General features: G+C 38.6%; 1 protein-coding gene and 3 long non-coding RNA genes across 14 annotated transcripts; 1 reads left to right on the plus strand and 3 right to left on the minus strand.

Annotated features, from left to right (window-relative positions):
• Positions 1–9,837: 9,837 nt before the first annotated feature.
• Positions 9,838–103,711, plus strand: LOC134211790 (neuronal acetylcholine receptor subunit alpha-7). Of its 11 annotated transcripts, XM_062689023.1 has the most exons (14): positions 9,840–10,248; positions 10,816–11,044; positions 22,224–22,363; positions 25,765–25,809; positions 29,482–29,591; positions 40,587–40,767; positions 40,822–40,897; positions 40,967–41,161; positions 49,048–49,134; positions 65,272–65,358; positions 77,122–77,231; positions 77,287–77,510; positions 98,924–99,094; positions 100,461–103,711. In XM_062689023.1, the coding sequence occupies exons 2-14, from the start codon at positions 10,984–10,986 to the stop codon at positions 100,543–100,545; spliced, it is 1,572 nt and encodes a 523-aa protein (XP_062545007.1). In that variant the 5' UTR covers positions 9,840–10,248; positions 10,816–10,983; the 3' UTR covers positions 100,546–103,711. The 11 variants fall into 11 exon arrangements, with proteins under 11 accessions (XP_062545001.1, XP_062545007.1, XP_062544997.1 ...); XM_062689017.1 differs by lacking the exon at positions 65,272–65,358 and having other exon boundaries at positions 9,838–9,900; XM_062689013.1 differs by lacking the exon at positions 65,272–65,358.
• LOC134215964 (uncharacterized) lies at positions 14,713–15,882 on the minus strand. The gene is made up of 3 exons (XR_009980397.1): positions 15,630–15,882; positions 15,399–15,544; positions 14,713–15,345 (listed from the first exon to the last, which is right to left on the minus strand). It is a non-coding gene; the product is annotated as an uncharacterized LOC134215964 (long non-coding RNA).
• On the minus strand, positions 81,675–82,256 carry LOC134211793 (uncharacterized). The gene is made up of 3 exons (XR_009979099.1): positions 82,121–82,256; positions 81,994–82,065; positions 81,675–81,899 (listed from the first exon to the last, which is right to left on the minus strand). It is a non-coding gene; the product is annotated as an uncharacterized LOC134211793 (long non-coding RNA).
• Positions 89,061–89,506, minus strand: LOC134211794 (uncharacterized). Its single transcript, XR_009979100.1, has 3 exons — positions 89,371–89,506; positions 89,244–89,315; positions 89,061–89,149 (listed from the first exon to the last, which is right to left on the minus strand). It is a non-coding gene; the product is annotated as an uncharacterized LOC134211794 (long non-coding RNA).
• Positions 103,712–120,406: the final 16,695 nt, after the last annotated feature.

Below are 120,406 nucleotides of genomic sequence, written 5' to 3' on the forward strand. Positions count from 1 at the left end.
TTGTAGAAAAACTTTCCCACTGGATGTCCACCATACAACACATTTTGAAATTCAGCTTCTGGAATAAGTTGTTGATAAACTACTAAATGATCGGACGCGAATTACTAAATGATCGATAACATCCTTGCCTGCCTGACCTTTCCGTAGCCGAACGGCTGCGGTGGTCCTCTTCACTTCACACTGTCGCCGTAGTGCCGTGACGAGCTCTTCGACTTCGGTGATTTCGTCCAGGTCCTTAACCCTTAGATTCACCTCCGTCGTGAGAGACCTCACATTGACCGTCTCGCATAGGACTTCCTCCGCCAACTTCTTGTAGGCAACACCCTTTTGTGAGACGCCCCGCTTCAACTCGAGGATCATCTCGCCCGTTCGGGTGCGTCTTACTCGACGTACTTCGGCGCCGAGTTCACGGAGCTTGACGTCACTCCTCATCGCCTTCAAGACGGCCGAGTACTTAGTCTCGTCCGTCTTGATGACTAGGGCATCGCCCCTGGAGCGATTGGCGCCTACCCTAGACTTCTTGCTACCCTCATTCGCCTGGGAATTCTTTTCGGCCCTTGACGTCTTCGGTTTCCTCTTGTTCTTGACCAAGGTCCAGGAGGCGTCATCCCCCTCTATTTCCCTGGTCTGGTGCGGCTATTACTACCGTCTTTCTTGGGTGGACGGACCTTTTCAGGTCCTTCCTCCCCCGGTTTTGGAGGTACCTGGCCGGGGTTCAGCTTCCCAGCCCTACTGTCTGGGGTAGTAACCCTCCGCGTTTTGGAGCGGTCCCCAGGAAGCTTATCCCCTGGAGACTGTCTCCCCCGTTTTTGTGTCTGCTCCGCTGGAGCAGTCACCCCCGACGTGCCCGCGAATACTTGAGCCTCTGCCTGGGTAGACTTTGGCACCACCGTCTTCGCTGGCACGCCCTCGGTCGACTCGACCTTGCCCGAGTCCGCGAATCCTTGGGCCTCAGTCTGGGTAGACCTCAACTCCACGGAATTCACGGGTTTGCACTTGGCCGTCCCGACCGCCCTCTCCAGCTTGGCGTCCAACATCGACTTTCTAAGTTTCATCAAGCTCCCCCCCTTGTGGTCCTTACTGATATTAAGTTTCAAAGACGCAAAGTCGATGATGGCCTCCAGCTGTTCCGTCGCCACCTCGAAGGCCGAAAGCCCATCGCGTTTGCGGTTCATCGCCCTCACAAGTCATGCGCCGTTCATAACCACTACTGGCGTAGCCGGAGAGAAGGTTAAGTGACCCACGCTGGCGCTGCGCACCGAGCTGCCGACTATTGCCTCTGACCTCCTAGGCGGAGACCTGAGCAACCCACCTCTGGCGAAGGGGTTGTCGCCTACACTACTACCACTAATTGAAGAATTGACTTGGTTTTCCGAGTTGCTTGGGAAAAAAAGGTTCACCACGCCAGAGCCCAGCATGACGCTGTAAGGGACAATTACTGTGGGAGTGCCCAGGTTCCCCACAGGCTAAAGGCCTAGCTCATTATTTCACCCCCTGGCCATGCATCCCCTCGGTACGGGTCGCTTGAAGCCTTGGGATTAGGGGTTAGGGACGATGGTCCCCTTGGTCGCACCCCCTCACTCTAGCTGATGTCAGAAGGACAACAGTGCCCAGCGTGAGATTGGAACTTGTGAGGACCAGAGCTGTGTAGGTCACTCCTTCCCAGACGTCAACTTACCATTTCGCAGCCTCACTAGATAGAAGCAATGCACTCTCCAATAGTCGAGATTGAATTCACGACCTCCTGCTTATAATGCAGAAGTGGTAGCCACTAAACCACCAAGCTCGTTGTGATTGTGCTTTGTGCGGTCACTGAACAATTTATTTGGTGGTAGATCGGATGTGTTTCAAGTAGGACGCAGAAAATTCGTGAAAGCCAAGTTTGTGGTTGCGCTTTGTGCGGCCAGTGATTTAGGGTACGTTATTAAACGCGTTTTATATAGGACACTGAACATTTGCATGATCGAGGTTAATTTGTTCTGCTTTAGACGGTTCATAAGTAAATTTATGAACATATTTAATAACTTTCCACTATATATTTTTATTCACAAACGCTCTATATTGTCGTATATCCCTTATTATTTGCCCAACCCACTAAACCCCTTCCAGGGTTCCCTGCACAAGTGGATGTTGAACTAACATTCCTTTCCTTCCTTCCGTGATTGTAAAGACGTGGCTAGATATACAACTGCTTCCGTATAGGAATAGGTACTAATCCCAAGTATCAATTTGCGACAATATATGGTAGTTTGCTCAGTTAAGCATCGTACAGCCACCCACGATGTTTACAATTATCTATGCTAAAAAGTTTAGTCACGAGGAGTTGATAAATAAATGCAGCAAGCATCTCCATTAGAATGGGGCGCAGATGTGTGGGGAAATTCATCCAATCATGCGAAACCATGGTTGTTCTGAATTATTTTGGGGCCCTTATCAATGGTCTCAATTGGTTAGGTCCCCGCTTTCCGCATCGCGCTCAAGATTTATATGGAAATTCGTATAGGAAAATTATTGCTCAAACCATATGCAAGAAAGTATTTTTTCTGTCAGTAATACCGGGTCACCTCCTTAGCCGTGCGGTAAGACGCGCGGCTACAAAGCAAGACCATACTGAGGGTGGCTGAGTTCGATTCCCGGTGCCGGTTTAGGTAATTTTCTGATTGGAAATTGTCTCGACTTCCCTGGGCATACAAGTATCATCGTGCTAGCCTCATGATAATACGAATGCAAAAATGGTAACCTGGCTTAGAAACCTCGCAGTTAATAACTGTGGAAGTGCTTAATGATCACTAAGCTGCGAGGTGGCTCTGTCCCAGTGTGGGGATGTAATGCCAATAAGAAGAAGAATACCAGGTCACCTATCGTTGTTAGAGGGCAAATCCTTTTTGCTTCTTGCTCAGGTTTTTACTTTGAGAAACTATTCCGAGTAACTCCGTAGAGTTTCTTAGCTCTATGAGATGAATGGTTTTTAAATAACAAGTGCTATTTGGTTTACCGTGAACTGAAAAAGATAAAAATGTACGTTTTCCTGTACTAATTTCTATACAAACTTCAAACGTGGTTTGGAAAGCGAGGAAGCAGTCAATCGGGTCTAGATTCTACACAATTTGGTCCTAAAGCCCTACCTCGTTTATGGTTGCCAACGATAGTGCATCGGTCAAGAATACTTGAACCGATGTTATTAAAATTGTGGTAAAAATCTAAATCAGTATGAATAATATTTTTGTGTTTAATACATTTTGAGGCAAATTTTAGACTGTGCAACATTTCAGAACGAATCAACGATCATCCCAAAACGTAAGGCCCATATATTAACTGTCAAAGGTTGAGTCAAGTGCCCTGCGGTGTTTTGCTAGTGCGATTGAATCATATTATTCCGTACGTCAAACAAGACTGAAAACGACGAAGAAGCATCTATTTTTAAATTTCAAAGTAAACAATGTGCCTTTCGATTTTTGAGTCAAAAGAAAAACTGACGCTTTCAGGATGATTAACATCGTCGTTGATGATGATGATGATGATGATGATGGTCCCGCCACATACGGGACAAAGGTTTGAGCTGGACGAGTTATCTTTAAGATAATTAAATAAGATCAATGTAATCGGTTTTGCAAACAAACGATCCGATTGTATATACAGATATAAAATCCAAAATAAAATTCCATACTGTACAGCAAAAATAAATTGGTAAAATGAACTGAAGAACTACACCTAGAATTTTTGTAATCAACAGTAGTGATACATGGAGCTCATCAAAAGCTAAACTTGTGAAACCTCTCGCACAGATTTCAAAAGCTCCGCCAAACATCGCGTTCTTTTCACAAACCAATATCGCAATCTAAAACTCACATGTATCTGAACATGGATCATTAGGTTCGACAACCAAACATCAAAACTTGTGTAACTGCTCCGTCGATAACAAAAGTTTCGGAACAACCGCGAGTACAAAATAATCTACCAGAATGCTTACTACTCATTCATGAGCATGATTCAACAGTTCCAAATATGCAAGTTTTAAATAAATTCAAAATCATTCATATCTGTAATCCGCGCGCGATGCTCAAACTTTTGTAGACTACACAAAGAAAGGTTCAAACTAAACTACGTCAATAAATTAAAATTCATCATCATCATCGAGGCGAACGTTATAGCTTTTAATGCCTCAATAAATAATAAAAATAAAAATGGTGCATACAAATCATCCGTTGTCAAAAACTTCGTCAAGATACAAGTGTTATCGGGTAAAAAATGCCGGGTAGCTGTTCAAAAGGCAGCTTTGACGTGTGAAATACATTGTCTCTTAAACTGTGTTAGCGTGACTGCACGTTTGATGTGTGAAGGCATCGAATTGAAAACATTTATACCTTTAAAAAACAAAGAGTTTTGTGAAGCGCCATACAGAAAATAGGGTGTTCTCACATTATCCGCGTGTCTAGTATTATAACTATGAATATCACTTCCTCTTTCAATTCGATCACACAAATATCGAGGCAATAAACCGTTTATTACTTTAAAATGAACACCATAGTCAAGTACACTATTCTTTGCTTCACTGACAGCCATTGTAAGGCGTCCAACAGGAAAGTTGAGGAAGTGAATCTATCACATTTAAAATCAAACGCATTATTTTATTTTGTAAGCGCTGCAATCTCGATATTTGTGTTTCGTTAGCCAAGAAAAGGATGGAAGGGCAAAAATCCAGATGAGGAGAGATGATTGATTTATACAAGAGTATTTTGCTACCAATAGTCAAATCGTGTTTTAATCGACAGAGCATTCCATACTTCTTGGCTATTTTCGTTCCCTGAAAGAAAATCGAATATCGATTCTTCATTTTAGGACCTAATTGTTTGGGACCCCCAATGCAATATGTCAGACCAGGACTGGCAAACTTTACGTAAATACACGTCTCGACCCCATTCCTATGGAAAGTGTCAGTGGAATCAGCATTGACTAGCATCGCGTAGAGCTGCGCTAGCGCCTTTAGTAACGCTAGACCCCTGGGATTGGGCGGCTGGTCGGACGATAGTGCTTCGCTGGCCTGCAACGCGAAATCTTGGCTTCGCCAAGGAAGGAGAAGACCTCGGTCTACACACCTTTGTCAGCCTTCTCGCTTCCAGCCACCCGCCTGATGGCTCTCAGGTTCTTGCTGATATTAATCCGCGCGCTCATAAACAAGATCATGTCATCGGGTTGCTGGTGGCTGGGTTTAATTCTCCGTGCAGTCTACCAAATTTTTAGGTTGGAAACATTCTCAGCTTTCCTGGGCATAAAAGTATCATCTTGTTTGCCCCATGATATACAAATGCAAAAATGGTAACTTGACTAAGAAACCTCACAGTAGCTACTATGCGGCAATGTCTCAGTGAGGGATATATTGCCTGATTTTCTCAAAATTGCACGCGGCGTACCCTTCGGGAAAGGTACCGCCGCGCTTTCCGCACCCCGTTTACTTGATTCTTATGGGTGAATAGCATTGCGGTGTATCGTTTGGCGCGGCCGTACCTTTCGACAGTCATTCGCCGCGTGAAGTTTTGTGCAAGTACCCATTTGGGAACATTACAAACGCCGCGCAGTGTATCATATCCAGAAAATCTGACAATATTTGCCCATAAGTCCATAACAGTCTCATGTAGATAGGAAGTTAAGCAAACATGGGACTGTAGGTTTTTCCTAGTCAGCTCCCTGTACACACTTAAAAGACTATTTTTTTGTCGGTAAAATAAATTGACGAACATGACCGTAAAAGTATTTTTTAACTGATATCTCGTCAATAAATATGACGTTTACACAAGTTACTGAAGCTCGGCAGTCAAGTTTGCCTAGTAACCGGTAGTTCGGAACTTGACTGAGTTTCGGTAAACCCATCTGTCAAATGTAAAACCTGTAGCGTGTTCTGCTAAAAACATGCAAAGTAAAAGCAAGAGAAAAAATAAATTTTCATCTTTAAATTTGTTGGTAAGTATTCAATATTCATATTCAATATTCATACAACATTTCACGTTGACTTTAACGAAAGCAACAGGGACGACACAAGGTATTGAACCCGATAAAATCCAAAAAAAAACCAGCATATTCTGCTAAAAAGACGGCATACGGGTTTTATCATCTTTCTTGAAAAAATGTGCCATATTTTTCGGGATTTTCAGTTTGGAAAAACTTGTATCGTTCCCCGTTTTAATTCCATTCCAGATCTACCTACTTCAATCAATGGATGGAATCGATGGAAAATGCTTCACCCGTACGAAGAAGCTAAAATAAACATGGAAACATTTGTGAAGTTTTATTTAGCATGTTCACATTGTTTTTTTATTTTTACAAAATGTGACCTAAAATATAATCTATTTTATATTGATTAAAGCTTTTCATTGTTGTTTTGATTTGATTTATATGAAAATAAATAATAAAAAAAAATTCACTGAATCTCAGCAAAGTCCTTTACCGAATTGATCGGCAACGTACTACCGAACGGCACGGTAAAATTTGACAGCTGGGTTGTGTCGAACATTTTACGACCAATCAGTAATTTGAACTTTCACCGAAATTTTTACCGAGATCTCAGCTGTTGGATTCTCGGCAATTTATTTTGCCGGCCTCGTCGAAAAAAAATAATGTGTAGTATGGCTATTTCTTAATCTGAGCTCTACCACCACCCTACGCAGCCAACCACCCACTGAAATACAGTGTCCCACCACCAGAGGACCAAGGAAAAGCCCTTTGGACGGCCATGAAGTGGTGGCGTAATGTGGCCATTGGGTTCGAGAGGTCACTGACCGAGGGACGAGGTCATAGTCTAATGTCTACCATATTGGCAGGTCGAGAGTGCGCGGTTTCGACTCGGAAGCTACGAACGATACCCAAGCCACCCCGGAAGATAGTGAGACGCCATCGTTAATTGCTGGCGTTCTGGGACAAGCCGCCAGTGAAGGAGAGGAAGCAGAAAAGAAAGGGAAGGTGTGGTGGTGCTGTGGAAGAAAGAAGGGGCCCCGAAGTAAAGGTTAGAGTAGCGAATAAAGAAGTGGGAAGAAAAAGGGTTAGGAAGTGTTACGAAGGGAGGAAGGAAGAGAAGCCGAATAACGTATTCTGTTGTCGAAATATTGTGGTTTTCCTACTGTTTGAGTGCGAGAAGTACCTGTCCGCGAGTTTCTCGAGGTGAGCGTGCCGACCCTGAGGCCGTTTGATTCAGGGAGTCTCTGTATTGCTCAAGGGATACTTACCCATTAATTACAAATGTATGCAATTTATATTGCATTATGTCACTTTTGATATGATTAATGCTATAGAAATTGGCATAATGCTATAGACATTGCATACACAGTTAAAAATTGAACGTGAACGTGAACGTTCGCTAATTGGGTTTTTTCTAGTTGGGGCGTTTTTTCGTTGGGGGTTCGCTAATTGGGGCGAAACCCAATTAAAAAGCAGCTAAACGTCAGAATCTGATGTCAAAAACGCGTTGACGTTTTGTTTCCGTGTTTGGCGGGATCGATTTTTTCTGGCGCGTAAAATTTTCCTTTGTTCAACGCAAAAAGTAAACAACATTGACGCTTGTCAAAACGCCCCAATTAGCGAACGGCATTCGCTAGTTGGGGTGAGGTCGTGCCCCAATTAGCGAACGATCACTGTACATATAGACATTGCATACATTTAGAGCAAACTTGTTGAAATAGATCCGTGTACGCCCAGAATAGTGTAATTTTCCATGTCTTTATTTTTCACGCGCTTATTAGTTTTAATTATTTTTTTTTCTGTGAGAAAAAAGAAAAAGAAAAGAAAAAAAAATATGAACATTTTCTTGATAAGAAAATTATTTTGAGCTTTTTTGAGCATATTCTTATTGAACTCGTTCGGGAGACTTTACTCACGTTGCAATGATGAAATTATAAGCATTTGAAAATACCAAGGAATGTAAAAAATGCTAATTATTAACAATTTTGTTGATAATAAATGCGAAAGTGTCCACTATAGGATTATTTCGGAAGGTCTATAATAGAGAAAGAGAACCCCTTGAAACGGAACATAAAAATTAAATGGTGTTGACTATAGGAGCGCAATTTTTTATTAAGGAGCTCCCCACCTCAGGGGCCTTCCTTATCCGTGCGGTAAGATGCGCGGCTATAAAGCAAGACCATGCTGAAGGTGGCTGGATTCGATTCCCAGGTCGGAGTAGAACATTTTCGGGTTGGAAATTTCCTCGGCTTTCCTGGGCATGAAAGTATCATCGTCTTAGCCTCATGATATACAAATGCAAAAATTGCTTAGAAATCTCGTAGTTCATTACTGTGAAAGTGCTTAGAGAACACTATGCTGCGAGGCAACAATGTCCCAGTGGGGGATATAACGTTGATAAGAAGAAGAAGAAGAAGAAGAAGAAGAAGAAGAAGAAAAATAATAAAAATAATAAGAAGATTACCTTAACTGTTGAATAAATTCAGTCAGACTATTGATTCCAACGAGAAACATGGACTAAACCACGATGACGTCACGCGTCGATTTTCAGTTAGAAGAAAACCTCATCTGATGGCAAAGCTTACAAAAAATGAACATCAACGTGAACATCCAGTGAACTAAAAGCTCCGAATTCACTCAAATGTTCATTGGCCCGCAGCGGATGTCATTTTTTCGAGCGAAAAGAAGAAGAATCGTGAAAAAAACGCTCGTGGTTAAGTCCATTGTGTACTAAGGTTCTTCCTCATGTATCAGGGCCTGATTTATGGGGGGGCCGGGGGGCCGTGGCCCCGGGCCCCCACAAATCTTAAGTACCAAAACCAACCTTTTTTGTATATTTTTGGGCCCCCACATACCGTCGGCCCCGGGGCCCCTTCCGGCTAAATCCGGCCCTGTGTATTTGTATATCGTGTAGAACTCTTGTTAGATACTATGGTCCACTAGTTGTGAAATTTGTCTGGCACAATGAAATAATTTGTATGCATTAAATAATATTATGTTTTCAAAAATCACATTTTATATAAAGCGGTACATTTTTTATTTCAACATCCAGTTGTAGGCCTATGACTTATCCTTGACCTGATACAAAGTGTCACACTAACAGGTTTTCGTGTCCAATAAAATAAACAAATTACAAAAATTATGAATGAATGGAACGATTTATTTTTTTTAGTTTACATATAAATATATATGTAATAAACGAACAAAGTGGAAATGAAGATCATAATAAACCATCAGTTCTTGCTTGGGATAGTCTCTGCATTAGCATCATTGCAAATGAGAAGTATAATTGTATCGCTCAAAATTTACGTAGGGTGGAGCATTATTTATGTCATCCTATTGGATTAACAGAGTTCGATAGTATTGTTTTCGGCGCTAGTACTTCACCGACGACGAATACATAAAGAAAATTTCTTTTTGTTGTTTTAATGTTTTTTTTTAATTTTAATTTAATGTTTTAACAACTTTCTCTATTGGATGACACATGTCAGTCTAATCTCAGCCAACCTCATTGTTACGTACAATACGTACTATTTGCAACTCGTTGCATTGCAATGACAAAAATGGGTTTCAATCGGGCCAAACTATTATGGAAATATGGCATTGTAAAAATATTTTATTGGCATGCATGTTATAAAAGATGTATGCGGAAACGTTCAATAAAATTAATGTAGAAACACATTGCTTTACTAAATAAAAAGTGGTACACAAGCAGTTTTGAATGGAGATGTTGTGCAGAACCCTATATGTTTCAAGTTTGGTTCTGCTCACAGCATATTTCTCTATCTACTAAGGTGTGGGTGAATGCTTACTAAAGGTACTATTGCTAAATCCTATCACGTTTCTAAAAGAAACACGATTGATGGAAAAGGATGTGTGGATGCTGTGCACATGCGCTCTGAGAAATTGGCGATGCTCATGGAGGCTGTGTAACAAGAAAACTGTCATAGGGTCAGAGCAGTGAAATTATAGTTCTATTTTATTTTCTTGTAATTTTTCGAATCAAGTCCTTTCAAGAACAATACATTTTTATTGAAGTAGTAATGTGCGCTAGTTAGTGAGAGCAAGTAAAGAGTGGTTCAAGCTTGAACTCGTATCATTGTAAAATGAAAATTATTTGGATCCCTGACCCTACATCATAGATGAAAAAATGAAGAAGCTCTTGGAAAACAGTGACTGTTTGAACAAACCCAAGTATTGCTCAATTGAAAAGAAAGTATCAGTCGTGCATCGTATTAATTGTGGACAGTTTCCTTTTCTCTTTTTAAAATAATTTTTTAAAACGAAGAATCAAAACGTGTAGTGATTTAATGTTAAATAAAGCAACAGTAGAAGTTTATCGATTTTCATGGAAATGCTGAGCAAAGTATCATGCTTGTGTATTCTGCCATATATTTGCTAAAATCGATTTTCATCATTCTATATTGCAGACATGGTAAAACCATGAATGAAATCGTAATCCCACATTTCTCATGTTAAAAGTGTTTCCATTATTTTGAGTTAAAGATTTTTGAATAGAAAACATAGGATTTTTTGAAATGATGTTCAAATGCTTGGGATGAACATGAGATTTTTCTGATGTTGTCTTTTGTCCTTGCATTCTCTTTATGACATTGTACAAGAGCGAATGCTTAATGTTTTTACTCCAGATAAGTTATCTTATTTTTTTAAATTTCATCTATTAAATCAATCAATTAATCAATTTAATAAATTAGAATAGTTCAAAAATGGACATAAAAGGCTTCATAGAATACAATTTTTTGCATTTCATGCCAAAATCGATAAGTTCAAGGTAATGCTAATGTGACAGCAAAAAGTTTGTGAAGAAGCAAGGACGATCGATTGATTTGTGATATTTAATTGTAGTCAAGCGTGTTAATACAAAATATGTTGTTGACCTCTCATGATAACTATGAGAAACATGGCGCCATAATTTCATGAAACGTTGGATAAAAGTTGTATATAACATTCGTTCATATCTGAATGAGTTGATAAGTGTTTAATGTGGCCGCTAGCGCGCCTTCAACCTGAAACATGTATTTTGTTATGGATTTATATTTGATCGTACTATGTCTACTCGTGATATGCATTAGAGGTAAGTAAGCAAATAGTTGATGTATTTGAATTAATGAATTGTAATTAAATTATTGTCATTGCTCTTTAGATAGTTATTTTCTTATTTACATTTTTTTTGCATTTTCTGCCTTCGTTGGATTTTTTGGTCAGAAGTGTTAATTTGAGCGAGAAATTACTAAAAACAACTATGAATTTCATAATTACGTGTAAACAAATATGATTGTGTTGTTTTATTAATTTGTTTTTTTTTTTTTGTATTTCACCGTTTGATCACTCGAAGAGCACTAGGATATCATTTTTATTGCATACTTCTACCGGCCCTTTTTCATATGGGCATTTTATAGTCTTTTGTAAAAAAACTATCTCGATAAGTATCATAGGAGCGTAACTTCATTGCTCGATTTCTGTTCATTAATCCAATTTTTTGTTGATGTTTCTAATGGATTAATGGCTACAATTATGATTGTTATTTCTGGTGAAAGAAATCATCCTTTATCGCACCAAACCATAATATATTTGGCAATATAAAACAACCTCGACGAAAAGAAATTGATCTTGTAGTAACTATGATGAGTTTCAACTGAAGGCAAACTGAATTAAAAAGCCTAGATTAATACACCTGGCGTGGCGTGGCGCCTTTCTCGCGCATTATAAAACATGTCAAAATAGCACTTTAGGGGGATAGATTTTACTATTTCCATTAACTCATTCATTTGCGGTCATCTGAAAACATTGTAGCAGTTTCTGTAAAAACATTTTTTTTGCCGATTTTGAAAAATCTAATCCTTGGCAGAAAACAATGGCATTTCAATAACTCCGGAATGCAATGGTTTTTCAATAGGAAACCACTAGACCCGCATTCCGTGTCGATTGCAACATGTTGTGAGCAAATCGTATAATGCGAAGTACAAAAAAGTGTGCCTCACATTTTGTAAACAAACACACACATACATACTAGAGTGGGGCGTTATGGTATTTTTTTAAATCAATGGTTTTTCGAAGCCATTCTGGGTCCTAAACAACTGTGCAGAATTTGGGGCAGATTGAATGCTTTCTCGCTTTCCACGTCGCGTTTGAAGTTTGTATAAAAATTAGTATGGGAAAACGTATATTTTTTGCATTTTTACTTGTAGATATTTCAGTTCAACGTAAACCAAGTACATAGCCCAATGCGTTAAAGTATAACCCAAAGGATGCAGAAAAACACTCACAAAACGCGACGCGAGACTGGACACAACACTTATGGTTCTTACAAACGAAAAAGGATTTTAAAATTTACCTTTTTGCCGACCGGTTTCGGGCTCGATGTTGCCCATCTGCAGGACGTGGTCCAACTGGTTCCAAATGGGGACGATTACACTTTTGTACTTGGCACAGTACACGTCAAAAAGAGATGGCATTCACATTATTTTTTGTTTCGTCAAGTTGAAAAGGGATAATGATATTGGCGCTTCATCTTCGTTCATTAGCGGCTGTTCAGCGGTGGCAATGTACAAGGACTCCCAGGCGTTAAGTTGAGAATACTTTTGAACGCATTTTATTAGCTTGGCTTGCTTCCAATCTATAGTGTGGTTCTGGTCACTAGTGTGTGCTGCCACGCTCGAGTCATGAAACCTGTCGTGTTCAACTGCGTTCTTATGTTCTTTTAAACGAACCTTCAGTTTTCGGCGTGTTTGACCAATATACACTGCAGGGCAGTCTTGGCATGGAATTTCGTATATGCTAGATATTTCTTCCCTCGGAATCGTATCTTTTAAAGCACATAAACGATCCTTCAAAGTGTCCCCACTTTTATAGACTGCCCGGAAACCATGCTGCTTTAGGGTAGCCTGAACAGCATTTGTCACCTTCGGGTAGAAGGGTAAGCTAATTCTTCTAACCTCTTCCTTCTAACCCTTCCTTCCAGTCTCGCGTCGCGTTTTGTGTGTGTGATACAGTTCTTACGTTAAAAAATGAGTGATGCAGAAAAACTTTGCCGAAGAAGGTACGTTGCTGGAACGTACCTAATGTATATTATGCCTAACGTTCGTTATGTCTAGTGTCCATTATGCCTAACGTACCTATGCCTAGCGTCTTTATGCCTAACGTCTTTATGCCTAACGTACTTCTGCCTAACGGGGTATACCCGGTAGCGCTAGCAGAAACATTTATTTCTTGCATATGGTTTGAACAATCAATTTTCGAAGCGTAATAACATTTTTTGTAGACTTTCCAGCTACGTATCTTATTCGCCCTTCGGCATCGTTCAGACTATATGCTAACGTATTGAGTCATGAATTTAAGCCGCTAAAAGCAACAATGTAAAAAAGACGTTTTCCCATACTGAATAGGAATAAATAGAAATATATACCAATCGACTCAGCTCGACGAGCTGAGCACATGTCTGTCCATTTGTGTGTACACACGAGACATGCCCAAACATTAACCAATTTTTCTTATAGTTATAGAAGACTTCACAGATTTACGTGCAACAATTTTTTTCCGGCTATCATTTGATTACAGTTCTTTCGTTAACACGAAAAAAAATCGCCTACAGATGACGCCAGGAAGCTTTTCGCCGAATATATTGTCTATCCGGAACAAAGTTATACCGCCATTTATTCCGAAGTTGGATTTTTCTCCAGATACAGGCAACTTTCCCAACTTCGGAAGTAGTGCGCTGGATTCGCCTAAAGATGCGCTAAACAACGCATCAATTAGTTTGACAGATGAAACTTCGAAAGAAAGTTCGGTTCGGAAGTCTCGACTTCCGCATTCTAAGTTGGTGCTACACCGACAATACCACAAAAAGCACGCCGCCAATAGATTGCTGTGACGTCTACTTATTGCAAACGGATGAGTGATGTGCTGTGCTGTAGCTTATATGACATAACGCTTCAAAAGCTTAATCGTTCAATGAAAATGCACAAATAAAACGCGAACACTAAGATTTTCTCATAGCATGCGTGAAGACACACCCGCATATTTTTTCATTTATTTATTTTTCGATGATTCGAATATTTAATTGGATTGTTTAATACTGCACGAGAAAGGCGCAATCACTGCTAGGTTAATCAGGGTTTTATTCTACTAACCATTGTGTTTGGTGTAATACTATTACTATGTTCATTAGACCTCTCCACACGTAAGCAAAAAAGCCCCTTCAATTCATGTGCCAACCCACATGGATTTTTGCAATGGGGTTATACAGAGTCTATTATATAGAGTTGCGCAAAGAGGATCTTATTACTCTTATTCTGAATGATGTTCTTGTTATTATGTTGAAAACTTTCATTTTTGTTCAACCCTTCAAGTGACTTCACGGGAGTGATCACTTCTAAAGCTTTTTATTCGATAACCAAAGTCACCTACAGAGTGCAAACACATGAGTTTCTTGTTGCAACTTTATTGGGGGTGTATTGAAGTTTTTGAAGCTGTTTCTAGAAAAATCTAATACATTTCAATTCATGAATTTTAATTCGCCATAATAATCATCAGGCGATAACAATACTTCCGCCTTACCAACAAGCATTTGTTTACTTTGCTCGATAGGTAGACGGTTTGACAGTTCAATAGGTATATTTGGCTTCACTCTTTGCGTAACTCTATATATAATAGACTCTGGGGTTATACTCATGAAAGGTGTGTGTGAAATCTATGAATTATTACCAATATGCATTTCTATTAAATTTATAAAGTTGGCACATACTTTTTAAAAGCATTGTTCATAGGATATATTTGAAAAGCAAATTATTCTTATCGTTGGATTTTCGTGTTCATTCGAGCTGAATTTTTCATTTTTGTTTCTTTAATAAACAACCATAATCTAGTGAAACAGTTTTTATTTTGAAAAATCACTCCAATTAACTATTTCAATACATCGTATGCGAAACAGGAAAACATATTTTAGTTACTAGATAAAGATTGTCGCTTCGGTTCCCTTTGTTCTGCTGTCCGGAACATGTTGGGTACCAAGCTGTCAAATCGTATGGATTTTCCTTCTTTGACATTTAGCTCCCCTATCCTCGCCAGCAAAAGATGTTCCTGACAGCGACGACAGCGACAATCTTTATCTAGTAACTAAAATATCTTTTGAAACAGGCCATATGCCGGCTGAGATATCTACCCAACCGGTCATGACTTCAACTTGACATGACAAGACATGAAACCACGTGGAAAAATTTTATTGGCTTTTCGGATTCGAGACATGAATTAAATACCACTCAAAGGCCAGTGGAGAATTTTATCATCGGGTACTTCAAACTGTTGGTACACTTAAGCCGCTACTGCTTCGCTGGTCAATTCGCTGCATCCGCCGGGGCTCAATGTTTTATATACGATCTGGAAAAATAGATGCTCCAGAATTCGCTCCCATTGAAACAAATCAAACTCACCTTAGATTTGAGTACAAAATGTTGTCATATGACTGCTACGAAACAGGAACATCGCAACATCGATCCGCTTCTATTGATCCATGTTATTCCAGGGAAACTACCGCTACCAAACAACATTTGAAGTGACCCTTTTCCCAAAGTGATATCTGCAACAAGATAATGGTAATGGTTTGCAGGATTCATCTACATTAGTGTTATCCAAAACTGTTTTCGAAAAATAAGCAAACTCACCTTAGAATCCAAAAAAACACGCTCACGTATTCAAACTCTGGATCATCGACCACCATGTTGTTTTGCTGCCAGCAATTTCAAGTATAAATGCGAGATTTGCTTCTAATGAACAGCGCAAATATGAAGTATATGCGAGACTTATACAAGGTATGAGTGTAAATATCACATGCATGAGGTACAAATGAAATTAATGAATCTCATTTTTTGAGTAATGTATGTGTAGATACGCATACATTTAATGGGGCCATTTTCTTGAGTGGCATGTTTTCAAAAAGTATCAAAAATTCAACCGGTTAGACCACAAACACAATTCTTATGCTAAAATAAGCTTTAGAAGTCGTTTGTTGTAAGCATCAAATATCATACGATTTGATTTATGTTTTGTTCGAATAACATGTTTGAAGAAATCCTAGCGTGCAAATTTATGACAAAGGTTCAGCTTCTGATTTTTAAGAATTTAACGGTAAGTCGCATATTGCCAATTATATTACAAAAATTACCCGGAAAAACGTGATTCATTCATTGGTCATAACTTTCCATCCCATTGTCCGATCTGGCCAATTTACAATAGGAAACAATGGGATAGGATTCTGCGTCGAATGCAATTTGTTGCGAGCAAATCAGATCGAGATAAGTGCCTAAAAGATAAGTGAGTTTTATTTTGCGCACATACATACACACACATACACACAGACAGACATCGTCTATGGAACCTATAGGATCTGTCTCAATTGGATAATTAAACTGAAATTAAGCTTGAAAATGGCATTTCGAATAATTATCGAAAAACCCTGCTCGCAGAGCAAGATTACTTTTGGCAGATACCGAATCATTTTCCATCGATGTTCTATTGGAATTGTTGGGTAGCACCAGCCATTCTTATAACGGGGTATTTTCAAGGGCCTCATACGCCTGTCACTGGCGAACAAAGCTCGTGTACTCTGCATCGAAGCTTAGAACCGGTGTTAGGGCGCAATCGTTAATGTGAACATTTTTATATTCGGTTAGTTACTGCAAATAAATTCTTTTTCGAGTCCCTATAATCAAGCAGGTATCTCAAGCCTATCACATCGTTATATTGCTGCATGATTGAGTGTTTAATTTTGATAAAATATCGAAAACAAAAGTGTGCATAAAAATTGCCTCGCCATAACAAAAAGGTGGTAGAGAATTAACACTGTTGTTTACAGTTTAGAACCAAATCCAGATGTCGCACATGTTGGGGTAGGGATTCAGTGCTCCGCCTTCTCCCCCTGGGTATTTTTTTGATTTTCGAACTGTCACTTTTAAGTTTAATTCTCCAAATGAGACAGACCCACAGTGTCTATAGTCAAAACGTGAACGGAATGAATCGCAATGGTTACAAGACTCGTAGAGTCTTCCGATCAGGGATTGAATCCTAAAGAGAAAGAACAAGTCTCTCATTTACCATCTCTGTATACATATAGGGCCCTCCTTAGCCGTGCGGTAAGACGCGCGGCTACAAAGCAAGACCATGCTGAGGGTGACTGGGTTCGATTCCCGGTGCCGGTATAGGCAATTTTCGGACTGGAAATTGTCTCGACTTCCCTGGGCATAAAAGTATCATCGTGCTAGCCTCATGATATACGAAATCGTCGAGCTGCGTCGATTGATTAAAAGCTCGGTTTGGAGTGATCCTATAGACTTTACGTATACTTTGTATACGTATATTAGGTGAAATGGAGGCTTTAAATTTTTTTTAGCCCTCTCCAAGGTTTTTGAGGCTTAATTTGCTAAAGACACTTCACGTTAAAATTGGTATTGATAATAGTTCTTAACTTATAAGATATTATAAGGTTTGCAGCAAGAAATACCTGCCATATTCATTCTATTATAACGGAAACAAATGAGTTTGTTTCTCATTTCTGAGATCTTTTTGAACTTTAAGCATAAAATGACAAAGTATTGCATTATTTTTTTCATTGAATGGAATACAGATGAAATAGATTTTAGTTATCAACAGGTAGCGGAAACATTATTTTTTTATTTATTACTCCATTAACTTAAGACATTGTCTTTTCTGTTACAGCATATACTGGTAATTTGAAGCGACAAGTGATAGATTCAGTCTTCTTAAAACATTAAAAAAACTATACCTAACTATAAATACCATTCACCTACATATTGTTGGTGTTGGTTTGCGTGGGAGAGCTATCAGATTCGTCAAATCATCGTTTGAATCTTTGTTTACAAAAGCAGATAAGTCGTTTTGAAAATTTTGTCTTGGTTTGATAATTATTATTAGTGGACTAAGAAAAGTAGTAACCGTGGTGGCTCGAATCCGGAATTGTTATATGAGGGCAAAGAAGGAACTTTTTCTTTTGAGTAGTATTTTATGCTCATGATTATAAGTGAAATATATTCTAGTTTAAGTACGCCGCAAAGCTACTATAAAAATCTAGTGAGTAAGTAATCCGACCTTAGCGTTAGCGTCTCCGATAACAATTTTCACGTCATGCTTTGGGCACTCTCCATAGGGTTTATCGAGACATTCATAAAACGTGTCCTTCACGTCGTCGGATTTATTGTTTGTCGGTGCGTAAACGTTGATTAAGCTGTAATTGAAGAATTTTCCCCGTACCCTCAACACACAGATTCGTTCACTAACGGGTTTCCACCGCATCACTTCGCCTCATCAGCTTGCCCATCACTTCTTTCTTCTTCTTATTGGCATTACATCCCCACACTGGGACAGAGCCGCCTCGCAGCTTAGTGTTCATTAAGCACTTCCACAGTTATTAACTGCTAGGTTTCTAAGCCAGGTTACCATTTTTGCATTCGTATATCATGAGGCTAACACGATGATACTTTTATGCCCAGAGAAGTCGAGACAATTTCCAATCCGAAAATTGCCTAGACCGGCACCGGGAACCCAACCCAGCCACCCTCAGCATGGTCTTGTTTTGTAGCCGCGCGTCTTACCACACGGCTAAGGAGGGCCCCATCACTACGAAACCAAATCCATGCTCTGCTTTTCCGCCGCCGCTGTGTTGGCCATGGAGTCCACGGTTCGTAATTCACGTTCTCCGGATCTAGGCCATCGGACTTCTTGAATAGCGTTCACTCTAACCTTCTGCATTTCACGAGCCAGAAGGCTCACTCGTCCAAGTTCATTTAGTGTCCTGACATTCCAGGTACCGAGTTTCCAATCTTCTTCTTCTTCTTATTGGCATTACATCCCCACACTGGGACAGAGCCGCCTCGCAGCTTAGTGTTCATTAAGCACTTCCACAGTTATTAACTGCGAGGTTTCTAAGCCAAGTTACCATTTCTGCATTCGTATATCATGAGGCTAACACGATGATACTTTTATGCCCAGGGAAGTCGAGGCAATTTCCAATCCGAAAATTGTCTAGACCGGCACCGGAAATCGAACCCAGCCACCCTCAGCATGGTCTTGCTTTGTGGCCGCGCGTCTTACCGCACGGCTAAGGAGGGCCCCCGAGTTTCCAATCATAGTCCTTATTTAAAGACCCGGCAATCTTTTGCCAAAAATAACGTTCTCTTTTTCTTCTATCTCCATTTTTTGAGGTATTTGAGAGGCTTCAGTAAGCTACCTTACCGGGGTCGCGTTACCTACATCGCGCTTTTGGGGCTGCCACCTTAGGTATAGCTGACGCGATACAACATTTCGTTAATCAGCCGCTGGGTACCAGGCAGGCGCTGTTTGAGCCGTTCCTCCTGGTGAACATACGCTCGAGGCGTACCTTCTCACTCTAGCTGATGTCAGAAAAACAATAGTGCCCAGGCTGCACCAGGTACACAACCCTTAGCTGGTGGTGGTCATCGGACGACCCGTGGAAGCGCGAGATAGGATCTTGTGGGGACCAAAGATCTGTTGGGCGCTCCATCCTTGATGTCAACCCACCATTTTGCGGCCCTTTATCCATCGAAAATATGTTAACCAGGTTTCTTTTATCCATCGAAAATAAGTTATCCACATTATTTTTTTTTCGAAAAAAAAATGGATGAATTTCATTAAAAATTGGCTAGCAATATATGTTTGTTTTGTTTGTTTAGTTTTATGAAAAAAATATTATCTATATACATAAAAATGAATTTCTGTCTGTCTGATCCTTATAGACTCGGAAACTACTGAACCGATCGGCGTGAAAATTTGTATGCAGGGGTTTTTGGGGAAGGTTTTTAAAATGCTTTGAGACCCCTCCCCGCTCTAGAAGCTCCCATACAAGTGAAACCCAAATTTATTGTAGAATCAATAATCAATCTTTGGCGAGACGAAGTTCAACGGGACAGCTAGTACTGAATAAATTGTGCACTATTCCAACATTAATCCAAGCCTTTTTCTTCAAGTCACAAAGCAGCATAAAATTGCTTCGTTTTATAAGATTGATTAATTTCAGGTATGAATTCCGGTCACTTGATTTTGATTTTCTTCCTTTTTCCGACAGGTTAGCGATCGTGTAGTATTTCCGAAGCTCGTTGGCCATGAATTTTTACCTTTGCGGGATGGATAGTGAAACTCTTGGTCAAATTATTCATCTCGATGCCCTTCTTATGTGTCCAAAACACGATTTTCAATATCACTTTTAATTTACGATACATCGGTACATACAGTTAATGTTAAGTGAATACATCGAATGTAGGATAAAACAATTCAATACCTTCATGAGCTTTTGAGTAATAACACTTGGGTAACTTATTTTCGATACAGTCCTTACTCAGCGTATAATCAACAAATTCCAGAATATGAACCCGTGTTACGCGTCTGTAATTCGTTTTTTTTTTACTTTTTTGAACAATTTTTCGTTTACTATGGCCTCAAAAAGTTTTGGAATGCAAGAGATAATGACTATTTCACGTTAATCACGTATTTCTGATTTTTTGCCAGATTTAAAATGGGTATAAAAATGAGTTTTCCATATATTTGGGAATTTTTCTGATTCTATAGACATATAAAATAGCCAAAATAATGGAGTGGTTAGTTTCATTGCTTAGGTTTAATTTATGGGTTTCTAATATATATTATATATATATATATATGGTCATTTTTTCAAATCAATGGTTTTTCGAAGCTATTCTGGGTCCTGAACAACTGTGCAGAATTTGGGACCGATTTGCCGAAAAAGGCACGTTGCTGGAACGTCCACGAAAAAAGTTATAATGCTTTGAAGATTGAGTGTTCAAACCATATTCAAAAAATCGTTTATTCTGCCAGCACTGCCGAACTACGTAGACCAATAATTTAACTGAATGTTATTTCAAAATTATTGATCTTATAGGGCTTTAGAGCTAATGGGAGCTATCCGGAATCATTTCACAAAGAAAAACCCAGATTAATCCACCTAGCAGCGATGATGCCTTTCTCGTGCATCGTAAAATGTACTGAAAAAATCACATAAGCAAGGTCAAAAAAGCACTTTGAGGGAAAAGACCGCATTTTTTCTATAATTCTGCATGTTTTGCATTAATTACTATGCATTCCCACCATTCTTGAAAAAAAAAATGTTTTTTCCAAGGGAAAAAATAATGATTTTTCAATAATTCCGAAATGGAATGTTCGATCAGGCCAATTTTCAATAGCAAACAATGGGACCGCATTCCCCGTGGAATGCAACTTAATGCGAGTAAATTGGGTAATCGGCTAAGTTCCAAATAGTGTGTCTACAAAATTTGTACACATACACACACATACATACATACACACAAACAGACATCACCTCAATTTGTCGAGCTGAGTCGATTGGTATATAACACTATGGGTCTTCGAGCCTTCTATCAAAAGTTTGGTTTTTGGAGTGATCATATAGCCTTTACGTATACTTAGTATACGAGAAAGGCAAAAATCCGACAAGAAGGAAGATGGGTTTTGCCCTTCGATAACCATAGGTCATCCGGTAGTGCTGGCAGAAACATTGATTTCTTGCATATGGTTTGAACAATCAATTTTCGAAACGTAATAAAATTTATGTAGACCTTCCAGATACGTACCTTCTTCGGCAAAGTCTTTCGGCATTTTCCAGACTATATGCTAACGTATTGAGTCACGTGATTGATGATAAATTGAAGCCGCTAGGAGCGAAAATGTTAAAAAGTACGTTTTTCCATACTAATCTCCATGTAAATTTAAAACGCGATGAGGCATGCGTGGTTGCAACCAATCGAGCCCATATTTTGCACAGTTGATTGGGGTCCCAAAACGATTAAGAAAAACCTTGATCTCATTTAATCGGACGAAATATGCGTTTTTCCATACAGCTGTCCGCACTCTAATATATTCGAAAAAGCAAGGACCGCAAATTATTGGAAGTGAAATTCATATTGGATATTTTATCATAGTTGGTGGGGGGGGGGGGGGGGGGGGGAAGGGGGGCGAATATTTTTAGAGGAATTAATTCATGTAATACGAACATACAAATTCAAATAGAAATTGAATAATACCAATAGTACTTAAATTAAAAGTATTGACAGGTTACGTTTTAGAATCTGCCTATTTTTGTTTGTTTAAGCAATGGAGAACTTATCATTGTTGATAAGTTTTAATAACCAAAAGATCCAATAAATTTTCTCAACCAAAGCATTCATACATATTTTCACTTTTCCTTTTTACAGATAGCTTGCAAGGCCCCCACGAAAAAAATTTATTAAACAAGTTGTTAAATACGTACAACACGCTCGAGCGTCCTGTAGCAAATGAATCTGAATCATTGGAGGTGAAGTTCGGATTAACTTTACAGCAAATCATAGACGTGGTAAGTTGTCATGCTTCCGGTGCTAAAAATGTTTATGAGAATTGTAATCTGATGTACAATGGCGAAACTGAGACGCATATATTGTGGGAATAATTCTGGTAATGTTTAAGTGGTATAACAATTAAAAAAACAATAGAAAAAAGTTGTCTCGTTCTTTGTGCGAACTGATATATTCAATTAAATGCGATTTAAATGTACTTTTAGGATGAGAAGAATCAGATACTTACTACTAATGCGTGGTTAAATTTGGTAAGTGGCATGTACCCGGCGTCAGCAGCGACTTAATAGCATACTTTGATTTTACCATTTGTTGTTGCAATACTTTAAATATGATGGCATTAATAATAATATATCTGTTTAAAATAATACAGACATACTTGCAAATCATGCAGTTTCAACCAATCTAAAAATGTTCAAAATATAAAAATGCTCATGCTACGCGCTCGCAATGGCAGAATATGTTGACTTGTTGTATTGTATTGTCCAAATTTTAGAGAATGCTCCAAAAGTAAGAGCAGGAGTATTTTTTTAGAGGGATGAAGGCAAATCTGCATACAGACACCTGAAATTATCACTCAGGGAGCGGGGTTGGCGCGGAAGGCAGAAGGCCAGCCCGCCGGACCCACTAAACCCACCCAAGCAACAGAAGGTTACTTGAGTTACCCTCTCTTCTAATACCCTGGTTCCCCCAGGAACTGCCTCCCAGCATTACTTCTTGGGGATAGGCAGTACTTAATGTACTCGCTCATTCACGCTCACACAGTTACTCATCCCGTATGAGTCTTACTTGGGTGCTCTCTCTAACACACTCTCTGACACATCCTGACACTCTTTCTGACGCACCATGAGCCTTACTTGGATGCTCACCACTGAAATAAACAAAATAAACAAAATAAACATACCATGTGAGTCTAAATTGAGTGCTCACCCTTTACGCACCATGTGATCACGCACCATGCAATCACGCAAGCTGCATCGTGTGACATCGTGCGGTAGGCAGATATCACTCTGAGACACATTAAGCGGTACGTGCTCTCCAGCTTCCGCAGGTAACTGGTTACCCTCAGAGCTCTCGCCCAGGACGAGCCGCCGTACCTAAGAATAAATACGGCAACGCTTGCCAGTAGCCAACGTCTACTGGCACACACCTTGGAACTGTTGGACATCATCCTCGATAATGCCGCAACAGCAGTCGAAGCCCTCTTGCACGCGTAGTCGACATGGCTGGCGAAGGTCAGCTTGTCGTCTATTACGACCCCGAGGAGCTTCAAACTCCGCTTTGATGCGATCGCGACTTCACCCACGTGAATCACAGCATGTTGAATCGACTTGCGGTTGTTGACGATAACCACCTCCGTCTTATGTTAAGCGAGCTGCAGGCCTCTAGCGCTCATCCAATCCTCCACCGTGCTGATCGCGTGTGCTGCGGTCAGTTCTACCTCGGGAATTGACTCCCCATAGATCTCCAAGGTTACGTCATCTGCGAAGCCGACGATCTTAACACCAGGAGGAACTTTTAGCTTTAGAACCCCGTCATACATAAGGTTCCATAGTACCGAGCCCAGTATTGAACCTTGCGGAACTCCTGCGGTAATAGGTACGCTTCTCTGACCGGCATCGGTCTCGTATAATAGTACACGGTTCTGGAAATAGCTTTCCAAAATCCGGTACAGGTCCACCGGCAGGCTAAGCCGGTGTAACGAGAGGGCGATGACATCCCAGCTTGCGCTGTTGAATGCGTTCTTCAAGCTACCATGTTTGAATTCGTATATTATGAGGCTAAACGATGATACTTTTTATACCCAGGGAAGTCGAGACAATTTCCAAACCAAAAAATGCCTAGACCGGTTCCGGGAATCGGATTCATCCACCCTCAGCATGGTCTTGCTTTATAGCCGCGCATCTTACCGTAAGGCTAAAGGTAGCCTCACACCTCGGGAATTTGGTCCGCGGAATTTATCCCCATGTGTTTTTGCATATGCGATGTTTTCGGGATTTGAGCTGGAAAATCAAAATCCCGGCCCCATTTAAAATGCACGGGGACCAAAATCCGGCGGAATTTTTTTCAAATCCGCGTAAAAAGCGTTCAGTGTGTCTAGTGTCACAAAAAGTGAAGAAATGTAAAATATCATGAGAAAACACAAATATGTTGCTAAAATCGAATGGGGTCTGTTAATCCAATTTATTAATAAATAGTCGGGAATGTTCTCCTTTTCAAGTTGTCACCTTCAGATTGGCAGTTCTATGCTATTGCTCCTAAACTAACTGGAGATATAAAAATCCGTAAAAAACAAATCCTCAAAATTTGTCGAAGTTTTTTTTTGTTGCCCCTTCAAAATTTTATTTATGGGCAAAAAAAATCGAGGGGGGAGGGCATAATTATTTTTAAATATTTCTATCGCCCTTATAAACTGAGGAAATGGTGATAGAATACTAAGTAGAAAAGCAGGCAAGTTCGAGTTGGAATACAGAGCCGTAGAAGACGAAGAAGAATAACTCTTTCCCAGGTTTTCGAGGCTACGATGGAAACGTGACCGGAACCGTGAACATTTCGGCACCAACATTTCAAAACGGTGAAACTGCTTTTGTAAACATGAGCTTCTTTCGTCGTTGGTGGGCTAATTTGTCCCCATCAATGCATGTAATTCAGCACCATTTAATGTGAGGAGAGAATTCCTGCTTCCATCAGTCGTATTGGATTGCGTGGGTGGGTTCTAATAAGCCCACACGCACCGGGAATGGCTTGTGTTTTTAAAAGCATTTCGCCATTTTGAAATGTTGATAAAATGATTTATCTTCACACATTCATTTATTTTTCAGTACGTGTTTGAGTAACAAAATGTGATATTTTCATAAAAATAGATATAATATTTTTCACAATATTCTAATTAAATATTTAATGTTCCTTAGAATATTTCACAACTTTTTGATTAATAATATTAAAACAAACTATTGGTAACATATTGTACTTACAAGCATTATATACACAAGCCAAACATATTCTGCTTTATCTTATTCTATTTAGCAAACCGCACGAAATGTTTGACAGAGTGCAAGTTGGTTAGTTTTCGATATCACAATAGTAAAGTGCTTAACATCAATAAAATAGAAACATAATCAACCAGTATTAATAAAAAACATAAAACAAAGAGCATTCTTGTTGTGAAGTGCATCGATGTCGCTTTTCAGTGGGTACATGTCATAACAGTACGTGCATGTTGTGTTACTTCAAATGTCCCCAAATGACTCATAATCAATTCGTCCTAGGTTTACCGTTCGTCTTAACCCTCGAAGGCAGTTTTGAACACAAAAACAATTTAACTTGTTTTCATCTTACTTTTACGCACAACAACATGTTTTTTTGATTTTAATTTTCATTTTTAACTGTATGTTGATTATAGGACGAGAAGAATCAACTACTTATTACGAATATTTGGCTTTCTTTGGTAAGTTATGTAAACTAATAATCCCATAAACTGAAGTGCACATACGGGACAATTTAAAAACTCATAAATTATTTTGTTTTTGAAGCTTGACAATAAGTTTTTGATTTGAAAGCCGCATATTTTTAAATTGGTGTTATTGAGTGTTTCATTTGCTAGTTACTTCATACTATTGTAATTTATATTTTTCAAAAATGATAAGTTCAAACAAATACATTCACCATAGGACTTTCGAATAAATGCAAAGTATAAATAAATTTTAATAATTGCTGAATTCGTTTATCTCAAATAAATTAGAAGCTATCGTAATAAAAAACATTATTAATTAGAAGGTTTCAGTGCTATTCATTGAACACATCATTATTGAATCCAATTCAAAATATGATTTATTTCTTATGAATTTTTGTTTCTATTTTAGAAAAGTTTATATGAATTCCGTATGTGCATTTCTAACTAAATGATTACATTCAATCAATTTTAAATCCAACTTCAACTTCACCCCACATGGTTCTATCTGCAACTTATATGATTTATTATGCTTAGAATTCATGTGTTTGCCACATTTTTTTCTGACATACGCTCTGAATAATTTTATTTTCAACCGTTCATTAAAAAATATTGTATCCCTAATGATAACATGTTTGTTTGTAATATCCCAACATGTTTCAAAAATCAATCCATATGTTTCTTAATTATCATGAGCTCAATAAAAAACAGCATACAAGTTTTTTAGGATAAGTTGAAGTAATTTGGTGTTAGAAAGGACTTAGCGAACCAAGCACTGAAGCGAAATAATGAAATTATATTAGGACTTGTTTGTACACCTAAGCATAGTACGAAAACACAATTTCATCTAAATGATAATTTCATTTAATCAAAATAAACATTCATAAATTACGCAACGTTTATCTGGGAGGGGTTGCGAGATGTATGACGATCCATATCGTCAGGTCGAACGTTGGTGTTAGTTTGGAGTGGTCACGGGCTAGTTACCTCTTTCGGTGGTTGTCTACATCTGCTTGTGGTGAAAGTGGACCAAATTCCCATCTTGGAATGGTATTGCGGTGAACTTGGCGGAGCTCTTTCCTAAAAAGCCATCAACAAGCTTCGCACTGTCAAAAAAAGCAATAAAAACAAATATAATGACAAAAAATCGTATCTATAATTGTTTGATAAGTAATCTCATGTTCTTGGCTGATCCATAGCTTTTTATGGTTGAAAACCCAGATAATGATGCCTTTCTAGATACAATCGATGCACTTCGCCTTAGTTTAAGGCATTTCAACTGTAATTATAAAAGACAGGAACACCGTCTTCGACCAGAGGTGAACACTTAGCACCTAGCATTTGTTAGGACACATTGGTTAGGACACAGACACAGGACACAGGACACAGGACACATTTTTCGATCACGAAAAGTTTCCTCCTTACCGGGGCGGAATCGAACCCGCGCTCCCTAACACATGCGTCTAGACGATTGACGTCGCTAACCGCACGGCCACGAAGCCCAATTGCCTACAATAAGGCGTTTCCAAACGCTTGCTTTATAGACGTAACAAAGTAAAAATTGAACCATTTTCGTCATAACTTTTGAAATAAATGGCCGGTAGTTTTATATAATTCAATGCAACTTGTTACGAGAATATTGGGAGAGCATTATTACACACATACACATTCGCACACAAACATACACACATGGAAAGACATACATTTGCTCAGTTCATCGAGCTGAGTCGATTGGTATATAACACTATGGGTCTTCTAGCCTTCTATAAAAAGTTCTATATTATTGTAATTTAGTTTAGTTGGTTCTTCTTTTGTTTCATTCATATCAACTCGCTTTGAGAGACGTTATTCTTTTTTTTTTCAATATAATTTTTAATAGATAAGGGTCGAAACGAATAATGCTTGGAATAATGATTAAAGTTACTCCAAGTTGATAAATAAAAAAAGTTCGTCAAAAAAGACAAGTTTTATATTATCAAATAATCAAGCGTTACACGTTCTACATGTAGCAATATTTGCTTTAAAAATATGAAAAAAAGCAATGACTTCACATATTTACAAAATAATTAAACCATATGACCTATGTTTCCCCCGGTTTACGGTACTTCATATTGGGTACTTCACTATGTTGATGCATTGTATGAACGCTTTTCATATGCCTTTCATCTTCGCCATGTGTACCAAGTATTGGCGATGTTATTATAAAAGTGTGTGCTTTTATTTTTAAAATTCTGAAAATTACAGGCCATGGAAATATTTAAACGCATATTTTTGTGTTCAATAGCCTCTAATTTTACATTCAACTTTTGCTTGAATGCAATATTGCATATAAGCTCCATAGTAATGACGACTTGTAATTTTAAAATGTGATGGAAAAATGAGTCGAATCGAATGGAGCCTTTTTGTTACATCATATATGCTGTAACAGTTTTATACTGTGCATGTCTGGTAAAGTGGGATTTAATCAAATTTGGCTTATAGGACCGATCTACCGCGATGAGTGGAAACAGCCCAATTTTTGAGTGATAATGAACTCTCGTTTAACCTTTCAAAGCAACATTTAATTTGAGTACTGCAATCAAAAGTTTCATATTGGTCTGTTGATTGCTGCAACTAATTCATGAAAAAGTCTTTTGGAAAGTTAAGCGAGAACTGACAAAAGTACAAGGACCCATGGACCCATGGTCTGATATACAGGGGTTGGACAAAAAAATTGATATAGGCAAAATATTGTCGAATCTCATATTAGCATAATTTTGCATAGAAAAACCGTCGGATGCAGAAACTCATCTGTTTTCTGTCCTCATTCTAAGCCAGAGTGACAGTGCAATTTGACAGTTTATTGATAATAATTGTTATTCTTTTGCGTGAGTCGCGTCGCATCACACGTCACGTTTACTCTGGCGGGCACACAGATCGGTCTAAGAGCACCGGAGATCTCTAACCCCTGTAGGTACCCATCAATTCGGCATCACGAATTGAGTTGATGTCTGTGTCACCACATGAATACGCAGCAATGATCAATTAGAATCAATATCTGCAAAGTAACTTTGCCTAAAAGATTTGAATAACCAGATTATTATATCTATCTATAATTGATTTTCTAATCAAAAGTATTAGAAGTGTATCCATTGAACTAAGTCACACATTATTGTTAACACGAGCTCGCTTTTTTATTGGAATAATTAGCCTTAATTTTTATAATACTTTGCTGCATATTAAGTTACTTTTATTGTATCATTTCGTTCACCAGATACAACTAATGATGGGCTAATAAAAATCACCTTAACTTTCATATAAACCCTCTAACATAAATTGAATTATTATCCCCTTTTATGTTCTCACTACTACTGGTGCTTTTAGAATACCCTATTCAATTTCATTTGACTAAAGAATAAACACACGATTGTTTAATCACGAATAGGTTATTCATGACGACAACGCATATAACTTCAATGGAATAGCTTATGCTAAATTGTTTCTAATAGATGATATGCAATATGTTTATGAAATTACTTAATGTCTTCACTGCATGTTCTCTGTAAATGATAGCTTAATCCTTTAACCTTTACTATTCTGAGTGTGCTCTATTCCATTCCAATAATTTAATTGAAAGTTATTACCATCTTTTAATATTGTATACTAACAAATATTCAAAATATCCAATAGGAATGGAATGATTATAGCTTAAGGTGGAACGAGTCCGAATACGGTGGCGTGAAAGATCTACGGATAACTCCTAATAAGCTATGGAAGCCCGACGTGTTGATGTACAACAGGTATGTTTGATTATATTTCATTCATGTATTTAGCTTATATCTAAACAGATAACACTGAATCAACGATTTGACGCCACAATAAACGGTTTGCTGCCAAATCTCTCAGTTGTCCCCACGCTCACCCAATCGATTTGTACCGCCCACTTAGCTCGTTGCGTTCGCCGCCTTCTTTTATCTGTCGAGTCGGAAGCGAACAACATCTTTGCAGGTGTTGCTGTCCGGAATTCTTGCAACATGCCCTGCTCTTCCCCCTTAATCTACCTTCTGAATACTTGCTACGCCGCCGCACACCGCTTCTTTGCACACTGCCAAAGATGGACCTAAGCACGCGTCTCTCGAATATCCGAATACAGTAATATCCCGATTTTATCACTCCCCTGGTGAATTTTGGGGTGATAAAATAGGGTATGTGACAAAATTGGAAAAAAAATTCCAAATTTTTAATTCATTCCACAAATATGAATCCTTTTATGTCATGGAAAGGCCAAATGCGTGAACGGTACTCGTTATTTCTTGTCGAAATTGCTTACAGAATATTTCCCAGGTACTCAGAAGTCGTTCGTAATAAACTACAGGCGGTGAAAGTTATTTCATTAAAATCAATGTAGTAAATAAAGAAAATAAAAAGAATGACAATTTTTTTTGGGGTGACAAAATCGGGTCGAAAACGTGATAAAATCGGGACGTGATAAAATCGGGGGTAGACAAAATCGGGTCAACACTGTATCTAATAAAGGTAAAGGTCCACCGGTCTTATATGAGGGTTTTGTACATAATACATTTGGTGCGGGTCTGAAGCTCTACGCGGTCTATACTATCGTTTGCCGCTTTGTAATCCATGAAGCCGGCTTGATAGCTTCTCACGGATTCACTAATATTGGAGACAGACGGCGGAAGATGATCTGGGACATCACTTTGTACACTCTGAAATTTTTTAAAACTAAATAGATTAAAAGTCATTCTAATGGACTATTCGCCTGGTTGACCCCGGCTTCGTTTAAGTGCAGGCTATTCTTGGTTAGTATAACTTTCATATATACACGAATAGTATAGTGCGACGCTATCGAAAATAGTATACTAAGTAGGCTTTTGTTTTGGTTTGAAAACATCATTAAAAAAAATAAACAAAAACATCTCAGGGAAACAAATCTCGCAAAAAAATCTTTATTCTCTTTGAATATCAAATTACACGCCAATGTTTTTACGATTTTGCTGTTCCAAAAATAATAATAATTAGATTATAATCTAACCAAAGTGATGTGGTGCTTTGCAGGACTTCAAAAGACACATCTCACATTTTCTGACACAAAAAAATCCAATTATTTTCTAAATATGTACCCATCGGAACCGGCAATCTATGCTTCAGCAATCTTCCCGTATTCGAGATAAAGAATCACTTGCTCTTCACGTCCGGCCAGATCAGCGTTATTGGATTAGCATTAATACTCAAAACCGTGTTCCTGTTCAGTAAAAAGTGTGTCCGTCTAACGCAAATACCACTCGTCCATGTCCTGGAACTTCGGATGCGTTTGTCATGCTAAATAGTCAAAAAATATCGTTTTTCCAAGGTGCAATTTTTGAGCGTCGGAGTATCCAGCAAACCTGTTAAGAATTCCATATTGTTTGTCATGTCCGGAAGCTTATGTTATTTGAAACGAAACCCCCACTGCCGATGGTTAATATCCTTTGTCCTCGTGTAGAACCTCCGCTCAAGAAGTAACAGGATAATCGCTTCGCTTGGCTTCTTCCTTTATGCCATCATCCAGGTCTAGGTCTGGTCCGGAACGCTGCATTTTAAAACTGAACTAGCAGTTGACTCGTCTCAGGAAATCTTATTTTGAGTAGAATAGGAAAATCCGCGGCATTACGACAGTGAATGTCAGCGAGATCGTTCTACCAGGAACTAATAACCTGATCCCTGGTTCTACGCCAAGCTCTTACAGATCTTTGAAAGGGTGTGGGAACGAGATAGTCATATTCTGAAATCGATAAGCGATTACATCGGCAAATTAATCCGATAACTTACCTTCAATGTACGTCATAAACAACACCGTAAATCGACATCCTTTCTTTTTATATTCTAACATTTGCGAACGTGGATTTGCAATTTCCAAAAATCAAACTGTTTTGATCAGATAGGAAAAAATGTGTTCACAGCAAATTACAGAAAAACTTATGCATCAGTGGAATAGGTTTGCAGAATTCGTCGAAAGATTAAAAGGTAAATTTGAATAGTATACTATTTAAACTAAGCTTAGTATAAACTTCAAAAATATAAGAACAGATTTGTTCTTATACTATTTAAGGATTGTTCTATTTCTGAGTGTAGGTGGAATTTAGGATGGTGGTCGCTCGAAAGTTTTCACACTCCAGTTGCTCTGTTGCCTCGACCTTTACTGCCTGAACCCTCAGCGCCATTAAAGTATTTTTCAAATTTCTGGTGCCACCATTCGTCCACCACACTTGAGTCGGTTCCATCCTTATCCCGACTACATCTCGACTCACGGTATGAAGCTTTTGCGGGATGCGTTGAGCTTCTGATAGCACCTGCGTTTTTCTTGATAACGGCACATTTGTTCCATCTCTTCGCACTTCGCTTCTTCCATGCGGCGCTTCTTCTCCTGAAAGAGGCAGGTTTGCTTTTTTCGTTTCCGTCTACACTGGGGTCGCTTTTTACGCGAATGGATTTTATCATTTACTCGGTCTACCTTAATGAATCGCCTGCTTTGAGCGTGCTTACAGCGGCTCACTAAGAGTTAACATTCTGAAATCAATATGGCGAAAGGCATCTAAGGCACGATTTCTCAAAATTAAGCACCTTAATCGAAAAAATATTTGGTAGGCGTAGTAGCAAACACCATCCCTCATAACCGGTACCAAATAGTTTTTCATGAAAAGTTCCTTATTTTGAGAAAACAAGCGTTAGATGTCTTTCACCATACAAATTTCTGGCGGTTAACTCATGCTGGCTATTTTGTGCATATACTATAGCGCCTGGATGTGGCTGCGGCGTGTAGAAAATCAGCCACTGCCAATAATTCATTCCAATAACTTTTTATATACCACCTAATTATTCTTCGATTTTAGTGGTTTTATACTATTTTGCCAAAAACCGTTTCGCCGAATTATTTTCCGCGGTACGACATCCCAAGGAATGTACCAAAAGACATTTTGCGAAATGCATCTTAGCTTTCTTAGCATGCATCACGGCTTTCCTTAGCCGTGCAATAAGATGTGTGGCTGCAAAGCAATTCTATGGTAAAAACTTCCCGTTCGGTCTTGCAAAAAATTTCTGATTGGAAATTTTCTTGACTTCCCTGGACATGAATGTTTTATCGTACTATCCTTCTTCTTCTTCTTCTTCTTTGATGGCTCTACATTCCAACTGGAACTGGGCCTGCTTTTCAACCTAGTATTTTATTAGCATTTCCTCAGTTATTAATTGAAAACTTTTCTATGCCTGCCATTGCATGAGTATGTATCTTGTGTGGCAAGTACAATGGATACACTATGCCCCGGGTGTCGATAATGTTTCCAACCCGAAAACCCCATATCGTGCTAGCCTTATGATATACGAATGCAAAAAAATGGTAAGTTGGCTTAGAAAACCTCGCAGTGAACAAATTGTGTAAGCGCTTAATGAACACTAAGCTACGAGTTGGCATTGTTCCAGTGGGGAGTTTAATGGCAATAAGAAGAAAAGGATGAAGAAGAACCTGATATTCTATACCAGCGGTTCTCAACCTTCGATGGTCCTAGGGGGTACCTCGAATGAAAATGCATAATGGCGCACGTATTACAATTCCAATCGGATCTTATTGATAAAGTTTTGATTATAGTGATTATTTTATTTGAAAACTTTGTCTTGTACATGCATGGCGATCGGTAAATCGAAGGTAACGAATTGTTGGCAGTGGCTAATTTTCTAACCGCCGCTTCCACATCCAGGCGCTACCGTATATGCGTAAATAGCCAGCATGAGTTAAGCGCCAAAAAATTGTATGGCGAAGGACATCTAACGCGGGTTTTCTCAAAATTAGGAACTTTTTATAAAAAACTATTTGATACCGGTTATGAAGGATGGTGTTCGCTACTACGCCTACCAAATATTTTTTCGATTAAGGTACTTAATTTTGAGAAATCGAACTATAGATGCCTTTCGCCATACTGATTTCAGAAAGTTAACTCCTAGTGTGCCGCTGTAAGCATGCTCAAAGCAGGCAATTCATTGAACCCTGCTTTCCTCAACTAGAACAGCAATGAAATCTACCTGATCTAAACAAAATGTTGAATAATATGTTAGAAACATGCTTTTGAACTAAAATCCAGAATCTAAAGGTTTGGAAACCTTCGTTTGAGAGGCATGGCCTTTTTTTAGAATGAGAGGCCTTTTTTTAGAAAAGCTCTATTGCTTCGTTGCAAGAGATTTAGAAGCAACTTTCTACGCTTCTCGGAAGTCTTCTTCAGAACAGCACGAATGCCTCCTTTCAAGATGTTCAGAAGTCTTCTTTCGAAAGGCCTGTGCTGTGTCTGTGTCTACCTTGTTTCAAAAAGCTCGGAAGGATCCTTTCAAGAGGTTCGGAAGCCTTTTTTTTAAAAAAGCTCGGAAGCTCCCTTTCAAGAGGCTCGGAAGCCTCCTTTCAAGATGCAACGGAAGCCTTCTTTTAAGTGGCTCAAAAGTCGCCATTCAAGAGGCTAAGAAGCCTTTCATCAAGAGCTGCGGAAGCCTACTTTCGAGAGATTCAGAAGCTCCCTTCAAGAGGTTCGGAAGCCTCGCTTCAAAGGGCTCGAAATTATTCTTACAAAAGGCTTGGAAGCCTACTTCAAGAGGGGGTACCTCAATAAATGTAAAAGTTTGAAGGGGTACCTCTCAAGAAAAAGGTTGAGAACCGCTGTTCTATACTATGCTAAGATGAGAAAATGACATTTTCACCATTCTTTTCTGAAAAAAGTCAATCTTACAAATGCGATATTCCAAAAAACGGCATTCCGTGAAATAGTACATTTCGTCAAATGTTGTACCGCGAAAAGATACGTACCACCGAATACTATTCTGCGAATGATTACCGCGAAATGATTTTCGGCGGAATGTTGTACAATTGATTTCTGTGCGTCGTCAATGGTTGCTATATCTGTACCCCAGTCTCCAGTAGCCTTGCGAGCAAGGGCGTAGGATTGCCAATTCGGAGATGGCGAGTTCGATTCTCAGTCCCGGTCTAGAATGTTTTCGGGTGGGAAACATGCTCGACTCCCAGGGTATAGTGTATCCATTATACTTGCCACACAAGATACATACTTCTCAGCTGCCCCAGACCAGGAAAATAGAGGGGGATGACGTCTCCTGGACCCTGGTCAAGAACAAGAGGAAATCGAAGACGTCAAGGGCCGAAAAGAAGGCCCAGGCGAATGAGGGTAACAAGAAGTCTAGGGTAGGCACCAATCGCTCCAGGGCGATGCCCTAGTCATCAAGACGGACGAGGCTAAGTACTCGGACGTCTTGAAGGCGATGAGGAGTGACGTCAAGCTCGGTGAACTCGGCGCCGACGTACGTCGAATAAGACGTACCCGGATGGGCGAGATGATCCTCGAGCTAAAGCGGGGCGTCTCGCAAAAGGGCGCCGCCTACAAGAAGTTGGCGGAGGAAGTCCTAGGCGAGACGGTCAAGGTAAGGGCACTCACGACGGAGGTGAATCTAAGGGTTAAAGACCTGGACGATATCACCGAAGTCGAAGAGCTCGTCACGGCACTGCGGCGACAGTGTGAAGTGGAGGCGTCCACCGCAGCCGTTCGGCTACGGAAAGGTCCGGCAGGGACACAGGTAGCATTGGTTCGGCTACCTGCAGCGGACGCCTCCAAGGTAGTCAAGTTAAGGAGCGTCAAGGTGGGGTGGTCGGTATGCCCTGTCGGCATATATGAGTATCCCGAAGTTTGCTTCAAGTGCCTGGAACCGGGGCACAAGCAATGAGACTGCAAAGGCCCTGACAGAAGCAAGCTCTGTCGACGCTGTGGATTGGAGGGACATAAGGCGCAATGCTGCACGAATCCTCCCAATTGTTTGATTTGTTCCAGCAAAGCTGTGAACAGCAAGCACCCATGGGGGTTCGAAGTGCCCGGCGTTTAAGCGTGTTGCGAAATCACAGTGTAGGTAACGCAGCTAAACATGAACCACTGTGGTGCCGCCGCGCGGCTGCTGTGTCGGACAGTTGCTGAATGGGGGACGGATATCGCCATCATAGCAGATCCTTACCGGGTACCCGCCAGGAACGGTAATTGGGTCACCGATGGGTCTAAAATGGCGACGATATGGACAACGGGGAAATACCCAGTCCAAGAGTTGGTGTCTTCGACACACGAGGGCTTCGTCATTGCCAAAATCAACGGGGTCTTCTTCTGCAGCTGCTATGCGCCTCCTCGATGGTCGATCGAGCAGTTCGGTCGAATGCTAGATTGTTTGACGGCTGATGGGGCGTAGCCCGGTGGTGATAGCGGGGGACTTCAACGCTTGGGCCGTGGAATGGGGAAGCCGATCCACGAATCAACGTGGGCAGATCCTGCTGGAATCACTGGCCATGTTGGATGTGGACTTGGCTAATGTCGGTACCAAAAGTACCTACAGCTGGAACGGTGCCGAGTCGATTATCGACGTTACGTTCTGGAGCCCTGGCCAAACGAGTAGTTCGAACTGGAGGGTAGATACACTCACAGCGACCACCTGGCGGTTCGCTACAGTATCGACTATACGACCAGCATTCAGCGGACGGAAGAAGGGGCGAGGCCTAGTCCTCGTATGTGGAAGACATCATATTTCGACGACGAGGTGTTTAAGGAAGCGCTCCACCGCGAGCACAATACTCTCGGTCTGAGCGGCGAGCAGCTGGTAACAGTACTCTCGCGTGCATGCGATGCCACCATGCCTAGGAAAGTCCACTCTAGGAATGGGAGACCACCGACTTACTGGTGGACTCAAGCAATTGGGAACCTGCGCCGCGCCTGCCTACGGGCAAGGAGGTGGATGCAGCGAGCACGCACAGAAGAGGAGCGTGTTGAACGACGGGTGGCGTTCGTGGCTGCTAGAGCCGCTCTGAAGACTGAGATTAGATCAAGCAAAAAAGCCTGCTTCGAGGTCCTGTGTCAAAGTGCCAACGCGAATCCATGGGGTGACGCCTATAGGGTCGTAATGGCCAAGACACGTGGGGCGATGGCCCCTACAGAGCGGTCTCCAGAGATGCTGGAGAGGATCATCGCGGGGCTCTTCCCACGTCACGACCCAAGTCCCTGGCCTCCCTTTGTGGAGCTGCCACGGGCCAGGGTGGCCGACGAGGGAAGAGTAACGGTGGCGGAACTTGCGGGGGTTGCACAGTCCCTTAGTGTAGGTAAGGCGCCAGGACCGGATGGTATTCCGAACCTGGCCATCAAAGCGGCCATTGCCGAGGCTCCCGAGATGTTCAGATCTGTCATGCAGAGATGCCTGGACGAGGGAGTCTTCCCTGAAGCATGGAAAAGGCAGAGCTTGGTCCTATTGCCAAAAGCGGGAAAACCACCGGGGGATCCGTCGGCATATAGACCAATATGCCTGCTTGATACAGCGGGAAGGTGCTCGAGAAGCTCATCCTCAACAGGTTGTTGATACGCACGGAGGGTGCGGATGGTCTATCGAGTAACCATTTTGGCTTCCAAAAGGGTAAGTCGACCGTAGACGCTATCTTGTCGGTTACCAAATCCGCGGAGATAGCTATCCAGCGTAAGAGGAGGGGAGCTATTGTGCAGTAGTGACTCTCGACGTGAGGAATGCATTCAATAGTGCCAGTTGGGCAGCTATTGCAGATGCGCTCCTGCGTCTTGGAATTCCCGAGAACCTGTACAAGATTCTCGGAAGCTACTTCCAGAATCATGTACTGGTATACGACACGGAGGCGGGTCGGAAGTGCGTTGACATAACCTCATGGGTTCCGCAAGGTTCCATACTGGGTCCGGTGTTATGGAACGTCATGTACGACGGTGTCTTGAGGTTGAAGTTCCCGGTGGGCGTGGCAATCGTCGGTTTCGCTGACGATATTACGCTGGAGGTCTACGGCGAATCGATCGAAGAGGTGGAGTTGACTGCAGCCCACTCGATCGCAATTGTGGAGGAGTGGATGAGTTCCAGGAAGTTAGAACTGGGTCACCACAAGACTGAGGTGGTTGTTGTTAACAACCGAAAGTCGGAGCAACAAGCAGTGATAAGGGCAGGCAACTGCACGGTCACCTCTGAACGCTCCATCAAACTCTTGGGGGTAATGGTCGACGATAAGCTCACTTTTGGTAGCCACGTCAATTACGCCTGCGAGCGTGCTTCCACAGCTATAGCGGCATTGTCCCAAATAATGTCCAATAGCTCTGCGGTTTATGCCAGCAAGCGCAAGCTTCTGGCTAGCGTTGCTCTGTCCATACTGAGGTATGGGGGGCCAGCTTGGGGCACGGCCCTGCGTATTAACTGCTACAGAACGAAGTTAGAAAGTACGTATAGGCTCATGTGCCTAAGAGTTGCGAGCGCGTACCGTACCGTGTCGCACGATGCACTTTGCGTCATCACCGGTATGATGCCTATCGACATAGTTATCGGTGAAGACATAGAGTGCTTCGAAATGCGCGGCACGAGAGGCATCCGTAGGACTGTCAGGTTGGCCTCAATGGTCAAATGGCAGCGTGCGTGGGACAGTTCCACTAAGGATAGATGGACACATAGGTTGATACCGGAGATAGGTACGTCGGTCAAGAGGCGCCATGGGGAAATCACTTCCCACCTGACCCAGGTCCAGGCCATGGTTGCTTCAGACAGTATCTACACCGGTTCGGACACTCGGCCTCGCCCGAGTGTCCGGTGTGCGTAGGTTTAGAGGAAATGGCGGAACACGTGTTGTTCGTGTGCCCGCGTTTTCGCACAATGCGTGACCACATGCTTGCCACATGTGGTCTGGACACTACCCCGGACAACCTAGTCCGGAGGATGTGTAAAGATGAAGTTGGCTGGAACGCCGTTTTATCGGCTATCGTCCAAATCGTCTCGGAGCTACACAGAAGGTGGCGCGTGGACTCGAGGAATAGCTAGTTCAGGCGCAAATAAGAGGTGGTCCAAGGGGTCGGAGTCGGCTTCTTGGGTCATACCGGTGCCCTGTGGTCGAACTCGATCCTGTTATCGAACAAGTGGCCGCGTGAAGAACAACATGGTATCGTCGCTTTCGCGGCGTCGGTCAACCGGGCGGGTTCCGAGCCCGAGGACGGAAAGGGGTCCTCGTCAAGGCTGGGGCAGGCATGGGCACCGCGTCGGCAAGTCTCTCTGTGTGCTGGCGAATAGGCCCTATCGCAGAGAGGTCAATTTGGGGTGCACGCGGCATCATCATTCTTGATACCAGTTGTGCAGAGGGAAGAAGGCGCGAAGTCGACCCTGCCCACCTTCCGAGGACATAGGGCGTGGTAAGGCCACCTGGAAAGCCGGCAATGCGCTGGCACGATACCATGGTGTTCTTCTAAAAAGCGAGTCACGATGTTCGATGCTGCAAGGACACGCAGCTAACCTCGAGGGTGCGTTATGCACTGGCCCCCCTTTGAAGCATTACTTTCTGGTTGTACCGAAGGGACGATGGGCTTGGCGGCAATGGAAACGGTTTAGCGGGTCGGGGATGCAGTCCTGCCTCGTTGGAGGTGGCCCCTAACCCCGCACTTCCTGGTCAACCCAGGATGTCTGTTGAGCAGATTCCCCCTCCATTGCTTAGGAAGAAAAAAAATCACAAGATACATACTCAAACTCATGCAATGGCGGGCATAGAAAGCACGTTCAACTATTAAGTAGCTAGATCGTCCTTAAGACATCTGAGTTTTGGAACTTTGCTACCCGTAGCCGTATCGTGCTAGCCAAATTATTTCTGAATTCGGAAATTTTTCATTACTTTTCCAAATTCTTTTGATTCTCTAAATTTCCAAATGACATGATATTGGTATTCTCAAAGTACATAGGGGAAAAGACGGCTTTGGCAGGTTTTGTTCTATTATTGTCAGGGGGGTTTTTGTTGACCAAATTTTATTAAATTTGGCCACAATTTTCTTTGATATGCAAAGAATTTTTAGTCCAAATTTCATAATAATCAGTCATAAAAAACCCCCCTGACAAAAATAGAACAAAACTTGCCAAAGCCGTCATTCCTCCTATCACAACCCGTGCAACCTACCTTTTGGTATCTTCTCTACACTTTCAATATATTTTAGTGTTTAGAGCTGTTTCACGAACCAAGTTGGTCAATCGGTTTGTCAAACGGCGTAAACTTCTCTTTATTCCTGTGGGCGTATTCAATGTTTGTTAAACATGCTTGACCGTGTGTATGGTTACCTTTTTAAAATTATCATTATCTGAAATTTTACCACCGGCGAATCGATGTGTCACTGAAGCCCTAATACTGCCCATCACTCTTTAACGGTCATCCACCGGGCTCCTGTCAAACTAGCTCCATTGCAATGTGAATATACGCAGGTTGAGTTACGAAAACTTCGTGATCCATTTTAGAAGGTGGCGGTAGAGTTCGATGATTTTTCATCATGGCATCGTAGGCAACAAATATGAATTATTTTCTTTGGGGTGACACATCGGTTCGTTGGTAATGAAAACTCGTTTGAGAAACTATATATGTGGGAACTCACCACTACTTACTGATTTAAATCGAAGAAATTAGAACAGACGATGCTATCTAGTTTTAAAACAGGTTTTTGTTATTTTTTCGTAATTGTAAGAAATGTACTTATGTATAAGAACGATTTGTACATAGGAACCAAAGCGAATTTTGAACAGTTATGCGTATAAAAGCAGTATGTATAAACTATCATTGTAAACTACTATGTAAACTATCAGTGTTCGAAATCGGTTAGATTACCTGTTGGATATGGTGTTCCCTAAAGCAGCACTTGCTGCAAACAAAACGGTCAATGTAATGTTCAAGGAAGTAACTCGGAACTCTTTTATTTCAGTGCTGATGAAGGGTTCGATGGCACGTACCATACGAACGTTGTGGTAAAAAATAACGGCAGCTGTTTATATGTACCTCCTGGTATCTTCAAAAGCACCTGTAAAATAGATATCACGTGGTTCCCTTTTGATGATCAACATTGTGAAATGAAGTTTGGTAGTTGGACATATGACGGAAACCAGGTAACATAGAATTATTTTTGCTTGGATGCATTTGCTCTAAATTTTTAATTTCAGCTCGATTTAGTGCTGAATTCTGATGAAGGAGGTGATCTGTCTGATTTTATAACTAATGGCGAGTGGTATTTAATAGGTAGGTATTCAAATTATTTATTGAGTAGTCTATAGATTGAGTTTATTCATATTTGGTTTATGTCCTTAGGAATGCCGGGAAAGAAGAACACAATAACATATCAATGCTGCCCCGAACCTTATGTTGATATAACGTTCACCATACAAATTCGCAGACGAACCCTTTACTATTTTTTCAACCTCATTGTTCCGTGCGTTTTGATATCTTCAATGGCTCTATTAGGTTTCACGCTGCCGCCGGACTCTGGTGAAAAATTGACTTTAGGTAAATATCATCCTTGATACTAAATGAATCTATAATTCCTAGAATTCAATTGGAAATTTTGTGTGGACCCGAATTAGAGCTCCCAAAACCAGAAATAAGAAAAAGAGTTTTCCTTATGTGGTTCAAATACCCTATATAGAGGCGACTCTCATGTATCGTGAATCTGTTTGTGAACCATCAAATCGACATATGTTTGCAGAATATTTGGAGTGTATATTTTTTCCTCTGTTTTTACAAAGCGGAGCAAAGTAGGGGTAATGACGGCTTTGGCAGGTTTTGTTCTATTATTATCAGGGGTTTTTTTTATGACTGATTATGCTCAAATATATGTGGCCAAATTTCATAAATTTCGGTCGAAAAAAAAACCCCTGCCAATAATAGAACAAAACCTGTCAAAGCCGTCTGTTCCCCTATATGAATTCATAGCAAATGAATAGTAAATCAGGTCGAGCTTGAAAAAAACATATTGAATTTCATGTGCATTTTGATCTTTGATAATTTATTTGACATCTGATGCATGATTTACCCATAGTTGATTCCATTTGGTATTGTTCAGCTAGGTTATCGTATAACCAATCGACGTCACTTTTGATGTATTAAAAAGTGAAACAAAACATTTCAAAGAATATTCATACCATTTGAATGTCTTGCCAAACGTATGACTTCTGTGTGAGCTTTTCATTATTTTACTGATGGGCAATGAAATCAGTCTGAATTTTTAGTAGGAAAGAAAGTTATTATTTTCATGTTATCAATATAGGTAAATTTCAATGGAACGTTTTGAAGAAATATTAATGAAGTTCAAGCATATTGTAACGAATGTGTTGAAGGTTTTTTTTACCTAAAAATGATATCTACTTGCCTGAAACAGTAAAACATATAAAATACTAATACGTAGTTCACATCATGGTATCTACTGGATCTCGGAACGATACATTTATTTCTATTTCATTTGTTTCTATACTGCAAAATGTGTTTTCAAGTCCGGTAGATTCAGTTTCATTTCAGACTCAAAGACGTTCCACATTATAATTCAAATCACCTTGTATATCTGTCAGGATGGATAGCAAATAGTCCCCGTATTAGATATATTCTCCTGAACTCGAGAATTGGTTTACAGAAAAAAAAAAACAATGTTTGTTACATAATATATTGATGTTTAGTTTAGGAACTAATGTCTCAAAATGCATAAATGGGCGTATGCTCAATTTGGTTCTGAATCATGTTTTAGAGGGCACCACACTCAAATAACCAATCTTTTAGGCAACGAAGCTCATATTTTATTGCACATTATGATGATTATACATTTATACCATTTATATGGTTATCCCAGACTGCGACCAATACCATGACCATTATCATATCACGCAGGCGACTCACACATTAGTGGCAGGATGGGCTTTTTATTGACAGTTCTTCAAGAATACAGGACAGGAATGGAAAACAATAAAAATGATTTCACCTCTAAACATGCTTTTGTTGGAAGGAAAAGTAAAATTGAATTCAAGATCAAACAGTATAGATTTTATTTCTTGAATATTTTTGAAGCTTCATTTATTGCTTTTCGGATGAAAAAATAATTTGAAAGTCATTTTTCCGTATTTAACAAAACTAATATCTTGATTAACAGGTTTACGTTAAAGATAAATTAACAAAGTACAAATCATTATTGAGTATGTTCAACTAAACTTGGTACTGCCTGATTTAATAAATCATTTGGCTATTGGCAAATTCAAATCAAACATGTGTTCTATGATAAAATTTAAGAGCAAGCAATCAAATTCATTTAAAAGTTTTAAACTAGAAAAGTTATACCGGATTGATTAGTTATATGCAATATAATACAACAAACGCCTTTATATATGCAATATCGGGCTCCAGGGTGTCCAAACTCTAAGGTATTAAGTGTGCCCATGTTAAGTTTTTATCTTGGTTTATTTTTGTCATGCAAAGTGAAATGAGAAATGATCAATTGAATCAGTTCATTCAGTTCTATAAAGTAAAGCACGAAATGGTTGGAAATATGAAGCAAGTCCGTCGCATTACCAAATATATCGTCAACCTGCTTATTTTCCTAATTTGAAAACCATCTGAATTTAGTAGATGAAATCATAAATGAAGATAATAAATATTGAATAATGAATTTCCTTCAACACATCATTCTTTGTCTACATTTTGTGCGGTATATAATTTAATTTGCCATTTGTGAACCACGAAGATACATTTTTCTTGATTTGTAGACCTTCTTCGTGTTAATGCAGAATATTCAACATTTGTGTGGAAAGTGAACATTGATTACTGTTCCGTTAACTCCAACAGCAAATGATACCATGCGGCTAATGGGTGAACTTTATGTAAATTGTATAATATTCAGCATTTTAGCGTTAATGTAGGAAACATTTCTTAAGGAACGTTTTCTGATTGCTTTACCGGGCATTGTATGGTTTTACTTGGATAAGTGCTTGTATAAAACGTCAAATTAATGATTCAAACATGGTGTTTTCCATTTTAAAGAGATACTCACTGCTAGCATAACTAAGAATATCGAATAAATAGAGTGCCAAAAGTAAAAACATTTTACTCTAACTATTGATTGAATAATTGAAGTATAAGGTGCATGTTGTAAACAGTAAACTAATCAAATTATTCTAATTTCACTTGTCATAAGACGAGTTTGTACAATCCCATTTAATTCCACCACTTAATTGTACCTTGACAGATACGTATTCCGACCTCAACAGTAAGGTCGTCTTCAGTGTCTCGTACTTGACTCGACTACGAGACACTGAAGACGACCTTACTGTTGAGGTCGAAATACGTATCTGTCAAGGTACAATTAAATGGTGGAATTAAATAAGATTGTACAAACTCGTCTTATGACAAGTGAAGACATTCCACTAAAAAGCTCAAAATAATTTTCTTAACAATATTCTAATTTGTTATGAATATCTGTTTTTGAAATTGATTTTCAATTTAAATTTTGTTACAATGTGCGGAAATCTTCACTTTTCATTAGTTTTGTTTAGTAACCTTATTTTCAGACAGAACACGAAAAATATAATGTAAGAATTTGATATTGTTGAGATTATTTTTTTTGATCAAATTTATTTGCAACCAACTTAGGGTGATTTGCCACATTTAAAAAAAATAGATATGGAAACGGGTATAAAGTTCAAAAGTTTATTTCCAGTTCTAGCGATTGCTAGAACATGACAACAATAGATACAAAGTAGGAAGGTTGAACGGGCCTAGGATTGAACCTACGACCTCCTGCGCATGAAGCAGAAGTGGTAGCCATATGACCACAAAGTTCGATGTTGTTTGTTGGGAGGCTAGTGCACATTATGGTTATCTAATTTTTCCATACAATATTTATTTTTAATTACCTAATTTTGATTGGGCTTGTATCTGACAGTCAGCAAATTTGATAGTTAACAATAAAAATAGTTGGTTTTCGTCATAGTCTCAATGCGTTTGACAGTGCTTAGTTCGAAAACGACGTGAGTAGGATTTCCACATAAACCTAAACAATTGTTAAAAGGGCAATATGTATTTCGTTCGCAGTATAAGATTTCGAATGGTTCCGTAGGTCATCGTGTTTGTTCTGTCAAACGGAATATAAACAGAGAATAAGAGATAGCTTTCTCCATGTTTAGTATGCTGACCGCTCGAGAGCGAGAGATAACCTTCAGCGCATACCGGAGGTAAGCAAGCTGAAGCATCAGACCGCATTGTGCTTGTGTACTGTGTGGTTGTCTTTTCTCTTTGCTGAAGTAAGTTTTTATTACTACCTGAAGCTATTTGAATTTCCACAGTTGGACCCGTTTGCGGAAGTAAAATTTCGACAAGCGGTGGTAATCCTGCAGGGCACCGTTGTCTGAGAAAAAAACCTCTTAGAAGGTCACGTCTCAGCGCTAAGCAAAAAGCATTAACAAAACAAGAGGAAAGGGGAGTCTCTGAATTCTGCACTTCCTTCTAAGAAACAAGGTTTTAAGACCGTCCTGCCAAAGCGCAGAAAAAATAGAAGGAAGTTGTAGACTTCAGATATTCCTTTTAACTCTAACATCTATATATGTATATATATAAATGAATTTCTGTCTGTCTGAACCTTATAGACTCCGAAACTACTGAACCGATCGGCGTGAAAATTTGTATGCAGAGGTTTTTGGGGTCGGGGAAGGTTCCTAAGATGGTTCGAGACCCATCCCTTCTTTGAAAAGGGGGCTCCCATACAAAGGAAACAGAAATTTGGGCTCGAGAACTAAGCAGAGAATAAATGAATTCAAGGCGAAACGAAGTTCGTCGGGCCTGCTAGTTGTAAATAATTCTTCTCCTATCGAACTGAGCAATCAGTTCGATTGGATTCATGATGAAATTCAGCAAATTGAATCTATCTCTAGCCCATGTGAGTCGATTCATGCGAAAAAGCAAAGCATTCAGCCAATTGTGGTATCTGTTGCCGAGTTTTCTGGTTTTCGGAATGAGATTTAAAGTAACCTTCAGGGGATAAAGGTTTCATTTCAGATTGCTAGGAAGGGTGTCTGCCGTGTTTCGCCGGGATCCTTTGAAGATCGCAATCGTCTTCTTCAGTACTTGACTACGAAGAAGCAACATAAGTTTTTCACATACGACGACAAGACTGAACGATTTTCAAAATCGTCCTAAAAGGTCTCCCCAGCAATAATAAATCACTGGATGAGATCAAAATGGAAATTTCACAATTGCTTGGATTTGCACCAGTCCAAGTAATTAAAATGAATAAGAAATTCCACTCTAATTCTTTTCAGAGAGGGATTTCCCAAGAATTTTATTTAGTTCACTTCAACAAAAGTGCAAGAGGCTCAATATCGTTTCTGAAAATTCACCGACGAATGAATGATTTTTATACCCATTCGTTAACGCAAAATAACGGTAGTGCTAGGGCCTATAACATTGTTATTTCTGACTGTTTTATCACCAGGGTGTCAAAAATCTTGGTTTGCAGATGATACGGGCCTTGCAGCCAAAGGGCAAAGCCTTCGTGTCGTTTGTAGTAGATTGAAAAAAGTTTGGATATTTTTTCCACTTACTTGAAAAATGGAAAATACTTCCAAAAATCAGCTTAAAATTTTTCCACATTAAGCCGAAAGCTTCTTATTTAAAACTTTCTAGCAGACATATTATCACTATGAATGGGGTTCCAAATAATTGGTCTAGCGAAGCTAAATATTTAGGACTTCTGCTAGATGAAAAATAACTTTTAAAAATCACATTGAATGTTGATTCTATTGCAACGATTAGCTCCTTGTACTCTTAGTATAAATTAGGTTAAATTTAGTTCAAGTTTAAAACATTGTTATTCCTACATGGTTCATCTCAACCAGAGAAAAATCCCAGCTGCCAGAGGCAATTGAAATGTATTAATAATAACTCAAAATGTATCAGCAAATAAGCAAATAAGGATGATAGTGTTAAGAATACACGGAGTACCTATTCTAAAAGATGAATGCGAGTATTAGATAATTAGTAAATAAAATTAGTTTAAAAAAACTTCCTGGGTCAAACGAAGTATCCGGGCCTGGACGCGAGTGCAACAGAGTAGTTTGTGTATTGTTTGAATATATTAAGTGTAACGGTATCTTGTTTTGTACCGATGTTGTTATACTATAAATTAATAGGTGTGAAATAAAAAAAGCAGAAGCATCCTTCAGCGCATGGATTGGCAGTTTATTTATATAAAACCAAATTATAAAACTATATTCAAGCAAAGCTATAAATAGGAATATTTTTATTGAGCAGATGCAACCAATTTAAACAATATGCCGATATGTTTTGTCAATTGAGATACGACAAATAATCAAAATTCAATGTGTTTCGAGTTTATGCCACAGATCAACGTTCAATTTTGAACTAAATAATTTAAAACCAAAAAAAGTGTCGATAATAAATTACCTTGATGTTTCTTTGTATTTTACTTAAGGTGAATCGCGTTGGAATCCAATTTTAAAACTACATCGCGCTTTTTGGGGTATATAACTCCAGGAACAAACGACAGGCAAAAGCGAAAAGTAGTTTTTCTCCTTTGCTCACTTGCAGCATACACGAAAAAATAGATTTCAGATGTGCTAGCACGGCCATTGAGGTAGCCATTTTTGGATGTTGACACTTTGATTTGGACACTTGGATCGCCTTTTGCTCGTTATTTTATTTTATACGATCAATTTTATGTGGATTTTGGGATACACACTTTTCGAACCGACATGCGTAATATCATCCCTGTTTTGACGTAGGACTAACTTTTTGTCTTCACTTTACTGGGTGTTATTTTTTTTTTGGAAATCGAGAGCGTTACGCTGAAAGGGAAGATTTCGAGCGTTACTCATATTTCGATAGATTTTGAAAATTTATATATCAATCGACTCGGACACTCTCCATCAATTTGGGAATTTCATTGAAACTTAATATTATTAACGATAAGCTATTGAAAATTTCTATTCTTGTCAAAGCCAGTAAAACTTTCAGATGTAACCAATCCCGGTCAAGTCACAAAGTATCAAGCAATGTTTTTCTACATATTTTTTTTTTATCAATGACAAAAAATCCAACATTTGATGGAAAATCGATTGATAGCTTTTTTTGAGATATTTATTTCTAAATTGTTCCCCAAAATTGTTATATTAATGCTTGGGCTTTTATAGTTATCGTCGATTTTTTATATCTACAGTCCTACGTCCACTTCGCGGTTATGTCAGACACTACCCACTGTTTGTTTTTGTCCTACATGCTGGGTTCGATTCCCGGTCCGTCCTAGCAAAATGTTTGTGTTGGAAATTTTCTCGACTTCCCTGGGCATAAAGGTATTATCGTGTTAGACTCATGAAATACGAATGCAAAAATGGTACATTAAACCACGCAGTTGTTGTGTTTCAATCGTTGGTTAACAAACTACGAGTGGATATTTGTTATATTTGCTTTTTCTGAGTTTTGATTGAAATTTGTTAATCCCCAAACATCATCCCAGATTGAAAACGGTTTTGTTTCTTTTACTGGTACTATACTTCAGTATTTAAGGTACTTTTTGTTATAAAGTTAAAGATAGAAGAAGAAAATGCTATCGTGCAGTATATAATCTAAATTTGAATCATTTGTTTGAGAAACTGCATAAATCCATTTTACACTATTTCAAGAAAACAACAAAAAACTGTTTTTGAACAAATTGGCACCGAATCTTTCGATTTTTTCGATGCAGATCAATAGTTTTTGGCAAAACTCAACACCCTGGAGCACTTCCAGTGCAAAAACTATAAACAGTACTCCACAATTGCTTTTCAAAGTGCGTGGACTTATGTAGTTTCTCAAACAAACGAAAAAAATGTCATACATTCCTGAACAAAATTTTTTTTTCGTATTTTTTGCCAGAATACGTATTTTTGGACGAGGATTCAAAATATATAAAAATTTTGGCCAAAGATGTTACATATGCAGTTTCTCAAACAAACGGTTCATTCACTTTCTTAAGTTTTATTTTTATTTTAATGTAACAAATTCATTGATTTGTGAGAACGGATAGGTGGATTTTCTTCATTCATTGAATAGTTTTGTTCGCTATTATTTCCGTTATAATCCGTAAAATTACGATTTGTATGAGCAGTTTACATAACGCACTTTCCTGACACCTAAACAGAAGAAAGTCTGCTGGGTAAACCTGTCAGTAATTGAATAATTACTGCTTAATATTGATGCTTCTATAAGACCAATAATGCAACCCAAATGAATAAAAGAAATGAAAATTGAAAAAAATGTTACATTTTTCGAACGGTTATATATTTCGTGTAAAGTGTTATTTTATTAAATACGATTGCTAAAAAGCTAATTAAATTCATTATAAAATATTTTTGATTTTTCAGGCGTGACCATTCTTCTATCACTAACTGTATTCCTGAACTTAGTGGCGGAAACATTACCTCAAGTATCCGATGCGATTCCTTTGTTAGGTAGAACAATTAATCAGTAATTTTCGTTCTGTGGAATCTGTTGATGCCTTTTGTATGTGTGTGTGTTTATATCACTTACTACGTGTATAGTAAGACTGTTCTATCAATTTATTGATGTTATAAAATCGTACTTTGTTTTGCAAAACTATTTTTTTCAGCTTCAAACAATTACACCAAATAAACATCCCTAAATAAAACAATCTATTCTTGAAAGCCAATGAAATAAATACCCCTTTAACTGGAATCTATACATGTCGATGTATAGCTTTAGCATGGACTAACCTACAGATTATAATTTCACACGTGAACTATTCATTATTAATCAATTCAACATTCCTGGAGCATGGTAAAGATAAAACAAGCTCAAACACGTTTTACATGATGGCATTCAGTATGATCACTGGAAATTCGGTTTCTATAATTTTTCAGCGTAATACAAAACGATCGATTGCTGGTGTGAGGAGAACAAGTTTTATTGAATTTTAACATAGTTGAAGCATCTTAATATATCTAGCCCAACTTTGAAAAGGGCGTAACAGACAAAATTTTAACCTGAATTTTAAAAACGTGGTATGCCCGAAAGAGAGGCTTTCTTAGTGTACTCTCTTTTTTCGCTACACGTTTAAAAAATATAATTTTCTGTATTTTTCACTCCTTAAACATAAACCCTAGAGTTCAGAGTGGGATGCCAAAATTAAGTAAAATTTTCTTGAAGTTAGGTAAAATTTACCCCATAGAAGGCCGTAAAAATACATAATAAAGAGTATGTCCTTTTGGTCTCCAAAAGGTCAAGCGGTGGAGGGGGGATAATAAAAAAATATTAAATTGAAAATCTCTCCGGATTTGTAAAAGAATATTTTGAAAATCCTTGAAATTTTTTGGAAATTTATTGTTGCACCCTAGAATTATTATTTTTGGGCAAACAAATCTGAGGGTGGAGAGAAACTTTTTATTTAAAATGTTTGTGTCGGCTTAACTAAATTTAGATTCCGTTTGGTTAAACATCTACCTAAAAATATTAAATCGACTAGACGCATATGCTATGGAGTGTGCATTTTTTTCTAGCTTTGGTAAATATGAGTTTATCTAACGACGAGTTTCCACACTTTATAGTATTTGTTTTGTAGCTTTGCTCATCGTTTTTTTGACAAAATAGGAAAAAAAATCTAACAGTTTGTTATGCATTTTTTGCTTATTATTTTTTTCTCAGCACTGCAGGCAATTGTCCTTAGATCTGTGCCAAGAAATCCGAAGTGCGGTTTTGTAATAAGCGAAAGATGAAGTAAGAAAGACAACCTCTTCCATAGTTATACGACTATGTAGACATCAAAATTGATTATGTGGCTTATATTCAGGGCCGGAGGGGGAGGTTCAGTGGCCCCGGGCCCCCACAAATTTTATGTATCAAAACCAACCTTTTTTGTACATTTTGGGGCTCCCACAAGCTAAATCCGACCCTGCTTATATATATGAATAAAAATAATGAATTGATTTTTTATTAAACTCAGTATCAAATAGTCTGTTCAGTCGATACTGAACACGTAATAATTAAGTTTATTATTAAAATGCATAAAATTCATCTTTCGCTACTAGAGCTACTTCAGAAGTATAACTCAATCTCTGAAATCTACGTTTTTTAAAACTTTCTACTTTTTTGAAACTTCATCCTCGTATTCATTTGAGAATGAACTTTTTACCTCATTACTTTACATTTTTACCCATGAAACTGTTGAGATTCAATTAGAGTAGAGTGGGACAAGAGTACGCACTTAGTTTTCAATCGATCATGTGGCCCTTATGGAGCAAGCTTCTGCATATCAAGTCAGTGTCGATGATTCATATACTCTTCCTTTATGTTACCCAGTGGAAATAATATTGAAATTATTGAGATTCGTTTTAGTAGAACCCTTATTGCAAGACAAGTGAAAAACGCACTCTTACCCCACCGGTGGGGTAAAAGTGCGCATCGGGTGGGATAAGAGTACGCATTTATCCAATCATGTGCTCTCAACTAATATTGACCCATCTCTAGTAGTTAATGGCAAGGCAACAAGCATCACAATTAGAGAGGAAATGTCTGCTTTATCTACTGAGCTATTACGAAAAATGCGTGAATGCCAGGAGTCATTCAAAATAAAGTATGTCTGGCCTGCTAGAGGAGGTGGCATATTGGTTAAAAAAGACGATAACTCTAAGCCAGACTTGATTAGAACTAGGGAGGATTTCAAAATTTTAGTTAATCGTTATAATGAATCCTCTAAACGAACCCTGTGTCTAAAACGCAAGGAAAATGATCAAAGCTAATGATATTAAATTTTTTTTTAACTTGTTCGTCAAGGTCTCTGTGCTCTCAATTAAATGTAAAAATGTATCAAACGTTAAATTATTTCCATAATCATATCGATGATTTTAATATGTCTTGTGGGAGAATATGTCCGAAAAAATTGCGTGTTCTACAATGGAATGTACGGGGTATTAATGATCTACATAAATTCCTGACGGAATCCAAGTTTAAAAGTGCTCGCGTTTTCGGGGGCACACCACTCGATTCACAAGCGCCGCTCAACTGTCATTTTTGTTGATTTAGCTTTGCTGCGTCGCAGCATGCGTGAAATAATAAAAATGACAGTTGTGCGTTGCTTCCGTATCGAGTGGTATGCCCCCGAAAACGCGAGCACTTTTAAACTTGGATTCCGTCAGGAGTGACCTTAAAGAAAGTCCACCAATCACGTAACGTAAAATTTGGCTATTTCATCACCCCTCCCCCCCTATCTTACACTATTTGTATGAATCCTCTAAAAATTATATGGATCGTCACACATTTCACAACTCCTCCCAGCTAAACGTTGCGTAATTTATGAATGTTTCTTTTGATTAAAAGAAATTATCATTTAGATGAAATTATGTTTTCGTACTATGTTTAGGTGTACAACAAGTCCTAATACAATTTCATTATTTCGCTTCAGTGCTTTATTCGCAAAGTCCTTTCTAACACCGAATTACTTCAACTTATCCTAAACACTTGTGATAAGTTCAAATTCTGTCCCTTTTTTCTTAGTTGTGGATCTTTACGCTTTGGAAGAAGTCTTATTTCGGCCGGAGATACGGGTTTCACATCATAACTTGAAGATTCATATGCCTACTCTTGCCCCACCGGTTCCTGCGTACTTTTACCCCACAGTCACAAAAATTATTCAAGTAATGGTTTTGACTTCTTGGAATACCAACCGGATTGGTGTTCTGTACCATAAAGTACATTGTATAGAGTACTTTATTAGAGTTTATCGAAATGGTATAATGTTCACCTGATTGAACTTATATATGGTAATGAAATACTAGTTGCGGAAATCCAATTATTTTTAGCAAAATGACCCAAAAGTTATCTAACTCCATATCTCCCTTGTTGTTCATTTAAATCGTTTACAATTACACATGATAAGAGTTGGCCAGAATACCTGTCAAACTGATGCAGTACTGCTAGTTTATCTTTTTTTATTAAAACAAAAAATCTAAAACGTACACACTTAAAATAAATCGCCGAATTCGGTAAAATTTTACCGAAATCTCAACAGCAGAACTGTTCGGTAAATAATTTAACTGATTTTCGGTGATTTTGACAGTTGAGCAATGGAAACAAAAAATACAAAAAATCTGTAAAATAAATTACCGAACAGTTCTGCTGTTGAGATTTCGGTAAAATTTACCGAATACGGTGAAATGAGGTAAGTGTGTACTCTTACCCCACGCGCACTCTTGCCTCACTCTACTCTATGTTGTATTGTTCATTTTGTTAAATATAGCCATACATTTCAATATTTCCATATTTTTACTAAGGCTCGTGATTCGTATAGTTCTATAAAATAATACCATCGTAAATCGTGTTGTTTGCAAGCTTTGAAACTCGACGATATACTATTTTTATTTTTTATATTGTGCTGCTGAAATTTGTAGACCAAAATAATAGTTATCACAATGAAAATTTAATAATTTTCTAGTTCCTAGCTCAAGAATTCAAAGTAGAGCTGCCAGTTTGTTTTGACAATGACAGTAGAATCATTATTTGGTGTTTCGCTTTCAGGCAGGACGAATATGAATACTAGCCAAAAAACTTTAAAATTGTTCATTCAGAGATAAGAGCAACATGTAATTAATGGTGTACAAGAGCTCTGAGTCGTATGCTTAGAGTTGAAAGGAATTTTATCACTTCGCTGCGTTGCGTTGTAACGAAGTACTTCGTAGATTGCACATTGATAGCCGCTATGTATGGGTCAGGGAATGATATGACATCTACCTAAAGTGATGCCAACGACTCACCGTTCATAGATTAGATTTATTTATTAGTTTATTATAAACAATAATAGTCATTTATTCATATATTTTAGTATTCGAGGAGTTGGCTGGTTAGTAGAGTGTATAGTTTAGGAATACCCTTACTAGTAAATGATCTGGAATTTGTACAAAAACGAAAGAAGCTTATGAATTTCTGGCTGATGATTTTCGTCGGATGGGTTGAAGGTATTACCTTGGCGTGTCTAGTTAGCTCAGGTTTAAGCGTCTTTGTTCGTTCTCTGAGAACGACAATATGAAAACATTCGATTCTGTTTTTACACGGATTTTTTTACACGGCCGTGTAAAAAAAATCCCACACAAAATTTTTGCAAAATTGCTTCATTTTGCATGATTTTTTTACACGGATTTTCAAATTTTGAACTAAAAACTTTTTTTTACACGGAACGCATCCCCCGTGTAAAAAAAGAATCGGGTGTAATACTTGAAATGTTTTTTTCGATTAGATTAATTTTGCGATAATATCATTAACTATGAAATAACTATGCCATCATCAAGGCAAAACTGCATTGTAATCGAAAAGAATTTTATCATATCGTTCAACGAAGTGTAATTTCGATTAGCAGCTGTAAATCTTCGTAAGCAGGAGTGAGGAGTGTCCTTTAAAGAGCGAAATGCTCACTGAGACTTGCAGAGATGAGAGTAAAATTTTGAAAATCAGATATCTGCCTTTTTTTTATTTTGTAATCAAATATACTCCAGATCACAAATCATTTCTGTTATTCAGTTTGATACTGGAATAAAAAGAATCATTTTCCACAATTTTACCATTGATTGCACTCTGGAAACTGCGGATAAAGTCAAAATGATTGTCAAAAAATCTCCAAAGTGGATGTCAAAAAGTATCCGTAGCGTAGCCGTGTAAATCAACTCATACTAATTTTGATTCATTTTAAAACAATTTTCTGGTGTCACCAAAATCCTTGCAATTAATTAAAAAAAGGAAAACATAATGATAATTAAATATGAGAAATTCATAACATGTAAATTAAACATCAGGAAGAAATTTGCGAAATGAATTCGTTTGATGCCAAACACCAAAAAATGAATTTATATGGAAAAATGCTTCGTCTATCCAGATTCTGGCTATACAAAAAAATTTGAGGCCGCCTTCCATAAATTAGTTGTAAGACCAGTATTCTCGGCTGATCATGTCTAGAGAATTTAGCGAATGGGAATATTTTTCGATCTCTCGAAGAGTGACAGTGTTTGTGCTAATGATACGAGTGCATAAATGGTAGCTTTGGGAAAGAAATTTTTTTGCAGTTAATTTTGGAAATGCTTAATGATGGCTAAAGCGACGAGGCTGACATGTTCTTGTTATCAGATACGAAGTAAAAAGAAGACGAGAAAATTTCTAACTCGAAAATCCCCTTGGTTGGGTTGAGATTTGGGAATCGAGCGCACCACATCCGGTATGACATAACAATTCTTTTCTGTATAATTTTTTAAGCTAAACTCGATGTTCTACAAGAATACCCAACACATAGTCAATTTTCATTTGAACTATGGGAAATATGTCCAGCTTCTAAGTCGCCGAACCTGAGCTGAGGATCGCTCTCAATAGTGATGAACTTAATTTTAAAATTAAAAATTACTTAAACAAAGACAAAAAAGGATCGCTCTCTTTTTTTTTTAATCAAAATAAAATAACGGAAATCAAATATAGACGCTTTTCTTATTCTAGATAATTTTCACTTGAATTCGTAAACTAGCTAAAATATTTGGAAACACGGTCAAGATTTCCAACACATTCTGCGAAAAGTGAATCAAATACACCGGGATCTTGTTAGCTCTCGAATTTATGAACGTGTATGCTTTTTTTCTTGTTCATAAAAATGACATAAGTATTAAATAAGTATGCTCAACTCAAAAGGGCTTTTCCCTCCTCCCAAAATAAATAAATAAATAAATAAATAACACGTGATGTGGAAAATGGAACGGTATTTTTTTTCATTTATTTTTATTCGACGAATTGAGATGAGGCCTGAGTGTGATAACCAACAGCGATGATTCTATCACAAACGCCCGAATGCCATTCGCCCGAGTGACAAACGTCTGAATGTAACACATGCCCGAAACGACCATTTGAACGAATGGACCATTCGCCCGAATTGACCACACGCCCGAAATTGGTAATACAATCGAACAGAATTTTGTTTGAAGAATAATTTCCCACTGAAGTTAATCAAAAAAATAAATGATCCCTATATTTTGCATTTGCTCGAATCAAGGAAAGTATATGGATCTAGGACGTAAGGTCGAAAGAACGAAAAAAAATATCTTAATCTTATGATCACCTTGATGAAAATGTTGATTTGACTAAATAACTCTAAAAAACAAAAGTAACGCTGAAAGAAGAAAAAAATTCAGAATGCATCCTATGTTCTTCCCTAGAAGGGAAAATTCTAGAATTAATCAGGTGAAACACAAACCTACACATCAATATGCAAAACGCGAAAGAACAGCCCATAATTAACCTTCGGGGACTCGCGCCGTTGTAAAAAGTACAACACCTTCGAAAAAAGCACACTTCTCGTTCACAACAGAAGCGGGACTGCGCGAGTAATCCTGGACCAAGCGAGTCCCGGAAGGTTAAAAGAATGAAAACCTAGAATAAAACCTAGAAGAAACTTAAAATATTTGGAACTTTTGTCCCAATTATCTTTTTTGTAACTTTTACTTAATGACCTACAAGGTTTAGGATGAGACCCATGAGCTGCTATTAGGCCAAGGCGTTTTGATCAAGGCAGATCTTTGTCTGCATAATTTCCATTAGCATGAGAGCATATTAGCATATTTCTGCCTTCTTTATGGCTATGGCATGTGCTTTATTCCGGACAAATGCGAATTAAGATGAAATAAGTAATTATTCGGATTGCAAAATGGTGAGTTGACACCAATGAAAGACGGTCCAATATAGCTCTGGTTCTCACAAGTTCCTATCCCACGCTTTCGCAAGTCGACAGATGACAAGACCACCAGATAAGGGTTGGGTAGAAAAAAGGACGTTATTTTTGGCAACCGACCCGGCAACGAAATAAGGGCTATGATTGGAAACTCGGTACCTGGAATGTCAGGAACCTAAATGAACCTGGACGAGAGAGCCTTCTGGCTCGTGAGCTGCAGAAAGTTGGAGTTAAGTAATTATTCACGCTTTGTAATAGATGACACCAATAGACGAATAACTCAATTTTACTAAACGATTGGTGTGGACATTCGATACATTCGGGTCAATGGTCCATTCTGGAAAATGATCTATTCGGGCATCTGGTCTATTCGGGCATCTGGTCTATTCGGGCATCTGGTCTATTCGGGCGTTTGTCATTCGGTCGAATGGAACTCGGGTTCATGTCATTCGGGCGTTTGTGATAGAACCACAGCGATATAATAAAAACCGTGACTTAAACCAGCGAGCATATATTATTTTCTAATTAAACGCACTTTGTACCGAAATCATTGCAGTTTTGGACCGAAATCTTTGCAGATTTGGTCGTACATGATTCACATAAATTGATTTATGTCAAATTTGACGCCCCTAACCAGAGCCGTAACGCGGACTCCCAGCGCCCTTGGCGAAACCGTTATTGGGTACCCCTTACTTTCATACATGTTCAAAGCGAATAGCATGATAGGAACTGGGACATTTTTAAAATTAGAATAAATGTTTGCTTTATAAATTCCGTAAGCCTCTATAACCTGCATATATTCCAATACAGGGTGTCTGCAAATTATCCGTACAACAAGAGAGGTTTTTAAATATTTTTTGGAATAAATTAATGAACCAGCATGCATTGCATGTTATTATAATAGGACTACATAAACCAAGCTGATTTTGTTCACATTAAAATGACCCCTGTATCCTGAGTTGTACGCTTTCGACCGTGTTGGAAAAAAATCACGATGGCCGCACATTTCTATACAGATACTTTTCACACATATTTGACGATTGTGACATGATTTCAAATGCCTTGATAAGGGAGCGGGCCATTTGGCATAAAGTCATTTGGCATAACGCCATTTGGCATAAGGTCATTTGGCATAAAGGCCATTTGGCATAACGGTCATTTGGCATAACGGACATTTGGTATAATTGTAACCAACGTCAAAAGTGAGGGTCTTTTGGCATAACGGACATTTGGCATAATTTTTCTTTGCGTTCGCTAAAGTGTGACTAAGTGGTGCGGGAAACACCCCGGAATAGTAAATATAACACCCGTCAATAACAATATTAAAAAGACATTGTCCTCTCGTGGAAAGAATCCATTTGCAATGCAATGCAAAAGTAGGCGCATGCCCGGACTAGAGTAGTGGTGGATATAATCCCCTCTTTAAAAGAAGGCGTGTTGCCGGATTATGGCAATGAAGGATGAGATCCCTTCTTTAAAAGTAGGTGCTTGCCCGGATTAAGGACATGGTGGATCCGATCCATTCTTTAAAGGTAGGCGCGTGCATGGATTATGGCAATGGATGATGTGATCCCTTCTTTAAAATTTGGCGCTTGTCCGGATTATGACAAAGGTGGATGTGATTCCTTCTTTAAAAGAAGGCGCATGCCCGGATTGAGGCAATGGTGGAAGTGATCCCTTCTTTAAAGTAGGCGCATGCCCGGATTAAGGCCATGGTGGATGCGATCCCTTCTTTAAAATTAGGCGCTTGCATGGACTATGGCAATGGAGGATGTGATCCCTTCTTTAAAAGTAGGCACTTTTCCGGCACTTTTATGACAATGGTGGACGTGATTCCTTCTTTAAAAGAAGGTGCTTGCCCGGATTGAGGCAATGGTGGATGTGATCTCTTCTTTAAAAATAGGCGCTTGCACGGATTATGGCAATGGAGGATTTTATTTGTTCTTTAAAAATAGGCGCTTGTCCGGATTGAAGCAATGGTGGATGTAATCCCTTCTTTAAAAGTAGGTGTGTGGCCTGAATTGTGGCAATGCAATGGTGGATGTGATCCCTTCTTTAAAAGTAGGCCCTGCCCGGATTATGGCAATGGTAAATGTGACTCCTTCTTTATAAGTAGGCGCTTGTCGGGAATAAATCAATGGTAGATGTGATTTCTTCCCCGAAAAGCACAGTTCAGATTTATTTGGTTGCAATAACTCATATGTGACTTGATTGGTTTTAGTAACTCGTCTACGACAAGTGTGTTGCTTGAGTTTTTAAAGTTAGGCGCTTACCCGGATTAAGGCAATGGTGGATTTGATCTGGTCTTACGGCGCATGCTCGGATTGAAGCAATGGTGGGTGAATCCCTTCTTTAAAAGTAGGCATGTGGCCGAAATAAGTCTTTGATGGATGTGATCCCTCTCTCGGAAGTAATTCTGCCGTTTTGTTATTTCTTTCTTCCGGAAAATGTCTACCATCAATCTAAATTTATCAGAAAACAGCCTCGACCTACTTTATCTACGCTAAACATTACATGAAATATCCCTTTCGCTTTCACAGCTCGAAATTATGCCAAATGTCCGTTATGCCAAATGACCCACTCTTTTCTTACAGTTCAAAATTATGCCAAATGTCCGTTATGCCAAATGGCCTTTATGCCAAATGACCTTATGCCAAATGGCGTTATGCCAAATGACTTTATGCCAAATGACCCAGACCCCCTTGATAATATTAATATGCTCGGTGTTTTGATGGCTGTTGATTTCAAGATAGACCATACCGAATGATAAATTCAATCCAAATCGGGTGAGTAGGAAGGCATTTTTTTTTTTGTTCGGAAAACCGGAAAAAAGCATTCACAAAGAATTATTTTTTTTTATACATGAAATGACGCTAAGTGTTCTCAGAATATATCTGTTACAGCCTGCTGAGTTGTTATGCCCATATAGCTACCGATTCAGTCTATTATTGTCTGTTTTTGATTTGTAGAACCTAACTATCAAAATCTGTACGAATAATTTGCAGACACCCTCTATATAGTATGTAAGGATTATTAGAAAAACCAAAACATTTCTAAAATCCCTTTTCTAGAAATTTTAACGATTTTCTTTCCTCTGGTTTATTCACGCATTAGTGGATCTAGCTAGGCCAATAAAATCTATTTCTCAAGTGTACTGATTAGGGTTGGATCGCTATCGGACACTATCTAGAGTGGTTTCGTCGGTGGTTTGAGAGAACTACTGGATTTTCAATGAAATTCATCTTTGGAGAGAATTCTTAAAAGGTAGGAATAGCGTTTGGACCAAGTCAAGAAAAAAAAAACAACTCCGGACCTATTTGGATCAAGATATATTAATTCCTGGAGTAGGTCTATCGGTAGTTTGGTGGCATTGATTGACGTAGTTAGGCCAATAAATGAAAACTTAAAAGTAAATGAGTTGCCATCATTACTGAACTTCCTCGATGCAGATTCTCTTTTTCACCATGTCTTGTTTTAACCTTCTGTCTGTGCTCAAAAAAACTTACGTTGTCTGTGCTCTGGGGTCAAATTGACCCCAAATTGAAATTGCTATAACTTTTTTAATGCTTGGCCAATTTTGGATTTTTGGGGCTGCTTCGAAAGATAATTTAATCATCTTTCAGGTCGTTACAAAATATTAACTATTGGTGGGCGGGAACATCGCGGGGAGGGGTTTTAGTGAACAAGGGTATAAAACCAGTGATTTTTCATGATTATTTTACTTATATCCGAAAATCCTACCCATTTTGAACTGCACCTTTTTTAAAAAGGTTATGCAGAAAGGCATGTGCTCTGGCATGAGGCGTTGATAAGTTTAGAACTCGGCCGCCAGGTGGTGGTATATTTGAATTCATTATTTTGGACTACTTAAGATATTCCGATATATAGAATTCTCCTCAGTGTAAATATTCTTATCGCACACATTCAAAAATTGGAAGACGTACAAATTATATTGAGCACCGCTTTGTAGTTCTAGACATCCTGAACAATGTTGCCGAATACAACTTGAGTGTAGGTATGAGGGATCTCAAGCTAAAGCAATATTTCATATATGCAAGAATATTGCAAGTCCGCTAGCGCCGCCTATTTGTAAATTTCCTAATTATTCATTTCGTCACATGACAGTCCATTCCCACCAGACGAACTTTATTAAAGACGTCATCCTTACAAATTTCAAATTTGTGCGATAAGAATATTTACAATGAGGAAAATTCCATATATCGGAATTACTTGAGTAGTCTAAAGTAATGAATTCAAATATACCGCCACCTAGCGACCAAGCTCTAAACTAATCAATGCCTCATATCAAAGCACACGCCTTCCTGCATAACCTTTTTGAAAAGGTGCAGTTCAAAATGGGTAGGATTCTCAGATATAAGTAAAATATGCATGAGAAATCACTATTTTTGTACCCTTTTACGAAAACCCTCCCGCGATGTACCCGCCCACCTATAGTCAATCTTTAGTAACGACCTGAAAGATGATTAAATTATCTTTCGAAACAGCTTCAAAATCCAAAACTGGCCAAATTAATGTTATAGCAATTTCAATTTGGAATCAATTTGACCCAAGAGCACAGACAACGTAAGTTTTTTGAAAAAAGTACACTGTAGCGCATATTTTCAAGATTTTTTGAAGTGAATTTGCACCTAGGAGACAGATCTCGGCGAGTTTTACCAAACTACCAAAAATTAGGAGAATCGGTTGAAAATTAAAAAAATGGCAGCCTCTCAAAGTGGCCTGGGGTCATATTGACCCCAGAGCACAGACAAAAGGTTAAAATCGAAAATGTCACTGGATCAAATGCGATCGTTATGGTCCGTTTTTGAACCTCAAATAGTTTGCTTCCATAAAATGAGAGAATTTATTTCAAATTCAAACAAACTCCTTTTCACTACTTCGCATGTTATACAGTCTACTCTGTGTTTAGCCTTTGGCGTATTTAAGTCTTCATCCAGGGCTTCTTCCCCAGAAACTTGTTCCATTCTACTTTATTCATTCTTTACTAAAGAGTAACGAGCCTGGATTAAAAACTACTAAAGAGGCTTGCAGCCCTAGGCTGGCTCTCGTCTGACCGTTTGTTCCATACTTGTTTTCATCTGTATTTCCTGTTCCTTTCTATTTTTCGCTTCCTTTTCTATCTGGTATATGATAAAAACCCAGATTAATCCACCTAGCAGTGATGGTGCCCTTTTTCGCGGGATTAAAAAAATGTATTTTGGCCATAACTTTTGATCCCATAGTCCGATCATGCCAATTTTCAATAGGAAACAATGGGAAACGATTCTGCGTCGAATGCAAATTGGTTGAGGATAAGTGCCCGAAAAATGAGTGACACTTTTTGGTACGTGGGTGCGCACAGACACACACACAGACATCATCTTAATACGAGAAAGGCAAAAAAGTCAGGGAAGATGCTCCCTGAGCCTGTATCAATTATTCCCAGAGGGAATCGTCTGTTAAGACAATCCTCACGGAATCCAAAACAAAATACACTGCGTTTTCAAGGGCACACTACTCAATAAGGTAGCAACGCACAACTGTCATTTTTATTATTTCACGCACGCTGCGTCGTAGCATTGGACTTTTAGCATCAATGAGTTAGCCCCCCCCTAAAATCAATTGGAATTCAACCGTGTAAAAAACCTTGGTGAGATTTGATACCATTTCCCATAGGGGCGATTCAAGCTTTTTGCCTTTCTCGTACATCAAAGTTGTACCAAAAGGCTATCATTTCACTCCGAAAACGAACTTTTAATAAGAGTTCCGGAGACCCATAGTATTATATACCAATCGATTCAGCTCGATGAGCTGAACAAATGTCTATCTGTCCGTGTGTGCGTATGTCTGTGTTTGTATGTGTATGTACAAGCAAGGCAAAATTTTCAAAACGACTTATCTGCTTTTGTAAACAAAGATTCAAACGACGATTTGACGAATCTGATAGCTCTCCCACGCAAACCAACATCATCAACAGGTAGCGGAAACCTTCATTTTATGGGTGCGGTAATAATTACTCGCTATAGGAGAATTCACATGAAGGTTATTTGTCAAATAAGCGTTTTGTGTGTTTCCACATATGGGTCATGTAAATTCATATAGTCATTATTTGGGAAGCACACCCAACCAGGGGATGACAGATTTTAATACAGTTCTGCATGAGAACTTCACAGAAACTGTATAAAATTTTGGTATATACAATTTCGGAAGATTTTATTACAACCAGTGTATTGAAATTTCACAAATTTGTATTTTTTCTATCTATATAATAAAAATTAAATGGTCTGTGTTCGTATCCGCATTACTCAGAAACAGCTGAATGGATTTTCTTCATTCCTTCAGCAGGTATGTTGGTTATCGTTTCCGACGGGTTTATATGGTATTTCCTCATGCGAAAATCACGAATAAAGTTGATTAAATCGTGAAAACTAAAATTGAGATTCGTATGTAAATTTCGCATGACCAGTTTACAATGCCTACTATGCAGGACAACGTCTGCCGGGTCGACTAGTAAAATATAAAATATATAATAAATAAACCTTGCAGAATTGTATATGCCATGTTTTTTATAGAATAATTGTAATTGTTTTTGGTTGGACCCAAAAAAGTGCCTTTTCCGTGCATTTTATTTGTTTATTTGTGTTTATTGCATTCAACTGATCAATGGAGTACAATATTTAAACGAAAATCATAACATACCAATAAACTACAGCTAGGCGATAAATCAATAAATCATCATCACAACGTAATATGTACATAAAACGATTAACAAGAAATTATTTAATAATCACATAACAAATTGACTAAGCGTTTACTTCACAATTAAGATTTACATGTTTTTATTAAAATGACTTTTGAGCCCATAGTAAGAACTGGTACTTTTACAATAGGAAAAATGGGGAATTCCTTGGGGACCTATTCCGTTAATCCAATGTAATTAATCAACAAAAGGTACTCAGAGCAATTACCGTTCTGATTTTAATTATATGTCACTACTTGTCACAATTCAAAGGCAAGGTAATTTGGGTTTTCCACGTGCCCTATTCCACTGGGGTAAGTGGAAAAATAACAACAAATTTTTTAACTTTTTTTCATTATTTTAAGCGACCAAAATGGTATGATTTGACGCACAAATTTGCAAATTGACTGTTTTTGGTGCTCCATAATAATAGCTTGTATTTATTTATATCATTTAAACTTATTTCATACTAATTTAAACACAGTCAATTTTTCCTTTTCCACGTCCCCAAGTGTACTTTACATGGTTAGTATCAGCAGATATAGTGATATAAAAAAAGCGAACTATTTGGTTGGAATGCGACCGAGTTAGAAACGGTGCAAATGGGAGTAGAGTGTGCCCGGATAAACAATACAATAGAGTTGCAATAAAGTATCATAAAAATAAAATAAATTTTATTGATAAACATTAAATTCTATTATTTTTATATCATACCAATAAAAGGACCATTTTGTGGTTCCAATAGACGTACAATAAATTCTATTACCAGTAAAATGTTGGCAAGAGAATTGCAATAAATTCAATTGTAATGGCAAAAATTTGTTCGAGAAAAAATCGATTTTTTTTATAGTAAAGATACATAACAACCCATATTTTCTGCCAATAGGCTTTAATGGTGGAAAACCATATTCTTTAATGCTATCCTATTGTGAGTCACAATAGAGTTAACCGTAATTACCATTAATTTCAGCGTACTGTTACAATAATTTCTATTGTAATTCTATTGGAATTTTTTATTAGGGTGGTTACCAATTAGTCTCCCTATTTCGAATTATTTCCTTTGCTGTGCATATGCACATTCAGCTTGACACATTGTAGCATATTCTCGGATTTGTTCCATACCAAGCTAATTGGCGAGATCTCAGCTACTGAATTCTCTGCGTAAAATTGGAAAATTTCCTAGTTTAAGGCTAGTACGCTGCTGAAAAATACTGTGCAAATAGATAGGATACGGAATGATTCCGCTACTGAAGTTCCGTGAGCAGTACGGAGCTGACTGGATAAAGTAAAGCTGTCACTTTTTCTTACGGAAAAAATATTCCGTATCATAATTCCGTACGGAAAAGTGGCATTTCTACCATACTTAATCAGCTGTCAAAATTAATTCGGTAATTTGATCAAATTTTTCGTAAGCCCATTCTGTATTAGCAGCGTACTAGGTTTATAGCACTTAAAGGTATACTAGCTAAAAGTGTACATCGGTCTCGATAAATTGACTTTCAAATATTTGTTTACAGCAACATTTATGTATTAGAATTAGACATTTGATAAGCCTTCACAATCATTGAAATCTTAAACTGCGCTCAAGATACACTAGGTTCTAGTGCAAACTGAACAGAATGAGGGTAATTTGCAAATATGTATTGAAATGTTGATATATTGTATTATTTGTATTACGCACCACATACTTTTCCACATACGGTTGGCGATATCATCCGTTTGTTTTCTATTCGGCTGGTGAGCGAGGACAATCGGTATACGACAATAATGCGTTGTATTGTGTAGAAAAATATTGGTAAATGATGACATGACATGTTTGTCTCTCTATTTGCTTCCAAAAACGGTTTGCAAATATAAGTCAATCGCCTTAGTATGCGCGTTTGTTTGACAGCGTGTGTATGTGTGTTTGTGAACAACTAAAAAACTATATTTACGATTGGTGCTGCTTTGCATGAAATTTATATGACAACAGTATATACATATATTATATACAATTTATATACAACAGTATTTATATGACTACAGCATAAATCATGTCTTCAATTTTACGTACAATATTCGAAGTCCACAAAAAAAATTACTCGTGATGGATTTCTTGTGCCGTTAGAAAAAAAAAATAACTGATTGAATATTTTATTACAGGACTTACTATACTGGTGTCCCAGACAGTATTTTCGTTATTAGTGGGTCATGTCATTACAAAGACTAGTGAAGCAGTACCATTGTTAGGTAGTTTAAATGTCAACTATTTGTGATTACGATTAAACATATCTAAAAAAAATCAATAAAGGCCTAAATGGACTTCAAGAAATTGTTTAAAATGTAAACTAATAATATGATTGAAGTGCATAATCCGAGAATAATTATGATAGTTAAGAAGATAAAACGTTAGTATATAATAGATGCTAAAATCCCTGAAATTACATGTGTGTACACATCCCACATATCTGATTTGAATTAAATCCCAGGAAATATTTGTGCCTTTAAATTTCTGCATGATAACTAAAAACACGTGCTGAGACCAGTTCGTCCATTTTAACACATTTAGGCTTCGGTTCAAATTTGGCTCAAGCACTCTGAACTGTGTTTAAAACATGTTGATAGCCATTAAATAATGTCAATTTAAAACTATGCCTGTGAAAACAGCGTTGTATTATACAAATAAAAAAAATTTAAAAAAAAAAGTAGTCGTTGATCTATCCAAGTATGTATTATCGCTATCACTGGTACAATTGATTGTTTTTGTTTTTATACCATTTTTATTGTACACAAGACTCTAAAAGAATCAATAAGGTCAATTATACCATAGGGTATCTGTTCCATTATTAATAACATGCTCCTATATCAATAACAATAATGTACTCACTGATGAAAAAATCACAAAAATGAGAAATAAAACAATTTATGCACCAATTCTTTGTTTTCGAATGGTATTGATTTGGGTACATGGTATGAATTCAAGGAGCAGTTTCCCTAATTACATTTTTTCGATTTTCAAAACAATATTGAGTTCAGCTAAGAAATAGTTTATTCAAGTACGGGATACTTAACATGACTTTACAGTTAAGGACGAGATATGTGTATCATTGAAGATACAAATAAAGTCGCATTGAATGGAAAAGCACCAACTAATATTTTAGATAAGCAAAGACATTCTATCAAACAAACTTCATGGGTTTTAGTATTTGAAGAAATATAGTAATATTATTTAAGAAAAATATATTTCAACAAGCATTTTGGAATTAATTGACATCTTTTGATTGATATAAAACAGTATGAAAGAGGTTCATTCTTCAATATATCAGGCAACAATTTTGTTGGACTATGCGCCGATGTGGTCGACGCTATTGATATATACCACAAAACATTTAAATCAATTCACAAAACCAACCAAATTTGTGATCGGTGGCGACAATTGATACAGGTTCAATTCTAAGAACAGTCAACCGAATTTCACAAGTTGCGAATTCTCACGACGAAGTTTCATGAAAAAGTCGCCTAGTGAAGAATGCTTCCTTACTCCATGTACGACTGTTGAAGGAAACAGTGCGAGAGCAAAATTAAACACACGCTGGTGCCTGGAATTTTTATCGTGCCTAATACGGAAGACACGAACATTTTCCAAATCATCATCATGATTTCTTTCGCGATGCGAGACTTATTTGACAACAGATACGATTTTGTAAAAGTAGCAAGCCGCAAGCATATTCGCAATAAATTTAGAGTAAACTGGGGTAAAATGCATCCCCGGGGCAAAACGACCTTTTGGCTTTTTTGGTGGTGTTTAAGACATACTTTCAAGAATGTTTACTGCATGATTCGTAGATCGAGATCCGAACTACATGCGCTGTTGTAAACACTTCTGAAAGGCTGCCGAAAATGTTCTTAAAAACGTCAAAGGGTCGTTTTGACTCGGGGGTGCATATTACCGCAGTTTCCTCTACAGTTAACTCGAACAACTACAAACTCCTCCGAAATTGCGAGGAGTAAAATACAAACGAGACGAAAGAGATATCTAAACATCCCATACTCTATTATAAAACGAATGCTTTATGTTTGAGGAGAAAGAATTGTTCGTGCGACAAGTAGCACATCATTCCGGGCATGTGCCTTTCGTTTCGATGAGCGGGAATCAAGCGATTTTAGTATCGAATAGGAATCTTTTTTCGTAGTTTGTGGATATTAATATAAACGAAAATTACTACTTGATGAAATTCGTATTTTCATCATCTTTACATGTCTCACTAATTTAATTTTAAAAATTGTATGGATGTTCAGTTAGCCTGACGAGCAAAGGCTTAGGTTTGCCAATCCAGAGATGGCGAGTTCGATTGTCGGTCCGACCTAGAATGTTTTCTTGTAGGAAACATTCTCGGCTCCCTTGTCACTTGTCACAAAAGATACATATTCATGCAATGGCGGGCATAGAAAAGCTTTCAATTAAAAAAATGCCACTGCATCGACTGCTTATAATGGTTGGGCTCGTGGGGTCCCGTAGCGTAGTTGGCTACACATCGTTTAAACGGGTCGGAAAATGAACAGAAAATAAACTGTGAAAAATAACAAAAAAATCCATGGGGCAGTGCGCCGAATGAACTCTTTGACGTTTGAGTGCACCGCTGTTTACTAAAAATGAACACCTTTTCATATATCAAATTCATTCTAAATGAATTTCGGCACCGCTCAAAAGTCAAATAATGAACCTATGCACTGCCCCATTGGGTGAGTGATTTTGATGAACCCTTGCACAGGTCTATTTCGGATTAAGTGGCGTATTTTGTTTGGAAGTTTGACAGGATGTTGCGAGCGAGATATTTGTTGCATTGCCTGCATTGCCGAACGTCCAATCAAAACAAACATGAGTCATCGATGAAGCTGTATGCTGAGGGTCTATACAAGCGATTGTAAAATGAAGATTTTTGTCTTTGTACACGACTATATTCGTGATAGTGAAGAAACCGAAAGATAATGCCGAAAAATGTAATTACTAGGGATGAAGATATGCGAAAGTGGACATCTTGAGCCAATAGACCTGTGCAGCAGTTCATCGAATTCACTCACCCGATGCATTTTGACATTTGAGCGAGTCGTCCACTCGAACAAAAGTTCATTTCGTGTTCATTATGCGACCCGCTCCAACGTCATATTTTCTTGGGGGAGTTTATTTTGCGTTAGTCTATGGGGCAGTGCATAGGTTCATTATTTGACTTTTGAGCGGTGCCGAAATTCATTTAGAATGAATTCGATATATGAAAAGGTGTTGATTTTTAGTAAACAGCGCACCGCTCAAACGTCAAAGAGTTCATTCGGCGCACTGCCCCATAGGCCTAGTAATGAACTCCCCAAAGAAATTATGACGTTTGAGTGGGTGGTATAACGAATGCAAAATGTAGGGGAAGATGGTCGGTTGCCGGCACGTGTGCTATGTAAGCACGATCTTGTTGTGCCCATTTCTAAAGCACATAGAAGCCTTTGCTTTGTTTTACAGAGAAAACACTTTTTTGTCAAGTGAAAACCCACTCCAAAATGTTATAAACCGTGGCGAAACGATCGAAATGGTGCATTACGTATTTGCAAAGCAAATTTACTCTATTTTATGATTCAATATTGAATGCCGCAATTAAAAAAATGCTAGTTTTGCTAACAACTTGGCTTATAGCATGAAATTAGGCAATAAACTGATGATTACCCTTGATAATCACCTGGGTGCCGACAACCGACCACCTTTTTGAAAATGTCAGAAAATCAACGCGCAACAAAATTGTTAATACAAATTTTTCACTAGATGAAATAAAACTAATCTCTCCCCAAGTTATTAGCTTATGCCTATATGCTTCCATTGGTATGGAAATATCATCACAATGTGCAATTGAACGAAAGTTATGGACCAACATAAAAGGGTGGCGACAACCGACTACCTTCCCTTACTTTTGTTCGAGTGAATGTCAAAATCCATTGGGTGGATGAAAAGATATTTTAGTTACTAGATAAAGATTGTCGCTGTCGCTGTTGTCCGGAACATCTTTTGCTAAATGTCAATGAAGTAAAAATACATACGATTTGACAGCTTGATACCACACATGTTTCGGATAGCAGAACAAAGCGACTGAAGCGACAATCTTTATCTAGTAACTAAAATATCGTTTGGTGGATGGCTTTGTTATTGTTGCAGATTTAAAGATATTAGTGCTATGCAATGAGCAGCAAGAACTAGCTCGAAGTTGTTCCCGCCCCGTTCGTTCTTTTTTGTCATGAACGTGACGGGAACAACTTCGGGCTGCTCATTGGACAGCACTATTGCGATTGTAATGGAAAAAACCCAGATTAATCCACCTAGCGTTGGTGGTGCCTTTCTCGCATTTAGTTAAGACACCAACCTTACATGGGGTTTATATGGTCCGATATACCATTTTCTACATAACTTTTAAACGCAATGACCGATCGTTATAAAATTCAATAGTGATCAACAAGGCTTTGTCCCCTGTCGAATAAAACTTGTTGCGAGAAAATCGGTTAAAGATTACTATACGAAAAGTTGTCTAATGTTTTTATAGCTTTTGTGCACACACATACACACACATACACACATACATACACACGGACAGACAGACATGTGCTCAGCTCGTCGTGCTGAGTCGATTGGTATATAATACTATGGGCCTCAGAGGCTTCTATAAAAAGTTCGTTTTCGGAGTGAAATGATAGCCTTTCGGTACAACTTAGTTGTACGAGAAAGGCAAAAATACGAAAACAGTTTTGTCGAATAAAACAATTTGTTTGACATTCGCAAGCAGAAGTAGTCTAGTTTATGCATTGTATTTTGCTCATTTGTATTGAACTTCAAATTAAGTGACAATGTTTGGAGTATAGACACTATTGGAGTATAGCCAAAAGATTCGAAAAGTAACATGAAATGCAAAGTCATTTACAAACTCGCTTTTTTTCACACGACGAGAATGACTACTGTCTGTTCTGCGTATATTAGTTTAATGTTTGAAAGTTTTGTCAGTTTTTTTTATTGATACTACATTAATAGGTAAACCCCATATTTTTAGGAGAACTTTTTTCTGTTGCATCGATCTTCACATTTTTTTTGTGTAGATTCAGGAGTTGAATTGAGATTATATGGGAAGCATGAACAATCACCAAATCGTCATCCTTTTCACCATTGAATGCATGTTTTTTTTCTACAACAAACATGATTTTGAAAAAGTATCCCCGGCGCGTGCTTACTCGCAATCTACATGCTGATACATTTACAGTTACATCAAACAACTGAAAACCGAAATACGCCGCTCCAAAATTAAAAAGTGATAATGCTAGAAAGAGAAAAAGGTAGAAATAATTACACGGTGTGTAGTGCCTCCTCGAGTCACCTTAAGGTGGTTATACAACAAAGCCGCAAATCGGCCATCTTGGAAACTACGTGCTTTTTCTAGTGATTTTTCAAGAGCACGAATTGAAAGAACCACAACGCTCATGGGGATGAAACATCCGTAGATCGTTTGCTTACTCATGCTGAACAATCGACTTTAATTTCAGCATTGTACGAAAATTATTACGCAAGATTTGAACTTTCGATGTTACGAGTAGTAATCCTTGTGGTGAATTTGGAATTCACCACATGGCTTGATTGTATAATCACCTTAACAATGCTCAGCAAAATTTGGCCAGCATACTTCATTCGTCCATGTATTTAAAACTAATATATATATAATTTGACTTCAAAGTAAAGATATGTTGCGTTAAGTTGTTTGTAAAGAATAAATTAAATAAAAATAAGAAAAAATGATTGTATAATCATCTTAGACAACATCTAGAAGCCCTACAGTCGATATCTTGGTACTGCAAACTTATCGTTCCAACGATACACGCGAACCAATCCACAAAAATGTGATTAGTGAAAGCAAAAATGCATGTACTCTAGGGGATTGCTCTTTCTTCAGACCTAAATTCTCTTTAAAATGTTTTCCACATGATAATTTTCGAGTAAGCAACTGCCGTAAAGTTCAAGAAAGTGATCAAAACAGCATTAGGGAACATCAGTGCGTGAAGTATTTAGAATCGTTATATTCGACTAGTTTATTTGTGGACGCAATTGCGCCCGTGGCAAGTGTTTTTTTTTCAATTTTTTAGAGTGATAGATTCTTTTCTGAATTAAAAAAAAATCAAAATTTTCAACGTCTGTTGTCTGTGATTTTTTTCATCAAATGCTGTGTCTGGTTGTCTAAGGTTGTCACTGGTTTTGTTTTCTGACAGTAAAAAAGAATTGAAGTGTCACATATTTAATTTTTTGTGAGAATTTCCCCATGTGCTGCGCCTGGTTAGCTAGTCACCGGACAGACAAACAGGGCTATTATATACATGATGACTAAATGATTAAAAATGGTGTATAAAACTAAACTGAGTATTGTTCTGTTAAAGAATTAACTAGGGTAGAGAACCATTTGGGCAGCACCCCCTATTCCCGTCAGCAAAGCTCATTACTCGAGCGTATTACAACCGAATTACTTGTTTTTTAGTACATGGTTAGTTTCTGTCGATATCTAGTGATGTACAAACAATCAAGCCATTTGGTTGGAGCGCGGTCGAGTTATTAATGTTGCGGACGGGAATAGGGGGTGCTGCCCAAATGGTCCCGCTCCCTATTTTGTGGTTATATATGTTCGAGGAACTTCAATAAATCAATAATTTACGATGAGAAAAATAACTTTTGTTCAAGTGTACCTATGTCCCACGTTAGACACCTCTTTTTCTAAATATTTATTGTAAATAAATGTACAAATGGAGTACGCTCGTCAAATTTTGTTAAATATTTGCTAGTTATTTCAAAATATTGGGTATGCCTGTTGAGGTTCAAGAAAAAAAAATGGACAATGGAAAGAGATTTCCGATCAAACCACCATCGGCAGTGTGTCGTTTGTCTCTTTTCGTCGAGTGGCAGCAGAAACACTCACTTGAAACACGTGGTTGTAGGTTGCCAATTTTATTTCCTCCTTAATGTGGGCCAGATTATATTATACAAAAATTGTATTAGTATTCCGCCAACTGTTGTATGAATATTTTTTTTGTTTAGCAACAGTCTGAATCCAAAGTAGCAGTAAAAAAGTGTTAGATCTCTTGTTTCTGCCTCTAGAATTGAGTACACGACGCAAACTCGTGGGTCGTTGCTCACGACACTTTCTCTTCATATTAAGAGTCTTAGACTTATATTACGAAATTGCCTAATAGGGGGAGGACGAGTTCTCCATTTTTATACGTTCCATCTAAATAAGAAAATAATTTTGATAAAAACAATTACATGGGGAAGATGGGTTTGAAAAAGTGTGGAAAATCCTTCACGTACTGCTCCACCAGTACCTACTCTATAACGTGATGGTCAGTCTAACAGTAGTTTATAAAGCCTGATGTACAATCTTTCTAAAGTGACGTGGGGTAGGGGAAACTGGGGTAATATGCATCCCCGGGGCAAAACGACCCTTTGGAATTTTTGAGTACATTTTTGTTAGTATTTCCAGAGTATTTACTACCAATCCAGGTAATATACCCCAGGTGCCCCTAATATCAATGTCGCTTCTGAAGTACATTAGCTGAACGAACCTTCTGGAAATCCTAAAACTTGTGCCCCACTGTAGCGAAGCAAGCTTGTACTTGAATGATCACAGAGGATAGTAGAAAATAATGGAACAAATCCGAATTGCGAATTTCCAATGTGATATGAAAGTAATTGATACTCTAATTATCTAATTTGACAGATTGCTGAAACGAGCTGTCAGTTCCATTCTTAATCTTGCAGTTAGGTGATTTTGAAGGATATAAGTTTGTAGACGGAGCTGTAGCATATTTTCAGTTCCAGGAATTGCAAGAACATGAGAATTATAATGGAAGATATTATAGAGCACGCTTGGGATTGTGCGCACGATGTTGTTCATGTTACATTCCACACGAGGTGCACAATATCGCCATCATACCAGACGTTTTTCTGGTCCTTGATCTCCGTACCTAATGCAGTGACTCCGGTCCTACTAATTGTGGATTAAATATCTCACTGGAAATCTTCAAGAGTTGTTGAACCTAGCTGCTCTTTCGTTCGGAGTGCCACTTCCTATTGCTCTTGAAGCCGCTAAATGTTTAACTTTGCTGCCGTAATCTGGAAAAGTGGCGTATACGCCATTTTTTCAAAAATGGTGTTAACCCGAGCAGGAGCGACGACCTCGATAACAGAAATTGGTATGATTTAGCCTTGCATAAGAGGTAAAATACCAAAAAATAATACCAAAAAATTATATGCAGAATACTTGAGGCATACCATGCTTAAGTATTTCAATACCAAACGAATAATAATTGGTTATGCATTTGGTATTAAAATTCAATTTAATAACTGAGTTTGTTATGGCTTAAGTATTGTGCATATTAGTTTTTGGTATTATTCCTCTGGTATTTTACCTCTTATCTAGGGCTAGTTCATAACAGAGTATGGTATCAATACCAGAATTAGGTATTATTGAGCCAATTTCTCCTGCTCGGGAACGAGTGGTACTCAACGTAATGAGAAAAATGGAAAACATGTATGTAGTAAAATGGTGCATATGGTGAATACTTTGATTACATGTTTATAGCAACCGATCACTACGTTTTATATTCATACATCAACACACTAGCGCCTAGGCCGTCATGATAAGTTATATTCAAAAAATCAAATAACAATATATATAAAAACAAATTAAACCTAAGTCGGAGGGCTAAGCTAATCACTGAACATGTAAAGAAGTAATCAAATTTCTGCAAACCCTGCCATAATCAGACGCGCTTTTGCTCAAATAGTTAGGTAAGGGAGGCATTTTCGTCCTTTCGTCATAGCCTCGAAAGCCAATAAAAGAAACGTATTTTTTTGCCAAACTCATCTGTACCAAATAGTAAGCTCAGGAGAAACGTTGGGCGATGCTTTCGTTGGTTTTAGCCATTACGATGATGGACGGAAGTACCTGTCGTGTCCCCACGCGGGTGGCGCATCGTTCGAAAGGAATAACCAATAGAAGCATAAGTAATAGAACGTTAGAACTGTAGTCATTTAAATCATTTTCCAAAATTTTCCCAAATAACAAGCTTCAATTGGCCATAATGTATGCATCATGTGTAGTGCATGTTTGGTTTCATCACCAACATCGGTTTAACACTTGCCGTACTGGTATTTGGCTGTCAGGTCGAAGTAACCTAGGGGAAATGTTCCGATCTCCATCTCACTGTACATATATCCATCTCATCGCTAAACAAAGAAATACGGCACCAAATCCGTCGCTTCTTTTTGTCAACATGCGTGCTCACTGCTGAAAAAAATCACAAAAATAATAAACAAACCAAATTCCTTTCCATTGCTTTATTTTTGATGGGATTGAAATAGGAGCTATGAGATGAAGTGGCGAACCGTTCCCCTATATGTTAGTCACGTGAACAGCAACGACGTTAGCAATCTTATACTTTTGAATCAACTGAATAACCCGACCATTTTAATAGCGCAATGTTAGCTCCCCACAGTATGCAAGTACACAGGGATCAAAAAGCGCCCGTTTGTCCACGGTAACGTTTTTTTTTTTGGAATTTCGAGTAAATATATTAATTGCGAATTGCAATAAAAATCCAATTCAATAGATCTCATATAAAATGCAGTGCTATTTGCTAGGCTATCATCATATTATGAAGCCTATTAGTTACACAATCGATTGTGTGATTGAGTTTTGAGAAATCAACTGTGATGGCAAACACATTATTGAGGGTTAGAGACAAAAGATCGAAAGACAAAAGGCCGAAAGGGACAAATGGTCGAAAGGACAAAACGTTGAACGCGACAAAAGGACGAAAGGGAGAAAAGGTAAAAAAGACAAGAAACTGAAACGGAAAGAATCAATCTTGCACCAGTGTTGCCCTACACAGTTAGGAATAACTCTGCTCTCTTATTTTTAACAAGTAAATAACATTCATTTAGTGAGTACAACTAATAGACGGTATTGCACGCCTGTGTATTTTTAACTGGCGCCTTATGAATCTTCCACCGATTATTCCAACAACAGTGCTTCTTATAAGCAGTTACCTTCTCGAGTATTCAAGCGTCGAGACCTCGACGTCCATAGTTCAAACCCAGTCTGCCGCACTTTGCTTTCTTTAAATTAAAATCATCATTCATAAGGCAACATATTGAAATTCATACCGATTCCTTGTGGCAAATTTTCATAAGGCGCCATCTGTAAAATAGGACAACTCTGTCTCGTGCAATACAAGTTTTATTCATTTCCTAAATCAACAATCTTTTTTATCTCTAACAGAACTACATATCTAGATATTCATAATATTGTTTCATAGTAATTACTCCTCCTTAGGCTGGGTTCGATTCCCAGTGCATGTCTAGGCAATTTTCGGTTTGGAAATTGTCTCGATTTCCCTGGGCATAAAAGTATCATCGTGTTAGCCCCATGATATACGAATGCAAAAATGGTAACCTGGCTTAGAAACCTCGCAGTCAATAACTGTTGAAGTGCTTAATGAACACTAAGCTGCGAGGCGGCTCTGTCCCTGTGTGGGGATGTAATGCCAATAAGAAGAAAAAGTAATTACTCCTTCTTTGAAAATTGCTCATTCTTCAACTTTGATTGATGAGATGAGTACGTTATTTTTGCTTGAAGTTAAATGCATTTAACTAATTCTTCTGGAATACACCCAACTTGTTATCAACTTGTTCTTGATCGATCTTTTGTCCCTTTCGACCTTTTGTTCCTTTCGACCTTTTGTCCCTTTCGATATTTTGTCTTTTTCGACCTTTTGTCGCTTTAAACCTTCTGTGCCTTTCGACTTTTGTCCTTTCGACCTTCTGTCCCTTTCGACGTTTTGTCTTTTCGACCTTTTGTATTTTCGACCATTTGTCCTTTCAACCTTTTGTTATAGACTCCATTATTTACATTACATCAAAGTATGCATATTATGCTGTGGGATACATGCGTTACATTGTATTGTTTAGGTATTTCGAATAAATCAGGCTTTTGGCTTGAGACAAAGCTTTGTGCAGTTGCTCATCCTTTAATGAAAGTTTTGTTGTAGATAATATGAAATAAGGTAAATTCTAGGTACCACGTACAATTATCTTATATCCTTCACAAGAATCCGAGGATTTAATCGAGCAAATTGAATCTATTTGTAATGCCATTATGTTGATGATTCGAGAATAAAATATACATCCATCGTGATAAAACACTACATAAACATAATGCTATAATCATCTTTTGACTTTTTATTGTCTGATTTTGGTTTTGTTCTTAGTACCATGTGATTCTTACTGCTCGTATTGTACTATAACATGTGATTCTAACTGCTCGCAATGTGTTATCTTTTTAAATCTTTACAGAATATAAACACATAAATGACTAATAACACTGTATTTAATTATATTCCATGGATTGCAGAGAATAAATAACAAATAAATGATAAATAAATACATTAGAAAGAATCTCATGCAACTGTCAAAAAACATTCAAAGCATTCAAAATAATACATGTCAGTTGCATGAATCTTTCGACATCACTATTAACAAATGAATCTTACTGTAGTAAACTTTTGTGTTATACTGAATGCTTCCTTCGTTGGATTGGGCCCCATTCTATTTCTACTTAGTATACACTCCTTCGGTAAATGTTTCGTTTAGTTTAAAGTTTAAGCAAATTTTGACTACTTTAAATGTGCTTTTTGAGTTGTAGCACCAAAAGCTGTTTCTACCTCAGTAAATCACAATCACCATTACTATTATATCTTTTCAAATTGGAAAATTACGTAGTATGTAGTTACCATTAGACGTTAGTAGACAGCCTGGATACTAGGCACGTTAGATACGTATTTGATATACATGATCATGTTTAATACCGTTTGTAGTTTTGCTTCGCATGAACAACTCCGCTTGTTTCAAAAGTAAAAAAAAAGAACTTTTGCTAAATTTTACTTCATCCGCAGGTACCTACTTCAATTGCATCATGTTCATGGTTGCTTCATCTGTAGTTCTAACTGTTGTGGTATTGAATTACCATCACAGGACGGCTGACATCCATGAAATGCCACCTTGGGTACGATTTCTGATAATGCTAAAAAAAATCGAATTACATAATATATCATTCACAGATTAAATCAGTATTCCTCCAGTGGCTGCCTTGGATCTTGCGTATGGGACGTCCCGGTAAAAAGATCACACGAAAAACTATTTTGCTTTCAAATCGTATGAAAGAGCTCGAGCTGAAAGAACGATCATCAAAATCTCTTCTTGCGAACGTTCTGGACATCGAAGATGATTTTAGGCATGCAAGTGCTGGAATCACAGGTTCTACAACAGCAATTAGTTCTTCTGGGTAAGTTTTGATAGTGTATACTCCTCGTTATAATAGCGTTCTTAACAACATTAAAAATAATATTCTTGATAATATAAAATTAATATTATATTGTCTGTATAACATCATCACAGAATTATATCTGAATAACAGAATTATGTCAAAGTTACCCAGATACAACTGTTGATTTTCTGCTACTAATCAGTTGTAAAAATTGTTAGGTGAAAACAATATCAGAGAACTTGTGATCCCGCTTCAAAAATTACTTGGCGCAATTTGGAAAATGCAATTGAAACCCCAACTTATTACTATGGGTCTTCGATAGCCTTCATACCAAAATACCAATTTTGTCTCATGTCAATGTCTCAAAGTTGGATTATAATTCAAAACCATTTATAAAATTGACTAAAATTGGTAAAATAAAACCTGAAAAGTGGGAAATATAAGTGTATTAACAAATGGCGAAAAGGCTCAACACTTGCGACTATTTTCTTCCTGTTACTTCCACTAATTAATGTTTGGGTATCAAACAGATACGCGTTTCGTCCTCCACTTGAGGTCTTCTTCAGTGTTTTTGTTATCAACTGTCGATAACAATTAACAAAAACACTGAAGAAATCCTCAAGTGGAGGACGAAATGCGTATCTGTTTGATACCTAAAAAGTAATTAGTGGAAGTAAAAGGAAAAAAATAGTCGTTTAACCGTGCTTTACGCTTACTTAGTATGCGAGAAAGGCAAAAAACAAACATATATGAGAGGTCACAATATTACTTTTGGAGGATAGATTCCACTTTCCCATCAAATCACATCTATTTGCGTTTATTTGAATGCATGGTAGAAATTTCTCATATTTTGTTTTTGTTTTTGAATTTGTTCATTTGGCGAAAGCAATCTTTTTGCCTTTCTCGTATTTTTTTGTATAATTATTTTCAATAACAAAAAACTAGACCGTGTTCCGCATCAAAAACTTCTAGTTGCGCGCGAATCGAATATTGATAAGCACCATAAAGTGTGTCTCAACACACACATCAGACATCCTGAATTCGTTGAGCTGAGTCGATTGGTATAAAACACAATGGGTCTTCGGGGCCCTCCTTAGCCGTGCGGTAAGATGCGCGGCTACAAAGCAAGACCATGCTGAGGGTGGCTGGGTTCGATTCCCGGTGCCGGTCTAGACAATTTTCGGATTGGAAATTGTCTCGACTTCCCTGGGCATAAAAGTATCATCGTGTTAGCCTCATGATATACGAATGCAGAAATGGTAACTTGGCTTAGAAACCTCGCAGTTAATAACTGTGGAAGTGCTTAATGAACACTAAGCTGCGAGGCGGCAATGTCCCAGTGGGGGATGTAATGCCAACGAAGAAGAAGAAGAAGAATGGGTCTTCGAGCTTTCGATCAAAAGTTCAGTTTAGAAGTGGACCTATAGCATTTACGTATACTTGCTATACGAGAAAGGCAAAATAAAAAAAAACATTTTAATTCACCGAGCTGCCTTTCTCGCATTTAATCAAGACACCAACCTTATGTGGGGCTTATATGGTTCGATGTACCATTTTCTTCATAACTTTCAAATGCAGTGGTCGATCGTTATTGAATAGTGATCAACAAGACTTTGTCCCCTATCGAATAAAACTTGTTGCGAGAAAATCGGTTAAAGATTACTATATGAAAAGTTGTTTAATGTTTTTCTTAGCTTTTGTGCACACGCATACACACATACATACACACGGTCAGACAGACATGTGCTCAGTTCGTCGAGCTGCGTCGATTGGTATATAACATTATGGGTCTCCGATGCTTCTATAAAAAGTTCGTTTTCGGAGTGAAATGATAGCCTTTCGGTACAACTTCCTTGTACGAGAAAGACAAAACATGAACACTCTGGTTACGATGTTATTTTTAACATTCCCATTAAACAAATCTAAGATCCTATCCTTTTTGGGTAACTTATTTAACAGATGTTTTCATGAAATGAAAAAAGCCAGGATCCTTCATATCAATGAGAACTTAATTTTGGCAGAGGACCAGTTCGATTTTTGCCATGCACATTCAACCACTCATCAGCTATTTAAAGCTACGAGTTTAAATTCTATCAGAAGGTACACCAACTCTTACTGATATAATTGCTTACTTGATTTACCCTCGGGATGTCAAAAATAGTTGGTTGCTGATTACACGGGTTTGCTTAGTTGGGAAAATGGAAGATTTCTCCAAATGCTTTCTGAAGTCTGCTTATGATTTTGCAACATAAGCCAAAAGTCTCTTATTTAAAGCCTTCTAGTAGACATAGTATCACTATGAATGGAGTTTCAATGATTTGATCCATTGAAGGTAGATATTTACAAGTTTTTTCCAAGTGCGTTTATTTGGTAGGCTCAGGCGTGTATAACACTTTACGGAGCCACGTTTATTTGTGATATGTACAATCGACATAATCTTATTATTCAATTAGTAAGAGAGAGAAATAAGCCAACGTACTCGTGGTGACTCGAGGTTAGGTTTACAATGTTTAAGAATGGACGAGGATTAGGATTCGGGAATCAGGGAATCATCATAATCAAGGAATTTCAGAAGCTCATACGGTCATTTGGCGTCGGGACGACGGGTCGTGCTTGAAGAGTGGTTCGAATGGGAGCATCTTCCGGACGGCCAGAGCTACGGTGCTCTACGAGACAGAAAGACAGAGACAAAACAAAAAAAAAACTTTGGAGAAAAAAAAACAAAAGTATTAGACTTTTATGTCAGAGGAACAAAGAAAACTATAAATGGCTTGCATATAGACCGCATCACGGTCCCCCAAAACACCTTTTATCTCCTGGAAGGGTTGTTTACCTCGTTCCACTAGGGTATCCAATAATTGCTCTCTGGAGACGTCGTTTTCCGAGCAGAACCAAACTACGTGATCGATGTCATCATAACCGGCTCCTCACCTACATAAGTTGCTATCGATAAGGTTTATTCTGTACAAATGTGCGTTTAGTGAATAGTGATTAGACATAAGCTCGACATCACGCGAATGAAGCCTCGACTTAAGTCCTCACCTCTGAACCACGTCCGCCCAGAAACTTTTGGAATTATGGAAAATGGCCACCGTCCAAGTTCGTTGTGGGGCCAATTTCTTTGCCAACTTTGAAGAGTACTCTGACGGACTAATGGGAAAAACTCGTTGCTCGAGTATTGTCTATCATAAACCTCACCTTCCTGTGCGCCCACCTTTGCCAAACAGATACGCGTTTCGTCCTCCACTTGAGGTCTTCTTCAGTGTTTTTGTTATCAACTGTCGATAACAATTAACAAAAACACTGAAGAAATCCTCAAGTGGAGGACGAAATGCGTATCTGTTTGATACCTAAAAAGTAATTAGTGGAAGTAAAAGGAAAAAAATAGTCGTTTAACCGTGCTTTACGCTTACTTAGTATGCGAGAAAGGCAAAAAACAAACATATATGAGAGGTCACAATATTACTTTTGGAGGATAGATTCCACTTTCCCATCAAATCACATCTATTTGCGTTTATTTGAATGCATGGTAGAAATTTCTCATATTTTGTTTTGTTTTTGAATTTGTTCATTTGGCGAAAGCAATCTTTTGCCTTTCTCGTATTTTTTTTTGTATAATTATTTTCAATAACAAAAACTAGACCGTGTTCCGCATCAAAAACTTCTAGTTGCGCGCGAATCGAATATTGATAAGCACCATAAAGTGTGTCTCAACACACACATCAGACATCATGAATTCGTTGAGCTGAGTCGATTGGTATAAAACACAATGGGTCTTCAGGGGCCCTCCTTAGCCGTGCGGTAAGATGCGCGGCTACAAAGCAAGACCATGCTGAGGGTGGCTGGGTTCGATTCCCGGTGCCGGTCTAGACAATTTTCGGATTGGAAATTGTCTCGACTTCCCTGGGCATAAAAGTATCATCGTGTTAGCCTCATGATATACGAATGCAGAAATGGTAACTTGGCTTAGAAACCTTGTCACCTCCCCCTTGAGGGGGGGGGCCGCATGAGACGGAGACAAAATGGTAGAGAGGAGATGCGAGGACATTGGCTTCCTTACAACAGGAACCAATCATTCCAAACTACCAGGTTCTTACAACTGGGAACCTACCAAAGTCTTCAATCGAGTTCATCCATGGCAAAATCAAAGCATAAATTTTACATCATTCATTAGTAGCGGTTTATTACTTACGGTTAGGGTGTGAACTTAAACCTAGATGTAATGGGCGTCAGTGTGTTGGGTAGGAGTATCCCGCGGCGACTGCAGAGAAGGGGGTTTTGTCCGGACAACTCAGGGCGCATCTCGGGTATTCCATCACCGACCCGTCATTCCTTGCTCGGAAGCACCAACCACTGCGCCAAAATTATGGCATTCTCCACCATCGCTTTTAGGTTGAAACGAAAGGCCTGAATATACGAGACATATTAAGAGCACATCAGTCACCGCTCAGAAGCACTCTTTAAGGATATGTTGCAGAAAGAAATTTAATCTCAGGCTCACCGATCTCAGAAGTTATTGCACTCTACTCCATGATAACATGCATCCGCATGCGGTGATCCAAGAGGAGCATCACTGTAGAATATAATATTTTAATTATTTCCACTAAAACTGTGTCACACATCGGCACCTTATCGTAAATCTGCTGCTTCACATCCACTTGTTCTCACTGGCACAATTTAACTATCGTCCAGTATAATCACTATTTTTGCCTGTCAGACTTATTTTAACAAATATTTCCCGGCTCGGGTCTAGCCTGCTTTGCGATTAACTGGCAACTGATGGGTTATCGTCGAATAATTTAGGTATGCTTCTGGACTTGCTCTAATCTCTCGTGTGCCCGTTTATATCAGCCGAACGAAAACCAGAGATATCAGACATAGTGATTGCTGAGTGGTGAGATCTGCGATCATCAAATTGCTAACGTTCATCTCGAGATAGATAGATCGTTCCACTACATGTATTTGGATGACCGTTGGTGCTGTGGGCAAGCTATTGTCGTCGACGCGGATATGTGTTCTGTTGTGGTGTTGTGAGTGTAGTGTCTTTGAACATGGTAAGGTAATATATACTTCAATTTCATACGGAGACTGTGAGCTGCAACATTGCTCTCGCGACACAGTGACGGTCATGAGTAAGGTTACAATACCCCCATACCAGACTGCAATACAGGGATATCAGGGATATTTCTGTATGGCAGTGATCTACCCTTACCATGGTCAAATCCATTCAAACGATTGACAAATGCCAAGCTTGTAAGATAGTGTAAAGTTTTGTCAAGTGTAATCCGTTGTTCTACACGAAGTGCATTCTTGTCAGAGCAAATTATGAGCTTTCATATGTTTGGACACTTGTTTATCTAGGACTAACTGATCTGAACCTTCTGAAATCATAGCGTGATATACATAAGTTTTTTTTAAGAGGATCACATTAACCAGGAACAGATCACCGATCATTCGTAGTTATTGCATGTGCCTACGCATATATAAGAGTTAGTTTATATATCTCTCATTCTTTTGCTTCATTCTATCGGGCAGACATCGACCAGGAACAGATCAACGATCATTCGTAGTCACACGATGTGCCACAGTATACTATAACATTTGTTTCTGTATGAGGCTTACGCTTTAGAAGTTTCACGGCAACATTAGGATTTCTGGTGTTAAGCTAAAGAGCATCTACAATTATTGACTTTAGATGGATTACTGGTCACAAATTAATAACGCATTCAACCTAAATTTTCACACAATTTTCTTTTACACATACTTAATCTACGCAACATTAACTCAACATTCAACGCGAACATTCGATACATTCCTATTATTCATACTATCGCAAGCTGTTTTAATCCTACGCAGACACTCGGTGATCACCATTTCCTCAAACATCCTACTCTTAATTCTCGACAATCTAAACTAACGCAACTTCATTCAGTACATCCCGTTCCATACGTTCTCAAATTCCCGAACCTAATATTAAACTATTCATCTAATTCGCATTCATCTAATAAGCTAATTCGCACTCAAACTATTCCGGAATTAAATCTTGCACAGCAAACAAACCCAAATTTCTTCCATCCTCATCCTCTAACTCATAAGATGTTGCTCCTCTTCTAGCTATAATTTTACATGGTACATAGACCGGTCCAAGTTTAGCTGCATAGTGGTCAGCTGCACTAGAAATCTTAAAATTTTTCTTGTATACTTTCTGACCAATGTTGAAAGTTGGTGGTAAGCCTTTATGTCTGCTATCATAATTTTTCTTGTACTTTTCAAACTGCTTTTTGTTATTTCTAACTACTTCTTCGTAAACTGGGCCCAACACTGCATTTCTGCGCTGAACGAACTGATCAGCTGATGGATCAAAAGTGCATCTATCCTGAAGATGATCCCTTCCATCAACTGTAGATTCATATCCATACACCAGATAATACGGTGTGAATCCTGTCGACGAATGCTTCGTGTTATTTATGGCAAATTCTATTTCGGGGATCTGGGAGTCCCAGATCCTATGATCACTCTGGCAATACGTGCGTATACAAGCTAGAATGACCCTGTTCACCCGCTCTACAGGATTATTTTGGCAATGCCGTCTGCTGTTCTTAAAATGGTGAACATGAAATTTTGACAATAATTCTTGGAACTTATTGGCTAAAAACGTAACAGCATTATCGGAAACTAACACTTGTGGTGCCCCATATTTGAGAAACCACTCACATTTAACTAGCTGGGACAAACTATCAACACTAATTTTTTAACAGGAAAAGACGAACATACTTTGAAAAAACATCTAAACAAACTAACAAATCAGTGTTTCCAGACTTACTACGGACAAAACCACTTATATAATCCATTGCGATCATCTGAAACGGCCGTGTTGCATCCTTCTGTTCTCCCATTGGAGGAACAGTTGCAATTGTCGAATGTTTCGATTGTTTGCAAATGCTACACTTAGACAAAATACGCTTCACGTCGGATTTCATCTTGGGCCAGTAATATTTTAGTTTAATTCTTTCTAATGTCTTTTCTGTACCCAGATGCATGATTTTCGCATGCTCTTCCTCAACCAATTGCGTTAGCTTATCGGGTGGTACTACCACTTTCCATTCCAGCCGACCCATGTCGAGTGTCGACCTGGAAGTAACAAATTTGTATAAATCCCCGTTTTCTATCTTAAAGTTCCGGTAGTTATCTGGAGTTGCACTGACCTTTTGTTTCAACTCATTGTACCATCTTGAGGTCGAGTTATCGAAAATAGCACAAACTGCGCGACTGAGAGCGTCGCACACTACATTGTCTCGTCCTCTCCTATGTTTGATAGTCATGTCAAATTCTTGTAATTTAACTGACCACCGCGACAACCGTGAACTGGGTCGCCACTTGGAATTACAGATGAAAGTCACTGCCGAGCAATCTGTGATTAATGTGAAGTGCGACCCTTCCACATAACATCTGAAATGCTCTATTGCTTCCAGGGCAGCTAAACCTTCTTTGTCGGTGGGACCATATTTCTTTTCACAGGAACTTAGCTTCCTCGAGAAATAGGCAATGATGTGTTCTTTACCATCCAATTCCTGCGTCAATATTCCGGCTATCGCCACGTCACTGGCGTCGGTTTGGATGGTAAACTCCTTCGTCCAGTCCGGGTTTGTTAGGACCGGTTCTTTTAATTTAATAAACGCCTGTTCAGCTTTATCATTCCACCTAATCTTCTTCGGCTTACCTTTCAGCAAGTCGACGATATGCCGCTAAAGTTCGGAATGAAGTTGCGGTAGTATCCCGCCATCCCTAAGAATCTGCGAATCTCCTTTGGAGTTTGCGGTCGAGCAAACTTGGAGATCGCAGCGACTCTCTCAGGGTTCGGCTGATAGCCGTCCTCTGAAAGAATGAAACCTAGATATTTAATTTTCTTCAGGCAAAATTTACATTTAGCTAAGTTTACCGAGAGGTTGGCTTCCCTTAAGCAATCAGCAACGATTTTAAGATATTTTATATGATCTTCAAATGTTCTTGTGGCGATTATTATATCGTCCAGATAGGAAAATATAAACGGCTCATACAGCCCTTCTTTCAAGACCCTATCTAAAATTCGAGACATAGTGGCGCTGCTATTGATTAGCCCAAAGGGTAACCTTTTGTATTGGAAGAGACCTCTGCCAATTACTTTGAAGCTGGTGTATTTTTTTGAATCTTCAGCAAGCTTGACCTGTAAGAATGATTCTTTCAAGTCCAAAACCGAGAAGTATCTGTTTTTGCCTAAATTGTTCAAGATTCTCATCGAACTTGCTAAAGGGTATGCATCTCTAATCGTCTTAGCATTCAACTTACGAGCATCCAAACAAAGCCTCATATCTCCATTCTCCTTGGTAACTGGGACCACCTGTAGAGCCCAATTAGAGTTTGAAGGTTCTATTATGTCCAGGTGCAGCAACCGGTTGATCTCCTCATTGACTTTTCTTTGAATAGTCGGTGACCACGGATGGGGATTTAAATGAATGGCATTGTTATCTGTAAGTTCAATTTTGTGTTCCATAACATTGCAAGACTCCAAAGTACCAGGTTCTGAAACTTTGAAGGTCTGTTTCACAGATTCAAGTAATTCAGTCTCTTCGGTATTGAGCATATGAGAATCTGACTGGATTTCATTGATCAATTCTACGTTGCACGTTGATAAGTTCTGTACTACAATGTCTTCATCACAAGTCAGTTTAATTTTGAACAGCTTGAAAAATCCATCCCTAAATGCATCTCGATCCCAGTTCAGGAACTACCAAACAAGGTAATATCCTGGTTGTTTGTTGAACTGTAAAAGGCACATCCACGAATCCTTTGATTTGCATAGGTTCACCACTAGCAGTTGAAATTCCAATGTCCCTGTCCAGATCTTGAATTTGTAAAAAGCTGGTTAAATTTCCAAAGTGTTCTCCAACTAATGACACATTACTTCCACTATCCAATAACCCCTGTAACTGTAGTCCCAAAACATAAAATCTCAAAAATATCTCGCATCACCCTCTAAATTTACAAAATAGTTTCAATTTTCTGAAAGTAACCAGTATATTCTGTTCCAGCATCATTTATCTGTTTCTCGTAGGTACAATCTGTATTTCTTTGTAAATCGGAAATCACTTCTTGGAATGTGTTTACAGCTTGTGTAAAACTATGGCTTGGAGGAGTTTCAGAGGTTGGGAAAACCACCTCCTTTAATTTTCCCTTCTTTGGTTTTTTGCCTCACAGAATGGACATTCCTCGTAATGAAACTCCGGAAGTCCACATATGCAGCAAAATACATTGCGCCTCGAAAACACTTGGTAAAATGATGTCCAAATTTTCGACAATTGAAACAAATTCTGCGATCTGGAACTTTGTAATGTCTCAAGATGTCTTCTAAAGACAATTCCCTCCATCCTTGCTCAGGGTGGTATTCCTGCTGAATAATTTGATTGGGGATGTAATTTGTGTCACTGTTTGTTCTATTGCTTCTTGGGTTTTGATTCTGGTTTGACCTGTTTTGATTATTCCTACTATTGCTTTGATTAGGTTGTTGAATTCGATGCTGACTAGCTTGATTATTGTAGTTGGGTGTGGTTCTGGAATTGGAATTGGATCTTGAATTGTCAATGAAGTTATTAACTTCATTGATTTTTTGATTTTCAAAGGAAAGAACAAATCTATTCATGATTGCTTCATTGTTATTATCAATCCTGGAGCACAATCTTTCTAACGTGTGCAAATCTTTAACGTCTACTAAGGCCAGGCGGTCTCGGTAGATGGGCCTCATTGTGTGCCACATTACATCAAATTTGTCTTCTTCAGACATTGGAGTTGTTCGACACAAGAAGAACTGCTCCATGCGCACCAAAAAATTTGAAAAAAGTTCGCTTTTCCCCTGGAACATCGAAAATGAACGCACCTTCACGTAATGATCGATGTTACTCGGCAAAAATTGGTGTCTCAAAGCTTGGATAAAATAGTCCCAGTTTTTGTTGCGTAAAATCGGCCACTTTGCAACGAACCAGTCTTGCGCAGGCCCAACTAATAGAAAATGGGCAGATTCAAATAATTCTTCCTTTGACATCTTCTCCGAGTGAGCAAAGAATTCAACTCGCCGAAGAAAAAGATTCAAGCCAATTCCATTATCATTGCCGGCATATTTGATCGGCCATTGTGAAACCGGTAACGATTTTCTGCTGTGCCCATGGCCACTGTTAAGGTTAAAAAATAATGGATTGTTTGCTAATGCAGGATTTGAATAATGCGACTGAATATTAAAACCCGGAGCAAGAAATTCATCCGTATCTTTCTTCTCTCCTACCAACACTACTTCAGGATTAAAATTCAAATCTAAGTCAGCAGCACCTTTTGCTGCTGAAACTCAACGTTCTATTCGACGGAATTTTATTTATCGTACCCGTGTATTTTTCGACCGGTCTATTCTGTTCGCGATTATTGTTCGAGCTCTCACCGTGCAAAGGATATTCACGCGGCATTACCGGTGGCGGTGGAATCACCAGCCTTTCATTTTCCATTTTTGTCAAACGCGCGCTTATCACGATCATTTTCTACCACCGAATCCGTAGTTTGTTCCGCCTTCTTCTTGTACACATCGTTCAATCTGTCCCTGAATGTGGGAGAGATTGTCAGCCTCCGTCTTTGATGCTGATCCATCTTCCTAATATTCATCACCGGTTCTTTTTCACCATCTAAATCAATCAACTCGTTCGCGATATCTTCTTTTACTTTGCTATACGCCATTAGTGTCCTTTCACTTCAAATCAATTTTCTTCTTTACTAACACACGATTGCTTTTGAGATCGGCCAATCAATTTCTTATCCTAAAACCTAAAAATGTGTAAAATGTGTGAAAATTTGAGTTTATTAATGTAATTCAAGCAAATTCAATGAAAAAAATTCTATGTACAAAAGAAATGAAAATGAACTTAATAAATAATGCAAATTATAATAATCGTAATTCAATTGCTCTTAAAACTATAGTTTATATACACATTTAAAATTTCTGGCCAGAAGTTCAAGAAAACGCCAGAATCTCAATTACGATTTCAGAGAATTCAAATGAAAAGCAAAAATTTCTTAAGATATTATATACATATTTACAATACCCGTCCACCATATGAAAATCCAAACCTGCTTTATAATAAGCGAATGACTTCATGAAAGAAAACTTCGTCAAAATGGTTATCCACAGTACAATCAATTTCACATTGGGCGCCATTTATCACCTCCCCCTTGAGGGGGGCCGCATGAGACGGAGACAAAATGGTAGAGAGGAGATGCGAGGACATTGGCTTCCTTACAACAGGAACCAATCATTCCAAACTACCAGGTTCTTACAACTGGGAACCTACCAAAGTCTTCAATCGAGTTCATCCATGGCAAAATCAAAGCATAAATTTTACATCATTCATTAGTAGCGGTTTATTACTTACGGTTAGGGTGTGAACTTAAACCTAGATGTAATGGGCGTCAGTGTGTTGGGTAGGAGTATCCCGCGGCGACTGCAGAGAAGAGGGTTTGTCCGGACAACCCAGGGCGCATCTCGGTATTCCATCACCGACCCGTCATTCCTTGCTCGGAAGCACCAACCACTGCGCCAAAATTATGGCATTCTCCACCATCGCTTTTAGGTTGAAACGAAAGGCCTGAATATACGAGACATATTAAGAGCACATCAGTCACCGCTCAGAAGCACTCTTTAAGGATATGTTGCAGAAAGAAATTTAATCTCAGGCTCACCGATCTCAGAAGTTATTGCACTCTACTCCATGATAACATGCATCCGCATGCGGTGATCCAAGAGGAGCATCACTGTAGAATATAATATTTTAATTATTTCCACTAAAACTGTGTCACACATCGGCACCTTATCGTAAATCTGCTGCTTCACATCCACTTGTTCTCACTGGCACAATTTAACTATCGTCCAGTATAATCACTATTTTTGCCTGTCAGACTTATTTTAACAAATATTTCCCGGCTCGGGTCTAGCCTGCTTTGCGATTAACTGGCAACTGATGGGTTATCGTCGAATAATTTAGGTATGCTTCTGGACTTGCTCTAATCTCTCGTGTGCCCGTTTATATCAGCCGAACGAAAACCAGAGATATCAGACATAGTGATTGCTGAGTGGTGAGATCTGCGATCATCAAATTGCTAACGTTCATCTCGAGATAGATAGATCGTTCCACTACATGTATTTGGATGACCGTTGGTGCTGTGGGCAAGCTATTGTCGTCGACGCGGATATGTGTTCTGTTGTGGTGTTGTGAGTGTAGTGTCTTTGAACATGGTAAGGTAATATATACTTCAATTTCATACGGAGACTGTGAGCTGCAACATTGCTCTCGCGACACAGTGACGGTCATGAGTAAGGTTACAACCTCGCAGTTAATAACTGTGGAAGTGCTTAATGAACACTAAGCTGCGAGGCGGCAATGTCCCAGTGGGGGATGTAATGCCAACGAAGAAGAAGAAGAAGAATGGGTCTTCGAGCTTTCGATCAAAAGTTCAGTTTAGAAGTGGACCTATAGCATTTACGTATACTTGCTATACGAGAAAGGCAAAATAAAAAAAACATTTTAATTCACCGAGCTGCCTTTCTCGCATTTAATCAAGACACCAACCTTATGTGGGGCTTATATGGTTCGATGTACCATTTTCTTCATAACTTTCAAATGCAGTGGTCGATCGTTATTGAATAGTGATCAACAAGACTTTGTCCCCTATCGAATAAAACTTGTTGCGAGAAAATCGGTTAAAGATTACTATATGAAAAGTTGTTTAATGTTTTTCTTAGCTTTTGTGCACACGCATACACACATACATACACACGGTCAGACAGACATGTGCTCAGTTCGTCGAGCTGCGTCGATTGGTATATAACATTATGGGTCTCCGATGCTTCTATAAAAAGTTCGTTTTCGGAGTGAAATGATAGCCTTTCGGTACAACTTCCTTGTACGAGAAAGACAAAACATGAACACTCTGGTTACGATGTTATTTTTAACATTCCCATTAAACAAATCTAAGATCCTATCCTTTTTGGGTAACTTATTTAACAGATGTTTTCATGAAATGAAAAAAGCCAGGATCCTTCATATCAATGAGAACTTAATTTTGGCAGAGGACCAGTTCGATTTTTGCCATGCACATTCAACCACTCATCAGCTATTTAAAGCTACGAGTTTAAATTCTATCAGAAGGTACACCAACTCTTACTGATATAATTGCTTACTTGATTTACCCTCGGGATGTCAAAAATAGTTGGTTGCTGATTACACGGGTTTGCTTAGTTGGGAAAATGGAAGATTTCTCCAAATGCTTTCTGAAGTCTGCTTATGATTTTGCAACATAAGCCAAAAGTCTCTTATTTAAAGCCTTCTAGTAGACATAGTATCACTATGAATGGAGTTTCAATGATTTGATCCATTGAAGGTAGATATTTACAAGTTTTTTCCAAGTGCGTTTATTTGGTAGGCTCAGGGGTGTATAACACTTTACGGAGCCACGTTTATTTGTGATATGTACAATCGACCTAATCTTATTATTAAATTAGTAACAGAGGAAAATAAGCCAACGTACTCGTGGTGACTCGAGGTTAGGTTTACAATGTTTAAGAATGGACGAGGATTAGGATTCGGGAATCAGGGAATCATCATAATCAAGGAATTTCAGAAGCTCATACGGTCATTTGGCGTCGGGACGACAGGTCGTGCTTGAAGAGTGGTTCGAATGGGAGCATCTTCCGGACGGCCAGAGCTACGGTGCTCTACGAGACAGAAAGACAGAGACAAAACAAAAAAAAAACTTTGGAGAAAAAAAAACAAAAGTATTAGACTTTTATGTCAGAGGAACAAAGAAAACTATAAATGGCTTGCATATAGACCGCATCACGGTCCCCCAAAACACCTTTTATCTCCTGGAAGGGTTGTTTACCTCGTTCCACTAGGGTATCCAATAATTGCTCTCTGGAGACGTCGTTTTCCGAGCAGAACCAAACTACGTGATCGATGTCATCATAACCGGCTCCTCACCTACATAAGTTGCTATCGATAAGGTTTATTCTGTACAAATGTGCGTTTAGTGAATAGTGATTAGACATAAGCTCGACATCACGCGAATGAAGCCTCGACTTAAGTCCTCACCTCTGAACCACGTCCGCCCAGAAACTTTTGGAATTATGGAAAATGGCCACCGTCCAAGTTCGTTGTGGGGCCAATTTCTTTGCCAACTTTGAAGAGTACTCTGACGGACTAATGGGAAAAACTCGTTGCTCGAGTATTGTCTATCATAAACCTCACCTTCCTGTGCGCCCACCTTTGCCAGCGAGTCTGCCTTCTCATTGCCGTAGATTGAGCAGTGAGATGGGACCCAAACATAGGTAATCTTGAATGATCTTTCGATCAAAACACGCATCTGCTCTCTTATGTTTGTAAGAAAGTAAGATGCGTACTTAACAGGTTTTATCGACCGGAGTGCCTCGATAGAACTAAGACTATACGAAAAGATGAAATAATCGTCTACGGGCTGATTTGAAATTATCCCCAAAGCGAAGTTAACTGCTGCCAGCTCAGCAACATAAACCGTACACGGTTCCTGAAGTTTTTGGAAGGTGATTGAAGTTACATTGAAAACACTGAAGCCAGTGGATCCGTTAGTGCGAGAACCATCAGTGAAATATCTGTTGTTGCAATTGACATGTTCATATTTTTCAGAAAAAATGAAGGGAATAGAAAGATTTCGAAGATGATCTGGTATTCCTTGAATAGCATGTTTCATGGACAGATAGTATTCAATTGAGAAACTGTCATTGGTGAAGTCAACTCGAGGGGGAGTATAACATGGAAGACAAAGATCTGACGATGTGTAGTTGAGATAAACTCTTAGGAATCTTGACCGATGAACTAGTTCAAGCATATTATCGAAGTTATGTAAGACAAGTGTGTTACTTGTTCCACATTTGATTAGTATTCTTAAGAGCTCCCAGTAACGGTGCTTTAAAGGAGTGACTTCAGCAAGCATCTCCAGGCTCATGTTATGCGTTGAATGCATACAGCCAAGGGCAATACGCAAACAACGATATTGAATGCGTTCCAATTTAATTAGGTGGCAATCAGCTGCTGAGAGGAAGCAGAAGGAGGCGTACTCTAAAACAGAGAGAATAGTCGTTCTATATAGTTTGATGAGGTCTTCCGGGTGAGCACCCCACCATGTTCCGGAGATAGAACGTAGAAAATGGATCCTTTTCCGGCATTTCTCAATATGAAGTCTCCAGATGCATTTAGAAACAAACACGACCCCAAGGTATTTAGAATATAAAGATTGGTTGATGTCATCTTTCAACAGCTTTAGTTTCAGTTGAGCAGGGTACCGCTTTTTAGTAAACACAACCAACTGAGTTTTTTGCGGTGAAAACTTGATCCCCAAATGTCTGGCCCAAACAGTCAGATTATCTAGGTTACTTTGCAATGGTCCTTGCAAGACAGCTGCACTTGGACCTCTCGACATCATCTGCAAGTTGTCTGAGCGTGCATTGTCCTTCCAAACAAGTATCAATATCCTTAACATAAAAATTATAAAGCAAGGGACTTAAACATGAACCTTTAGGGGAGACCCATGTAGCTATTTCTGGAAGTTGGCAGAGTGCCGAGTGTAAAGTTCATTTGTTTTTATGACAACAGATTGTACAAGAAATTATTACTTTTATGGAAACTGAATCAAAAGCGCTCTTAATATCCAATAATACTGAAGCCAATTACTCTTTGTGCGCAAAGGCCAGCTCTGAAGAGAGCAACGCTAGACAATCATTTGTTCCTTTACCTTTACGAAATCCAAGCTGAGTATTTGAGAGTAATGCATTTTGTTCAACCCAATGGTCGATTCTTGAAAGGATAATTTTTTCTAATAATTTTCTCATGCATGAAAGCATGGCAATCGATCGGTAGGAATTGTAATTAGACGCTGTTTCCCAGGCTATTACTTTGACCTGTCGCCATTCTGGTGGTACGATGTTGTACTCCATGAAACAGTTGTACAAGTCAAGTAACCGATATCTGGGAGATTTTTAAGAAGATTGAATTTGATGTTATCGCATCCTGGAGCTGAGCTATTCGATGAAAGAAGAGACATAGATAGTTCCAGCATTGAGAATGGTCAACCCAAAGAACCGGGATCAGTGATTGATTCTCGAAATAGCGGTTTTGCTGGTACGGAATCTGGGCAGACCTTTTTTTGCGAAGTTGAATATCCATCGATTGGAGTATTCTTCACTCTCGTTGGTGGAAATGCGGTTCCGCATGTTGCGGGCCGTTTTCCAAAGTGTTGTCATTGGGGTTTCTCGCGATAGTCCCTCGACAAAACGTCGCCAGTAGCTACGTTTTTTAGCCTTAAGAAGATTTTTGAGCTTTCTTTCAAGCCTCAAATACTCTTCGAAAAGCTCAGACCGTCCGTGTTTACGAAAAGCCTTAAAGGCATCAGATTTCTCAGAATACAACTTAGTACATTCATCATCCCATCCAGGAGTGGCTGGCCTTCTTATGACAGATGTACTTGGAACGCGTCGTTTCTGAGCTTCCAGTGCGCTTTTATGAATCAATTCAGTAAGGAATCGATACTCATCCAGTGGCGGAAGAATATCAGTTGATTCAATACCAATTTTTACCGCCGATGCAAATTTTTGCCAGTCAATATTCTTCGTGAGGTCGAGAGGAACATTAACTGGCTCAGATTCTTGATAGCCACTTTTAATGGTGATGGCTATCGGCATATGGTCACTACCGTGGGGATCTTGGATAACCTTCCACGTGCAATCTAACGATAGTGAATTTGAATATAAAGACAGATCAATACGGCTTTGTTGACCATTTGGACCTATTCGAGTTACTTCACCTGTGTTCAAAATATTCAAGTTGAAATCGTCACACATGTCATAGAAAGTAGGCGCTCTATAATCGTCATACGTTTCGCCCCATCCAATACCATGTGCGTTCATATCACCCAATATCAATACTGGAGATGACGCTCCAATCGACGATTAAGAGATGCGTTTGGTGGAATATAAACTGAAGCTATGCAAAGGTCTTTATTCTTTAAATTTACTTGGCAAGCGAAGATTTCTAAGCCATTAACAACCGGAATGGGAATTCTGTAGAAGGAGTAGCATTTTTTGATTCCCAAAAGAACGCCACCATAGTGGTCATCCCGATCTTGGCGAATAATGTTAAAGTCTTCGATGTTGATTTCATCTTCAGAAGAAAGCCATGTTTCACAGAGAGCAAATACATCACAATCGGAATTGCGAATAAAAAACTTGAACACGTCCAATTTATTTGTCTGTATGGCCGTATTATCTATGTGACTGTGTCTTGTATGGCCGTATTATCCATCGAAAGATACAATTTCTGCAAGAAGGGGCCATGAAACAGTCAATTGCTTCAGATAACTTTCTACGTTGGAATAAAACGTCACCCGAAGCGAGCATGACTTAGCATATACCTTTTTACCATCTACTGTGGTTGCTGAATGCAATTCCTTGCAGTCCAGGATATCCACGGTAGATTGGAGGGCATTCTTTAAACTTTCCCTTCAAGCACATCCTTGGAAGTTAAGCACGCTGCGTTGATCACACCTTCTATTTCGACCTCTCGCGAGTGAACATAAACTAAATATTCAATATTGTTTGCCCTGTCGCCAGCAATTTCATTCGCCACCTGGTATGTAGGTGCGGTGATACGTAGCTTGTTTCTGTTGATTTGATTGAATTCAAGCTTCGTAAAACGACGCGTCAAGTCTCGTTTGATGCCGAGAAAATCTAGGCTTTTCGCTTTCTGCCGAAAGTAAACAACCCAAGGGCCAGGCGAAGATGCCTGGTAAAACCGTGTGCGAAACTCTTTTGGTGGCTCCACCTCCCACAGTCTCTGCTTCCATTTTCACCCCGAGAGGTGGAAGGATAATTCTGTCTTATACTAACTTAAAACTATTAGCAGATCAGAAAAAATGAAAAAAAAAACCAGATTAATTCACCCACAGTGAGATTTTGACCCTTCCTTAATCATAAGAAAATAAATAAGACTCCAGTATTTAAATCAAGATAAAACTACTCAACTTACCACGGCGGTTGAACGTGTAAAAAGACAAATTAATTGCGTACCGAAAGGCGGATTTCATGGGTTGAGTAACAGCAAAACGAATGATAATATACTGTAAGTCAAGCTGCCTATCCATTAGGCGCTCGTCTGATTGAATAGCTGTTTTAGCATGGTTAGTAACTAGCGTAACGCTGGTAGCATACTCGTAATTTCCAGAGACCTCGATATCAATTATTAATTAATTCAGAACTAACTAAATCAAATCAGTTATGGATCTGAATGAAACTCAATAGCGTTCAATAATAACATATAATCAGGCTTCGGAATTCTCACTCATACGAATAAAAATCTAGGATTAATTCCTTTGGCGGAGTGTGATTTTTCATGTTCCCCTGTGAGGAAGTATTCTCACACAATATTTTTATCCGGATAGAATGACGGGTGATAAGTTCGTGAGCGCCGGATCACCGGATAATTTAATTGTGATGATCAACCAGTTTTTCCTTCTCGTCGCTTGTCCAGATAAATTTCACAAGCATATTCACAAAAATTAAAGACCGCCACGGGATTCGAACCCAAAACAATTTTGAAATGTTTAGAGCGCCCACTATAACCACGCCACCACATGAACTGTATGAAGAAGAAAGAATAACTACTGTATTGAACCTTCTACTTATCGTGGCCAGTGGTGGAAATACTCGCTTCACGAGTAAGAAAATAGTGTAATTGGGCCTATAAAAAATGCCATACTCGCGCGAACCAACTGCCTGCATTTTTCTGGCGCTTGCTTTGTTCGCGAGTACGGGCAGAGTAAAAACAAAAAGCCGGGCTGTATTTTGTTCGGGAGTAAAAACACGGTCGCGAGTTTTTGTGATTACTTCGAATACAATGGATAGATTTGACTTGACATAAACACAATAACAATAAACAATTGTGTTCTTGCTCGAACATCAGTGAAAAATAAGTTCTGAGGTTGTTTTATGACTTTTAGCAAATTAACCCGAATGACTCGCGAAGCTTCACGAACATTTTTCGGGGTTCGTTTTTTTGTTTTCTCTGCGAGTAGTAGGTAGGCAAGAAAAAGGCAAAACAAATGTTCGCGAGTCTTTTGCATTGCCTACTTCTTGTTTTGTGAGTAAGATTCGCAAATTTCCACCACTGATCGTGGCGCATCGTCACATTCAATCAGTTTGTTGTCGCGTGAGTGAGTGAGAAATCCAAAGCCTGCATATAATTCGACTTATGGATGGCTATTTTTGTAAAACTAATCTTGTTTAATACCTTAAAAATGAGTGAGATTTATGTGGTACTAAATTTCAGAATTTGCACACATACGCACATATACATGCAAATAAGTGGTCTATTAGTGTCTCAAAACATGCTCACATTTACTATCTAACTTCTACTGAAAACATTTTTGAAATCCCTTTAAATTTGTACGTTTTAGCTTTTCTGAGAAGATTTTTTGGTACATGCTTCTTTACGTTGCTCAATTTAAATCAATTGTTTCTTTGAAACAAATCAGAAAAATAAGATAATTTCTATATAATATCATTTGTTATAATTATATTTTCAATATTAAAGTAAATTTGTTTCAAATACCATACATTTTATTTCATAATTTAAGAGATGTATTGATACATTAATACGTAACACGCCAGCGTAACGCATACAAAGTGAAATTATAGACACTTCCGAAGGAAGGGTCAAAAACTAATTGGGGAAGGGGGGGGGCAATATGCCCTAGCTAAGCAAACACTGCTCTATTGTCTTATTTGTAACGCTATTCATGGGTATTTTTACATTATGCATCAGTTAAACAAGATAGCTAGTTGATGCCATTCAAAAATTGTCAAAAATCTCAATCATATTGATAATATTCACATTTAAACAAAGTGGTGATATTTTGTTGCCGGAAAACTCATGAGGCAAAACGCCTTTCAGCTGGCGGCTCCTAGGGAACAAAGTACCACGCGTCGGCGAATCAGCATTCTAGTATGGATAGTCCGTGGAGACGCAAGTACTTTGTAGGTTATTGCCACTAGGGCGTTTTGCCTCGCCAAAATGTTAGATGTTTCTTCAAAATATGGAAATTTTCGGTTTTTCCGACCTTCCCATGCACTATTTTAAAACTTTCTTCGCCTATCCTACATAATTTAAGATCTAGTTTTGTTACGGACATATTAATGACTGTAAATATGAGGGAAACCACAAAAGGCATTTTGCATGGGGGGGGGGGGGGGGGGGGGCGTTTTGGGGCCTCTTCCCCTTCAATTGTTTTCAATCAGTCCCGCTCCAAAAGGGATAACAATAAAACAAAATTTGCCACTTATCTGCGCTGCTGCTGTAGGTAGCAGCAGAAACAATAGCCTGCTTCACAGGCGTCGCCAGAAAGCAGCTACTTCGCTCGCCGACAGTGATCGCCTTGGATCCGTAGGTAGGCACCACACAATAGACTCGCACTACCAAACAACACCCGCGATGAGACACAGCACACACGTCTGGCTCGTTCGAACTATCGGCACGGAATGAGATATTTACAAGTTATGTTAGAACCTCCAAAAATCACATTGTAGGAATTGAGGATAAATATAACAGATATGTTAAGTGTCTATATCCTCCTAAAAATATAAAATCAAAACTTTGTCTCAAGAACAAACTTTTAATTTACAATCAAATATTTGTACCACTTATGTTACAAGCTATACCAATATGGATTAGTTGTTGCAATAGCATTCGATTACTAATTATTGGGGCGATTAATCAACATGCGATTTTCGTTGGGTGAAAACTGTTGAGTATTCCTTTTAGCTGTGTAGGTTTTCTTTTAACCTGCGCTTAATAAGGGAACGTCATTAACAGTATAATGAAAAAATAAATTTCTCCATTCTAATTTGCATGCAAACTTGAAACGGCTTGTGCTAAATCAGTTTTAATCCAAATGAGCTCAAATTTTCAGAGGACACTCAGAACATGGCAAAGAATCAGATGAGCACTGTGGAGCAAAATCGATTTTTTGAACCACCCTAATGGACACATCTCTGCCCAGGGAATCAATAATGTTTCCTCCCTGAAAATATCCAAGGAGGCCAAGAAACGAAATTGCCATTTCCGATTCTATGCCGTTGCATGCAAAGCCAACTGGAGACTCTCCTTGATATAGTACAAGCGAACTTCTTAGAATTAGAGATTTTAATAATTAATACTTATAATAATAAAATAATTTAAAATCTTAGACAACAATCGTTGCAATCTTCTATCGCTGAGAAGGAGATAACCCTATCATATAGAATACTTCTAATGACCCTTTTATATAAATAATTATTATAGGTTTTCCAGGCCCACCACCGTGGAAGAACACCACGCAATGTCAGGTTGCTCGCATAAGGATTTGCACTATATTCTGAAGGAATTACAATTCATAACGAATAGGATGAGAAAAGCAGACGAAGAAGCAGAGTTAATCAGTGACTGGAAATTCGCAGCTATGGTTGTTGACAGGTATTTTTAGAATATATTCAGTGTTTATTTTTGCCTATCGTTCTATCTATCTTTCTACATATGTATCACTCAGGGGTGTTTTGTTTTTCTTGTTAATTTTAAAATTTTATCTTGCTAACTCGATGGTCCCTTCAATATCGAGTAAGAAAGAGTTTAATTTATCTACCCACCTGTATATGCATCTAACATATATAAATAAACAGATTCGCGAATATTCATGACAATCAGAATGTGGCAATACAAGAACTCGCTTCTCCTGAAATCGAATGGATCAATCTTCCGAAATTTCAAGAAGATTCTACACTGCTCGGCTGTAATGGAACACGTCACGGTAGAACATGTCATTTGACTTTATGTCTGGTTTTATGTCATTTGACTTAATGGAGGTTGAGATAGGAAAAAGTTCCCACGACTTAAGACTAGTTAGTTAAATAAATTCCACACTTTGTTTCAAAATTCTTCATTGTCTTGCACGCTTGTGGTAGAATTAAAGAGGGAGTGCTAAATCGTCGATTTACTTTTGCTACTGGCGAAAACAGTTGCATTTTCATTTTTAAGAGACCAAATGAAAATGAAGCGGGTTCCCGGTAACTTGTCACATTACGAGCAATCATGATGAGAATGTTGCTTTGTTTTGAAATCTAAATTTCTAATAGTTTTAATAGATTTGTGCAAATAACGATAACTTGTCGATAAAATGATTATATTGTTTCTGATTTTCGAGTTAGAAATAACATTATTGAAGAAGAAACAGCTTGTTCACATGTTTACATGTAAGCTTACATGCTTGCAGTTTGAGGCGCTTTCATGAAATAAAAATCCGTTAAAATTTGGCGGAATTCCTTTCATTGTCTATGTTTTCTATTTTTTCATTTCTTTCAATAAAAATAAAAATCTCAGTACTGCTTGGCAAATTCGGATTTAGAAGGATTAGTTAATAATTTATTTTCTATTTATACACCTACCGATTTTTTCCAAACATGAAGTTTTTTGGAATGAATGATTACTCCTTCTGAATATGGCACTTAATTTGTAGAGCACACATGATTCTTTTTTACGAACTATTATTCCGAAAGCATTCTACACCCTTGGAAATAATTATAGCGCATTCCCTGATTTTCATATGAAATGGTCATGTTTGAGGATCAAAGTCACGATTTCTAGCGGTTAGATTGAGGACATATTTGGCATCCCAGCCTAAAATGACCTAAGTTGTCATTTAATGATTGTTTTTGTATGTATATTTACAGAAAAGGCACGTTTCGTTTTTTTAAATATTTTAACATACTTTAACATGTTTAACGTGTAAAGCTACATTATCATATAAACATTCTTTAACTAGGGTCATATTGTCCGTTTCTTCCAGATTCTGCCTTTTTGTATTCACGTTATTTACGATTATCGCTACAGTCACTGTGTTACTATCGGCTCCACACATAATAGTGCAATAATAACGAATTGAATTTTGATATAAGGACTTGTTATATAGGTGATCTATTGAAATTTATAAGATTTTTTAAAATGGGCATGTAAATCAAGTTAGAAGTTAATTAGATTATTAAAATAGATTTTAATAAACAAACGATCAGTTAAAAACTGCCGACAAATAATGATGAACGACAAAATCTAAAACATCATAAGTAAATATCGGATGAATACGTATAGATAAAAAAAATCGATAAAAATATTTTTTTAAAAACAAGAAGCTGATTCGATGGAATAATATCTTCTAATTGTAAGTCCTCAAGAGAACTCAAGCAACTGTTCCTGCAATCATTACCAAAGCACTATTGAGATACTGATGAGTAAGCCTGCATATGAGAGCCATAAAGAGGATGTCTATTTTTGCATCTGCGTCTTGAAATTCACTTCATCGGTATTAAGTTCAACAGCAAAGTCGTCATCGCAAAATAAGGGAGAATTAATCAATCATTGTAACAATAATGGTAGTTCATAATTATCGAGACAGAAAATGAATGAAATTAGCACTATACTATAGTTAAATCAAAGAAAAGATCTATTTCTTTTCAGAGTATATGTATAATTATATACATATAGGGGTATATGTATATCTCTATATGTACGTAAGGATATTAGATGTAAGAGTAGTTTAAATACGATTTGATTAGGAATTAATAATGTATCGAAAGAGTCATCTATATGTAGATGGTTGAAAGTTATATCTAATTTAAAGATTACGGAAACAGATAGCGTATATATTTCGGATATACGCAATATATAATTGGTTAGATACGAATATGCCAAAGTAGGATTGTTATAAAAACAGCGACATTCAAATAGCTACGAATTGAAGTTTTCAGTATAACTGAAGTAGCAACTTATCATCATATTGCCATGTATCAAGATGATTCCAATTTTTCTGTTTGGTTTACCTTACCAGCTACGTAAATGCACGTAACTGTGAATAACAATTTTTGTTTTTGCTGAAATAAAATTTCATTAGGTTTAATAGTTTATTTTAAATGAATTTTATCGGAGTGTTTACAATTTGCTTTCAAATGTCATTGAATTGTTGAGATTATAAAACGAGGTATTTAAATAAAGAATATTGCGATTGTATCGCATGTATTTTACTACTATGTAGATACTATAGTTTTACTATAAATAAGAAATATGCTATAAATCATAACATCATCGAATCGGAATTGTTATTTGGAATAAACATTCGATTACTATCGATCTAAATAAAGATAGTAGCCATTCTGCAGAACGGGTGCGAAGCGTAATAGACATTGGGCCTAACGGAGTTTAAGCATAATGTACTTTAGGCATAGTTCTGCCTTCTTTATGCAATGGATTGTTCTTTGGTGCATGTTATGCCAAACCTTCATTATGCCTAAAGTACAATTTTCCTACAGTACGTTATGCTTAATGTCCATTATACCGCAGCAACTCCGCGAAAGAGTTGTGTCAACGGATAGTTGAAGTCACCTAGTGACAATCGCACCGCGTGGAAGCGAAATACTTCCAATAAGCAAACACGCTATGATTTGGAAATGTGTCCTAGAATCATTTATTTGGTAGGCTCCATTTTGTGTGACTTTTACCTCTTCCTTGGGACCCCTTATACCCAAATGAGACATTGTCGGCCACAGATTAGTGTTCTTTAGTCACTTCCATCCTATACAAATTCGAGTCTGTCTCATGTTTTAAGTGCCCTCCGAAAATTTGAGCGGATTTGAAAAAACTAGCTTAGCTCAATCGTTTCGAGCTTGTATGGAAAATAGTATGAGTAAATCATTTTTTGTTTACTGGTTATAGCGCTTTCTCATTAAGCGTAGGAGAGAAAACCACCCACCATCTAAAATCAATATTCAAGAACTTTCACTCCGTGAAAATCGGGGTTACGGAATCCAATGTTTTCCACAAATTCTGAAAGCTGCACCAGAAAATTGTTCGTCAGTTTTCGATCTCCATACATGTAAGTGGGGTGGACTTTTTGTTTTTCTTCCGACTCTTTGAACACAAATGGGAGCAAAATCTGTAGATAAGATGTCCGAGGTCAAGATTTTTTTTGGAAACGGCGGAAGAAATCTGCAAACAGACTCCTGATAATGTTAGGATGGGATCACTACTCCTAACTCACTGAACTTCATTTGTACTAGTCGTTCCCGCCCGCATTCTAGCAATACTTCAGGGGTGACTATCGAGACTTCCGCTCTGGCTAGATGCCCAACTGCCCATGTATGTGCCTCAAGCTGAGTAGACGAAAATAGCTCAATAATATCAAATGTTTATTAGATAGCAAAATGAGATATGGACATGATTGATATAAGAGGTAAAAGATCAGACGACAATATCTCATGAGGAGATCAAGTTATGCTATTTGTAAGAAGTGATATATATCATATGCCATTCGTTTTTTCTAATCCATAGCATATCTTGTTATTTCAATGATACCTATTTCGGTGCAAATTTTTGATATTGTTGCCTGTTCTTTTATCTCTCATTCCAATCAAGTCTATCCTATTTTGTTATTCTGTTTATGGCTTTTGTCCAGGAACACTCGCTCATGTAGTGGTTGGGTGGATTTAGATTCATCATTTTGATCCAGACATACCAGAAATTGCTTTAACCTTCCTTTAACCTTCCTGTCCTGTTCAGTCTTTCCCACTGGCTCTACATTCGGACTGGAAACAGGGATTCGAGAATGCCCTCTTCTCTCCAAACATGAAAGACGGGAACGAGAGTCGATCTAGTCATCTCCGTAATGGCAATCTTACAATCTTGCTACAATGAACCATTAAAACCCTTATTGAAGAATGAAATCTATAATATACATTTTCTCAAACGTTGTAGTTGTTTTAAGTTAAATATTTTTTTGGCTGTTGTTGATATGTCAAAGCAAATGGATATTTATATTGTGTATCTGTGTAGCTTCGGTATAGTTTTACTACAGTGGAAATGTATTTCTCCTTTGATATATATATACCTATTCGAAACATATTACTAAAGGATACTATTCGTTGTCGGTAGAAGATCTTGGTATTATTATCACCAACAATTTTATCGTTTTTCTTCAAGTAGGTACAAGGATTTTTTGTCAACCACTTTTTTGAAAATTTGGCTATTGTTTTGATTTTCTCACTTCTGTATCTTTTCATTTTTTACTTTTTTATATAAAAGAACTTGTCCGTTATCCATCTCGTTGAACATATATTCATCTCATCGCGATACAAAGAAATACAGCACCGATTTCATCACTAATATACGTGCTGGCTACTGAATAAAATTACAAAAATGAGAAACAAATTAAATTCCTTTTTATTGTTTGTTTTTTTCATGGTTTCAAATAGGAGTTATGAAATAAAATGGGGCCCTCCTTAGCCGTGCGGTAAGACACGCGGCTACAAAGTAAGACCATGCTTAGGGTGGCTGGGTTCGATTCCCGGTGCCGGTCTAGGCAATTTTCGGATTGGAAATTGTCTCGACTTCCCTGGGCATAAAAGTATCATCGTGTTAGCCACATGACGAATGCAAAAATGGTATCGCAGTTAATAACTGTGGAAGTGCTTAAATGAACACTAAGCTGCGAGGGGCTCTGTCCCAGTGTGGGGATGTAATGCCAATAAGAAGAAGAAGATGAAATAAAATCCAGGAGCAGTACATTTATGAGTTTATGGGCTCGATTCCCAGTCTGGTATCTTTTTTCTTTTCGGATGAGCCACTGCGACCAAGGATTAGATCTATTATAGCATTACCCGTATCCTTAGTGTATAAGTGCATATCTTATTCCTCCAGTGCTATTGATAAGCAGTTTGATCTTAGAAGATTCGCAGCCAAAAACTGTGGAAGTGCCTAATAAACATCACTTAGCTTTGGGACGACCCCAAGGGCCTAAGGAATGCACTTCTAACAAAACAAAATAAAGAGTTATTTTATTTATTTATCTACTTCTAAATTAGTTTACTAGCTTAATGTACCCGGTCTTGCCTGGAATTGTAAGGTTGATTTCGTACCTAATGATACAATTGAAAAATGATGAATCTTATATCTCATTTGAGGATAAGGGCACAACTGTAGGTTAAAGATCATTCTGTGATAAAAAGAAGGATGATTTCACTTTTGAGTGCGAACTGCGATGACTGAAATTTCTTATTGCATAATTGTAAGAATGACCCTCCCCTTTTCCAAGTGGCCATCTCACTCATCTATAAGAAAAAGATAAAGAATATGTGTTCCGAATTTAGCTTTAGTTTCCTGAAGGATACCCTTCTCCCTCTTTCCCAATAACCCTTTCTCCCGTTCATAATCTAAGTGCACGTTGGTCGACCAAGAGGTCAAGATCTCGTGGTCATAGAGGACTACCTGTCAAATGAGCGTTTTGTGGATAGTCAGTTTGAAGATCAGTTAGTCTGGTCTGTTCATGAGAAAAGTAATATAATTCGAAAATCTGTTACCGACTTCATGGAAATAAGGGAAAATCTATTAATTACGTATTCCAAACTTTGGCTCAGTATTTTAATTACGCATGACATTAAAGTTAATTTTTTTAAATAAATGTTTTTTTTATATATTTACTTGCATATTATTATATAAAGTAATAAGGCAATACTATTTAAATGAAAAAAAAAACAATTTATACAATAACATATACGTAATCTGTTCAATGTTGAGATTTTTTATTTTCGTAATTGAAATGACCATGGCACCTCCATTTGTTTGCATTGGATGGCAAATATATAAAATTCTACAAGAATTTTATTTTCATTATGCGACAAATTACTCTTACCAACTAATGTTTGGCAATAGTCAATAATGGGAAATGCAGAATACTTTCGAAAAATATACTGTTTTCCAGGAAGCTTCAAAATTGCGGATTGAAATATCTGTTTCATTTGTATGGGAGTTCCCCCTCCCCTTTGAGTAGGGGAAAAAAATTCGCCACATTCCAAATTTGGTTTTATTTTCTTGATTTGTTCTCAAGTTATGCACAAATTTATGCTTCATTTGTATGGGAGCTCCCCATCTCCCTCCACAGTAGGGGAAGGGGTCTTCATAATCTCCACGTACTAAATTTGGTCCCATTTACTTGATTAGCTCTCGAGTTTTGCAGAAATTTATGTTTCATTTGTATGGGATGTCAGCACGATGTTTTATTGCTGACATCGGAGCGGCTACACTCAATCACATGTTTTTTTGCATTGCTGACATCTGAGTGGCTACACTCAATCACATGTTTTTTGCAGTGAAAATCGGGAGTTTCCAAAAAAATAGTGCCCGCAACCGGTAAAGTTTCGGTGACGCAATCGAAAAATGCAATGCTTTCTTTATTTATATCATAAAGTTAACATAAAATTAACAGCAAATTTCTTGACTTGGTCATTTTCATTGAACTGACATGAAATCAAGAAATATAGTAAATAAAAATGTTTTGAATATTCATGCGATGTTTGTCAAAATTCGGAGCGAAGTTGCTACATGAAGATGAATATTAAATTATTAGATAAATTTCGAAGAATTTCTTGTGAACATTCCGATGAAACTTCCGGGTATATTTTCTTTCGGGGCCATTTATGAGAATATTTTGCGGTAAATAAAAATTAGAGTTAGAATTTATCGTATGGATTCAGAATTTCTTGTGAAATTCAAATTCAAAATTCAAGTTCCACCGAGAATTTCGACGAGCCAATCACCCAATTTTTTTTTTAAGCCGATACATCTATTCAAAAAGAATTATGTCCCCTTCTTTATTGTTTTGCCTAAAAATAATAATTTGAGGAGGCAACAATAAAACTTTCGGAAAATTTCGAGGATTTGAAAACTTTCTTGAACAAATCCGTTAATTTCTTTAATTATCTCCCATTTTATTTTCATTTTTTCATTATCTTACCCCTTCAAATTTTTGGATACCAGTAAGACATAATTTTTATTAAATATTTGTAACGGCCTTTTGAGAATTTTGATTCGTTTTGATTAGTTTTTAACTTGTCGTATAAATTAAAACCGGAAGGCGCTTGGTAGGGGAGGAAGCTAAGAACTTCCCTCTGGTCCTACACGCAAAAAAAGCGTTCTTGAATTCGTGAACTAACGAGTTCACGGTGTATTTTTTCGTGAACAACGATCACGGATTCGGGAACACCAGTCACGTTTTCCAGAACGTTCCAGAAAACGTGACTGTATTCCCGCTTCCGTGATTGTTGTTCACGAAAAAAATACACCGTGAACTCGTTAGTTCACGAATTCATGAACGCTTTTTTTTGCGTGTAGAAACCTTCCATCAGCTGAAAAGAAACTGAAATGCACAGCTAAATTAGGGTAGATCTCCTCGAAAGTGGGTCTAAAAGCCATGTAGGAATATTACCATTGTACCGCGGATGACAGGCGTTTCAGTCTTCTGGTACCACACGTGTTCTTTTAGCACATGCTAGAAATACTACAATAAGACTTCACTTCGCCACACTCTACCGACCAGACGCAACACGAGTTCACAACATGATCGATGGACTGACTCCATACTTCTATTGCACATGTCGCATCTTCTATTCAACAATAACACAGGACGCAATCATCGACCTGATCCATCATCGTGTGTTCTTTCATTCTAACGCGTTTAGAAATAAGAAGCTTATAGCAAGCGGTATTCATAAGAGGCTTGTGCAATGTTTTTTTCATTGACATCCTTGAACTAAAAGCATGACACATGGTACAAATTAAAAATTCTAGAATAAGAGATCGTCGAAGACGTCATCTTGTTTCCAATCGGCCTGTCAAAAGCGGTTCAAGTTCAAATTGTTTGAGACGCAATGAGAAAACAGAACTGTGCAATAAAAACCTTATTCGACTAGATGCTGATGTCATATTAGAAATTTGGAGACAGTACTCGTCGATAGAAAATCCTTCCGCACGGAGATATATCAGCTTCCACACTGATATTCTTCCCTCCCCTCTCATACGGGAGCTTGGCAGAAGAGGAAGGTCGTGTGATATGTGCCATCACAAATATTGCCCTCCGCTCGCTTTCAAATGGACTTCTATAAAAACATTCTTCATGCCTGCCGTATCCTAACGGAACTATCAATTCTATACTTTCGCCTCTAATTCTATCATGAACATGTACGTCTAAGTTTGGAAGATGATATTAGCATTTCCATATCATCAAATTGTTTACTTTTTTCATCCATAAGAAGCAAACAAACAGTTCAAGTGATGCCAGTATTATTTTCACGATGTAATAGCTTGTCATGCGTTGCCATTTTGACAGCTTTTTTTTTCTCTTCGCCGGTCTCTATGGCTATAAGGTTGCTAATATATTTTTTTTTTTCTAAATACTCAAAAGGTAACTTTCATTCACTACATGCCTGTCTTTGGTTTAAGGGTTGCTAGTTCAGGCAGCACGTGGAAGCTTGTGGAGGCACATCATTTCTTCCAGTCTATTTTCGAGCAAGAGCGACAACCTCGATAACAGAATTTGGTATGAACTTGGGTTGCATAAAAGGTAAAATACCAAAAAATGACACCAAAAGTTAACAATGATACCAAAATTAACAATAGGTATAACATACTGTTATTTCTTTGCCAAACGAATAATTATTTTGTTACGCGTTTGGTATTTAATAACAGAATATTGCTCTTTTGGTATTATTTATTGGTATTTTACCTCTTATGCATACCAATAGTTACAGAATTAGGTATTATTGAGCTGTTTTCTCCTGCTCGGGTTAAAGGGCCTCTTCTATACACGAAGAAAGCGATTAAAGGCACTATAATTTCTTTCTCGTAAGAGTCAGATCTACCAAATCGAGCTCTAGCCTTGCCATTTTTTTGGCCTAGGCATTGCGTTCTGGTAATTTAAGTGCTTTCCGTATTTAGTCTTTGCAGTCGGTACTAGTTTCTGTATAACATTAACTTAACCCTGTTCAGGATTGTCAGTTAGTTAAAAGCTTTAGAATTGCCTCTATCTTTGTTTTCTGACTGTGGGTAAAGATTTTAAATTAAGGATCTTTGTAAGCATGTACTAACCTTTAATGATATCAATACAGGTAATTCAAGGAACCCACAAAATTTTTTAGCTTTATGGTCTCGTAACTAAATCCTTGGATTTAATAGTTTGCTGTGCATTTTCTAGAAGCGAGACAAGGCGATGGCTAGTGCTCCGATGGGTATGAACAGTTTTACTGTTTTGGCTTTTACAGAAAAAAGGTCCAACAATGGGATAATACATCGCCTGCTGAATCTGTTAATGGCACTGAAGTATATTGACATATATTTATTCGCTAAAGTAATGGGTAAGGCTACAATAGATCTAACAGCTGATCGCAGTGACGCATCTAAATCGCAACACAAAATTGTTCATTCTACCAAAGCCAGCGAAATATGCAGCAAGGAAAATGATTCGATTAGAATAAATCAAGCGAACAAGAAAGCATTTTTATGAGGCGCACTACCCACATAGGCAGTGCCGGTGACAAAAATAATTTGAATGATGGAAGGAGAAATTTTCATTTTGTGCACTGGGGCACATGATTTACTTACCGAACCACGATCTACTTATCAAACAATCTTCAGTTCGAAAATGATGCCGTAAACAAAAGAGGTTATAACCTCTCGAAAAACTCGATTGCAATGTTCTTCTGCAGAAATGAAAGTGGATTAGCTCACGCATGTAGCCTCGCTGATTGGGATTTGATTTTTAGAGGTATTCCTCATTGTAAAGGATCTCACAGGATTATCGTATTCTGGATTGTTCAGGTACCTCGAATAATAAACATACTATGCTATCTTGTTTAGCTTTATGTTGATAAAAGGTTCTAATTATGTTTATGATGGTGATTGCTTAAAATGTTATTATTTGTTCAATATTTGCCTAATGTTTTACCCTTATTAATCCGGTTACAATATAATGTTAACCTAATATAAAAACGTTCATCTTCTCCTATGTTTTATATGACCGGCTTAAGAATGGTATTTTTTTTTCAATTTATAGAAAGTCATATTTGTTTTCATACAAATAATACGTAACATAAAAGTTTATGCTATACAATATTACATGAAACAAAATGCAGCTATATCAGTAATAGATTCTTTTAAGGCACTATAGAAGTGTTCCATAACAGTGATCGCACTAAGCTCGTAGTCGAGTATAATCATTTTTGACAGTATGAACTAAACCGCGTAAGGTATATCGATCATTAATCTTATTCAATAATAACTGACCGCAAGCGATGGATTGAAATTTCGGATTTGAAAAAGAAAAACAGTATATGCATTCCATGAATTAGAATGGCTTCAATACTCACGAAATTACCAAAGTATATTTCACTGATGCTCTGCAAAAAGAGATGATAAATGTTTAAAATTTAAACTTCTTGTTTTATAAAAGTTATAAAATTTTAAATTTTACGAGGATCTCAAAAATTGTAAGATTTTAATTGTTATGAATTTTATAAATTTGTAACAAATGTTAATTTGACAACAATTACTTAATAGTAAAATTTAGAATATTTATAATATTTATAAAGAAATAAAATCAAAGAATTGAGACTAAATACCACCAGTAAACTAATCCACATGTCTGCATTGTCTGTCGGTGTTTCCCAAGTTTTGTTTATAAAACTTTACGCACAATACAACGGTATACTAAAAATTACTGTATAAAAAATACTGGTTACCATAAACAGAGCTTCACAAGTAATATTGACTTTAATTTTTGACTTTGGAGAAAGTGTATCTGTATTATTATATTCATGGTGCTCGTATTGATTTATTGTTAGTTGTACAGAAATGAATATTGTTTAAAACTGTTCATTGACCAGCTAGGTTGTCAAGTGTTAAGCGTCGTTTCTGTATAGGCACTGAATCTTATTAAATTGAATTAATGTTTTAGCTTTGTTGACAATGGCAGATGTAAATAAAACAGCTTATAAAACGCGTGTAACTGATCTAATTAATTTGGTGTGACACTAAATAGAACTAATTCAAAATGAATCAATAAACAAAATCATCATAAATGCCTGTCATCGGAATATGATGTTAGCAGAATTAGTTTCGTCACATTGACGATTTTATTGAAGAAAGAAATAGAGAGAGGCGAATAATATAAGATTAAATAATTTTGAAAAGTAAAATGGAAACCATATAAGAGCAAGCATTAGTTAGCAAAAAACTATTTATGAATGTTATGTAAGCGAAAATGTTTTGGATAAAAATTTAAAGCAGATACATACTATTGCATTAAATGTTTGGCTGGTACAAAACATTTATACACTCGAAGATGTAGTCACAGCCCTAAACATTTGTATAAATGGTTATATTAATAAGTGCATCTATGTAGGGTATTTTTACAAGATTTGTTTAGTATGTTGCAATATGACAAGAATGAGAAAGTATTACGTATACACACAATTGGAATAAAAATAATTATAAACCTGTTATATTTTTTTTGAAAGAAATTTCCAGAAATATTACTTAGAGACTTTGTTAGTCTTTTCTCCCCCGGTCATTTTTTTTTTTTTTTTTTTAGCGGGCTTGGTAGTCATATGGCTACTGCTTCTGCCTCATACGCAGGAGGTCGTGGGTTCAATCCCAGGTCCGTTCCATTCTCCTACTTTGTATCTTTCTCTTTATTTCTCATGTTCTAGCAATCGCTAGAACTGGAAATGGACTTCCATACCGTTTCCATTACTATTCCTATAACTTGAGTATTTTATCAGTAATCTGATAGAATTGGAAATGAACTATAGAGCTCGTTTCCTACATCCAATTAGAAATTCCATCAGTTACCTTCTCCTATCTATCACATTGGCAGCTCGTTAACCAAGACGGACCTCTGCCTCTCCAACCTAACCCAGAAATTCCATCAAATTCCGCATGAACTCGTGGCAAGTGCAGAGGTATATTCGGCTTGCAGTGGGCGAGTGATTGCATCATCATTTCCTCCCCCTTCCCTATATTGACTTGCATTCTGACGTGGCAGGCGCCAGTATGACCTAACAAATGAGATCACCAGTACTTGTACATTGAAGATGTGTGCTAGTCCCAAGCAAACATCTGTTGGTTCCCTGTGCAAGAACAGCTGATCTGGTCATAATGGAGTAGCAACTACGAGCAGTCAATCAAGCTCTCAAGCTCAAGCTCAAGCTTTTCTCCCCCGGTCATTTTTCTATATTCTAACATATAGAATGACAGAATCCAATGAAAACCTAGCATGACGTCATTAAGTGACTAGAAAATTGGTAAGTGCTTTTTATTGGAATGACTACACCTGTTTTTTTTCTTCCTAAACAATGGAGGGGGAATCTGCTCAACAGACATCCTGGGTTGACCAGGAAGTGCTGGGTTAGGGGCCACCTCCAATGAGGGAGGCAGGACTGCATCCCCGACCAGCTAAACCGTTTCCATTGCCGCCAAGCCCATCGTCCCTTCGGTACAACCAGAAAGTAATGCTTCAAAGGGGTGCCGCTGCATGACGCACCCTCGAGGTTAGCTGCGTGTCCTTGCAGCATCGAACATCGTGACTCGCTTTTTTAGAAGAACACCATGGTATCGTGCCAGCGCATTGCCGGCTTTCCAGGTGGCCTTACCACGCCCTATGTCATCGGAAGGTGGGCAGGGTCGACTTCGCGCCTGCTTCCCTCTGCACGACTGGTATCAAGAATGATGATGCCGCGTGCACCCCAAATTGACCTTTCTGCGATAGGGCCTATTCGCCAGCACACAGAGGGACTTGCCGACGCGAGGCCTACGCCTGCCCCAGCCTTGACGAGGACCCCTTTCCGTCCTCGGGCTCGGAACCCGCCTGGTTGACCGACGCCGCGAAAGCGACGATACCATGTTGTTCTTCGCGCGGCCACTTGTTCGATAAAAGGATCGAGTTCGACCACAGAGCATGACCACCGGTATGACCCATGAAGCCGACTCCGATCCCTTAGACCACCTCTTATTTGCGCCTGAACTAGCAATCCTTGAGTCCACGCGCCACCTTCTGTGTAGCTCCGAGACGATATGGGCGATAGCCGATATAACGGCGTTCCAGCCAACTTCATCTTTACACATCCTCCGAACTAGGTTGTCCGGGGTAGTGTCCAGACCACATGTGGCAAGCATGTGGTCACGCATTGCGCGAAAACTTCATCTTTACACATCCTCCGAACTAGGTTGTCCGGGGTAGTGTCCAGACCACATGTGGCAAGCATGTGGTCACGCATTGCGCGAAAACGTGAGCACACGAACAACACGTGCTCCGCCGTTTCCTCTAAACCTGCGCACACCAAACACTCGGGCGAGGCCGAGCAAGCCAGCTGCGTTACCTGCACTTTGATTTTGCAGCACGCTTAAACGCCGGGCACATCGAACCCCCCATGGGGTGCTTGCTGTTCACAGCTTTGCTGGAACAAATCAAACAATTGGGAGGGTTCGTGCAGCATTGTGCCTTATGTCCCTCCAATCCGCAGCGTCGGCAGAGATTGCTTCTGTCAGGGCCTTTGCAGTCCCATTGCTTGTGCCCCGGTTCCAGGCACTTGAAGCAAACTTCGGGTTGCTCGTATATGCGCACAGGGCATACCGACCATCCCACCTTGACGCTCCCTAACTTGACTACCTTGGAGGCGTCCGCTGCAGATAGCCGAACCAATGCTACCTGCGTCCCTGCCGGACCTTTCCGTAGCCGAACGGCTGCGGTGGTCGTCTCCACTTCACACTGTCGCCGCAGTGCCGTGACGAGCTCTTCGACTTCAGTGATCTCGTCCAGGTCTTCAACCCTTAGATTCATCTCCGTCGTGAGTGCCCTCACCTTGACCGTCTCGCCTAGGACCTCCTCCGCCAACTTCTTGTAGGCGGCGCCCTTTTGCGAGACGCCCCGCTTCAGCTCGAGTATCATCTCGCCCATCCGGGTACGTCTTATTCGACGTACGTCGGCGCCGAGTTCACCGAGCTTGACGTCACTCCTCATCGCCTTCAAAACATCAGAGTACTTAGCCTCGTCCGCCGTGATGACTAGGGCATCGCCCCTGGAGCGATTGGCGCCTACCCTAGACTTCTTGCTACCCTCATTCGCCTGGGCCTTCTTTTCGGCCCTTGACGTCTTCGGTTTCCTCTTGTTCTTGACCAGGGTCCAGGAGGCGTCACCCCCCTCTATTTCCCTGGTCTGGTGCGGCTGAGAACTTTCAGCCTGCCGTAACCCCTTATCACCGTCTTTCCTGAGCGGACGGACCTTTCCAGGTCCTTCCTCCCCCGATTTTGGAGGTACCTGACCGGGGTTCAGCTTCCCAGCCCCACTACCCTTGTTCGGGGTAGTAACCCTCCGCGTTTTGGAGCGCCCCCCAGGTAGCTCATCCCCTGGAGACTGTCTCCCTCGTTTTGTGTCTGCTCCGTTGGAGCAGTCACCTCCGACGTACCCGCAAATACTTGAGCCTCAGTCTGGGTAGACTTTGGCACCACCGTCTTCGCTGGCACGCCTTCGGTCGATTCGACCTTGCCCGAGTCCGCGAATCCTTGGGCCTCAGTCTGGGTAGACCTCGACTCCACCGATTTCACGGGTTTACACTTGGCCGTCCCGACCGCCCTCTCCAGCTTGGCGTCCAGCATCGACTTTCGAAGTTTCTGCAAGCTCCTCTTGAGGTCCTTGCTGATATTATGCTTCGATGACGCAAAGTCGATGATGGCGTCCAGCTGTTCCGTCGCCACCTCGAAGGCCGAAAGCCCATCGCGTTTGCGGTTCATCGCCTCCACAAGCCATGGGCCGTCAATAACCCCTACCGGCGTTTTTATAGCCGAGAGGAAGGTTGAGTGACCCACGCTGGCGCTGCGCACTGAGCTGCCGACTATTGCCTCTGGCCTCCTAGGCGGAGACCTGAACAACCCACCTCTTGCGAAGGGGTTGTCGCCTACACTACTACCACTAATTGAAGAATTGACTTGGTTTTCCATTTTGGTCCCACGAGTTGCTCGGGAAAAGAGGTCCACCACGCCAGAGCCCAGCATGACGCGGTAAGGGACAATTACTGTGGAGGGTGCCCAAATTTGGTTGAAATCAGTTGAGTGGTTCCGGATTCAAGATGTTCCCACACAACTGCTTTCTTTTCTAACCCTCTACAATCGTCTATTCAGTTGGAAACGCAGTTGCGCATGAACTTGGCAGTTACATATCAGATGATAAGAAGTTTCATAATCGGATTCACAACCATCACAGACAATAGATTCAACACGTTGAATATTTGCCATGTGATAGTTGAGTCGGCCTTGACTAAGGCACTGCAATTCTGTTTAGACAGATTAGCTAAATAGTTAGCTACTACCGGAGATGGCTCTCGGATATACAATTTTGTTTGTCGACATGAATCCAAACTACTCCAATACCGTTTGTGCTGAGTGGAAGCCCAAGAGCTAATCAAACGCTTCACCCAAAACTTAGATATTGGAATAGCTGGCTCAGGACCAAAAAAGTTTTGTGATGCTCCAGTGCGGATTGCACTCCACACATAATGCTCTACCTTCGAAGAGGGAACCGTCAGTGTATTGTGCTTACAGTTGAAAACCGAAGTGAGCTTTCGCGACGATTGAGTTTTCCTTATTTCCTGATGTCGCAACTGCATCGCGACTAGTGCGCATCTATGCCACCGGCGTGCGTCATGATGCGCACTAGTCGCGACGTAGTTGCGACAAAAGGAAACGGGAGAAAACTCGATTGTCGCCAGAGCTCACTGGAAGTACAATAACAAACAATGCTGTCTTACATACTTCTCTCCAAATAACCAGATGTCCACTCATTGGCGTAACTACCTCCGATGCCTAGAGGGGGCTATAGCCCCTTTATATTTTTTCTCGAAATTGACCCTCTTATTGAAAATTCTCGAACATTTTAACATCTCATCAAGTTATCAGCGGTAATGTGACAAATGCAGTCCAACCACCTAAGGCAATTGCGGATCCATATATTATTCTCTTTTCTCAAGCACGTGCACGTGTGCACGTGTAAGCAACAACTCACAGTCTATGTTTAATTGCGCTCGACTAGCGTCAGGAAGTGGATATATTTGCATACTTCATAAATATTCTATCTATCCCAAATGAAAAAAAAAATAGAGCTACTTTCCATGGATTCCGCCGAGAATCTTCCAAGAATTCTGATGAGAACCCTTTAGTGATCCTGACTGGAATGTTCCAGGGACTCGATACCGATGGGAGCCTCCAGGGATCATGAAGGGAATCCACCAGAGATTTCAGAGGGAATGTTTCAGGAATTCCAACGGAAAAATTTCAAGGATTGCGACGAGATTGTACCAGGGATCCTACACCCTCCAGGAATTTCGACGGGAATATTTCAGGAATTTGAAGGAAACGTCGAATGATTCTGGAGCAATTCTTCGCGGGATTCCGAAGCTAATCGTCAGCCGGATTCTTTATCGTCCAGAGATCCCAACGCAGATCATTTGCAAAACATCGAGAGACTCCGAATTAAATCTTCAAAGGATTACGAAGCAAATCGTCGAAGGATTCTGATTTGTCAAGGAATTTCTAAACCAATCTTAAAACGAATCTGGAGATATTCCGGAGTAAATCAACGAGAGATTCTAAAGCAAATCTTCCATGGATTTTAAAGGGTATTTTTCACAGATTCCCAAGGGTATTGCTTAACAATACTGGAAAGAATCCAGTAGGAATTCTTCTGGATTACGATTGGAATACTTCGATGAATCCAAAAAGAATTCTTTAAAGATTGAAGTGAGAATTCTTCTCGGATTCTGATGAGAATCCTTCTCGGATGCTGATGGGAATCTTTCTCAGAATTCAGAAACAAGCTAATTTGTCTTCCACTCATTCCATTAAGTATGATAGAGTGAATATGAGAGATAACTCTTTTGTCTTCAAACTTTTTCGATAATTCATTATGCTATATGTTGAAAACTGATATCACTGCTAACTAACTTTTTCAAATCCTAGAGGGGGCTAATTTTTTTTAGGGAGGGCTAAGCCCCCCTAGCCCCCCCTTATTTACGCCAATGTGTCCACTTATCCCGCAAGGGGAATTGTGTTGAAAATGTCCTATAAGGAAAACTACTAGTGAGTGTGAGATCTCTTTGAGCGCGGACTGTTCTGACCCAATCAACCATGAGTTGTAACAACGAAGTGTGTGTAGAACTGCGGTTTACAGGATTCTCTTTCGTGTAACCGAGAACCCATAATCGGTAAGTACAAGAAAGCTCTTCTTGTTTGAGATGTATGTGTTGTGGGACAACGTCGAAGATAACCTCGAGAGCAGCCGTGGGAGTCGAAGAGAACGCACCAGTCATTGCCGTTAGGCACATCCTTTGAAGATGGCCTAATTTAGACTGAATTGTCCTCACTTCACCCTTTTGCCACCACACAAGACATCCATAAGCCAAAATTGGTCGTACAACTGTTGTGTAAATCCATTTGATATATTTGGGTTTAAGAGACCCCAAGTTTTACCAAAAGTTCGTCGGCATTGGCCGAAAGCCATACACGCCTTTTTGACTCTGAACTCAATGTTAGGAGGCCAGGAGAGCTTGGAATCAAGAATTAGTCCCACATACTTTACCTGATCCGTTACATTGATTTCAGAGTCATTTCATGGGCGAATACCATTACGGTTACGTTTTTCTGTGAAAAGAACAATAGATGATTTTTTCGGATCAACCGAAAGGCCATATTGGCGATACCAACTTTCAACTGCCTGAAGAGCGTTTTGCATTAAGTCGAATAAAAAGTAATACACAAACCGACTATCAATATTAGATAGTCGTCGGCAAATCCATAGGTAGGAAAACCGCCATTATTGAGTAATCTCAATAGCGTATCTGCAACGAGGTTCCACAAAAGTGGAGATAATACTCCCTTTGGGGGCAGCCACAGACACTTAATTTCCTAATCGTTGCTTGACGTAATGTCGAGTAGAGATGTCGGTTTTTAAGCATCTGGTGAATCCATTTGGTAATTATATGGGCCACCTAGGCCCATGACAACGTGCGGTTTCCAATATTGCATCGAAAGACACGTTGTCAAAAGCACCCTCAATATCTAAGAACGCACCCAAACATTATTGCTTTTGAGCAAATGCTTTTTCGATGTCGTAGACAACCTTGTGTAGAAGAGTCACTTTCCAGATTGGTAAGCATGTTGATTAACATGAAGAGGCATGTTTGCCAAACAGTCATCACGAATGTGATGATCGATAATGTGTTCTAAGCATTTCAGAAGAAATGAGGTCAGACTGATGGTTCTAAAACTCTTTGCTTCTTCATACGAAGCACGTCCTCCTTTTGGGATAAACTTTACAGTGACTTTACAGGATATGGGAATATACCCAGTTGCAAAAATGCATACTAAAAGTTTTTTCAAAACATGTTTGATATGCTCAAAACCCTTCTGAAGAAGAACGTGATAGATCCCATCTTCCCCTGGAGATTTGTAAGGAGCAAAACTATTAAGAGCCCATTGAATCGATTCAGTAGTTATGATTCTACGAACCTGAGCCCAAGACCCATAACTACATGAAAAGACATCAGGAACATCCGAAGATACTATATCTACATATCCAGGGAAGTATGTATCAAATAAATGCTCTAACGCTTCTTCATCAGAAGAAGTGTAGTCGCCATTTGGCTTGCGAATTTCGCCAACTTGAAAATCCTTGGATCTCGCAATAATTTTATTCAATCGAGTGGCTTCACTCAAATTGGAAACATATGCACAAAGGTTTTTCCAGCCGAAACGTTCAGCAGATCGTAGAGGCTTCTTCTTCATCTGACACATGCCAATTCGTCAACTCGTGACTGAACTGATTCTATTGGAGCAGAGAGTTATGTCTAATACTTCTGCTCTATTAGATACCATAAAGGTTGGGCGATTGCCTATGTTAAGCAAACCAAGTTCGGTACTACTTAAGTATTCTATCAAGCTGGAGCCTCTCTGATTGATATTCGAGCTACCTCAGATGATGTGATGAACATTAGCATCACTACCGACAATTAGCGGAAGGTCTTTTGACGTGCAATGACTGACAACTTGTTTGAAAGCATCCGTAGGGGATGGTTCATCATATGGTAAATAAACCGAACAATAGACGTATTTCCTGACGGGGGATCCGCCAGTTGCATCAATTGTGACTGCACATACATCTCTGGTTGTTAGTTCAGAGATAAGTGTAGCAACGATAGCGTTGTTAACAAGTGCACATGCACGCGGCATTGATCGAGAGTTTGCCATTTCATTACTGAAAGCAGAAAAAAACCGGGTTCACTAGGTTACCTAGGTAGAAGCTAACCTTGCGAAAATAAGGTTCCTGCACCAAAGCCACTTGGGATTTGCCATTTTGCATAAGTCTACAAAGATTAATCGTTGCTGTTCTTTTGTGCTGAAGATTGATTTGAGCTATCCTAACTGTAGCCATTGCGAATTACGATAAAACACTCCACAACTTCAACATTTATGTGAACAGCAACGATGAAATTAAGTCGGTATCGTATCAAGAACGTCAAAGACGAAACACAGAGTACACTGTGAAAAACGCATAAAGCGAATCCATATAGGTGACAATTAGATGAAAAACTAAATAAAAACATACTCATAATCCCACCCTTATTTAACCTTAAGTTGAGATTGAATAAGAGTAGCCGATTATTCCGGATAAGCAAAAAGTCAACTACGCCATAGCTCCGGTTAGCGCAATAAGGGCTCAATACTGTGAAGGATGCCCTGGTGCTTCACAGGCTCCGTTAGCGGTTATGTTCTTTTTAGACCATTCATTTAGACCATCATTAACTATTCATTCATAGGCACGGTAAGCATAAAGCCGCATCACACCAAGAATTAGGGGTCACCTGTATGGTGGACTTTTACCACTGGAACAGGCAATTCGTAGCATTATTCTTAGCCAGACAACCGGCTGCCGACACCACACGGCTATCTAGGCTGTTCGTGGAGAGAAGTTGACATTGACTTTACGTCAACTCTCAATGTGGCCGAACAGTGTAGGAGCTTATTACAAGCTTCATAACTTGATATAAAATTAATCGACAGTAAGATGTGTGAATTTTGATAACAAGATACTCCTTAATAAGTGATACTGTAAGTAGTAGGGGAAGAGTTTCGATTGTGGGCACCGTTCGGTTATGGGCACCCCTACGTATCTTTTGACAGATAGCAAATGTTGTCATTCTGACAATCGTCATTTGTTTACCATAGTAACATGATATTTTGTGCTCATTATCAAACTACTTTGAACTAACAACATTTTTTTTACAAGAAAAACAACACGAAAGATTTTTTTTTACCTTTTTAAAGTGTCATAAGTTAAAGTGGTTTAATAGGAAGTTCCAATGCGTATTTATACAGTAAATTTAATCTTTTTTGAGGTTCAATAACGATTGTCATAAAAATTTTAGCGCCATTTTTTATTCTTTCACATTTCAAAAAGACTGCGAAATTCAGTTGTGGGCATCCTCATTTTATTGACAAATCAATCAATATACATAGCTGTATTTCGCCCCTAATATATTTTTATGCAGTTCTACAATTATTTAGACATAATTAATAGAAATAATGAGTTTAATTTTTAAATATGTTTTTTTTATATGTCACACCTTTTTGGAATTAACCGTTAACCGATTTACTTGCAACAAGTTGTGTTCGACGGGGAGTCCTAATCCATTGTTTTCTATTCAAAATTGGACAGATCGGCATATGGGATCAAAATTTATGTTTAAAATATTTTTTTTTATAATGAACGAGAAAGGCACCATTGTTTCTATGGTGATTATTCAGGGTTTTTTCTTTTACTGTGATGTATATAAATGACTGCAATAAACGTAAATCAATGGAAAAAATGAAACC

The sequence above is a fragment of the Armigeres subalbatus genome, chromosome 2 (genome assembly GCF_024139115.2).
Source record: "Armigeres subalbatus isolate Guangzhou_Male chromosome 2, GZ_Asu_2, whole genome shotgun sequence".
Classification (NCBI taxonomy): Eukaryota; Metazoa; Arthropoda; class Insecta; order Diptera; family Culicidae; genus Armigeres; species Armigeres subalbatus.

Coding starts and splice junctions, on each gene's coding strand:
- LOC134211790 (XM_062689023.1), top strand. CDS start 10,984: ATGTATTTTGTTATGGATTTATATTTGATCGTACTATGTCTACTCGTG. Junction 29,592..40,586: donor GACGTGTTGATGTACAACAG/GTATGTTTGATT, acceptor CTTTTATTTCAG/TGCTGATGAAGGGTTCGATG. Junction 49,135..65,271: donor CGATGCGATTCCTTTGTTAG/GTAGAACAATTA, acceptor ATTTTATTACAG/GACTTACTATACTGGTGTCC.